At 43.2% G+C, this 144,179-nt stretch overlaps 2 protein-coding genes across 2 annotated transcripts; both read right to left on the bottom strand.

Annotated features, from left to right (window-relative positions):
• Positions 1–13,417: 13,417 nt before the first annotated feature.
• On the bottom strand, positions 13,418–101,728 carry TMEM44 (transmembrane protein 44). The gene is made up of 14 exons (XM_037525308.2): positions 101,586–101,728; positions 98,984–99,110; positions 97,403–97,496; positions 96,212–96,378; positions 95,961–96,047; positions 94,458–94,628; positions 92,867–93,007; positions 91,208–91,312; positions 85,432–85,590; positions 77,345–77,377; positions 72,362–74,947; positions 65,351–65,427; positions 14,601–14,806; positions 13,418–13,704 (listed from the first exon to the last, which is right to left on the bottom strand). Exons 1-11 carry the CDS (start codon positions 101,726–101,728, stop codon positions 74,837–74,839), a joined length of 1,338 nt encoding a protein of 445 aa, XP_037381205.1. The 3' UTR covers positions 13,418–13,704; positions 14,601–14,806; positions 65,351–65,427; positions 72,362–74,836.
• A 9,828-nt stretch (positions 101,729–111,556) lies between these two features.
• On the bottom strand, positions 111,557–138,149 carry LSG1 (large 60S subunit nuclear export GTPase 1). The gene is made up of 14 exons (XM_037525309.2): positions 138,004–138,149; positions 137,403–137,529; positions 132,444–132,564; positions 132,203–132,289; positions 131,622–131,708; positions 128,184–128,244; positions 126,317–126,490; positions 122,400–122,816; positions 120,363–120,464; positions 120,108–120,251; positions 117,931–118,054; positions 115,768–115,847; positions 114,286–114,459; positions 111,557–112,073 (listed from the first exon to the last, which is right to left on the bottom strand). The coding sequence occupies exons 1-14, from the start codon at positions 138,100–138,102 to the stop codon at positions 111,894–111,896; spliced, it is 1,977 nt and encodes a 658-aa protein (XP_037381206.1). The 5' UTR covers positions 138,103–138,149; the 3' UTR covers positions 111,557–111,893.
• Positions 138,150–144,179: the final 6,030 nt, after the last annotated feature.

The raw sequence follows: 144,179 nt of genomic DNA on the forward strand, positions 1-144,179 counted from the left end.
ATTTTTCTTTTTCTTTTTGGCTTATTTCGCTGAGCATGATCCCTTCCAGTGCCATCCATGTTGCTGCAAATTGCATGTGTTTATCTTTTTTGAATGCTGAGTAATATTCCATGGTATATATGTACCACATCTTCTTGATCCAGTCATCTATTTTTGGGCATTTGGGTTGTTTCCAAAGCTTAGCTATTGTAAACAGTGCTGCTATAAACATAGGAGTGCAGGTGCTCTTTGGAATTGATGTTTCTGTGTCCTTTGGGTAAATACCTCTCCTAGGCACTCTTTTAAGTACTTTACAAATTACTAACTTAATCTATCACAACAATGTAAGGTAAGTATGGTTAGCAACTTTTAGATGAAAATACCAAAGCACAGAGAAGTTAACAAAGTTCTCTAAGGTCACAGTGCTAGCAAGTAATAGTGGCAGGATTTGAAACTGCCTTGAGTCTAATTTCTTGCCCTCTAAGTTCCCAGGTCAATGCCAGCTACCTGTTTTTATAAATAGTTTTATTGGAATACAGCCATGTTTTTTCATTTACAGATTATCTATAGTGACTTTTGTGTTATAATACCAAGATTCAAAATATTTACTATCTGACCCTTTACAGAAAAAGTGTGCTTATCCCTGCTGTATAGTAGGTTGCCTATTTGTATGGGTGAGACAATGATTATTATTTGGACACTGGTAGTATCTGGAATTAAGCTGGTTCTGAAATTGTGAAATTGTGTTGTGGGCCAATAGGACAAGTAAAAAATTAATGGCTAAGTTGTAACTGTACCCTAACATTTCTACTAAGAACTGTGTCAGTGAATAGCACTAAAGTGTAAACTTTAGAGCAAATGGCCAGTGAAAATGTGTATTAACAGAAACATATTTGACTTCATGAGATCCCTACATTATAGGATTAGAATGAATTCATCCCAATCTGGACTTTCCTCTTGGCGAGACTATATTGGGTTTTTGAAGTTAAAATGCCGCAAATCCTTCATGATTTTGCCTTGAATCCTGCTCTATGTAGACATACACTTTTTGCACAGCAAAGACACCTCTTTTATGAGTTCTGGCATCAAGCTGACATCGCCACACCTGTCTATCCATCTCCTTTCCACGTTGCTGTTGCAGATGCCAACTAGAGAAGCTCCTGAAAGCCTATCATTCGCTGGCCTCCAGGATAGTCATTAAAAACTTAGCCTGACCTTTGCAACCACTTCCTTTGAGCCTCTCGGGGACTGTTAGTCACTTGTGACCTATTTTCAGAGCTGGCAGTTCTGGCTTCTAGAGCAAATGAGGAACAATTCCAGCTACAGGTGGTCAACTATTTCCTTTTGGCTCCTGGCACCGAACAAGAATTGCTCAGTGAAAAGACTGTAGGTCACACTGGCACCTGAGTGTCACACTAAAGCCAGTAGATTTTCATCATGCTGTAAACCATAATCAATATCTTAAGAGGCAGAGGCTGACAGCTAGCTTATGTTTACTGAAGATAGTTGCTTCCTTATGGTAATCATGAAAAAGAACCATTTGCATTTCTTTTTGGATTTTTTTTTTTATTCAAAGCAAAAAGGCGTCTCCAGCATTACAAATTATTGGCAAATGAAGGCAATACTGATTGAGTTCTTGTGTGGAAAAGCCATTGCCAAAGACTTTCATGAACATTGCAAAAGGGAGTTGATCCAAAACACGCCTCCACTCTGAGGTTACCTGGAATCTAATCCAGTCCTCATTCCAAACTTCTGAAAATTCCACAACTGCAGACAAAAGGAAAGAGGACAAGGATTTGAGGTGAAGGACATCAGGGACATCTCACTTTTTCCATGTTGTCCTTTGTCACTACTCTTAAATACACTCAATAGCTTATATTAACAGCAAAGGGCAACCAAAATGAAATCTCTTGAGGCGATATTAGAAGTTCCCTTTACAATGTTTCCAGCTCTGCAATTTCTTTAGGGCTTTAAATAAATGTATGAACTTAATTTCACTTTAAAAATATACATATATTTAAAGAAGACTTGGGACCTTACAGAACTCAAATATTCCTTCAAGGAGTACCTAATAGATCCTTTGGTCCCCCAAATACTTGATTTTATCTTTTCATTAGAAATTATGTGTTCCTACAAATAAACAAACTTGCTCTGCTTCACCTATCTCCATACCAATTCAAGTATTCACAGACCACAATTTCCAGATGAGAAGATCGACTTTACCTTTTGGTCTCCTACAACATGTGCCCAAGTGGTTATTGTCATTGATATGTAACCTCCATGAAGATAGAAACTTTCTCTCTTTTGTTTGCTCCTCATAGTCCCAGCAATTAGAACAATAACCAACAGGTAGTAGCTATGCTATAAATATTCAGTAAACTAGCCTACAGCCTTAGTAAATGTAGGAAGAGGCTTAAATCCTTAACATTTTTTCAGTAAATTTGACCCTTCTTACAAGAGGCAGAGTTCAAAGAAGAATCTGTAGGAGACAGAGATTTACTGCCAGGAATTGATTGTGGGTGTTGGCTAGGCAAGGCTGAACTCTGTAGGAAGTTTGCTGAAACCCTTGGAAAGGGCAGTCTAGAACTCTGAGATGGAATTTAGACTCACCTTTACTCTTAAGGCCTTTCAAATGATTTGATTAGGCCTACCCACATTATTTAGGATAATCTTCCTTACTTAAATTCAGTTGATTGTGAAATCTAACTACATCTATGAACTGTCTTCATAGCAACACATAGATTAGTATGTGTTGAATAACTCAGGATATAGCCTAGCTGCACTAACATATTAAAAAAGACCACAATACTCAAATATCTATCTTAGAATTTTGAGGTGACCTTGTCCATATATGTATTAATTTCCCTTTTTTTATTTTTATCAGAAGGATGGGTAAAACAAATTCCTCTATGTATCAAATTTCATTAGAAATGGCCACATCTTCTAGATATTTCAATTATAGAAACCTATCTAGTAATAATATAACCTATGACATCCCCACATTTACAGATGAAGAAACCTCAAACATGGGCAGAAGAGCTAAAAAGACACTTAAAAGAGGAAATGCAAATGGCCAACAGGCATATGAAAAAATGTTCAACATCACTTGTAATCAGGGAAATGCAAATCAAAACCACAATGAGATACCACCTTATACAAGTGCGAATGTCACATATTAAAAAAAAAAAACCAGGAAACAATAAATGTTGACAAGGATGTGGAGAAAAAGAAACTCTCCTACACTGCTGGTAGGAATGCAAACTGGTCCAATCACTACAGAAAGCTGTGTGGAGGTTCCTCAGACTATGAAAAATGGAGTTTCCATATGACTCAGCAATTCTACTCCCTAGGACTTTACACAAAGGACACAAAACATTAATTCAAAAAGCTATCTGCTGCAATATGTTTATTGCAGCACTACTTACAATAGGTAAGATATAGAAACAACCCAAATGCCCAAAAACAGATGACTGGATCAAGAAGAGGTGGTATATTATACACAATGGACTACTATTCAGCAATCAAAAAAGATAAACTCATGCCATTCACACCAACATGGATGGAGCTGGAAGGGATTATGCTCAGTGAAATAAGCCAGAAGGAAAAAGAAAAATATCAGATGGTTTCACTCATAGGAGGAATGCAGGGGAACCAAAAAAGGGACCAGAAAAAAAATTAATTATACTAAATCAAAAACCAAAATTAACAGGCAACTATTAATCCAAGACACTCTGCAGGGGAGTGGGAGGGAAAGGGATCAAAACAGGGGAGGGAATGTGTTCTTACACAAGGGACTAGGGTCATGGTGTCGGGCTGAATTGTTGGTGGGAATAGTTCAGGGACTACACCTGAGAGGAGAAAGCATGCATTGTACAAAAAGGAAGAATAATGTAAATATATATATATATATATATATATATATGTATATTAAAAAAAAAGAATTTAAGAAAAAGAAACCTCAAACATGAGAGACTTGTTCAAGGTCACATTGCTGGGTAAGTTGAAAGACCAGGGTGTCACTCCAAAGCTCTTTCTCCTCACTACCTTATATAAGAATTTGAAACAGAAAATGCTTACACTTAGGTATCCTTTATAATGGGGAAAATGAAGAAAAGGAAAACTTACTCCTCCAAAGATAGTAAGCAAACTTAGAAATAATTTATTTATAACACATCCACATGATAGAATATTGTGAAAACAGTTAATAGTATCTTTACAAAGGAAGGACATAATAAAGATTTGAGTGAAAACAAATTGAATTGAGAATTTTAAAAAGCATTAGAGAAAACTGATGTAACCCAAACTTAGTTCTTAGAAAATTTGGACAAAATGGAGTAAATAGACCTGTAATAAGAGATTGATTCCATAATTAAAACAAAACAAAACACTACCCACAAAGAAATGGCTAGGACTAGATGATTTTGCTAATAAAGTCTACATTTAAAAAAGAATGAATATCAATTCTTCACACTCTCTCAAAAAATAAAATAGGGAACACTTCCCCACTTATTTTGTGAGGTCTGATAACTAAAATCAAAAGCACTTCAAGAAATGAAAACTATACAGATACCCTTATGAATGTAGACAGAAATATCTTTAACAAACAAGCTCCAGTAACATATACAAAGGCTTTTACTCCATGAGCAAATGGGATTTATTTCAGGAATATATTTATCATATTTAAACCAGTAAAAATGTAATTGTAGACATCAATAGAATGAAGAGCAAATATCAATGATCATCTCAATAGATGCAGAAATACTTGACAAAATTCAATGCCCTTTCATGATAAAAATATGCATGCCAAAGTTCCTAGCAGTTATTCATAGTAACCTCCAAATGGAAACAACTTAAATGTCCATCAATTGATGAAGGAATAACAAAGTATAACATATCCATACAATGGAGTATTACTTTGGAAAAAAAAATGAAATACTAATACATATCACAATGTGGATGAACCTTGAAAACATTGTTAAGAAGTCAATCACAGAAGATCACATATTATATGATTCAATTTATATGAAATGTCCAGGATATGCAAATTCATAGAGACAGAAATTAGACTAGTTTCACATTCTGTGGTTATTTGCCCAAGACAGGGATTGTTTGGTCATGTGATATTTCCATTTTTAGTTTTTTTTTTTTAAAGATTTATGTATTGCATACAAGAGCTGGAAGGTGTGGGGTGTGATAGGATTCACCAGAGACAGAGTGGGGAACAGAACAGGCAGACTGACTGAAATACACTGCTGAGGGGAGCAATGGGTGAGTCAGGAGAGGTCTGCTGCGCCATGTGGGTAGCTCCCGGGCTGGGGACCAAACTCATGTTGCAGTGGCTGCGGATAGCTTCATAGGTTGCGTCTTAACCCCTTGCACCACCAGGGAGGTCCCATTTTTATTTTTTTAAGATAAGATTAATTTCTGTAATGGATACATCAGCTCACATTCTCACCAAAAGTGTAATAGTGTTCCTTTATCTCCACATTCTTTCCAACACTTGCTATTGGGGGTCTTTTTATTTTTTTTTTTTTTTTATATAGAGGCATGTCTTTATTTATTTATTTATTATATTTGTTTGTTTGTTTTGTTTATACAAGCACTGGGTACAGTCAGAAGCGCGGGAGGGTGAGAGAATTCACCAGAGCCAGAGCGGGGAGCAGAGCAGGCAGAGGAACCGAAGTACACTGCTGAGGGGAGCAGCGGGCGGCAGGAGAGGTCTGCGCACCATGTGGGACCCTCCTCCGGTGGCCGGGGAGCAGCCGGGGATCGAACCGGCGCCGCAGAGGCTGCAGGCAGCTTTGCAACCCAGCGCTCAACCGCTGCGCCACCGGGGAGGCCCAGGGGGGTCTTTTTAATATGCACCATTCTCTTGGGTGTAAGATGATATCTCATTGGAGTTTTAAACTGTATCTCTCTTATTAAAATAATTTTTCATGCCTTTTATCCTTGTGGATATTTTCTTTGGTGAATTGTCTATTTATATCTGCTGCCCATTTGTTCATTTTTTTAAAAAAAATGGTTGAATTGTATATACTTTTTATATAGATCAGATATATTTATATTCCTTATCAGTTATATATTGTCTAATATTTTCCCCTATTCACTAGGATGTATATATAATTGTTCTGTACTTTCTCTATAGAAGCTTTTTAACTGGAGGTAATCCCAATTGCTCATTTTTGTTTTAAATTCTCTTGGCAAGAGGTTGACTCAACAAAAGAAAATGTCCTTATTGCTGATATCATGGAACATATCACCATTATTTTCTTCTGTATCACCATTATTTTCTTATGTATTGCATACAAGAGCTGGAAGGTGTGGAGTGTGATAGGATTCACCAGAGACAGAGTGGGGAACAGAACAAGCAGACTGACTGAAATACAGTCTATGTATTTATTTATCTTCTATGTATGTTATTGCTGTAGGCCTAAATCTCTAAACCATTTGGAATTAGTTTGTGTATGGTGTTAACAAGTAATCCAATTTCATTCTTTTATGTGTGGCTTTTCAATTCCAATTTTCTCAGCACCATTTATTAAAGAGACATTTTCCCCCATTTTATGGTCATAGATGCTTTATCACAGATTAGGTGCTGCTATGTACATTGATTTAATTTGGGCTTTTGATACTGTTCCATTGATCCATGTATCTATTTTTGTACCAATGCCATATTGTTTTTAGTACTTTTCCTTTATAGTCAAGTTTGAAGTCAGACAACTTGATATCTCCATTTCTCTCCTTTGTTTCCAGGGTTGCTTTTCCACTTAGAAGCCTTTTGTTGTTCCATATAAATTTCAATATTTTTTGTTCTGTTTCTTTGAAAAATAGTGCTGGTATTTTGATGGGATTGCATTAAGTTTGTAAATCATTTTAGGCAGGGTAGTCATTTTGTTTATATTGATTCTCCCTATCATAGGTCTTTTAATTCCTTTGCAAGTTTGATTCCAAAGTATTTCTTTGTGAAAAAAATTTAAGTGGGATTATTTTCTTATTTTCTTTTGTTTCTTGTTCATTGTTTGTATATAAAAAGGCTATGTGGATTTTTTGTAGGTTGATTTTATAACCTTCCACTTTGCCATATTCATTTATTTTTTTCTAATAACTTTTTGATGGAGTTTTTAGGATTTTCTATATATAATAGCATATCATCTGAAATCATGTGTTTCACTGTTTTTCTGACTTGGATTCCCTGTATTTCCTGTGTTTATCTGATAGTGCTGGCCAAAACCTCTAGTACTCTATTAAACAGAAATGGTGACAATGGGCATCTGACCTTAAGGGGAAAAACTTCAGTTATTAACTATTGAATATTACATTGGCTGTTGGCTTGTAATATATGGTCTTTATTGAAAGAGGTTCCTTCTATTCACATCATGCTTAGAGGTTTTTATCATAAATGTGTACTAAATCTTATCAAATTCTTTCTCTGCATCTATTTTAATTAAGCCACCTCAAACCTGAATATTTGGAGAATTTTTTTGTCCAGGATTTTGGACTAAGTTTCAATAATATTTAGTAGTTCATCATCTAACACTTGTCAAGGTTTCTCTACATCAGCACTATTGACATTTTCATTCGGATAATTCTTTGCCAGGGTGAAGGTAGGGGTGTCCTATGCACTATAGGATATTTAGTAGCATCCCTGGCCTCTACCCCTAGACACCAGTAACTGCTCCCTAGATTAACAATAAAAAATGTATTCAGACATGGCCAATTGGTGCCTGGAGAGCAAAATTGCCCTGAATGAGAACTATTGCCATTAAGTCTTCAATGAAAAACTGACCTCAGCAGTCTTTCCAGTAACTGTTAAGAAGTATCAAGAATTCATCAAAAAGGATGGATGGATGGATGGATGGATGGATGGATGGATGGATGGATGGATGGATGGATGATTCATACTGACTTGAGATGAATAATGATCCCTTTGGACCTGGTGTCAGTATTAGAAGCAGATCTGCTTCTTTATAGATCTTCTCAATTGATGAGGAAAGGATTTCCTGATCTATTCTTTCATTTAAACCCAACAATTCATTAAAAAGGAAAGTGTTGCTATTGTAATGTTTATAACAGGAAACTGAGGGCCCTGGAGTAAGAAATGATCAACTCCAATTCAGTGTTGCTCTACTTACTGCTAGGGAAAGCTTGCTTCTCAGTCCCTCTCTGTCTATATAGAACCATACATCCTTCCCTAAGTGGGTAAGCACTAGGAATAAAGGTTTACAAGACTAAAGATGGCCTTCTAAAGTGCCAACAACCTAAAACAATCAATATCTAGAAAATAGATTACCCCTTCCCAAATTTAGATTTGACTTTAATCTAATTCAATTCACAAATTTCCATTTTATCTTATTTCCTGTTTACAGGGAATGCCAGGGATAGAGGAATGAGTTAGACACTAGTAGGATACACTCAATCAAATCCAGAAATTGGGGACATTCTGTAGGTCTATAAATAGGGACTCTTCCAAAAAAGGCAATATGTTAAAAATCAACAATCAAAAAACCAAAAGATGCAGAAACTGTTTTTGAAAAAAAAAAAAAAAATAGAACCACAAACATACAACCAAATGTAATGTGTGAACCTTCCTTGGAATCCTAATTTGTAAAAGAAGTTCTTAGAATGAAGAGAACTTTGAATTTGTACTGGATAGAAGATTCTCAGATTTAACAATGGTGTTGTGGTATTAGGAAATTGTTCTTATTAAGAGATGCATGAGGAAGGTATTTTGGGATAAAGTGCCATGATATCTGCAACTTTCAAATAGTCTGAGAACAACAAAACATAGGAGATAGGTAGATACATAAAAAAGTAAATATGGGGCCTCCCCAGTGGCGCAGTGGTTGAGCGCTGGGTTGTGAAGCTGCCAGCAGCCTCTGCAGCGCTGGTTCAGTCCCCAGCTGCTCCCCAGCCACCGCAGGAGGGTCCTGCATGGCGCACAGACCTCTCCTGCTGCCCGCTGCTCCCCTCAGCAGTGTACTTCGGTCCTTCTGCCTGCTCTGCTCCCCGCTCTGGCTCTGGTGAATTCTCTCACCCTCCCGCGCTTCAGACTGTACCCAGTGCTTGTATAAATAAATAAATAAATAAATAAATAAATAAATAAATAAATAAATAAATCTTTAAAATATATATATTGTTTAAAAAAAGTAAATATGGTAAAATGTTAAAATTTAAAATATTTAAATGGAAGTGGCAGAGGAGTGAACTATTTCAATTTATCTGAATGCCTGAAATACTTTCATAACAGCAAGTTGAAGGAAAAATTGCAAGGATTCTTAATGAACTAATTCTTAAAGAGTGGAGTGGCGTGGGTCTGTAGTTATGCTTCAAGGGACTCATAAACTCCCCATAGCTGTGAGCAGCATTCTATGTGCATATATAGCTCTACCTTTCTCTAGGAAGAAGCTCTGTAGCGTTTGCCTGATCTTTCCTTGGCATCCAAAGACTCCAGAAAGGCTGAGGTCTTAAGGCTTGTCTGGCGACATTAGGTCTGGTGACTGCAGATGTGTGAGGTTTTTGGACAGTAAAAAATTTTCCTTCTGCTCAAATCATGTATTGAAGATGGTTGCCTAAAGTCATGGTATCTTAGAATTGAACGGAGCCTTAAGAATGATCTAATTCTGGGGCCTCCCTAGTGATGCAAGGGGTTAAGTATCAGCACTATGAAACAATCAGCAACTACTGCAGCACGAGTTTGATCCCCGGCCATGGAGAGGACCCACATGATGCAGCAGACCTCTCCTGACTCACCCACTGCTCCCCTCAGCAGTGTATTTCAGTCACTCCGCCTGTTCTGCTCCCTACTCTGTCTCTGGTGAAACCTCTCACCCTGCACACCTCTGGCCTGTACCCCAGTTCTTGTATGCATAAATAAATAAATCTTAAAAAAAAAAGAATGATCTAATTCTTCCCTCAAGAGGAAGCTCTAAAATAGGTCAACATTAGGCAATTTGCAGTGTTATAAAGAGAAGTGAAGCCCGAACCTGGCCTGTGTTTCCATTCTGCTTATTCAAAGAACCAGCCTGTTTGTTCAGTCACTTGACCTCTTCTACTTCCTGTATTGACTAGAAAAGCCAACAAACATCTAACAGAGGGTAAAAAGCACGACCTGGACCCCACCTCCCTTCCCTCTCTTACATCCCCTCCTACTATGCTACCTCATAGGCTAGCTCCTCGCTGGCTGAAGCGTGTCCTTAAGGGTTCTTCTGACACAGTTAGCGCACACAACCATAGAGTTTTTGCTCTGCTGGTTCTTCTCACTGTGCTCTTCTTCCAAACATTTTTCTTGGCTAACTGCCCCTTCTTCAGGTCTGCACAGGCCTCTATGTGTGATGTATTCTGACCCTTGTTGAAGACAGCAATTCCCACCACCACTCCCAACAATACTTGTTTCCCCAAATTATTAATTTTTCCATATCACCTGTCATCTTCAAACACCTTATACACTTTTCTTTTTCATTATGCTTTTTCCACATTGGAATATAAGCTCCACAAAGGCAGAAATTTTTGTTTCATCTACTGATGTAGCTCAAGTGCCCAGAACAGTGTCTGGCATAGAGAAAGTACTCAATCCTAGATATTTTTACTGAACAAATGAATATTCTCTGCCTGCAAATCAGGACTTAATTTCAACTTAAAAGGGACTACAAAGGGTAAAATATTAAGTAGAATAGGTGTGGAATGGGGGTGGGGATAGGTATACTGGATATTTCACATTTAAAAGGTCAGATTTAAGTTTTTAGCTTGATGAAATATATGAATGGGCTTATGACCCATAACTCAGCTCTTTCTTGCACAATGTCAACTATCCCTGTTCAGTACCCAAAACAGATTAACAGCAGCATCTCCTTCTGCCTGAGGGCTTACAATGTTGCAATTTTCTTGTATTAAGTTCCAAAATGTTTAATACTTGAATGATTTTCTAATAGGGTGTCGATTTACTACATCACAGGCATAATTAAAGGCGTCATTCAGGTCTGTTGGGATTAAGTTTAAAGCCCGAAAGCTAAGCTTTCAGAGCCAAGCAAATCAGAAAGCAGCATGTGTGTGATGCAGAAGAACATTTACGCACAAGCGACAACTTGCAGCTGTGTTTTTCTGAACTCTCCACCTTTGCTTCAGGCCCGCTGGGTTTCACCTTGTTGCGAGTGTAAGGAAACTAAGATGAACCCAAGGTGCTGAGCCTGCTGTGGGTCTCACAAACAGTTACAATGCAGTTCTGAAGTTTGGAAGGAAACCCTGACCTAGTATTTTATGGAGACATGTCCCCATCCATCCACAATAGTGGTTGTGGAGATTCATTGCTAAAATTCATCCAAAATTGAGGATAAACCACAGAGGAAGAAGCATTAGTTTTTAGAAACAACACTGGATATTTTGCTGATAACTGTTCGTTGCAAACATGCATGTCCTATATTATTATGACCTCAGGTAATAGAGGAACAAATGGACTGAGATAAGAGATTTTGAAAAGTTCTGAAACAATGTGGCTGTTTTCCTTTTGACCCTTAACATGTTTCATGTAGGGGCCTTTCAGAAAGTTTTCCCAGATCACAAAGTCCTTCTCTTGCTTTGAGCCAGGCTCATCCCTTATTTTTGGTGCATGGTTATTGGAGTCATTATTGGCCTCCATTCATAACAATAAACCATTGCCTCTGCTCGCCTATTTCTGAATTGCCAGACATAAGGAAAAAAGGTTAGTGAGTTTACTTTTTTTTAAAAAAATCCCTTTTTGTGTTTATTGTTGTCATCATTAACTGAAGAATAATTTAGTGAGTGACCACTGTGTGTTTTGAATCTATAAGCACTGCAAAGATAATAGTTCAAAAACACTGTTCCCATCCCAAGGTTTTTATAGTTTAGTACACAGAGAAATAAGAAAACAGGAAATTGAAATGCAGAAAGAGAGACACAATGAAGGAGGTAGGTACAGATTGTTGCGGCGATTTCCTGGGTATGCAAGGAAGACTTTCAATAAGAAGCACCAGGGCTATGAATTTCCACAATTGGATGCAAAAGCAAAAACAACCTTCATGCCACTACCTGGGCAAGGCACTATGAACACTGTGCATCTTTCCTTCATGCTGCATTTGATTCATTTCAATTTAGTTGAACTCATCCTGAAGGTAGAGTCTGTTGCCCTACTTTTTTCTCCATTTGATATAAGAACATAATCATTCCCTCACATTATTAAAAGTTGGTTGAAGCATTATCACAGCTTTGTTATGATTTGTGCATCCAGTGCCTCATTGTTGGTTATTTACATTGCATGTTGTTTTCATTCATAATAATGTATTTATTCGGCATTTATTAAACTCTTGCCTTTTAAGAGTCAGAAACTGAGCTGAGTTGGAGAATATAAATGCCCAAAAATAGATGACTGGATCAAGAGGTTGTGGTACATATATACAATGGAATATTACTCAGCAATCAAAAAAGATAAACTCATGCAATTTGCAGCAACATGGATGGAGCTGGAAGGGATCGTGCTCAGTGATATGAGCCAGGGGTAGGAGGAATTACAGTCAAAATAAGAGGGGTAGGAATTGTATGGGGACTATAACCAAGATGAAAATGCATACATTGTGCAAAAATGAAAAATGATGTAAAAAATATAAAAAATTACCAAAAAACTGAGTAAGTTCCTCCAGAAACTTAAAAGATAGAAGGAAAATGACTGGATACAGACCGCTCTAATTTCTATAAGATGACAAAAGGAAGAAACCCAAAGAGGAAAGGACTTACAAAGAAGCACATACTCAGTGTGCTGACATTGATATTCTTACAGTTCCTGGAGGCTGGACGTCCAAGATCAAGGTACAGGTAGGTGTGGCTTCTTGAGGTCTCTCTTTTGATCTTTAGACATCCACCTTCTCACTATGTCCTCACATGGCCTTTCCTCTGTGCTTACAACCGTGCTGTGTGCATCAAAATTTCCTTTTCTTATGACACCAGACAGGCTGGATCAGGGCTCACTCTAAGGCTTCATTGTAACGTAATCATCATTTTAAAGGCCCTGTCTCCAAATATGGTCACATTCAGAGGCATTGGGGTCATGACCTCAATATATGAATTTCTAGAGGACAAATTCAGCCCCAAACACTTAGTGACAAAAAAATGCTTCTGGAAGGAGGCAACACTTAGCTGCTTCTAGAAGGATGGTAAAGCATAAAACATGAAAGATGCAAGATGGATAGATGAATGGATGGATGGAAGGATGCCTGGAAATATGAAAAAGCTATAGCACATCACTTAGAGGAACAAGTATTTCAGATGAGTGCAAGGAATGGAGACAAATTTTGGGAGAACAGAGGCAATTATAAGTAATTGTGGTGAGACTTATCTTTGTCCATATTTCCGATTATTTCACTGAGATTGACTTCAATGAAATGACTTGGCCAAAAGATGTGTCCCCCCACACCACCCTTCCTGAACCTCCCCACACTCACTTCTCTCCCATGTTTTCTGTGTTGGTACTTAAACAGTCATTGAGGTCACCTGTGGGTGCTGGTTGAAAAAAGATTTCCTGATGGCTCACACAGAGGTTTCACCCTTCTCTCAGCGCTCAGTACTATTGGTCTCAGCAGCCGGTGATCTCTCCAGGAAGCCATGGGTATACCTGTAGAGCCAGTCACTGCTGTCCCTACTTCTAACAGCTCTCCAACTTCTTTTGAAGACTTGGATTCCTAAGTCACCAGTTTACCCTCAGAGACACCAGGACATACCCTTTGAATAAAGCATAAACAAGGAATTAGATATTATGGATTTAATTTTTCAGTGACCTCTCTCTTGAGCTAGATTATCAATTCCTTGCTTGTTCATCTACTTGAGTCACCAGAGCCCAGCACTATTATTTAAAATAAAGGGAAATGATTGGTAAGTCTTTCTGCTTCCCAGGGCCCTAGTTTTCTTATCTGTAAAATGTGGGCCATATTTTCACAGTTTATAAATCTACCAACCACACTAGCATCTTTGCACAGGGCTTTAAAGTTCTTTTGACAAACAGGATCCTATTAAATATAAAAATGCCCAATATATATTTAGTGACATGAATGGTAGTGGTAATTCCATTGGAACTGAAAGAAATCTACTTAATGTTAAAGTTTTTCTAATCATTAAATTTGAGAGACAAATTAAGATATTTTTTAAAGATTTATTTATGCATACAACAGCTGAGGTACAGGCCAGAGATGCGGGGGGGTGAGAGGATCCACCAGAGACAGAGTGGGGAACAGAACAGGCAGACTGACTGAAATACACTGCTGAGGGGAGCAGCGGGAGAGACAGGAGAGGTCTGCTCTGCCATGAGGGTTGCTCCCTGGATGGCCGGGGATCGAACTTGTGCTGCAGAGGCTGTGGATTGCTTCATAGTGCAGTACTTAGCCCCTTGCACCACCAGAGAGGCCCAAAATTAAGATTTTTAAAATAACTTTCAATGACTATATGCTAGTTAGTTTTTAATTACTAAATAAAGTCACAACCTTTTGTTTGTATTTGGGTCGACTGGCAAGCACTGAACATGTTCACTATTCATTCTTGGTTTTATCTTTCTGTGATATTTTATGTGAAACTCTATTTCAAAAGATAGTTCTATTAGAAGAGTGATCGTGTGTTCTACAAACCATGGAAGCTGCAGACACCGCCTGAGGTCAGTCCAGACACACACCTGTGCAGGTGAAGGTTCGCCCCCTCGGGTGTGCCCTTGGGTAAACATAAGTTCTTTTGGCTGCTGCTACCAACAGGGTTCCAATTTCACTGTGACCACGTCTCTGACGCCAGTGCTAGGGACAGTGAACTTTTAAAAACAACCTTGTCTTTCTTCTTTAATCTGGTGGAAAAACAAAGCCCAGTTAGGAACCAATCAAGTAGAGGAGAGTACCGCTAAATCAAATAAACTTGACTTTCTCTGACAGTGTTCCAGAATCTCTTGAGAGGTTCTGGACCTATGGGATGGGCTGTTTTATGGAGCCTGACTGAGGGAGCTATTCCAGGACCTGAAGCACAACTTTTAAGGGGGCATGAAGGAAAAAAAAAGGGGGCGGGGAGTGTTCCTCTTCTTATGAAATGGAAAATGTCAGGCTGACCTGTTGAGTAGCTGAAGTTGGGAGATAGCCTGTAGACTGAAAGTTTCAGGGAACAGCTGATAAGCACCCTCAGGCCACATGCATCCTGATTTATGCTTTAGTCAATAAATCAGGTACCAGATGACTGTACCCCTTGCTTTAGTCAATAAATACGCTGTAACCTAGTTGCTCCAGGTTCAGACTTTGGAGAGAGATCTCTTCTGGGTCCACCAGTGTAAATAACTTCCCTCCTCCTCTCTGAGTGCTACCTGGTTACCTGACAGAATCCTGCTGTAACACTTATATTACTGTTTTCCTGCTATGTACTCCTGAATCTCAACAAACCTAAAAGTTAGTATTATTCTCCTTTCCCTATAAAGTGACCCAGGGGAAACTGGAGATTATCTGAGTGGGGAGAGAATTTTGAGCTCTCAAATATAAAAGCTTCATTTTACTCATGGAAAACAGGCCCAGAGTAGGAAGAGGTGATCTTGCCAAGGTGATATGGCAGCTTGCAGCAGAGCTAGCAATACAACCCTAGATCTTCATCCAGCCACTATGCCTTCCTGAAGTGTAGTCTTGCCACGCCCCCACCCAATGAGTTCCTCTATTTTTTCTGTTGCTTTCAGAAGCCTTTTTCCTTCCAGTTAATGAGTCTAAGACTATGAGAGGCATCATTAGCTATTCTTCTATATCCTGTATTTGCAGTTAATGAATCCTATTGATTCTTCAAAATCTTTTTTTTAATTTTTCATTTTTTTAAAGATTTATTTATTTATTCATTTATACAAGCACTGAGTAGTCAGAAGCGTGGGAGGGTGAGAGAATTCACCAGAGCCAGAGTGGGGAACAGAACAGGCAGACTGACGAAACACACTGCTGAGGGGAGCAGCGGGTGTGGCAGGAGAGGTCTGGGCGCCATGTGGGACCCTCGCCAGTGGCCTGGGATCAAACCGGCGCTGGAGAGGCTGCGGGCAGCTTCGCAGCCCAGCACTCAACCACTGCGCCACATGGGGAGGCCCTGATTCTTCAAAATCTTATTCTCTATTCCACTTGCCATCCCCCTAGGCAGCAGTACTTCAGTCCATGCCTCCTGCTGGCCTCCCTGCCTCTGACCTCCCTCCAGTCCAACTAGTAGACAGCTAACATATCAATAATAGCTAGCAGTTGTCATATACATGCCCATACCCCAGTCCTGTTCCAAGTGCTCTACATTTATCATCCCTTTTATTTCGCATAATAGCTAAAAGCTAGATGCCTTATTCTAAACTTATTTTATGAATGAGAAAACTGAGAAACAGAGCAATTTAACATGCTTAAAATTGGATGGCTAACAAGTGGAAGGACTGGGATTAAAAAACAACAACAACAGTTGGTGCCAAAGTACAATCTTCTCACTACTATACCATATTGCTTTTTTCTGAAGCACCAGTATTACCATATCACTCTTCTGCTCAAGAACCTTCAGTGGTTCTCCCCTATCTGTGGGAGCTCGAAGTTCTAGTTTGACCTTTAATGCACTAAATATGTTGGCTCTTGATACTCTTCAGTTAACTTAATTAACTTCTCTGTGTATATATTTCATCATCTATTACCTGAAGATGATCAGAATAATAACTAGCTCACAAGGCTGTCATGAGAATGAAGCAGATTCACCCAGGTAAACCTCTATGCTCAGTGCTCAGCACAAAGTGACTTTTGATCAGTGTTTGCTACCACTGGTTACCTTTGGACCCTACTTCTCACAACTTCCTTATAGGCTCCTGTAGCCAAAATGTTGTTGCAAATAAATAGTACTTGTTGAAGAACTGAGTGCTGAGGAGTTTACCCCTCCCAGAAATGCTCACCACCACCCCCCACCATAGTCAAATCCTTCCAGACTTGTCTCCCTTCTTCAGTGCCCCACATTAAATTTCTGGAACACTTATTTCCAACATAGTTTTTTTTCCACACCACCACTTGTTTAATCATTTGCTAAATATTTATCAAGTGTCTACTCTAGTAATAATAATTGCATTTGACATTAGACTTTTACAAAGGGTTTCATGTTCTAACTATAGTTCTGTAAATCTTTACAAAAGCTGCTCTAGTCCCCGGGACCATGGGCAGCAGGGTGGTGACATAGATGGGACCCTTTGGGGAGCTTACAGTCTCATATGCAAAGCAAGGTCTCTCCACATGTGGAGACAATCCAGAGCAGACAGTGGCCAAGTCTGGCAGAGCTGATAAAAAAGGGTGTCATCGCCTCTCGAGCACAAGCTTGGCTTCCAATGGAGCCAATGTACACTGCTTCCAGATAGTGCCTGTGGCAGATGCGAACACACCCTTACCCTTACTGTGGGGAAACATTTAGACAGCTGAGAGGCTTCAGGGACTTCTAGAGATCTTGGTGCCATCAGAAACTGAAGGAGCAGCTCTGAGGGAAATGTGGACTGCCGTCTTTCCAGCTAAGGAATGTGACCAGCTCTGCCCTGCATTGTCTTCTTTAAAGGTACCCTGCAAACCACATGGCACCATCTCCTGACCTCACTTTAGTGTCCTGAGGGCAGTACTGAATCAACTTCAGCAACAAATTGCTACAGTATCTCAAACTCTTTCACTTCTTTTTCTTTTTTTAAAAAAAGATTTATTTATTTATGATACAAGAGCTGGGGTATAGGCCAGAGGTGTGGGGGGTGAGAAGATTCACTAGAGACAGAGTGGGAACAGAACAGGCAGACTGACTGAAAGTCTGTCTGAGGTCACAGCTGAGGAGAGGTCTGCTGCGCCATGTGGCCCGCTCCCTGGCCGGGGATCTAACTCATGCTGCAGTGGCTGCAGACAGCTTCATAGGTTGCATCTCAACGCCTTGCGCCACCAGGGAGAGAGACATTATAGAAAAATTGTACCACCTGTCTCTTTCATTGGACCAAAGACCTTTGCACTGGGCCAAAAACAATTGTTTTAAGAAACCACTAAGCAAACAATTGTTTGAAAACTGATGATTGTGGGCTTTTTTAGCCTGAGGACAGACTCAGTCAGTTTACTTTACAACCTTTTTAAAAAAACAGTAATGAATTATGTAGAGCCAGAAACAGTTTAAACCTTTTCTTACTTACCAGCTCTTGATTCGTTAGTCATTTATCTCTTCTTTTCCTTCGATTAAAAACCCTTAACTTTGTCCCTCCTTGGGCAGTTTTAGATTTTCTATTTGAATCCGTGAACCAAGAATCGCAATTTTTTTTGATCCCAAACAAAATTACTGTGCTTTTTAAATTGCTTCCTGAAATTTTAGTTGCGCATAAACATCTAATTATCAAAGTTATGAACCATAAAAGCACAATAAAATATTTTTTAAAGTTTATATGTAGGGAGAGAAAAGGAGCAGAGTGGTAAGATAGGCTGGTTCCTAGTCTTTTCTAACCTTTCGTTTAGTGGATTTACTTCAGAAGTTTGTAATTATATTAGAAAACCTTAAAGCAAATTTAGATTTGACAAAACTAATTTGTTTATCAAGTTGGTGGAAAACTGCACAGCAAGAAACTCTTTCAAATGACCTTAAAACTTAGGAATTTAACTATATATCCTTGCCGGGATATCCCCCAAAGACCAAATGGAAGCATATCAAACAAACTAACCTTAAATGTTTTTAGTAATGAAATGTGAAATGTAGTGTTGGTGTTGTTATCCTGAGACTGTTTTGTATGTTTGTTGTAATAAAGTAATGGGCAATTATGCTGAATTCAGATTTTGATCAGCTATGACTATCAAAATGTCTTTTGATATTACACATATCCTAGATATCTCCTGATAACATACCAGTTGTGAAATAATCTTGACAAAATGACAACCTGTATTTGATCAACTACCATCTATCCAGTTGCTAGATAAGAGGAAATGCTATGAAGGATGTAGTTTGCATTAAATAATACCACTGGGTACAATCACCAAAATTGTGATGTTTTCATGTAACAAAGGACTAAGCTTCATCAGCAAATATTTTACAAAGAGAAGAAATCAATCTCTGGAGTAGAAGGGATTTGAAGTTGTACTGAAATTTTCACGGAAGACAATGATATGATATGATCTGCTTCAGAATACCACAGGGAAATTAGAGATAAAAGAAAATTAGCCACCAGTTACTAATTGTTGAATCTAACTGATGAGATCAAAGAGGTTTGTTATACCTGTTTAAGAAAAAAGAAACAACACCCCAAAATGAAGTTGCTTATGCCAAGCCTCATCAAGACTTAATATCTGAACCTAATGGCACTTTTAACTTCTCCCAAAAGTGGAAATTTAAGCTAACCCATCTAGAGTTCCCTGGTCAGCACTAATGAGATAATCTATTCAATGAGATAACTTCACCTGAGGGACAGTGGCTTTTTTCTCCTACTAATATGTCCAAAGTTAACTTGTTTCTTTGTCCATCCTCAAAAGAACCCAAAAATCAGTGTGAGAATTTTCTCCTATAGCCAACCATATTTTCCCTGCTGAGCTGTAGGACCAAGCAGAGGGTCTGCTCCTCAGTAACCACTAGATGAATACACTTGAGCTTGAGGTGCTGCTTCAGCTGGAAGAATGACATTTCTCCAGAGTTTGGGGAGTCCCTCTGCACTCTGGGGTCTCACTGGTTATATGGCAGTGTTACTGGGCAACCCCAAAGGGAAATGAGATTGCCTGGGTATGAGTCCTCACCCTCGCGTTTAAAAACTCAGAACAAGACCAATAAATGGTTGGCTTATTTACAAGGGGAATGAAAGGAAGAGGAGCAGAGAGAGAGAGAGATTAATTGGTCAGTACATCCTACCGGTAACGCTGTCTGAGCTGGGATCCCAGGGCATGCTGAAGGCTGGAAAACTGACTTCCCCTCCAGGCCCATAAGTGTTCAGTTTTACACCAATCTTGGCTGCTTACTTCCACCCTTAGTTCCCAGCAATCCCCCTTTCAGTTTCTGGGCATGATGGGATTTGCTGTGCTCCTCACCTGGGCTCTCTTTGGCAAAGAGGTGGGGGTGGAGTCCGTAAGACATCAGTGGGTGGAGTTTATTCAGGACCTACTATTCCACCTACAGCGGCAGGAAGAAGATGGCGGGCACTGACTTCTTAGCAGCCACCGTTGCTGGGAAGTTTAGTGTTTTGTTCTTTTCTTTACCTTTATTATTTGTTCACTAAACCTGTGTCACATGTCTGCTGTGTGTGTGTTTGCATTGTTAAATTCAACCTAGTAAATTTAAAGATCGAACTGGTTTTATTAAATAAACTCAAGAATGAGAGCAGCATCCCATTTAGCATGTAGAAAGGCACTGAAAAAGTACAAATGGAAGGTTTTTATAGTTAGAAAGAGGGTGAGAAAAGGTTATTAGCAAAAGAAAGATTATTTCAAGCAAAGTCACTTTCCTTTAGGGGAAAGTAGGGGAACTTGTGCAAAGGACCTCACTAGTGCTGATGAGGAAATTCTAGATAGATTGGCTTAGAATTCCAGTTCTGGGAGAGGTTTAAACTACAGTTAGGTTAGGTATTAAGTCTTGGTGGGGCTTGGTACAGATGACTCCATGTTGGTCCTGATGTTTCTTTTCTAACAAAGTGCACCACACATATCATAAGGCCTCAATTCCGCCCACAGTAGCCATGTGACCTAGAAGAAAGTAGATTTGAAGTCACATAGACTCAGCTTCAGGACTTGCTTAGCCACTTTCCAGCTGTGTGAACATGACAAATTCCAGCTCTCATCAGTTTCTTCATAAAATGGCAATAGCACTCACTACCATTTTGCTGTCAGAATTAAAGATAACAGAAGGAAATGGTTGGCAGAGTTCCTCGCACATGTTAGCCACTCTACTTATTACTGGAGACAAGGCTGTATGTACTTTGGCCTTTTTCTCTCCTTGAAATAGCTGGTACAGATCCCAGTGATAAGACTAATGTAGTCAAGTAAAGGGAGCCAGCAATTTTCCTCCTGTGGCTAAAAGGGGAAAAAAGAAAACTTCCCCTTAACAAACTTGCCAATCTTTAGGGCTCTTTTTAAGTTCACTTCCAGGCAAAATTAATACCACCTCCTTTCTCCACAGCTTGTCCACGGGTTTATTTCAACACATCATTGGCAGGGTATCATTTAATAAGGTCAAAAACCAAACCTCTTCCCCTTTCCCAGAAGGAAGGTTTGGGAGGCTTGAAAACATAAAGGGAATTGATAAGGTTGCTATGGGAACCAGGCTGTAAGACTGATCACTTTTGCCAGGAATGTGGAAGTATTCTATGTCATATTCTAGGACATATTCTATGTCAAAGGTCAATGCCCAAATCAGACATCCCAGCACTAACTGTCCCAAACCAACTCCTCAGTCATAAAAAGCTCATGAAACAGATTATAAAGGGAGCCCCAAATCCATCTTCACAAGCAGAATTCCCCCATCTTACCCACTGCTTCTCTAAGCAGCATATTTCAATAAATCTTCCTTGTCTGTTATCCACTCTGTTTCTGATGAATTCTTTCACACCCTCCTTACCTCCAGCCTATACTCCAATTCTTCCCTACAAAAATCATTAATTCCTTTTAGTGTATTTTTTTTTTAAGATGCATTTATTCTGCTTCCATCGTCCCCCCTCCCAGGACAACAGGCTTCAAAATCTTTCTTTTCTCTCCCAAATGTCTGATTCAGCATCTCGTACATTGTACACCCACAAAAAACTGCTTACTGCCTCAAAAACCTGCCCAACAAGGGTCAACTGTATGCGACCAGAGAATGAGGAAGATCAATGTTTCTCTTCTACTTTAATAACTCTACATGTTATTTGCACAAATGGTGGTCAAATCCCTTAAATTTATATAGTATTTTTAGTACATTTGTACAGAGCTTTTTTTTTTTTTTAAAGATTTATTTATTTATTTATATAAGCACTGGCTACAGTCAGAAGCGCAGGAGGGTGAGAGAATTCACCAGAGCCAGAGCAGGGAGCAGAGCAGGCAGAAGGACCGAAGTACACTGCTGAGGGGAGCGGCGGGCGGCAGGAGAGGTCTGCGCGCCATGTGGGACCCTCCTCCGGTGGCCGGGGAGCAGCCAGGGATCGAACCAGCACTGCAGAGGCTGCGGGCAACTTTGCAACCCAGCGCTCAACCACTGCGCCACTGGGGAGGCCCTGTACAGAGCCTTTTTTGTTGTTATTATTCATCTTACCATTTACACCTTTCAAAAATTCATCAAAATTCCTCATTGAAATTTCTTATCTTCTCCTTCCACTAATATTGTAGAGGTAATAGCATTTTGCTCAATTCTCTAAGACCTTCAAACAGCACTTGACTGTTAGACACACCAGGGTAGGGATTCCTAATCTGGAGACTACACGTTGCAGTTGTCTATGAACTCCTCATATTGCTGCAAAATTACACATCTATGTGTGTATGTGTGCATTTTTGTGTAGGGTAATGGTTCATGGTTTTGTTTTGTTTTTTCGAAGATTTATTTATTTATTTATACAAGCACTGGGTACAGTCAGAAGCATGGGAGGGTGAGAGAATTCACCAGAGCCAGAGTGGGGAGCAGAACAGGCAGACTGACGAAATACACTGCTGAGGGGAGCAACGGGCACGACAGGAGAGGTCTGTTGTGCCATGTGGGACCCTCACCTGCAGCCGGGGATCAAACCGGTGCTGCAGAGGCTGCAGGCAGCCTCTCACGCAGCCCAGCACTCAACCACTGTGCCACCGGGGAGGCCCATGGTTCATGGTTGTTAAGTAGGTCCTCATACGGGTCCCTGACCTTACAAAGGAGAACTGCTGCATTAGGTAGAAGAGATACAAAATAATGAGAAACACTAAATGTTCCCTGGGAACCCTTCAGTTGTAAAACATGGCACAGGTAGCATTCACGTCCCTTTTTCAGCTAGTAAGGGGAATTTGTGATATTATGATATAATAAGAAATAAATATGTTTGGTCTTCATCCCTGATTCCTGACATAAAGTTTGAAAATATTTATAATTTCTTGAGTGATAGGTGTGAAGAATAGCATTCATTACATGCCATTATTCTAATGGACTCCCCAGGTGACTTGTATGAGGGCGGGGTGGTTGCCTCAGGAACCAACCCAGTGAGTAAAGGGTTAGAATTTTCAGATCTTCCAATTCTGGGGAGGAGAGAGGTGCTGGAGATTGAGTTAATCACTAATGGCAATGTTTTAATCAGTTCTGCTTATATAATAAAACTTACATAAAACCTAGGGTTCAGAGGGCTTCCAAGTTAGTAAACACATCCACCTGTTGTCAGGGTGTATATTCCAGCTTCACAGGGACAGGTGCTCCTGAGCTCAAGATCCTTTTGGACGTCACATTACATAGCTCATCATCTGGCTATATTACGGGGCAGCCCCAGGGGGAAATGAGATGACCTGAGTGTGAGACCTCACAGGTGCACTTAAGAACACAGGTGCACTCAAGAACACAGGTGCACTCAAGAACACAGGAGCACTTAAGAACTCAGGCGTGCTGAGAAAAAAACTTTAAGGCTTATTTACAAGGGGAAGAAGGAGGAGAGTATGAGGAAGTATGGCTACTTAACTCCACCCCTAAATCACAGCAATCCTCCCATTCAGGAAGTCGGATTCACAACATACTGGGATTTGTAATCCATGGGATTGCTTCATTGTAGAGATAAGGTGGAGCCTGTTAAAACATCAAGGGTTGCAGTTCGTTAAGGATGTCATTCATTGGCTCAGAATTTGCTCTTATTCCAACAGCTGTTCATTTGTGCCCTTTCAATACATCAGTGACAATAAGCAAAATGTTTTCCTGAGTTCTGTCAGCCATTCAAAAAAATCATCAAACCTGAAATGGGGGGCATTTTGGCCAAGTGGGGGGCAATTTTGTAGCCAAGTTGTCAGAAGTGTGGATACCCTGGGAGTCCTTTATTTTTACTGTCTTGTGCGACCGAGTCCTTAAACCTAAGGAGTCTGTCACTAAAGCTGGGTAATTGGTGTTGGTGTCTGGAGAGTTGGAGAATGGATTGTTGGTGTAGGGAAACCACATATTTGCTTTAGAAGTATTAACAGTAAAAATGATTCAAGAAAAGGAGACACTCTTCAAGCTATTTTAATGTATCTTATTATTGTATCAAGAATGATCCAATAATGAATATCTTCTAGGAAACCCAGCAGAGAGAGTGGGCATGACTCATAGTGATAGATTTCAATACAGAAAGCTGAGTACATATTGCTAAAAGACATTAATACTGTGCCATTGATTCTGTTTTTCAGAATTAAAAAAAAAAATCTTTTAGACTTTGAAGATAGACTCCCATAAGAAGTAAAGAGAATGTATGCCATGATAAAGATGCTAACTTGTTGCAGTAAGATCTAATAACTTATTCCCTCCTCTAATCTTCTCTCTCAGTACTTCATTAGAGGCAACCTTATTGTGAACTTTGACATGAGCAATTAACCTCCTGAAGTGTCTCCTTAACTTGTGTTAAAAATAGAAAAAAGGGTCAAAAATGGAGTCCTTCATGCTGGACCCCAACCCAGACTTAATACCTATTACAATTTCAACCTTTCCCAAAATTGTAATCTTAAATCAATGATCTGGAGTTTCCTAATCTGTGTTTGTGAAGATACCTGAAGTAATGTCTTTTTCTAACAACCTGGCCTATCCTCTTTCTTGTCTATGAATACCCTCCATTTTGTGTAAGCCCTTGCAGTATCTAGATGCAGGATTCTGCCTGAATCATGAATAATTTAAAAAGCCAATTAGGTCTTTAGATTGTGATTTTGTTTTATGATAGTTGTTTATCTCTTTTGTTCCACAGTAATCCTCTAATCATCAAGCTTAATCTAGTTTTCCATGCTGAAAAAAGGTGGAATGGCACTTCTTTGCATAGAGATTTAAATTCAAATTCCTTAGCCATGCATGTGGGGCCCTTCAAATTTGACATTATGCACCCCTCTATGGTTCTCTCATATTGCCTGCACACATCCACCCTTTGACCAGGCTGACTTGCTTAGATCCTTCCAAACATCTCTAATAGATTCTGATTATTTATATTTTGACTGTACTGTCTAGAATGAGATCATGTTAGCACCTCCCCAAATAGTCCCATCCTTCATTGCTCTGTTCCATGACCCCTCCTGACTCCCAGACCTTTCCCTCCTATAAACTCCAACATTTTATATTTATTACATTTACAATTATGTGACCCTTTACCATAGATTATCTCTTACATTTGCTCATGTTTCATTTGTATAGGCAGGCACATGACCAACGAGTACCAGAAACCCCAAATTGTTAAGAGTAAATACTCTAAAAGTTTGGAGTCTGGCCATTTGTATGAACAAAGACAAAGAAAACTGACTCTGGTTTTGGGATGGAAGGAGAAACTGAAAAATCAAAATGTACCTGATAATCCATCATGAGATCAAGATAGTGGCTGCTATTGTCTGCTGAGGACAAAGAACAGCCTCCCCATGTATGTTTCTCCTCTACATGTCTCTTTCAAGTGTCTTTTCTTTTTTTTTTTAAACATTTATTTATTTATTTGTTTGTTTGTTTGTTTGTTTGTTTATACAAGCACTGGGTACAGTCAGAAGCGCGGGAGGGTGAGAGAATTCACCAGAGCCAGAGCAGGGAGCAGAGCAGGCAGAAGGACCGAAGTACACTGCAGCAGAGGTCTGCGAGCCATGTGGAACCCTCACCCGGTGGCGGGGGAGCAGCCGGGGATCAAACCGGCGCTGCAGAGGCTGCAGGCAGCTTCACAACCCAGCGCTCAACCGCTGCGCCACCGGGGAGGCCCTCAAGTGTCTTTTCAAGTGTCTCTACATGTTTCTCTTCCATATGTCTCCTTCATTCAACTTCTATTTATATATTTGTCTAATTCCCTATTAGAAAATACAGGATAATAAGATAAGGGAAGTCAAATGCTCTGTGTGTGTGTGTGTTTGTGTGTGTATTTTAGAAGAGTGTTTAGCAATAGGGAAAGAGAAACATTGCCATCTCAGCATTCATGAGATCTTTTCAGTTGTTTTTTTTCCCCCTCCTATCCTCTATTCCCTTTTTTGGAATCAGTCATTAGAAATTACTCATAGGACCCCCAAATGGACTTTGCTTTCTTATGCTTTGGTGCTTTTGTACACATATTTCATTGTGTAAATGTCACTTATGCTTACACCTACCTAGATGCTACAGCCTACTCCATACCCAGGTTATCTGAAGGAACTGCCACTGAATATGTGGCTCATTATTGGCCAAAATATCATTAAGTGACACATGATTGTGATAAATATTTAGCTCTTTTTTTTTTTTAAAAAAAGATCTATTTATTTATACATAGAAGAACTGGGGTTAGGCCAGAAGTGGGGGAGGGGGTGTTGAAAGGATTCACTAAAGACAGAATGGGGAGCAGAACAGGGAGGTCTACTGAAATACGCTGCTGAAGGGAACAGCAGGCCATACAGGAGAGGTCTGCTGAGTCATGTGGGTTATCTCCCTGGCCGGGGATCAAACTCATGTCACAGTGGCTGGCGACAGCTTGATAATGCTGAGACTTTTAACCCCTGTGCCACCAGGGAGGCCCCTAAACATTTAGCTATTTTTAAAAAAAAAAAAAAAGATTTATTTAGAGGCCTCCCTGTTGGCACAAGGGGTTAAGACGCAACCTATGAAGCTGTCCGCAGCCACTGCAGCATGAGTTTGATCCCTGGCCAGGGAGCTACCCACATGGCGCAGCAGACCTCTCCTGACTGGCCCGCTGCTCCCCTTAGCAGTGTATTTCAGTTAATCTGCCTACTCTGTTCCCCACTCTGTCTCTGGTGAATCCTCTCACCCCCTGCACCTCTGGCCTATACCCCAGTTCTTGTATGCATAAATAAATCTTAAATAAATAAAATTTTAAAAGATTTATTAATTTATACAAGCACTGGGGTACAGGCCAGAGGAGCAAGAGGGTGAGAGAATCCACCAGAGACAGAACAGGAGCAGAACAAGCAGAAAGACCAAAATACACCACTGAGGGAAGCAGCGGGTGAGACAGGAGAGGTCTGCCGCGCCACGTGAAAATCTCCCTGGCTGGCCGGGAATCGAACTGGCTCCGTAGAGGCTGTGAACAGCTTCACAGCGCTGTGCTCAAACCACTGCACCACCGGGGAGGACCAACATTTAGCTATTGATGAGCATTTGGGCTATTTTCAATTTTTTACTACTAGTCAATCATATAGCATTGCATATTTGAGTTTTTATTGAATGGATTCCTGAAAGTATATTACTTGGTCAAAGTTACATACACTTATAATCTTAGTAATAAGTACCAAATTGCCCTACAAAACAAAGGTTGTTAGCTTGCACTCTCACCAATAGTGAATTAAAATCCTGTAGTTGTTTTTTAAGGCATTCTTCTTAAGTTTATTTATTTGTTCCATTTCCCACAGCTTATTCATCCAATTGATGTTTTCCTTTCACAACTCCTGCAGGATTTCTGTGATTCTAGGCTTTGATTGTTGATGCTTTGCAAGGGCTTTTAGAATGACCTAGTTATCTGATTATTCAATCAACAAGAAATTCATATGTTAGTGATGAGACAGCATGAAAAGCAAGACTATATAACTTGATATATCACACACCTGATAATAAAGATGGAAGAGAAGATGATCTTAGTGTTCATGACAATAATAGATAAAAATTGAACACTTACCAGGAAACGGTGATATATTGGGATGCTGGAAAAGTCATGACGTATTTTTCTATGTTTTTCACTTTTTCAACAAGCCAATAAAATATATATATATATATGACAGATGGTAGATTTAACAGAATCCCAGGAAGAATGATTCGTTGGTATCTCTAAGGAGTTTGCCAAACTGCATAGTCAGAGAGAATAGTCCCCTCAAGACTACCCTCACTTCAGACACCAACTGCATATCTGGAGGGTTCTTAAAACAACCCTCACGTTTACTATTTCGGTAGAATGACTTACATAACTCAGGAAGCTATATACTTGTAGTTTCATTACAGTGAATGCATACCAATTAGAACCATCCACAAAAGAGATGTATAGGAAAAGTCTGAAAGGATTCCAAACACAAAATTGCTGTCATCCTCAGGGATGTGTTACCCTATGGCACTGGTGTGTGGAACAACACACAGAATATTACTAACCAGGGCCTCCCCGGTGGCGTAGCGGTTGAGTGCTGGGTTGCAAAGCTGCCCGCAGCCTGTGCAGCTCCAGTTCGATCCCCGGCTGCTCCCCGGCCACCGGATGAGGGTCCCACATGGCACGCAGACCTCTCCTGCCGCCCGCTGCTCCCCTCAGCAGTGTACTTCGGTCCTTCTGCCTGTTCTGCTCCCTGCTCTGGCTCTGGTGGATTCTCTCACCCTCCCGTGCTTCTGACTGTACCCAGTGCATGTATAAATAAATAAATCTTTAAAAAAAATACTAACCAGGGGAATTCGTGTCCAGCAAGTTTATGGTTGTTTTATCAAATAGATATGACTGATTGAATCACTGCTCATGTATTTGAACTCAGTGTCTAGCCATCTCCTCCTTGGAGGTTGAACTGATATCATGTGACATGAAGTCTCAATTCTCTAATTGTATGGTCTTAATTGCATGGCCAGTCCCTGAAATATGCACAAAATATCAGATATAGTTGCAGGGGCCCTCCATGAATAATAAATATACCACTATTATTCAGTAACTTCCAAGAGTTTAGAGGTTACTTTCCAGGAGCTGAGACAAAAATGAGACCTCTTGGAGACCACATTACTACTACATAACATCTTCATCAAAAATAAATATACACTGTGGTTCATATACAAAGATTTAGGATACATATGTATGTGTGCATTTCTGGACTCTATTTTGCTCTGTGTTCAACTAGATGAAACTACAGAAACATTTTACTTTCTATATTTTATATAGGGTATTTTTATAATATTTAATATGTAAATTAATATACATACAATACTTCTGTAGTCAGGAAAAAAATGCAAGGGATCAGGAAAGGAAAGTTGTTTGCCTTAGTAGAAATAAAAAAATACAATGATTGCAATATAACATTGAGGAAATTTCCTAGGAAACAAGGCAAAAGGACAGAGACAGGAGAGGAAAGGTAAGAAATTAAAAGCACTAGTTCCAAAGGTCTTATATCTGAATAACAGTGTTTCCAGAAAGAGAAAAAATAGGGAGGGAGGAAATGATCAATGGTATAATTCAGGAGTAGAATAAACTGCCAGATTGAAAGACCTATAAGCAACCAGTACCATTTTAGGAACCTAGAGATTTTACTGCTTCCAGAGAGCATAAAAAGTGGGTCATATGCAAAGTGCAGGGATTAAAATGGTTCTGACTTCTCATCAGTATCACTAGAAGCCAAAATACAATAAAATATTTTAAATTTTGAATAATGCCACTTCCAAACTATAATTCTATATTGTACTATACTATCAATTGACTATGATTGTGGAAAAAAAATATATTTTCAAGTATGTTAAGGTCTTTTATCTATCATTCATCCTTTCTCAAAAAGCTACTGGAAAATGTAATCCACTCAAAACAGAATAAATCAAACATGAGGATCTAAATCAGAAAAGACACAAAAAGATATGAAGATATATCTCATAATAATAGCTGTGTATCAGATGTAAAGAGTTACAGGTTGCATTTGGAGAAGTATGACTCAAGAATCAGATACAGTAGGAACTGTCATCACCAATATTCCCAGTAACATTATTCCCTCATTTAAAATTTGTATTTTTCACATCTTTACCATATTTTAAGGAAATTCCTGTCTGTCTATGTCCTACTGCTGGAATCAACTGAGATCGCTCATTTCACAAAAACACCCCCATTTCTGAATAAATTCTACTTTGATTCACCCTTGGGAGTTGGACACAGACTACGGTGTTTTTAGAAGCAGAAACTATAAAGCAGTCCTCGCCTTCTGATCCTATTTCTGTAGGGGAGTTCAGTAGCTGACTCATGGTGCCCATTTCCCAGATGCCCGGATGCAGGTAACACTCATGCTGGGACTTACTTACCTGAAGCTAATGAAACTTAAGCCCCTTACTCATATATGCCCCTCCACACTCCTGTGCCTACTGCAGTATTTGCAATTTTAAACTCCCAATCTTTTTAGTGTCCTCCAAATTTTAAAATCTGCAGACCTCTACTCTTTGCTCTCTGACTTTCCCAAAATGTTTTGAAAACTCAGGAAAGTTGAAACTACACTATAACCTAGGGCTATTCAGGATTTTTTTTCCCCTGGGAAATCTCACATGCTACTAGTAATAATGCTCTTTTCCTTATATAGCTATCCCAAGCAATAGATTGTTGAGGGATATGCAGTGGGGAGAAGGGGCAACAATGTAAAAGAAAAAAAAAAAAAGAAATTATTAATAGATTAATAGGTCAGCACCATACTTATAACATTGGAGAAATACTTATTAGAGAATATAGTTAAATAAGGAGTGATGGAGTAAAACAGAGATTGGGAAGAGTAAGGCAGCCAGGTTTCATGCACTGGTGACTAATCGGTGTTTGTTTTATTTATCTTTAAATTCTCTGTGTGTGTGTGTGTGTGTGTACACTCTTCTGTAACTATGATACATTTTATGGTTTAAAAAGCAGGGGATGGCCTCCCCGGTGGCGCAGCGGTTGAGCGCTGGGCTGCGAAGCTGCCTGCGGCCTCTGCAGCGCCGGTTTGATTCCCGGCCACTGGCGAGGTGCCCACATGGTGCACAGACCTCTCCTGCCGCCCGCTGCTCCCCTCAGCAGTGTACTTCATCACTCTGCCTGTTCTCCCCGCTCTGGTGAATTCTCTCACCCTCCTGCACTTCTGACTGTACCCAGTGCTTGTATAAATAAATAAATAAATAAATCTTTTTAAAAATAAATAAATAAAAAGCAGGGGAGATAACTAAAGAACATTGTTTCCTTCCTTTGGTGGGAGTCAGAGGGAGGCAACCAGTGAATATATACAGTCATTGCCACATTGTCATTAGCAAGTTAAGTTCAAAAGGAAACAATGCATTTCTAACAGTCTAATAAGTCTGTGCATGGTTAGAGAGGAAAGTGGTTACTGCAATAAAATCCACTGAGAGTACAGGGAAGGAACAAAATCCTACTGACTTTTTCAGCCCTTCTGGTAGAATGGCATCTTGCTTGAGCCAAAGTATGTTAAGTATCTGATACTTAGTTTTGCATTCCAGGAACTTGATTTTGGATGCTTCCCTTGGGCCTACACTGGAGGGGCCTACATTGGAGGGGCCTTTTCTTTATAACCAGCCCCTTGTGGATGCTTGAGGACAGGGATGGTGTTTTATCCATCTCTAAATTCTCAAAAGCTGTCAAATTCTACTTACAACAACAGGGTTAACAGATTTTTCTGGCTACTCCAGACAGAACATCCCTTCCTGCTCTAAAGGAATAGGACCTAGTGGTTTGACCCTTAGGGTTATCCCAGATGCTGGGGCATCCCTCAGCTGAGGATGGAAAACTCCTACCTTACTATAAGCTTCTCATACTCTCTTCTGCCGTGGCCTGGCCCGGATCCACCACCCTGGGACAAGCCCTTGCTTTTAGAAAGGACTCAGGGACATAGGAAAGAGCAGAAACAGAACAACACAGGCTTCAGGCAGCTTACTCTGTGACCTCTGCCTTATCTCCACCTATATAATTCTCTAGTCAAGTCTATAGATAGGTCCAAACATGAAGTGTCCTAGAAATATCTTTCAAAGCCAATCTTGCTCAGCTATTAGAAAGCACTGGTGAGCATTTCATGCTGCTGAACGAGACACTTGTCAATTTGCCCTGCACTGGAGCAACCCCCTCAGAGTTGCAAACATCAAAACATGTAGCAAGGACCAGGCCCTGTGCCCTTGAAGGTCACACAAGAGTGATTTGACCAGTAGGACCTAGATCCTCTCATATCTGCTGCCTGCCCTCATGATGAGCAGCTGGTCGCTGTGTCTGGGGTGACACTAAAGCTGCATAAGGGCTGGTCCACCAGCAGAAATAGTTTAAATTCCAAAAGTTCTTGATGTGTCAGAGCAGCAAGAATGTTTCAACAAGAAGCATGGCCCTCCAAACTTAATAATCAGATGAAGAGGGAGAAGCAGTTAAAAAAAATTAAAAAATGAAATGACAACAATAAGAGAAAAAGATAAGAGAAAAAGATAAGAGAAAAAAACAAACAAAAATAATAAAGCAAAAATATTTAATTGGAGGAAAGAGGGAGAAGCAGGCTAAGGAGACTGAGAAGCAGTCAGACAGAAATTGGGAGTGGTCAGTGTCTAGAAATCAAGAAAACAGATTCCTTCAAGAAGGGGGAAACAGTCCACTGTGCCTGATGCTCTGCTGAAGAGTCAAGGAAGAGGAGGTGGGAGAGGCCCTCGGATACCAGAGGTCCCTGTGCCCTAACTAATGAGCTGTGGTGCAGTGGGAGTCCTTTAAGAAACTGAAACCCAGATGGATGTAGTTTAGAGAGATAGTAACAGAACCAAATCTAGAACAGAGGTGTCCTAGTGGCCACACTTACTGTTCTATCCGGTACATTCTTTTTTTTTTTTTTAAAGATTTATTTACCTATACATTCAAGAACTGGGGTACAGGCTAGAGGTGTAGGGGCTGAGAGGATTCACGAGAGACAGAGTGGGGAGCAGAACAGGCAGATCAACTGAAATACATTGCTGAGGGGAGCAACGGGTGAATTAGGAGAGATCTGCTGCACCATGTGGGTAGCTCCCTGGCCATGGATTGAACTCGTGCTGTAGTGGCTGCGCACACCTCCATAGGTTGCGTCTTAACCCCTTGCACCACCAGGGAGGCCCCTATCTGGTACATTCTTTATGTCTCTGAGCCATCCTCAGAGTTTTCCATAGTCATGGGCCCAACACTCGTCATAATGTTAGCGTGTGACTGAGGGGTACCCAGGGATCCCAAATGGATAAAGGGTGCATACTCTATCAGGGGTCCAGCCATCCATGAACACATAGGCAAAGGAAATAGATTTTTAGTGTGAAATTTTTTTTAGACATTTATTAATTATGCATACAAGCTGGGGTGCAGGCCAGAGGTGCAGGGGCTGAGAGGATTCACCAGAGGCAGACTGGGGGAACAGAACAGGCAGACTGACTGAAATATACCTGCTGAGGGGAGCAGTGGGTGAGACAGGAGAGTTCTGCTGCTCCATGTGGCAGTGGCTGTGGATAACTTCATAGTGCTACAACTTAAACCCTTGTGCCACCGAGAGGCCCAATTGTATAAGTATTTTTAATAGAATTGGTGTGTGTGGAGAGAGAGGAGAAAGGATTTCAAATAATAGCTTTCAAGTAATAGTTTCAATAAAAGTACAAAAACTACCCATCCTCTCATAGGCAAATGCCCAGGCAAACAGGTTTGGTCAGAGGTGGGGCCACTGACAAAGATAAACAGCTGGGACTACATCAAATTAAAGAGCTTCTGCGCAGCAAAAGAGACAATAACAAAAATAAAGAGAAACCCCACCGACTAGGAGAAAAATTTTGCATACAACATTAATGATAAAGGACTAATCACAAAAATCTACAAAGAGCTGATGAGACTCAACAAAAACAAAGAAAATAATCCAGTCAAAAAATGGGCACAAGAGCTAAAAAGAAACTTCTTCGAAGAGGAAATGCAAATGGCCAACAGGCATATGAAAAAATGTTCTACATCACTTGTAATCAGGGAAATGCAAATCAAAACTACAATGAGATACCATCTCACATCAGTGAGAATGGCACATATTAAAAAAACTAAAAACAACAAATGTTGGCGAGGTTGTGGAGAAAAAGGAACTCTCCTGCACTGCTGGTGGGAGTGCAAACTGGTCTAGCCACTGTGAAGAGCTGTGTGGAGATTCCTCAACCGACTAAAGATAGAGCTTCCATATGATCCAGCAATTCCACTCCTAGGTATTTACCTAAAGGACACAGAAACATTAATTCCAAAGGGCACCTGCGCCCCTATGTTTATAGCAGCACTATTTACAATAGCTAAGCTTTGGAATCAACCCAAATGCCCAAAAATAGATGACTGGATCAAGAAGATGTGGTACATATGCACAATGGAATATTACGCAGCAATCAAAAAAGATAAACACAAGCAATTTGCAGCAACATGGATGGAACTGGAAGGGATCATGCTCAGTGAAATAAGCCAGAAAGAAAAAGAAAAATACCAGATGGTCTCACTCATAACAGGAATCTGGAAAACCTAAATAAGGGACCAGGAAAAAGAATAACTATAGGAAAGAAAAAATCAAAATCAACAAACAACTATAAACCAGAGACACACTATGGGGGAGGAGCAGGGAAAGGAAGGATTAGGGTCAAAATAAGGGGGGTGCAATTGTATGAGGAATATAAAAATAAATTATTAAAATAAAAAAGAAGTGGGGCCGCTGAGACCCACAAGCTTGCCACAAATCTAGGGGATCTTCCGGCAAGGAACCATAAGAAAGGGGTTAGGCAGGTCCCAGAGAGGTAGGACAGAAGAAAAAGATGAAAAGTCAAAAGACACCTCACGATCCACATACTGAGCTCAAGATAGCAGCTGCCATTGTCTCTGCCAAAGATCAAGAGTACCCTCCCCATGTGTCTCCCCCAAGTATCTCTGCCAAGTCTCTCTACATGTCTCTCCTCTAATATCTCCACCCACATCTCTGCTTCCAGTAGCCCCAGGGTGCAAGCATGATCCCCCCGCAACTCTGCCCCTAATTCTCAGCAGCCATGTGTTTAAAAAGACTATCTTTTTCCCACAGAATTGCCTTAGACACTACTTTTAATGCATATTATACAGCAGAAGAAAAGTTAAGGAACTCCCTCTGGTATCACTCAGCAAGTAGCTGGCAGATGAAATTGTGCTCAGGCTGCCTGTTTATGGACTTCTACTCTCATGCAGGACCCTCTGCTACTTCTCTATTTCATGCCCTTCTATGTATTAATGAAAAAACACACGTTAGTTATAAACAAATCAGCCATGAGAAGCAGGAAAATATTAGCCACAATTCCATTGCTGTTAAAATTTCCACAGAGACCCTTCCAGCTTTTCTCTTCTGCATTTAGCTGTGCTAGGTTTTTATAACAAAAATTGGATTAAAGGGCCTCCCCTGGTGGTGCAGCAGTTGAGTGCTGGGCTGCAAAGCTGCCTGCCCCCTCTGCAGCACCGGAGCGCCGGTTCGATCCCAGCCACCGGGCGAGGGTCCCACATGGTGTGCAGACCTCTCCTGCCACACCCGCTGCTCCCCTCAGCAGTGTACTTCGGTCCTTCTGCCTATTCTGCTCCCTGCTCTGTCTCTGATGAATTCTCTCACCCTCCCACTCTCCTGACTGTACCCAGTGCTTGTATAAATAAATAAGTAAATATTTAAAATATTTAAAAAGATTTATTAAAAAAATAAATTTTAAATGAAAAAAATTGGATTAAAATATATTCTGCTTTGCAACATGAATCTTTTTCATTGAACGATAAATCACAAACACTTCCCATGTCAACAAACATAACTTTATGACACAATTTATGACACAATTTTATGTCAATTTTATGTCAACACAACTTTATGACACAATTTTATGACAATCTTATAACTTTATGACACTATTTTTATTGAATGTACAGTACACCTTCACACAGATTTACCTCCAAATTTCAACCTATACTTTCCAGTGGAAATGTAATTTTTAAACAGAAACAAATTAATCTTTATCAGCATACTGAATTATTCCTTAGGATAAATTCCTAGCAAAAGAATGGTGGTGGTCAATGGAAGAGGTATACCCTCTAAGTCTGAGCTCAGGTAGTTGCCTCAATCAAATGTTTGGGAAGCATGTGTAGTCAGAAGGCATTTGATATGACCATGCCCCAGGCCATGTGCCAGTTCTTCATTTTTGAAGATGTCAACTTTCATCTTTTTCAGAGGCTTCCTGCAGGAAATTAGGAGAAACGATGATGGGAGCTGCTAGCCTAGTATCATTTTGAATGAACAAAGTCTTCTTTAATTTGCCTTGTGACTGTCACAAATACTAAGTTGCCCTCAAAATGCTCAACCTCCTGTTGGGGGGAGGGGGGAAGAAATGGACCAGGAGCATACAGAGCTAGTTTGAGCATTATACAGACTGTGGCAAGTTGTAGAATGTTCTCTGATAGCCCAGCGAACAGGGAACTTGAGGTGTGGGCAGATGGAATTGAGGAACAAGTGACAAGAGAAAACTTGGACAAAGGCCCAGAGATGCAGGAAGATTTTGGGGTAAAGGTCTTGTAGCTATAGTAAATAGAATGTTAGGGTGTGTGTGTGTGTGTGTGTGTGTGTGTGTGTGTGTGTGTGTGTGTGTATGAGAGGATATGATTTACTATTGTGGCAATGGTGTGAAACTTTGAATGAGACCAAGGTTAGTTCCCATGCTCTAGACAACAGGAAACTAGGGAAGAACTTTTAAAAATAATACATAGCCTTATTAAAAAACAACAACAACAACACACACACACACACACAATAATACATAGCCTGAGCAAGGTAACAGAGCCAGAAACAAAAACAGACTTTCTATAAGGCCTCCTATAGATCTCAGTTCTGTGTCTCCTCCCCTCTTGGGTGATTAGGAGGGCAGAGCAAGGGAGACAAAAGAGCAATCCCTCTGACTGACAAATGGAAATCCATGCTCACAAGCCTGCGGTATGTTCAACAAACATGTCATGACTCTTGACTCAGACAATATTTACTATACTGAGTTTATTGGGTGTGAGTCTCCAAATTAAGTCTTACAACTCCAAGCCAGTGGTAGTGATTTTGGGAATTCAGGGTTCCATGGGCAAGGGGTTTGAAAGAGAGGGTGAAGGCCCACAGCACAGTTCCTGGAATGCAGGGGGTCCTGACTTGAGTGCTGGGAGAAGTCACAATGGAGTCAGGGAATTTGTTGCTAGGAGGAGGAAAGAAGACAATGGTGATGGGGCCAGTTTAGGAAGTTTTCCTGGGGTGTAGAAATTGCTAGTTCCTTTTGTGGCTGCTCCTAATATAGCAGTCTGTTGCTCACCCTTTTAATCTCGTGGCCACTGTGACCTTCCCACTGCTGCTGCATCCAGACTGTTGATATAAATTGCAGTGGAAATCCAGCACAGACAGAAGGACACACCCTGCAACATCGTATGTTTTGCTTGCACTCCTTTTTCAAGAGGACAAGTTTTTGGGCCTCCCTGGTGGCGCAGCGGTTGAGCGCTGGGTTGCGAAGCTGCCCACAGCTTCTGCAACGCCAGTTCGATCCCTGGCCACCGGGTGAGGGTCCCACATGGCGCGCAGACCTCTCCTGCCGCCCACTGCTCCCCTCAGCAGTGTACTTTGTCAGTCTGCCTGCTCTGCTCTGCGCTCTGCTCTGCTCTGCACTCTGCCTCTGGTGAATTCTCTCGCCCTCCCACTCTTCTGACTTTACCCAGTGCTTGTAGAAATGAATAAAATTAAATCTTTAAAAAAAAAAAAAAGCCACAGGCTACTAAAGAGTGAGTGATTAAAACAACTAGTATTGAAAAAAAAAAGGAACAGGGCCTCCCCGGTGGCGCAGCGGTTGAGTGCTGGGTTGCAAAGCTGCCCGCAGCCTCTACGGCGGCGCCAGTTCGATCCCGGCTGCTCCCCGGCCACCGCAGGAGGGTCCCGCATGGCGCGCAGACCTCTCCTGCCGCCAGCTGCTCCCCTCAGCAGTGTACTTCGGTCCTTCTGCCTGCTCTGCTCCCCACTCTGGCTCTGGTGAATTCTTTCACCCTCCCACACTTCTGACTGTACCCAGTGCTTGTATAAATAAATAAATAAATAAATATAAAAAATTAAAAAAAAAAGGGACAAGTTTTAATACGTCAGTGTTTGCATTTATTCTCTCCAACTTGAAGTTTTTTTCTGCTCTGGAACATTTGTCCTGAGGCCTGAGAAATCACTGGAAAGGCAAGTTGTGGAGGGTTTCAACACAAGGCTGGTCTCTCTTGCTTTCACAGAAAGCAAGAAAAAATTCTGTGAAGACCTCAGGACTTGGCACTGCAATTATACTTTGAAATGCAGATGACACTGACTGGAGCAGAGTTGGGAAATCCAGGCGGCAGGATCCCTACAAAGCACAAGGGCTCTGGGGAAGGTCTTGGGGGTCAATTCCTTCCAGTCAGAATAGACTACTGAAAGCAAATAAGCTCTAATTCATCCAATTTTTTCACAACACCGAGAAAGTAGAAGAAACCCGAGTCAATCGATATGCATTTCCATGGAACCTGCCAGTAACCCTCTACCCACCTTTGTACAAGATTCTATTACTGTTGTAATTAGGAATGATCTTTTTAGCAATGATTGGTAGGAAAGTTATATCAAGTATTTCAAAACAGAAACCACATTTTTTCAGATTTTCCTTTTTGCATGTAGTAACCTTCTCAAAATAGTATCACAGAATCCAAAAATGTTGCTGGTTCATTCTCATCCCCAGGGCCTCTATGTTGGAAGAGCCCAGGGATCAGTCCCAAGGTCTCCTCTCATCTGTGTCTACCTATTGCTAGCTCATCCTACTAGTGTGGGTTTTCCATATTATCACCTGCTGATCACTCCTAAATGCCTCTCAGATCCAGGTCTTCCCGTGCCTTGACATCCCCTGCCCGTGAGTGCTCAGTAAACATCTCCTACCTCACACTCCACTCAGCCTCCCTTCCCCCAAAACCTTTCTTTCACCATATTCCCTATCTCCATAAATCAAAACTCTGTATTTCCAACCACTTGGGCCTCAAACCTAGAATTCATCCTATATTCTTCTCTCTCCCTCAGTTCATACATAAACTATCAGCAAATCTATTTGCTCTACCTTCAAAATATGTTCAGAGTTCCTCTTACCTGGTCTCTCTTCACCCTCTTAGAGCAAGATGCCATTATCTCACTTCTGGGGGTGTCTAAGAGCCTCCTAACTAACTTCCTTCAGCCTGTAGGGATCATTTTACAGCTGAGTCAGATCAGGTCAAAACCTTCCACAGGCTACTTCCGCTCTGGCCCTGTCCCCTCTCTATGACCTGCCCTCTTGCCCTTACCCCTGGCTCACTCTGCTTTAGCCACACTGGCTGGTCCTGGAACAAGGGATGCACGCAACCTCGGCAGCGTCCACTTCCCGCAGCCATCTGTGAAGCTTGATCCCTTCAGTTTCTTTTTAAAGTTTCTCCCGAAATAGCACCTTATCAGAGCCCTCCCCACCCCGACTCTTTCATCTAAAACAGCACTTCCACTACCCGTGTCCTCTGTCTTCATCCTGCTTTGCTTTTCTTCATTGAACTTATCACCCATCAGCACTCTTCCACCCCATCCCCAACCCCCAGGCATTTTATTTGCATGTATCAATTGCATCTCCAGAATAAGAATACCAGGCTTTTCCTTCTGTGTGTTTTCATCTTGTTTCTTCATGGCCCATGAAGTCAGCTTAACTTGTTAGTAGCATGAAAGCAAATGGATGGGACGGGAGCAAGTTATTCTGCCATTTTTCTAGATATTTGAGGTGCACGTCAAATCTGGAGCTAATCACCTCCTTGTTTTACCTGCCTTGAGGTTTACAATAATGTTCCCAGCTCCGTGATCACCAGTGATTTCAAATTCGCCAGTGTAAGCAAGTTAGGACCTGGTGTTCGCCTCTCTTCCTGGCAGTGTTGTGTTGACGTGCCTGAGAGTATCAGCCAGGACACTCAGGCGCGCCATGATGGCAGCCTGGAGAAGTGGTGGAAAGTGGATGGGACGGGTGAGGAAAGGAGGGAGCCTGTCCACATTGAGCCATTCATTTGTTTCTTGTCTGTGATGCCCCCTCCATGATATAACTCACCGAAGGCGAGATCTTTGCTCCTTGGCACCTAGTAGGGCTCAATAATTAGGTGTTAACTGGGGGCACTAAAAGATGCTTAGGGTTCATTCAGTTCAAATGCATCATTTTACACATGAAGATACTAAAGCCAGAGAGGACAACTATCTAGAAGAGGCCACACAGAAGATTAATAGCTGTGCTGGAGAACTGTGTGCTAGAGAACTGATTCCCAGCGAAGGCAGTCCACTGGCCTGTGGCCAGGCCCCCCACCTCAGCAGGCAGCACGCATGCTCTCTGCACCCATTACACAACACTTAGCCTTACTACCTGCAGTATACTCTGATGCTAATCTCTGATTCTAATTTCTTTAAAGATTTATTTATTTATGCATACAAGAGCTGGGGTGCAGGCCAGAGATGCAGTGGGATGAGAGGATTCACCAGAGACAGAGTGGGGAGCAGCACAGGCAGATCTACTGAAATACACTGCTGAGGGGAGCAGCAGGTGAGACAGGAGAGGTCTGCTGCACTATGTGGGTCACCTCCCTGGCCTGGGATTGAACTTGTGCTGCAGTGGCTGCAGAGAGCTTCATAGTGCTAACACTCACCCCTTGCGCCACCAGGGATGACCCTGATTCTAATTCTATTTTGCTTTTGGGAAAATGCTGATGACACACTATTAAATTAATTAAGGATCTATTAGTGGGTTGTGACTGACAGTTTGAAAACAGTGCATTATATACGACAGGATAAAAAAATCTTTTGATCTTTTTCCTTTTTTAAAATACTAAAAAGTCTGGCCAAATGCACAAACACATTTGTTTTAAAACTCTTCAACTTGCCAGAGGAAAGTAATCCATTGACAGTAACTCCATAGTGAACTTGGCCATCCAAAGAAATACAGGAAATAGCTAAGGTCTCGTTTCCCGACCCTCGTAATTCATGTATATTAATCTCAAAACATCATCTTACACCTGATTTCATCTCTGTCTCCCTGTTTACTGTTCTGAATGTCATGCTATGCCATGTCATTCTCATTTTCTTGGTTTTGTGTCTTGTTTTCTGCACCAACTCATGCTTATAAATTGCTGCTTTGTACTTGCAGGCAGAACAGTGCATTCCAAAAGGAGGCAGGAGGAATGGTGAGGATTTTCACATAGCTGACTTTGTTTTGACAGTGATGGTATCTGACGGAGTAGGAACTGATTACAACCCAACACCCAGTCTCACTGTACACACCAACTACTCATAGCTGCTGGGGGTGGTGACAGACAGAAGCTGGTCAAGCAGAGGACAGAGAATTGTGGTTATGCAAGGCACAGAGGTCAAGGTCATGTTAAAAATCAAGTATTTAAAATATTGGCTCTGGGGCCTCCCCGGTGGCGCAGCGGTTGAGCGCTGGGTTGCGAAGCTGCCCGCAGCCTTTGCATTGCCGGTTCGATCCCCAGTTGCTCCCTGGCCACCAGAGGAGGGTCCCACATGGCGCGCAGACCTCTCCTGCCGCCCGCTGCTCCCCTCAGCAGTGTGCTTCGGTCCTTCTGCCTGTTCTGCTCCCCGCTCTGGCTCTGGTGAATTCTCTCAGCCTCCCCGCGCTTCTGACTGTACCCAGTGCTTGTATAAATAAATAAATAAATAAATAAATCTTAAAAAAAAAAAAATAAAAAAAATAAAATATTGGCTCTGGCACAATCACTGGTCTAAATTTATCCCACTCTTCCAACTCTCACAAGATCAACAGAGCAGCTAGTGTTACCACTCAGAAGAAGGCTGAACAGGGTCCAAACCTGTATCTAAAAAGAAATCTTAAATGAGAGATGCAGAGAATTTGACCTGCTGTGAAAGATGCTCCAGGTAACAGGATATTGTTACAGGAGAACACGGTTATATAAATAAGGTAATGTCACCATCTTCATCATTGGTGTCATCACCCTTCGGGGTGGCAATTTCACTGAAAGTATACCACCGGGCCACACAAACTTTTCTTACAGAGATGGGGAGAAGAGCAGTGAGTCCAGAAATCCTGTCTTGGTTATTCTCTCTGTGCCTCATCTTCCATTCTGGTCCTGCCCTGTGTCCCCTGCATTGTCTACAACTGCACTACCAAGTGTTCCCCTGGCTTCCCGCTGGGTTTAACCAACAGGAGGCAGTGACAAGAGGGTCCAGGTTGACATATTTATTCCTTCTTTCTCCCACCCAACTTCCCTGCCTTGCTCCTGCTTTACTGCTACTCAGGTTCTGAAGAAAAGGTCCCTTTCCCAGGACACTAGCTTTCAAAGCGTCAGTCGTATCATTTCCTTCCCTTGCTCCTCAAGCCTGGTCCTAGTTCCTGGATGCTGCACCATTCTGGCTATACCTTTGTAAACACTTCCTTTATTAAGCTCTTCTTCTTCCTCCTCTCTCCACTTTTTGAGGATGCATCTGTAACCTGCCCAGACTGGACCCATCTTCTTGGTATGACATCTGTGGATGCTCCAAATGTTGCTCATGCCCTGGATTTCAGAGGTCCAAGTTGGCAGAACACTTTGCTGCTTTGAAATCTGACCTCTGGCCCTGGCATAGGCCCTTGGATCTCTCCCCCTACCCATCAGGTCTTCCTCTTTTTTTTTTTTTTTTTTTTTTTTTGCCTTGTTGCCAATTACTGAAAGCCAGCAGCTCCTGGCTGAAAGAGTATTAGAGTTTGTTATGCAATTTGGGGCAGGATGAGGCAGGGCCAAAGCTCACAGCAGTAACTTCAGGCTTTGGGGGACTTCTCCCTTTCCAAGTGCTCAGGAGAGGCAGAAATGGGTTGGTTCAAACCGGGCTCTATGGAGAAGTAGACTCTCAGGACTGGAAAGAACATTAAAGGTCTGGGCCAACCCACTCCCTTTGCAGCTAGGGAACTAAGGTCCAGGAAGAGGAGGCTCTCCTGGTATCAGAGGGTCAGGTACTACTGGTAGAAATGGTAAAAATCCAAAGTTCCTGAATAATCAGCATCAAATCTTGGTGGATTAACATTTGTAGAACCTGGCCACAACGAACAACCAAGTACAGGCTCTGTCAGTTACGGGGAGGGTTGCCAGAGCCACAGTGGTCCCTGGTGACCTCCAAACCCACCCCTAACCTAGGATGGCTGAGATAGAGCCATAGGCTATGATGTGGGGTGAGGAGGCACCATAAGAAAGTGACCTCTATTAGGGTCACCAATAGCTCCCCACTCCTAACAGAGCAAGCTTCCTGCCAGCAGCTGGCCTGCGGCACAGTCACACAAGGTATGGGCAGAGTGGCTCCATGAGTAATGCTCCAGGGCGGAGTGTTGGCTGTGGCCCCAGCCTGGTGTGCTTTCTGGGCCCACAGCTACAAGAGATTTCCCAGTCCCTGAGGCTGGATGGGCTCATGTGACTCCACCAACAAAGGCAAGAGAAAGTTATAGTTCACTTCCAGTTCATAGTGAGAAAGAAAGTGCTTCACTGTCTCTCTGTCCATCTGATTGGAAGCAAAGGATTCCAAGATGCCGAGGTCACCACAAGGGCCCAACCAGGATGCTGACATCTCCGGGAGACAGGGGTGCAGGAGGGCCACCCCACCTGCCAACCCACACCACTTGTATGCATGAGAAATAAATAAGCCTTTGTCATGCTAAATACTAAGATGAGGGGTGAAGGATGGTGCACAGCAGCTTGTTAATATGGAAATTAAGTTAATATGGAAATTGAGTCATTTTCCATGTAACCCACAAATTCCTTTCATCCCACAGGTTTGATCTTTTGGAGACATCTTCAAGTCCTTCTTTCTGCCCTATCATGGAAGACTAACTGCACAGTGTCTCCAGTCTACTCTTCCCTCACCACTTCCCCTGCCATCTGTCACCTATACAGCTCCAGTAGCCTCCTAGAGAGTGGGTTTTCTCCCCCTGGAAGTGTTCTTCCCACATAGTCAGAATCATTTCTTTTCTTCCTGCCTGCCTCTCCCTTTCTAATGTAATATTGATTTACAACATGGTAAAGGTGTCAAGTGTATAGCCATTTAAATCAGCATCAGTAGACACTGTGTTATGTTTGTCACAAGAAGTCTAGTTTCCATCCATCATCATACAGTTGATGGCACAGTTACCTGGCTACCACTATTTTGTTCTTATAGCGTAAAGTTTGTTTTTGTTTTGTTTAGTTCATTCACCTGTTTTGTTTCTTTATCTCCCGCGAGTGAAATCAGAGAGTGTTTGTCTTTCTTCATCTGACTTACTTCGCTTAGCATAATAACCTCTGCTTCCATCCATGTTGTTGCAAATGGCAGAATATCATTTATTTTTTTATAGCTGAGTAGTATTCCACTGTGCATGTGTACCACATCTTCCTTTATTGTATCAACTGTTGATGAGGAACCATTTCTTTGAAGGGTCCTCTGCTCTTCTTTAGCACTCAAACAACACACCTCATCTTGCTCCTGAATTGCCTGGGCCACTTTCCCTAAGCAAAGTTGCTGGCAAATGGCAACATTCTCTTTGGATTTACAAATGCTCACAGAAGTCTGTTATCTCCTTTATTGTTTTAAAAGGACAATAATTTAAGAGCACTATTTACAAGTTTTTGATAACAACAACAATAATAGCAATGACAGAGATGATAACCCCGCCTTCTTTTTCCATTGTAGAACTTCCAGCCATTCACCCTATCAATTCCTTAAAATAGAGTCCTTCCTATCTTGACTCTTCCCTTTTGGGACATGACCTGGGTTTCTAAGTCTAATCGCCAAGATTCTGGGGTGGTACCCACATAAAGATTTTTTTTTAAGAAAATTGTTTCAGGCTATAAGGGATTTTTTCTGCTGAGAAGACAATACAATTTGTGCTTTTTCCCACCCTGTAGAGGAAGAAACATTTCAGGGGACACCACACCTAAACATTCTGGGCATTTCCAGCAAATCTCAGCAGATGATAAGATGGGTTGGTGGGGCAGGAACTATTATAGCTGAAGCCTGTATTACTTAGGTTAGGGCTTTTTATTTGCTTGCTTTATCAGTGTAGGTGGTCAATTAAGTAGATTGGCCTAGATATTGTCAATTTCTCTTGACTTGCTCTTTAGCTCTTAAGGGGTAAAAATCTTTAGTAGAGATAATTGTATATGGTTATGGAATGGTGCCTTAATGATGAGTAAGTGAATTGACTGATTAGCTAAAATGAATGGATTATACTCAGTTTACCTCTTAGCAGGTAAGGCCATAGGTAGAGGGCTCACCAGAGTCAGGGGACCTGAGCCTTAGTCCCAGTCCTTTGATAAGCTGACTGTAAGCAACTTCTAAAAATGAATGCTTCGTTTCATCACTTGTAAGATGGGATTGGACTAGACTAGTGTTTCTCATGCTTCCATATGGACATGGACCAGGAATCTTATTAAATGCAGAACTGGATTCGGGAGGTCTGGAGTGGGATCTGAAATTCTCATGTCTAACATGATCCAGGTAATTCAGTCAATTCTTCTGGTGCATGAATGAGCCACATTATGAGTGGCAGGAGTCTCCACCACCAAGGTCCCTTCCTTGATGTGCAATGACTGCATTTTTGACCCATTAGAATACTCAACTTATTCCACACTCAGCAGTCAGCCTCTTTATAAAAGTTGGGTTTTCATTCAATCACCAAGACTTTAGTGGCTTCTCGTTTAATCAGAATAAAATCTGACTTTTACAATAGAAAGGTCTGCAAAGTCATGCAAGATCAATTCCCCAACTCCTCTGACTCCAGTTCCTACCACTGCTTTCCCTGATTGCACACTTAAGCCACATTGATCTCATTCCTCTTCCATGCTTGCTTCTGGGCCTTTGCAAATGCTACTGTTCAGGCCCCAACTATTGATAGAATTCATTGCCCCAAGTACTGGTATAGTTTGGTCTTTGTTCAAATGTCTCCTATCAGAAAGACCCTCCTCTGATCACCCTATAAAATTCATTCTCCACCTCCACACTACCACTAACAACCACTTACCCTGCTTCATTTTCACTCATTGAAAATACTGCCATCTAATAACTTGCATGTAGGTTTTTACAGTGTATTTCTTTCTGATTTGATGGTGTATTTCTTTTGATTATTGTGTGCATTTTGTATATATTGTGTTTATTTGGTATATTGTATATATTTTGGTTAATGAGTATATTATATTGTATGTATGTGATTTTATGTCTATTGTCTTTTTCTCTTGCTAGAATGTGAGTACCATGAGAAAAGGAATTTTATCTGTTGTGCTCACGGTGGTCTCCCTAGGACCTGATTAGTACTCAACCATCATTTATTGAATAAGTGAATAAATGAATAGAAAAGTTATGGATTAGCTATTTAAAAGGGCCCTATAGCATTTCACCTCTCTGTACCCTGAGAGAACATCTGGGGTTCACTTTAGTCCCGAGCAGCTTCTGTACTTAACTCACCTGACTTTCCTTTGTGGCCACTGCCATGTGACAGGCGCATTTCACCCCAGGGGAAGAGAGGACACATCTGTCACCATTCAGATAACCTGACTAACTCTCCTTACTCCGCTAGAGCCTTTGCTAGCCTTCTGATTGTGGTTTGCTCCTCATACTGATTTCCCACCATGAGAGAGAACAGTGCAGTTAGGCTGAACCCAAATGCCTGCTTCACCTGGCATTTATACATCTCATTATAAATTGATCATTTGGCATTCTGCTTTAGCCCCTCAGTCTCCACTGAGTGAGTCAGCTTAACTTTGGGACACTGATGGGATCAAGTTTCTGAACCTTCAAGGCCAGAGCCTGGACAGTCACTGCTTCTATAATATGTTGCTACTCTGGGAAGGTTCTCAGCATTAGATCAGCTGGCCCTTCCCAGGCAACACACAGCAAGATTTGTTTAACATATTTTCACAGACTTAGCAAATCCATGTAGATGAAGTTATAGTGAGATGACTGGCTAAATATATAAAGGAATCTTATCATATGTATAAAGGTATTCATTATGGCTTTGTCATCTCCCCTCTTCCTAAGATGTAAGTGATGCTGATGGTGCTTTTTGTGTCCTGTGCTGTCCCCAGGGTGTTGGTAGGTGCTAAAGCCGCCCCCATGGGAATAAGTGTTTCTTTAAAGATTTATTTATGCATTCAAGAACTGGGGTGTAAGCCAGAGGTGTTGGGGGGTGAGAGGATTCACCAGAGACAGAGTAGGGAGCAGAACAGGCAGATCTAGTGAAATATACTGCTTGGGGAGCAGTAGGCGAGACAGGAGAGGTCTGCTGCGCCATGTGGGTTAGCTCCTTGGCCGGCAGGGGGACTTGAACTCATGCTGCAGTGGCTGCTGATAGCTTGATAGCACTGTCTTTAACCCCTGCACCACCAGGAAGGCCCCCATGGGAATTAATTGATGGTGGTATCTCCCACTATAGTTGTAAGAGGAAGTATTGGTGACAGAGTAGCAGTTGGTTTGGTAATCTGTACCTGAAGCCCAAAAGTAAACAAAGCTTTGGCCTCATTTTGTCACCGAGGAATTAGGTAGCCACATCTCTTGCTCAAGGCATATCCTGGTCAGAGCACAGCAGCTGGCCTGGGTGAGCTGCGTCCTGGGTCAGGGAATGGGCTGGTTCTCAACGCTGGCTATTGCTGTGGGTGCTGTAGAGCTGGGTTTGCAAGATGACTTGGAAGTCAGCCAAGGTCAGATGGGCTCCAGTCACCAACCTATCCTTGGGGTCTCATCCTGGAGAGTGGCAGCTTCTCCAGAAACACCAAGTGCCCTTTTATATTCCCTCCCTACAGCCAACCCACTAGGGCTCCAGGGAGCCTCAGCCTCACAATCACCATGCTGCCACTTTGGAGGATGCAAGTTTCTTTTCGTTTCCAGAGATGATTCACCCTCCCAAGGGTGATCAAGATGACCTCTCTCCCTTCAGCAGGAAATAACTCCCCCAGTTAGTAAAACTCTGGGAACAGTTAATCCATCAGCCAGGGACTGGCTCACTTATTGAAGCCTATTCATGCAGCATATTAAAGTTTATTTGTGCAGTATTAAAATAAAATGTAGATCTATACATAATTAAGTGAAGAGAGGGTGCACTTATATCCTGATCCCAATTTTGCTAAATTATGGATGTTCAGATATGAACATAAGGGCATGGAGAAATAACTGAGTATCATTCATCAAAATGTTAACAATGGTTTTCTCGGGCTGTGAGATTCTGGCAAATTTTAAATACTTCTTTATAGTGTTTAAAATTTTACAATGAGCATGCTTATTTTATAATTAGGCAAAACCCTAAAGTTTGAAAAAAACTTCCATTCAGTTTGTTTGACTTCAGTTGATCGCAAAATGCAGAAGGAGTAGCAGGTACCAAGTACCAGGGCAAGTTGTTAAGAGGGCCAGTAACCCTTCTCAATTTTTGCAGGATCAGCGGGCTCTGGACCAGATGACCTCTATGGTAGGTCTTCCTATTTCCAGCACCTACGATTTGAAGACGCCAAACATATCTCTAGATCAAAACTATTTATAAGAATCATTTCCTTCATAATGAGTTGGAACTTCCACTAACTGCGTGTGTGTTTAGATGACATCATCTCTTAGATTTATGTGAAATGACTCTTTTTCCTTGATGTTATCAAGGACTTTCAGCAGTTGAGTTCCTTATATTTCTTTGTGTTTAAATGATATCTGAAGAAGCTGTCATTTGTCAAGGTTTAATTGTTCCCATTATTTTTTTTTTCCTGGCAGGTTTCCAAATATTGCTGGGCAGATTTAATAATGAGATCAGCAAAGATGTTGAGAGCTGGACTTGCTTACAAGTTGCAGGTTCTAGCCCAGATCTCCCACTTTTTAGCTGTGTGACCTTGAGTTAGTCACTTTTTTCTGGGTCCTTTTTTTTTTTTTAAATTTATATAAAAGGGGGAGGAAAAGGAGGTTAAACAAGATGATTTTAAAGATCCTATCCAGTTGTGATCTTCTATGATGAGTTTTCACTCTGAGATTATAGTAGAGTATATATTATAATCCTGGCTCAAATATTCTTAAAGTTATCTCAGTATCTAAGAGGTCCAGTGACAATACAATTGTATTGTTGAACAGACCACGGCATCCATGCTTGAATCCTTTCCCCACCACCCCTGCTAGGTGATTACCCTGTATCTGCTAAAACTTACAGGGTCAAGAAAGCTCACTGCCTCCCAAGCAGCCTATTTTTCTTTTAGTTGGAAAGAGCACTTAAAAAGCATTTCTCAGAACAAATGAAATCTGTCACCCTGTAGCTTCCACCCAGTGTTCCACTCTGGGTGGATTACTTTGCGAAGGGCTTGCAAAAAGCACTTTTCTTTGTATCCCTCACTGCTCCCTTGGCAGCATCAATGAAAGTTTTCAATTCTTGACACTGATCTTGGAGGAGGGAGTCTCCCCCTTCCTATTAGACCCTAAGGCCTGAGCAAGGGTGAGGAGTTCTTTATTCAGAGCTCCAGTGGGGAATGCAAGTTGCATAGACTCCTGTGGACTGAGACAGGTCAGGCATTGTCTTTTTGCTCTGAACATAAGTCTGGGGCCTCACTGCCCTGACCTACAACCTGTGTCTGTGCCTTCCTTTCCTAACATGAACTCTCCCTTCTAGCAGTCCCTCTTTCTGTTTTGAAACTCCCTGCAATCCATTCCTCCACCCCCAACTTCTTCCCACACCGCTTTCTTAATCACCAACAATCTTAACAGAACTCTCCAGGAGCCAGTCCCTTCTTGTGTCTGCACACTGTACAGCCTCCAGCATTTCTCTCCCCTCTCTCCACTGGATACAGAAAAGGGGGTTCTGAGACACAATAAAGGAAATAAAGGCCATCCAGGATGGAGGGGACTTCCATTTCAGAGTGCAGTTTGTTTTCCCCCCAAATATGTTAGAAAGAAAAGTCAGATACATCTTACACCTCAGGAATTACAAACTTGCTACTTATGTTCTAGAGAGCTAATATTTGCAGCATAGCGGTTAGAGTCAACAATACTGCAAGTTTCAAAGTTGCTAAGAGACTGGATCTTAATTGTTGGTGATATAAGTGTTAGATAACACTAAGGTGGTAATCTTACTGCAATATATGAATGCATCAAATCAACACCTTGTATACCTTAAACTTATACACTGTTACATCAATTATATTTCAATTAAAAAAAAGAAAAAGGATTAAATATCAATGAACCTACATAAGTACCTCATGTTTCTTTTTGTTAACATTTTTTAATTTTTTTAACAAATTTTAATCTTTTATTGTGTAGGGATACAGAGGTCCCCCTGCCTTCTCAATTATACTGTTATGTGCTCACTTATTCAATAACTTGAGAACAGTGTACCTACATGTTCCTGCCTGATTCTTGGGGTTTCCATTGAAAAGAAAGGTGAGAAATGGGAGGGGCTTTAGAGAGGGGCTTCATTTTTTTTTTTTTTGAAAGACCAATGACTTCTTTAGTAGATCAGTATTTTGACATAATAGCTCACATCAATTTTAAATACCATTATAGAATAGCCTATAAAAAAGACTAGAAACAAGTGTTGGCAAGGATATAGAGAAAAAGAAACTCTCGTGGGAATGGAAATTGGTGCAGCCTCTATGGAAAATGGTATGGAGATCCCTTAAAAAACTAAAATTAGAGGGCCTCCCTGGTGGCGCAGGTGGTTGAGTGCAGCGCTGTGAAGCTGTCTGCAGCCTCTGTAGCGCAGGCTTGATCCCAGCTGGCCGGCGAGAATCCCACATGGCAGACCTCTCCTGTCTCGCCTGCTGCTCCCCTCAGCAGTGTTTCGTCAGTCTGCCTGTTTTATTCCCCACTCTGTCTCTGGTGAATCCTCTCAACCTCCCGCACATCTGGCCTGTACCCTGGTTCTTGTATAAAAATAAATAAATCTTTTTTTAAAAAAACCTAAAATTAGAAATATCATATGACCCAGCATATCACTCCTAGGTATTTATCCAAAGAATATGAAAACATTAATTCAAAAAGACACACGAACCCCTATGTTCAAAGCCACGTTATTCACATAAGCTAAGACATGAAAATAACCCACATGCCCATGGATGGGTCAATGCATGGATAAGTTGTGGTATATTTACTCAGTGGAATACTACCCAGCTATTTAGAAAGATGAAATTTTGTCTTTTGAAACAATATGGATGAACTTGAGGTGATTATGCTAAGTGAAGTAAGTCAGGTGGTGTTTTTCATATGTGGAATAAAAATAACTAAAGCAAGTAAACTAACAAAATACAACAAAAATAACTCTTTGACTGTTGGAAAGACATGGTGGTTGCCAACGGAGGAGGAGAAGGAAAGCAGAGGAAAGGATAGAAGTCAATTTGACAGTGAGACTAGCACTAGCACTTTTGTGGTAGGTGTGATGGGGCAGAGACACATTTAGAGCTGTGAAGTTTTAATGCCCAAATTCAAATATTTTCTTAAACAAATGATAAATCAAATTTAAAAAAAATAAATAAATTCTAGCATATGAGGCATGGGAGAGAAAGAAAATGTTACTTTAGAATTAGAAAACTCACAACAAAATGTGCCAAGGGCCTCCCTGGTGGCCTACGGGTTAAGTTTCAGCCCTACCACTATGATGGCCTGAGTTTGGTTCCTGGCCAGGGCACTAACCCACACGGCTCAGCAGACTTCTCCTGTTTCTCCTGCTTCTCCCCTCAGCTGTGTATTTCAGTAGATCTGCCTGTTCTGCTCCCCACTCTGTCTCTGGTAAATCCTCTCATCTTCTGCACCTCTAGCCTACACCCCAGTTCTTCTATGCATAAATAAATAAAATATTTCTTAATAAAACATTAAAACCATACAATAAATTTTTATTTTATTTAAAAATTTATTTATCTATGCATACACGAGCTGGGGTACAGGCCAGAGGCATGGGGGGTGGTGGTGAGAGGATTCAGCAGAGAAAGAGTGGGGAACAGAACAGGCAGACTGACCAAAGTACACTGCTGAGGGGAGCAGTGAGCGAGTCAGGAAAGGTCTGCTGTGCCATGTGGGTTGCTCCCTGGCTGTCCGGGGGATCGAACTCGTGCTGCAGTGGCTGCGGACAGCCTCATAGGTTGCATCCCAACTCCTTGTGCCACCAGGGAGGCCCCATACAATAAATTTTAAAAAATAAATAAAATGTGCCAAGCAAAGGGCTACTAATGTCTTTATCAGTCACAATGTGACCCGAAAAGAACAAGGAGATACATAGTAATAAAAGATTCATTGCAAGGAATTGGCTTCTGCAGCTGTGATGGTTGGCTAGGTAATTCTGAAATCCATAGGGCAGATCATCTGGCAAGGTAGACTAGGACTCATATGTAGATTTTTTGTATAGCAAAGTCTCAACTCTACTCTTAAGACCTTTCAGTAGAACAAATTAACTCATTATCTAGAATAATCTCCCTTACTTAAAGTCAACTAATTGAAGTCAACTAATCACTTATACAAAATACTGTCACAGTAACATCTAATGTTTGACTGAATAGCTGGGGCCTATAGTCAGTCAAGTAGACCCATTAAAAATGATCATCATGTCCCTCAACTACCTATCTTATAACTTTGGAAGTGACTCACTGCACTTGTATGTCTATTTCTTTTTTCTATTTCTTATAAGAAGAACTGATAAAATGTGCCTTTGTTTCAAGTTTCTTTAAAAATGTTCTCATCCTTTGCCCAGGACAGGAACCCCCTTCTTGCCTGTTAACAAAGAGGCATGCCGGAGCCCAAAGTGGCTGGGTGGCAGTCTTAACTTCCAATTGAATGGAATCATTGTTGCATTTCCTGGTGGGAGCCTGTTTATCCCTGTAGAGCTAACACTTTTGGCCAGTGGAGCCTAAGTAAGTTTACAAGGAATGGAAACAGAAATTTTGTTAGGATCATTAGGAGCAATAGTGACTGGAATTATGCCCATTTTCATCCCGTGGTTCTGGAACCCATATAAACCCTGGCTATGGGAGAAACAGCAGCCCCATCAAACACTGATTTAGAGAACATACAGCTCCTTAGATGACATTGCTTCAGCCCCATGAGGCACTGCCCGCCAGCCGGTGCTATAATCGCATCTTGAAAATGCCATCCCACCATTCTATCAAGTCAATGGCTTCAGAATCATGGGAAACATGGTAAAACTGATTAGGTCCATGACATGGGCCCAATACTGCATTTCATGAGTTATAAAGTGAGTTCTTTGATCAGAAACCCCTCTGTGTGCAATAACATGGTAGTGGATATATGGAGATGTTAGTCCACATATGATAGTTTTGGCAGAATCATTATATGTAGGAAAGCAAATCCATATCCAGATGAAGTCACTATTCTAGAACAAAGTTCTATCAGCCCTTCCATGATGAAAATGGTCCAATGTTATTGTTACCAGGTTGCTAGCTGATCCAAAGTCTCCACTGCTGGCAGATGGGCACTCAGCAGTAGCAAGGTCAACACTGTGAGTGGAAGTTCGTGTTTTCTGAATGTTTCCACTTTATCCATAACCCTGTAGGCAATGACAGGACTAGATTATTAAATTTTCCTTCTGCTGTGATTATCCGTTGGTGAGCATTCAAATGGGACATCTGCAGGCCTCCATGGTTTTCCTTTGGAGACCCCACCAGGGACAATGAGTTAATTCAATCTACTGAAAGGTCTTAAGAATAGACCTTTCAGAGTAGAAAGAAAAGAGCAGAAATCTATCTGTGAGTCTGAGTCTACTTGCCTGATGGTCTTCCCTATGAAATTCAGACTTACTTACCCAGCTGTCACAGTTGCAGAAGCCAGTTCCTTGCAAGCAAAGAGATCCTTAACTGAGATAAGAAAGTCAGGAGGATGAAGAGCTCTGGAGAGAAAACAGTGCATCTGATTTAGCCAGTCTCAGTCAGAGAGGCGTAGAAAACATCCAGGGCAGACGTATATGTTTCCCAGAGGAAACTTGGACAACAGTTGTGAGAAACAGAAGGAATCATTTCTAAAGGAAGAGCTCACATTTTAGAGGGGAGGAGATCCCACAGATGATTTAATGATCCTGTCCAGTTTTGGTGCTCTATGATAAGTCTGAATTCTGGGGTTATAATAACTACAGTTCCAAGTATTCTTAAAGTTACCTTAGTATCTGAGTCTTTCAATAATTACAGATTTACACGGTTGAATAGCACCTCTGAAATCACTGCTGGAATCCCTCCCACACCAGCCCTGCTAAGTGTTCCCTCTGTATTAATAACATCTACCAAGGCAACGTCTTCTCAAGGCAGAGTCTATGTCTCTTTAGTCAAAAAGAGAAAAACAAACAAACCTGATTTTTTTTTTTTTTGAGAGAAGTCCAGAATGAAAAGAAAGCTAGGGGGAAGATTTGCCATTAAAATAGAGGAGCAAAGAGGAACAAAGGGAGATTGGTATCAGGGAGCTCACTCATATGCCCAGCAAGATCATGCTGGAAGTTGCCCTCCCCACCTGGTCTCTCCATAGTGTTACTTGACTGTCCTCATCACACATGGCAGCTGGCTTGCCAGAGGGAACTACAGTCCCAAGGTGGAAGCTGTAGTTTTTGTTAATGACCTTGTCTGGGAAGTCACACACCATCAGGTATGAAATATGGCCCCCTGGATCAGCCTTCTTTTTCATGAGAGGGGACTATGCAGGATGTGAATACCTAAAGATGAGGATCATTAAAAGCTGGCTGGCATACCTGGTGTGACAGAGGTCAGTTAAAACCAGATCCTGGCAGTACGGGCAGGAGGCTAAGGGGCAGGCAACCAGCAGTGGCTGACTGAGGGGCTTCATTTTACTGGTTGTTCTAACCACAAGGTCTATAGGTGGTGTTCTTGATTTATCATATTTTCATCAGCTCAAATAACCTTCCATAGGTAGAAAGTGCATAATTTCTCAAGAGGGACGTATCAGCTGGGATCTTCAAAATAAAGCCATACAAAGCCCCTGAGCTGGGCTGAACCAACTCCTGGTTCATTCCATGTCTATGGGGTGTACAGTTTTTTGACACACATTGTCTGTAGCTGCTAATAACTTTAGAGCTGAGCGAGAAGGTATAGTGAAGCCACAGCAGGGCTTTGGGAAATGATCCTTCACAAAGCAAAGAATAAAAGAAATCTACAAGACATAGTGGATTTGGATGAAAACAGTCTTTTACCCTTGGTACACAGAAAGCATGCATATGTATGTGTGGTGATGGGCCGCTCTGGAAGAGCCAGCAGGATTTCCACTTTGGCAGCTCTGGTACTGGAGGACTGCTGCAGCTGCTCAGCTGAGCCACAGGGCAGCTGAGTGCCTGACATTTTTCCTTCTCATCACCTCCCACCCCCTATTGGGGGCTTTCCTGTCACTTTGCCTTTCCGGATAGAATGAGGTGGCTCGGGATACCTGAGATAGCTGATGCCTAAGCATAAGGCCAGGGAAAACTGGTAGGCCAATGTGGAAGGGCTTAGTAAACATGTGAGAGATAGCCAGGTGCCGAAAGCTCAGCTGTCCCCACTAGGGAAGTGTTGCCTGGAATGTGCTCTCTGGGACACGGGAAGGACAGAGCACCTCAGCCAGGCAGCTGGTCCCCTGTCTTCAATGGGGTTTATTGCAGCAGAGACAGCTGCTTCTGAACAGCGAAGTCATGGTGAAAAGGAGGGGTTTTCCTTCAGGAAAACAAGGGCTTCTGTCTCAATTCCACAGGCCCTGCTATTATTGTGCTGGTGACCAGGACAGGTCTCATTCTTTCACCTGTAGTTTCTTCATTTGTGGATAATTATAATCTACTTCCCTGGGACTTGGACACATAGTTATTAATTGCAGAAGGAAGAAGTAAACAATCATCAAATTCCAAACTCCAAAGCACCACTAGGTGAAAGGCTGACCAGGGGAACTTTGGGCAAAAGTGTGTTTTGCTCTCCAGTCATTCCTTGGCTTACCAAGGTCAGATTTGCTGGCACATGGGCTGGAAGCCCAGACACCTGTTTGTCCCACCTTGCTGCGGGCCTGCCTCTGTATGAGGCCTCTGCACCATGCTCTGTGTGCTGACATTTCATGGACTTGAGTCTACAGGCTGGAGTGTCTGCATTGTGGAATGCAGATCACATGGACACCTGGGTCCTCGCCCAGCTCTTCAGGAAAGCTCGGAGATTAACCCAGCTTGTTTCGTCCCCTTGACTATACACTAATTCACCTGAGGAGCTTGGAAAAAATACCATATCGTTGCCTTTCCTAGACCAATAGAATAAAAATCTTAGGATGGTGCCCCTGCTTAGATTTTATTTTTTAAAGTTCCCTCTAGTGAGTCAAATGTGCACTCAAGCCTGAAATCATTTAACCCTTCGTGACTTCCAGCTCTCAAGAGAGGCTGAGGAGTGGAGTCCTGGCACAAAACACCCTGTTAATGGGCAGCCTCAAAGCTTGTGAACCTCAACCCTTGAAAAGCACCTTACTGTTCTGCTCCCCACTCTGTCTCTAGTGAATCCTCTCAACACCTCCCCCCACCCCCAACCCCTGCCACTGCCCTGCACTTCTGGCCTACGCACACAAAAAAGAAGCTAAAAAACATCTTAAAGTACATTAGTTTCTGAAAAACTCTGTTGTCTCCATCTGTAGACACTGAGGATTCTTCAATAAAAATTGTTCCCTATCCTAAAGGTAGCAATGAAGGGACATCACACAGGAGGACTGCTGGATGATACACTAGCTCTTATTACTCTGAATATTCTCCGAGGTGAGCTCACTAATCACAGATGCTACTACCAAGAAAATAACTTTGCTAACAGTTGAGGAACAGCAGATGGAAAGCAGTCACAGAAAGTTGCATCTACCAAGAAAAAAATCTCTGATCTGCATATCTCTGAGCTTCTGACACCTCAACTTTAAAATGGGGAACTTGCCCTGCCTCTTCTCAGGGTAGTGTAAAGTACATGAAAGATCTTGGTAAGCTGTAAGGACTGCTTGAATGAGGGTCTTTCTTAATTAGGAAATCGAGTCTCAGATAGAAATACAAATTCTCAAAAGGACAGGAAATTAAAATATATATACCAAATTGGAAAGAATCTTCCTGAGTTCCTTGCCAAGGCCTTCTCTGGAACATCCCCATATTTATGGACTGCATGAGGGCATGCAATGGGGGATGCAGAGGGACACCTCGGCATAGGACCTGTCCTATTTGCCCTGGCTGGCAAATGCTGTCCCAGAGCCAAGACCTCCTACAGGCACCTGTGCTGTTGCCAGGCAACTATGATGATCATCATACTACTGTTTATTGTGGCTGGTATCTGGAAAATGCCCATAAATATTTGTTGAATGAACTGATTCCAGTATAAGGTGATGCCCATCCTAATCCCACATTCTCTTGAGATCTACAACTTGTCAGGGTAGAAGCAAGAGATATTTCTAAGGATTAATTTAATTGGGAGAAGAAAAGAAATAACCAAACTCACCTCTCCAATTCTAGGATAATATATAATCCTTGTAGCTAAGGGGTAGATATAGTAGGCATTGATTATAAATATGCAACAAAAATAATTGAGAACACAACTCAGTTTCATGCTACCTTACCAGTGACTGTTATCAACATGTGTGCACAATCAAGCTGGGCATTGCTGTAGGAAGGGTATGTAGAAAGCAGCTGCCCATGGTGTTACAACTGAGATGAAAAGATTGGATGGTGATTGGAGAGATCAGGGAGGATTTGAGGAAGAGGTAGCATTTGAAGCGAGAAGAAAAGGGAAATTAGGAGAACATTCCAAGGAAGGAATCATGTGAGAAATGGAAACTCTAGGCATATTATGATTAAATCACAACAGTTACTGCTTACTGAGCATTTATTCTGCAGGCACTGTGTGGAAAGCTGGACTTACTGTAGCTCATTTGCTCCTCATGTTATCTCCATACGGTTGATTTTTTAAGATTTATTTATTTATGTGTACAAGAGCTGGGGGGTACAGGCCAGAGGTACAGGGGGGTGAGAGGATTCACCAGACACAGAGTGGGGAGCAGAACAGGCAGACTGACTGAAATACACTGCTGAGGGGAGCAGCAGGCGAGACAGGAGAGGTCTGCTGCACGATGTGGGTAGCTCCCTGGCCGGGGATTGAACTCATACTACAGAGGCTATGGATTGCTTCACAGTGCTGTGTTCAACCCCATGTGCCACCAGGGAGGCCCCGAGGTTAATATTTTTATTCCCGTTCTACACATGAAGAAACTGAAATTCAGATGGTCCCAAACTAGTAAATGGCAGGGACAGGATTCAGACACTATCCTATCCCTTTAGTCTTGCTCTTAGGTAGACAAATATGGATGGAGTTAATTGCTTATGGAGAAATAAAATGAGAGAAAAGGTAGAAGACAAATTATGGAACATCTTGACTGTAGATTCTGGGGAGCTGGGGAAACAGAAGGTTTTTTAGGGGAAGAAAGTGATCAGAACTGTGCATTGAGGTCACTTGATGGCCAGAAGGTGGGTGAATTGGAGGTCACTTTTTAGGCTATGAACTTGATACAGGAGTAGGGTGAGAACCACCGCTTGCCATCAAGCTCTGCAGCTTGAAAGTGTGGCCCATAGCTCAGCAGCCTCTATTTCACCTTGAGCTTGTCAGAAATGCACTCTTGTGCCTCACCCAGATCTACTGAGTCAGAACCTACATTTCAACACAATACCTAGCAGATCCTAATGCACACTGAAATTCTTTTTTTTCTTTTCTTTTTTTTCTTTTTTTTTCGAGGCATGCTTTATTTATTTATTTATTTGTTTTATTTATTTATACATGCACTGGGTACAGTCAGAAGCGCGGGGAGGGTGAGAGAATTCACCAGAGCCAGAGCAGGGAGCAGAGCAGGCAGAAGGACCGAAGTACACTGCTGAGGGGAGCAGCGGGCGGCAGGAGAGGTCTGCGCGCCATGTGGGACCCTCCTCCTGTGGCCAGGGAGCAGCTGGGGATCGAACTGGCGCCGCAGAGGCCGCGGGCAGCTTCGCAACCCAGCGCTCAACCGCTGCGCCACCGGAGAGGCCCTGCACACTGAAATTCAACCAGCATTGTCATAAAGGACAGGCGCTCCTTCCTTGGAGGGACGGGAGTTACTCTTCCTGGAGGTGCACATCCTTTTTGGATCTGTCTCAGATCTCTTTGAGAACGAGAGGAAAGTCAAGGGCCCACACCCCTGAAGAAAGTATAGATTCCAACCTGAGCCCTCAAGAGCAAGGGCACCACAGTGGGTCTGTAAGGAATCCCTGAGCTTCAACTCATCAACAATTTAATTGTGAAGGAGTTTGCAGTTAAAAGAAATTCAAATTAGAGGGCCTCCCCTGGCGGCGCAGCGGTTGAGTGCGGGGTTGCGGAGCTGCCCGCAGCCTTTGCAGCGCCAGTTTGAGCCCTGGCCCCCGGGGAGGGTCCCACATGGTGCGCAGACCTCTCCTGCCGCCCGCTGCTCCCCTCAGCAGTGTACTTCGGTCCTTCTGCCTGCTCTGCTCCCTGCTCTGGCTCTGGTGAATTCTCTCACCCTCCCGTGCTTCTGATTGTACCCAGTGCTTGTATAAATAAGTAAATCTTAAAAAAAAATTCAAATTAGAAATCACAGGCTGTCATTTTAGAGAACTCTTAAGAGCCTGGGCAAGGTTGGTGGTGGCGGCTGGTCAGGAATGTGGCTCTGTTCCCTCTCCCCCTCCCCTCGTATATTGTTCTCCAAATCCCCCGCGGAGATCTATGCAGATACTCTGGAGACGCAACAAGGCCCACCCTGGCTTCCTTGAGCTGGACCTGGCTTGCCTGCCTGCTTTGCTTTAGTCCCAGAAAAGCCCAAATTAGCCTCACTTGTGTTTTTTTTTTCTCAGGAGGCTCTACATTGTATCTCAGGAAAGGATTATTGTGCTCTGGGGACCCTATCTTATCGTGCCATGTGGGGGAGGTGATGAGTGAAAGGAAAATGGTCTTTGACAAATTGGTTCAATTCGGACAATCACATGACTTTCCAGTAATTGCCCACCACTGCTTCAGTAAGGCTATTGTTTCAGCTCCCAACTATTTAGCCAAGTAGGAGGCTGGGGAAGGTTGGGGAGCGGTCAGAGGTTTGAGAGCATGATAATGTGGGGAAAGGACTTTTTTGTTATCCTCTGGCATTATGTTGGGAATGGTGATACCCCCAAGGCTCTGGCCCCTTGACTTGGGTTTCTTATCATTAATTGAAGGAATGGAAGCACTTGGGAATCCAGGGGGGTGGGAGGGACTCCTCCTGAGGTGCAAGTTGGGAAGGGATCAGTGGCATTTGAGCCTAATTTGATTCAGCAATTACCTCCTTCATGACTGGACAGGCTGCCTGGCTGACTCCTCCGGAGGGGAGATATGGAAATCTTCTTTTATGGCTCATAATGAAAGCTGCTCAAAAAAAAAAACAAAACCACATGCAGTGAGCCAGGGGCAAAAATGAGTAGAGCTATTGGAGCTAAGTTTCACAAAGAATTCAAGGCATGACCAGGCACTGCCCTTAGGCAACTTTTCAAAAATTCCTGCATCTCCCGCTTGCTCAACCTGACATCATGGGACATTTGGAAGATGAGACGGGCAATGGCAGGGCAGTGGCAGCAGCACGTGAAAATATGTGTTATCGATGGGGAACACTTTTCCCCTGTGCTCATGTGGTCATCTGTCTGATATGCCTGTGGGTGGAGGTGGGCAGAGAGGAAGGGAGTGGCTAGTCACCGGCGACAAAAAAGAGCCATGAGGTCATTGGAACCCGTGCTTTCCTTGCTGACCATTGGCAGCAATTGTCTTACTGGCTTGCGTTCCCAGGGGTTCATCTCCGCTCCCACGGCGGGCTCTGATACTGGGATTCCTGCTTAGGACATACATTTTTTTTTTTTCCTCTTCCATCTGAAAATATGCCATGACAGCCAAATAAGAGGTATATCATTTGGTAAGAAATTTGAGATTTAACTGTTTCCAACTTCTGATGACATCTCCCTCAGGCCTGGTCCTACCTGAGACACCACCCCATCTCATAACTCTCTGCCCAGGCACCCAGGATCTTCGGTGGCATCTTCCTACTCTTCCACTATCAGATCTACAGAATCAGCAAGAACTAAGAATCCGTTGATAAGCAGACCACTCCAGGGGTTCTGCTGCACATTGAGCTAGTGAATAGTTGAGCCAGCTGTTCTCTAAGGACAGATTTAGCTCTAATATTCTAGATAGAAGTGTTCTGAGCGATGACAGCCTGCAGGGAATACCTACACAGCCTCCCACTTGTACAGGTGACTTAGTAACCATTAGGTCTCAGCCTTCTTACTCTGTGATTCTCTACCTTGACTGTTGTTAGAAATGTGTGGGTTTTAAAAATTACACATAATATGGTTTCCAAGCAGAGGTTAGATGTGTGTGGGTTTTTGCCTCTTCTCAAAGCAGCAAAAAAACACTCTGGAATCTCCAGCAGTGGTTCCAAAGAGTATGTATTGGAATCTGGTCATCTCTTGGGGTTGTCTCCCTTACGAGGGTCAATCACTTGGCACCAGAGAAGACAAATAGCCTTCTGAACAAAGTGGTGTGGGACCCCAGGACTTACCCTGGTAACTTCCTTTGAAAGTGCAGCTCAGTGGGTTATGGGGCCCAATGGATTATGATGGAGGATATGGCTGTTTGGGTGGTGGGTGTGGTGGGATAACATATATCTGAGGTGTGAGACTATACCCCTAAATCATATACGGTGTTGTAAACCAACATTATCTTAAAAAATAATATTCTCTCTCTCTCTCTCTCTCTCTCTCTCTCTCTCTCTCACACACACACACACACGCACACACACACAAAATTAAAAAAAAAGTGCAGTCTCCCTGCCTAGGGAAAGGGATATATTCAGATACTACTTTGGGTTCCAATATGGTCAAAGAAAGCTGTGGACCCCTAGGGCAGATCGATCTCTGTGAAGACAGGAGAGTGGAGATTCTGGCTCTGTAGCTAGCAGAACTGGAAGTGAGTCTGACTTAGGGTCTGGCTCAGCTGGTGACCCAGGAGGAGGCTGTATAGATGAACTGCTATATTAAGAGATCAGGCTAGGGGACCCTGGGCCAAGGTGAGCAAAGGGGAAGGTGGAAATCCTTTCTAGAAGGGCCACCCGCTGGGCCTGAAAGACTGCTAGGAGAGGCTGTCAGGCACCAGCTGAGACTGGAGTAGGACAAGTGTCCAACAGTGACACCACGAGGCAGTGAGAAGTCACAGCACAAGTTAACGATAATTGCTAACATTTCTCAAGATTATCTGTCCAGTGTTAATCTAAGTGCCTTAATTCATTTATTTAATAGCAATTAAGTAATTAGTAACAATTCTGTAAGGGAGTCATTAGCATCCCATTACACAGAGAAGGAAGGTGAGGCACATATGTTATACAATTAGAGTAGCTGCCAGCTGAGGATCAGGTTTGGGGGCTCCAAGGCCCCTAGCCCTGACTGCTAGTCAGGTCTTGCTGCCTGCACAACATAGCCCTCTTGAACTGGGACTCGCTAAGTGCTCTTGTGTTCTCAGTGTCTTTCAATTCTCACCACAATCATGTGAGGTGGAAATGTCTTTTATTTCCACTTCACAAATGCAGAAAGTGAGGCGCTGGGAAGTTGAGTAGTGGACTGCTCATCACCCATTCTCTTCCCTCTGGGGATGGAAGCGGGCTGAGTGCACCCCAGCTCCTTTGCTTTTTGCAACTTCTAAGTCTTTAGGGTCCTCTGAAAACTGAAGTCCTGGTGGGAGTTTCACCAGGGGATACTGGGGGCTTGCCACAATAAAACATGTGCACTTCTCAGCGAGGAACTAAAAATTCTATGATGAGGTGGCAATATTTCTGCCTCCCAATTTGTGAAAGCTGCTCATATTCATTTCACGGGACCTACCCCAGATTTACATGAAGGGTGGGCCCAAGTTATGTAAATAAAAACAAAACCAAAAACAAACCACAGGTGATTCTGGCACTCAACCAGGTTGAAAATTATTGACTTTATTTCATAGTCATATTTCACCGTCTGCAAGGAGCAGGCAGCAGTGTTTCCAGGGGCTGTTTCTAGTTTTCAAATCCTCTTGTACGAAAGAAACCTCCAGTGGCTGTTGGCCTGAGGGAAGGAGCTGGGTAAGGACTGAACAGAGAATTCAAACCCTAGGGCCACAACTTATTGCCAAGTACGCCTGGGTCATGCCCTCCTCTGGCCTTCTCTACTTGCATCATTTATGTTCTTCAAACCCAAATGTCTTACTCTTGGTGAATACTTCCCTGGTCTAACTTCCTCTCCTCCAGCCTCACCCCACCAAAGAACTGCCAAGGTGGGAGCCCACAGCACAAATCTCCTCAGAGCCCCGCCTACCTCATCCCTTCTGTGTTCCCCTGCACCACCAGGAAGACACACTTGTAGAACTGGGTGTTAATTGTGTTCACCCACCCTGGCCTGACAGGGTGCCTGGGACAGGAAGTGCAAGCTGATGAATATAGGATAAGGACGATGGCAAGAGAAAAGAAGTGGAATAAGAAACACAAAAACGGGCAAAGTGATGAACACAGGCAGAGGATGGTCAGTGCAATCTGATTTAGTGCTGACCCCTTGAGCACATGTGACCTTTGCTCTGATCCAAGAGATGGGAGAGCCTGTTCCGCACTCACCTGATCCCCCTGGACTGTGAGCACAAGGTACCGAGAGAGAGGCAAGGGCATTTATAACATCAACAGAAATCATTTCTTGATCTCTACTAACATTTACAGCATAGGTAGGATAGATGCTAATTATTTCATTTTACAGCTGAGCAAACTAAGGCTCAGAAAGCTAATGAACATGGCTAAAGTCACAGGGCTAGTAAACAGGGAATGAGTTCATGCAAATTCATTCCTAGGCTAAAGGAGCTCAGATTCTTAAGGTTGAAAGACTGCTCCAACAGTCTGGTCAGTGGTGCCCCTCTCCCTGTCCTATAACAGTTCCTCTTCTTCAAAATGTCACAGGGGAGGGGTGATGGAGCTGTGATGAATGAAGTCTACGTTGGGGGTTCCTGCAACCGCTGCAGCTTGGCAGGACCAAATGGAAGTTCCTTCTTATACTAAGAGGTGGTCGGTTGCACAAACGCATTAGCTCAACGCTCTTCTCCAGCAGACCCATAAAAAAACAGGTGCCCTTTCTACTTTCAGCTCTTCTCTACCACCCTGGAGATGCCAGAGCCAGCACCCTGGATTGAGTGCAGTGCTGCTTCCCCTTCCTCACAGCACTTTCAGCAGAGTGTGCAGCTGGGAGATGACTCACTCGGTGAGTCACCCTTTGCCTCTAGGGATCTATTTCTTTGTTAAAGTATATCAAAGAGGAGCATCCTCTGCTTCTCTCCTCTTGCTCAAGAGAAAGTAGAGCATCTCAAAGTATCTCAGTTCAAAGGGATTTACTCATACAACCTCATACTAAAAATGTACTCACAGCCTAGAAGACATCCAGGTGAGCTGGACTTTTAAGAAAGGAGAGAGCTACAAAATGAATTGCTTCATGCCTGGGGAGTAATGATTAAAAACTGGTATCTCTATGGTCTTTAGGAGTTGAAAAGGTCCTTTCATTTCAGCTTTTGCAGCCCATCAAGGCAGGTAAGAAAGGAGTGAAGATGCATGCGTGTATGCACCAAGAATAACAGTTATCAGGGTTTCACAGCTGGTGAGTGGTAGAATCAGGACTTGCTCCCAGGCCTCCTGGGTCAGAGGTCAATGACTCTGCCCACAAGTGTCTGACAAAAGCAGGCCTTCTGGAGACCACCCAGGTGCTGACAGCACCAGGCACTTACGTGTTTCAGCCGGGGCAGAGTGCTGGCCTCCCATCTGGGACTGGAGGCAGCACTTCAGAGCCTGGCGCTTTATTGTATTCTATCTTATCTCAATAGGAAAAGGCAATTCAGGGGAAGAATTTCCTTGTCACGGTGCTCAGGCTTTCCATTGTCCAGTTCTCTGGGCTCTGGTTCATCCCCTGGCTCTGACCATTACTCACATCCATGGAGGCGCCTTATCAGGGCTGTCGAAGATATGGGGCCTATTTTTTTCCAGTACCAGACAAACTGGAATGTGTCCACCCTTTGTGCCTGACATCATCCCACAATTAGCCAGCTCAGAGTCCAGCCATGCTGGGTGGGAAGCTGCTTGAAAAGCAGTTCCTAGGGCCTCCCCTGGTGGCGCAGCAGTTGAGCACTGGGTTGCGAAGCTGCCCACAGCCTCTGCAGCGCTGCTTTGATCGGCCACTGGGTGAGGGTCCCACATGGCACCACAGACCTCTCCTGCCGCCCGCTGCTCTCCTCAGCAGTATATTTCATCATTCTGCCTGCTCTGTTCCCAGCTCTGGCTCTGGTGAATTCTCTCACCCTCCTGTGCTTCTGACTGTACCCAGTGCTTGTATAAATAAATAAATAAATAAATAAATGTTTAAAAAAAAAAAAGGAAAAGGAAAGCAGTTCCTAGTAACTTAGCTGTTTCCTTCACAACACCCTGATTTCAGAGTCCTTTACTGACTAGTGTGATAGAGTCATCTCGTAGTAGAGCTAGCTGACTGCGAGTCTCTCTGCCCCTCCAATTTCTAACTATGAAAAATGTAACCTATAGGAAAGTTGAAAGAATAATGCAATGAACAAACTTACACTATCCATCTGGATTCTCCAGCTGGTCCCATTTTGCCACATTTGCTTTATCTTTTCCTCTCCTTATAAATATATACCTGAAAAACATATTTTTTTCCATCAGATCATTTAAACACGTCAGAGCACATGGGGAAATCCTCTGGGTTCTCCTCAAGTTGTTGAGTAATCAAAACAGAACCAGACAGGTTAGCAAAGTAAAAACCAATTTAACTGCAAATGGGGGGCAGAGTTATAATCATTATGCTGGTCCTACGTTTAGTTGGAGAGAAAGAGGTTTAAGAGGATAAGAGGATAAGGGGGTACAGAGCACTGAGAAGAAAATAGGGACTCTTACATGATGGGGGCAGAGTGATGACATCATCTTTACTCTTACAGATGTATTTCTCAGACCGAGAAGACACTGAAAAATCTATACCTGGGTGATACCCCCAAACTACATTCTTCTGGGTCATTAGAGGGAGCAGTGGTCAGTTCTTCAATTAGGGGTAAGGCAAAAAGATTAGGGGGAAGGAAAGAGCTTCTTCTTGGCCTCCAGGAAATCTGCTGTTCTCAGTTTGAAATAATCTGCAAGTCAGAGCAGGGAATCTTGAGACCAAATCTGATGATGGTATAGTCTAATTTGAGCACCTTCAAAAGTATGTTACCAAATTATACTTCAAAATAGTTCAGGTACATGCTAGGCATAGGGCATCCCTCTACACAATCATAATACTATCACCACTCTCAGGGAAAGAAACATGTTAGCTAACTTACGCTGCATATTCAAATTTCCCCAAATGTCCCAGTAATCCCATATAGCTTCTCACCCCTCCCTTTTATATTCCTCAACTAGAACAATTCTCTGGTCTTTGTCTTTCATGATATTGCCATTAAAAAAAATCCAAAGTAGCTGTTTTATAGACTATGCCAGTTTTGATGTCTGATTGTTTCCTCAAAAGTAGATTCCAATCAAAATATTTTGGCAAGAGTATGTCACAGTAGATGTAGCCTGCTCAGGATTACAGCAGGAGGCACATGCTGTTAGCTTCTCCCATTTGGTAACGTGAATTTGATTACTTGGTTAAGGTGGTATTGTCCACATTTCACCATTGTAAAGAAAGCCATTTCCATTTGTAATTAATAATCTGTGGGGAGATACTTTGAGACAAGGTGAATATCTTGTTCCCAATAACCTTTCACCCAACACTTTTGACAACTATTAAAGTGCTTAGCTGTCAATTACTATTGTAGTGAATTGCTTTTTCAACTTATTTTAATCCAATTTTAAAAGAAATACAAACTCATTATAGAAAAGACGTAAAATACCAAAAAGCATAAAGAAATATAATGTTTTCATACACACAATTTAAGGAAAAAATACATGTATCAATAAATAGCAGAGTTACTTATAAGTTTCCCTTTTTCTAATGTTTACATGGATTTTATTTGGGGGAGGACCTATGTGTTTATAGTTTGTTTTGTCTATATAATAGATATACACCAAAAGAAAAAAAATTATAAAGTATTAAAAAGCATTATAAAGGGTGAAATTATAAAAACATCCAAGAGTTACTTATATATTTCCTTTTTCATATGCCTCTTTTCTTATTCATTCTAAGACCTCTCCAAAAAAAAAAAATCTGTCCTTTTTATTTTCTTGTCCTACTTTGAAATAGCAACTCAGCTGTCATATTTTCCTAGGAGCTTTCTCCTGCCTATTTCCCCTGGATGAGAGTAGTTTCTATCTGATCTCCCATTATCTTTCTCTGGTCTTATGGGATATGACTGGCAATGAGCTAGAACGATAGCAGTTGCCTGAGCCAAGGGAGTTCTCCTGGAATAAAAGGTGTTTATGCCGCAAACTTTAAGGAGAGTATTTAGGGGAGCTATTTCTTAATTGGGAGGATGCATTTAAATGTTTCCAGCGTCAGGAAACCACTACTACAAGAATTCACATAGTCCATTCACAATGGACTATAATAACTTCTAAGACTCTTCTGACCTTAAAGTAAACAATTAAAAATAATTGCTAATGGTAGCGGGCACTCTCTTGTGTTCTACTATTGTTACTTGACATTGCCTTTGGTAGACTTTTTTTTTTTATTATTACTGTGTTATAACTGGGAATTCATACTGTGAGAATGAGCAAGTCACCTAGGCATCAAATTTTTATATTAAGGTAATTCAGGTCTGTTCTTCAGGCTTTGATTTTATAATTATTTAGGTTTAATGGTAAAATATTACTGCTTCATTAAAATATGTTTAATCTTTCTCAACAGTACAGTTTTGGAGTTTATCTCACTGCTTCCCTATTTTAAATAGTTTTGAAATTAAATAGATTTTAAATCATCCAAATAGATCAGTATGGTAAGTAGTTTCCTTAGAGTGACATTCCTCAGGGAGTGGTCTTGGATCATTGTAAGAGTCACTTTAGGAACTTGCTAAAGATTTCCAGTCCTAGGAAATCACCAGAGTTGGAGTCTAAGAAACTGAATCTGTACAGGTATCTGACAAATCAGAGCTTTAGGATATACACATTCCCCAAAGTGCAACTGCTAGTCAGAAGAGCTAAGGAATTGTACTTTTCGTACAAGGCCAGGGTATCCTCGCAAAAGATTGTGGAGGAAGCTACGGTGGGTGTGGGGCCCTTGTTCCTTTTAGACTAGGTTGTGAATTTAGGAAATCCCTGAAACTTGCACTGGAGGGACATACAGGAGAAGTAAAGGATAAAGGGCAAGGTCAAGCCCAGTGCAGAGGAGTAGAACTTGCCAGGCTACCCTGAAGGCAGATGTAAAGTAGAACAGTCTGGAGTGAGAAGGTAGGTTCTACTGTAGCTCAGGAATAAGGCGTAGCCAAGGAGTCCTGGCACCAAGGTTGTACAGCAACCTACAGCTTGTGAAGCTAGTTCTTAATACAGTTTTCAATACACCAGTGGCCCTGTCCTAGCTCCTGTGTCTCATCTTAGCTGGAGATAATCCAGACGAGGAAAAAAAGTATAATCTTATATAATTTTATAGTTGGAAAACATATTTAAAATCAAACCTAATGAAGAAGAATTGTAAGAACAATTAAAACCGGTCTACACACACAGAGGACAGTGGGTCTGAGTAGAAAAACTGTTGCTTTTCTTCATAAGCCATTTGGAATAATCTGTTTCTCTTTTTAAAAATCATGTACCTAAACTACCTTTTCTTTCCCCCCTAGGCAAAGAACTTCATTAACCTTTGTTTTAAACATTATTTCCAGGCTTCTTCAGCTTAATTAGCTGCAAAGAATGAATTGTGGGGGCCTCCCTGGTGGCGCAAGAGGTTAAGTCTCAGCACTATGAAGGTATTGCCAGCCACTGAAGCATGAGGTCCAACCCTGGCCAAGGAGCTAACCCACATGGAGCAGCAGACCTCCTGTCTCACCCGCTGTTCCCCTCAAGTGTGTTTCCGTCAATCTGCCTGTTCTGCTCCCCACTCTGTCTTAGTGAATCCTCTCACTCCCCTCACCCCTGGCCTACACCCCAGCTCTTATATGCATACATTAATAAAATATTTTAAAAAATGAATTGTGTATAAGTGCAAATTGAAAAGAGCTGCAGTGTCCAAGGAGCTCAAGTTCAAAAATATTAGAGATCTAGATTTTACCAGGCCCATGAACAAAATTTTAAAAACAGTCATAAAATAGCAGCTCCCAATAACTTCAAGTTTTATCTTCTTCCAAAGTTGTCTCAATTCAGTTTGCTTCATTCTTGGAAACCTCATCAAAATTCTCCCCAAGACCTGGAACTTCATTATCATCCTTCTCTCCACTAGCAAGCGGTGCTTATCTAGTAGCAAGAGGTGCTTATCTATTCACGGACTGGTGGACAGTTTCAGTCTCCTTAAACGAGTCAGGCTGTCTGCCCTCATGAAGCTGCTTTATTTAAGATTCTGCCAGCATTCTGTTTTGTTTCAACATGGCCTGTAATAGTGGAAGTGTTCGCTGCCAGAGATGCCTGAACTTTAGGGTTGTTAAAGTGGGTTGCTGTTCCTTCGTTTGTGAACACAGCCACCTTTTCAATACCAAAGACAGTTTACTCCTGACTTCTCCAAGAAGAACTTAGGGTTTTAATCATCTGCTGTTGCTGTTCAATCAAGCACCTTCTTTCTGAGAACAGTAACTTCCCTAACAATGCGTCCTTGTGCCTGCAGTTGGCGTTTCTCCTGGTTCATACTAATGTTTCCCCTTATTGCATCCTCAAAGGGTCCGCGCGTCGGTCTGGGGCCGAAGCTCAGGCGAATTGGCTCAGCCCAGCTGTGTGTGTGTGTGTGTGTGTGTGCACGCGCACGCGCGTGCAAAATAGCAGCGAGATTCTGAACTACTTTGATTAAATATCCGTGAACCTAGAACGATCTACAATGCACTACAAAGAATGTTAAACGGTCTCTACGCTACGGTGCAATAATCTTGTAATTATCTCCTTAAAAACAGCGCTATGACTAAGGTGGGCGATTATGGGGGCGTGGGCGGGGGGTGTGGCGTGCTCTATGCTTTTGTAAAGGTGTGCACCTATACCCCTAAAACATTTACAATGTAGTAAAGCAACGTTACCCCAATAGTCATAATTACCATTAAAGAAAGCAAAACCACCACTGACGCTGTGAAACGCACGCCAGGAGGTGTCCCCGCTGCGGGCCGCGGGTGGGGCGGCGCGGAGCTCGCGGGATTCACGCGAGCAGCGGGAGGCAGCGGCTGCGCAGTGCGCACGCGCGGGGCCGCGCGCCGCGTCTCTTCCCGGAAGTCCCGGGCGGCGGTTTAAGGGAACTTGGGGGGGGGGGGGGGGGTTGGCGGGGGGGGGGGGGGGGGGGTTGGCGGGGGGGGGGGGTTGGCGGGGGGGGGGGGTTGGCGGGGGGGGGGGGTTGGGGGGGGGGGGGTTGGCGGGGGGGGGTTGGCGGGGGGGTTGGCGGGGGGGGGGGGGTTGGCGGGGGGGGGTTGGCGGGGGGGGGTTGGCGGGGGGGGGTTGGCGGGGGGGGGGGGGGGGGGGGGGGGGGGGGGGTTGGGGGGGGGGGGGTTGGCGGGGGGGGTTGGCGGGTGGGGAGGGAAAGGCGGCACGAGCCAGAGGCAGGCCTCACGGTGCCAACCGTGGCTCCTCGCTTCCCCACTCGCAGTGTACGGCGAGCTGGCCACTTCCCCGCCGGGCGCCTGTGGGTGAGCCCAGTGAAGGCTGAAGAGGGACGAGCCGCCTGACTGCCGACCGGGCTAAGCCCGCCGCAGCCACAGCTGCGGACGCCGGCGACCGGGAAGGGGAGCGCGAGGCCCTCCGCTGCCCCACCGCCCGCTGGTAGAAAATTGACGCCGGAAGCGGAAGGGGAGGCCAAGGTCTCCGGCCGGCAGATTAGTCAGCCCGAAGGCGGCTGGCGTTAACGGTCCGCTGAATGACGTGTCCGGTCCCAGAGCAGTCCCGGCTGCCGGCCGCCTTGTTCAGCTTTCAGATTTAGGTGAAGAAAAACGAAGTCAGAGGCTCTCTAGCTCATCGGATTTAGCACCATTTCTCCATTCTCTAAGATCGTCCCTCTCCCCATGAGGACTTATAGAATAATGCCGACGGGCCCATGTAAACTTTTTGAAGAAATCTTCCTCAGCCTTGCACCAAATCTTGAGTTCGTTCAAGGCAGAGCTTCTGTGAAAAAACGTTGACTTGGGGACTTTCCCAGTGGCCTAGGGGTTAAATCTAGGCACTGTCACCACTACATCCTGAATTTGATCCCCCGCCAGGGAGCTACCCACATGGCAGGGCAGACCTCTCCTGTCTCCCCCGCTGCTCCCCTCAGCAGTGTATTTCAGTCAGTCTGCCTGTTCTAGTCCCCACTCGGTCTCTGGTGAATCCTCTCACACACACCCCCACCCCCCATCTCTGGCCTGTGCCCCAGGTCTTGTATGCATAAATAACTCTTTAAAAAAAAAAATCGACTTGGACATTAGAGAAAACAATGTAAATTTGAAGCGTAGAAGAGTAGAGCATTGCCGAATTGGGAAATGGAGGTGGATGACTAAGGGACAAAAAGAAGTGAAGAGAATCTTGGAAGTGTTGACAATTAGTCTTGAGACACTCCTAAACACCTCTTTTTCCTAGTGATTAATATGGATTTTTTTTTTCCCCCTTGCGCTGGAAAATATTTTTCATGTAAGGACGGTTCACTTAAAACCTTCATTTTAGTAGTTTAGCAGGAATGAGTCTTGACCAAAATTACCTGTCAATAATAGAGCCTGTTAGTATTTTAAACAGGTGAAGGACATGACACGAATCCCCAGATTTGGAAACAAGATCTTAAGGTTTTCAGTATGAAATGGGATCTGCAAAATTTTTAAATGTCAAATGTTGTAATCTCGTCATGTTGCATTAAACATGGGATCTTTGTAACACCGGATCTTAAACAGTAAAATCTAAACAGAAAGGAGTATATGTTACAATAAAACCTTTTTTCAAGGTATATCTGAAATTTTTCTTAACAGTATAATGTCGCTGAGAGTTGAAAAAGATGCCAATCTTTTTTTGTGGGAAACAAAAATTCACTGGCATATTCATAAAAGGGAAAAATCCGGCCTAACTTTTCATTTTACAGATGAGAAAGCCATGACCCAGAAAGGGAAGTGACTTGACAGGGATCACAGTGAACCTGACCTGGGAATTGGAGCTTAGCCATGCTTCTTTCCTACTGCTTCTCCCTACTCTTTAGGGGCACTCACACCATTGTAACAACCATAGTGTGAGCACAGAATCAGAAGGCGCACATAAACCTCTTCATTATAATGAAGTACTGCTGGGAGAGAAGGGTTTTGGTTCTTCAAAATCTAGACAGGATTTTAGGAAAATCTTTGTGATCAGAGCGATCCCTAAATCTTAAGACTTCTTTGGGAGATAAAATGGCTAAAATCCTTCCCCTCCCCCTCGCCCCCCCCCCCGCCCCCTGCTGCCTGGAACTTAAGCAGAGACTGGATAACCACTTATTGGAATTGTAAAAGTTACATCCCACTGTCTATGGGCTATAATTGTTTACCAATTACCTTTCAGTGCATATCTGGTGAAGTACACGGAGGAAGGAAACTAATCTCTCTCTCGTCATTGTCGAATTTGAGTCAGGTGTTGTGTGTTTCGTGTATCATATGTTAGTTCACTTAGTCTTCACAACAATCTTTCTTGATAGGTATTATTCTTAGTCTGCCTCAGGAATTCACAAAAGTTAAGTAGCATGCTCTAAGCCATGCAGAAAATGGGCAGCATAGCTAGGGCTATTATACCATCTCGCATCTCCAGGTGAGTGAACAGGAGAGGATGATTAGTTTGTCCTCTAGCTTTTGCCCCGGGTAGGAAACCTTTGGCACTGTTCAGGGAGTCTTCAGAGCAAATAACTCCCATTATCCTCTGAGTAGCAGCAAGAGATGAAGCTACAGTGGAGGCCCAGGGCAGGGGCACTGTAGGAGAAAGGCATTTGGTTGCTACCTCTTCACAAAGGCTCCAGAGTTCCAGAGCTTTACATAACAGGCAGATTCCCACTGAACAATGAGGCTAAACCGTGCTTCCAAAATTCCCAGTTTAATAGTTCACTTTGGAAGAAGAGACTTGGGATTTAGCTCTGAGACAAACTTAGAACATGATCATGGGATCTGGTTTGTGAAGGAAGAGACTAAGATGATGGGATCTAGGGGGACAGGAAACATCTGGAGCTTAAGTAGTTCTTGCTGCTCAAAGTCAGTGAGATCATCTGATGTCCTGGGGTGAATGGTCATTTCCTTCAGACCCAACCAATTTCTGATGCCTCACACAGCACGAGTCAGCCTCTCATTGAGAGAGGATGTGCTAAAGGCAGATTCCAGAGATGTTATCCGATTCCCACGTCTTCTTCCTTTCTAAAGATGAGCTTTTCTCCAGCCCTTCTGTTGCCACTCAGACAAGCATGGACCCCATGCTCATACTGTATCCATATCCATACCGCATTTCTGCTTTCTGTAAACTTTTGGGTTGGAAACCAATCAGCTGTCACCTACATGAAGCATGTCAGTCACCTTACTCATGTATCTTCCAGGACTACCAATTAACCACCGAATTAAGTACCAGCTCTGTAGTGCCCACAGTCTGGTTCTTTCTAGCCTCTTCATGCCCTCTAGAGCCCATACCTCACCCTTCAGTCTGGACATGTCAGATTGCTCCTTCCTTGTCTAGATTCTATCCTTCCTTGCTTTCAATCCTCTGTACAGTTTAAACTGTTGGAATGCCTCCCACCCCACCTCATCCAAATCTTCATTTTCCCTCAAAATATAGCTTCAGTAATTAAGATTACAATACAAAATTGACTGTAGCAAATTCATTACAAGATAGCTGGGGACCAAAGCAGTTGGATAAAGGGTAGAAATGAGGTGGCTTAAGTTCACTGCTAACTCAGGGGTCACCCAGGAGATTAAGATCTCTGCAGAGACCTGTAGAACCAACCCATTTCCCCGAGGCACCCTCTTCATCATGCTGCTGGGACTTGCACTCCCTCATAGGAGAAGCTGGGCAGCTGCAGCTGAGTCATACAGGCTGCCAGGGGCCAGCCAGGAGCACAACTGTGTTTCTTGGCATTTCTCCCAGTTCCCCTGGTGGCAGACTTCTGTGATTATGCTGGGATTCATATATAGCTCTGTGCTCCACAATGAGATACTTTAATTCACTCAATCAGGATTTATTCACTCTAGTGTTCTGCCCACCCTAGTCCCACTCCTTGCATCCTCCCCCTTCCCCATCATCACAGCATCAAAATAGTCCTAAAATGGGATTATTGTCCTTAAATGTAACACCCCCTGCCATGCCTCTTACACTCTGCATGCTCTCATTTACTTCCTGTAGAGTCAGTCCACACCTGATTCCCTCGGCACATACCTTGCCAGGACGGAGTAAGTCCTGGTACCTAGGATGATTTGCTTTGCTTGCCCGTGCAGTACCGGTGATCTCACAAACTTCTGATTAACCAACCAGTCCAAGCTCTACCTTCCAGATGAAAATCTGAGTGGGTGACGGGAGGGCAGTTGTTAAGTCCCATCAGAACCTCTGAGTATGTCCCAGACCCCCATGTGTGGGCCCACTAGTTTCATTTCCTGGGCTTAGCCAGGTCTTGCAAAACAGGGCTCTGCTGAGATCCAAACACATTAGCTCTTAGTAATGAAACCATTTCTGGGACCTAGTAGATATTCAGACTTTGGCTGAATCTATAGGCAGAGGGAAACGAGGGTCCATTTTCCTTTGGATGAAAGTTTGTATTATTGTAAGCAAGAGTGGTTGTGGACTTATAATCTTTGGAACAAACTCGGCATGTCCAGGTCTGTCCACACAATACAAAGTCTTAGCTGCATTCTGAGCCATGATGCAGACTAGCCAAACTCAGTGACAACTTCTGGTTCCTCGCTTTCATAGGCAGTCTCTGCAGAAGCTGAAATGAATCCCTGCTCAGTCCTTGACAAATGCTTGATATTGGCCTTGAGTTGATGGGCTGGCTCCAGAAGGCACTACTCATCGGAAGGCAAGTCCACTGACCTCATAGAGAATCTGTGCACCTGGGATCTGAGCATCTCTATGTTGTTTTTGTTCATTTCAAGGTTTACATCTTCAGGGTCCCACTGTGGAGAAAAGACATAAATGGTATCTTGAAGGAAAAGACCTTCCCAATCTCTTCCAATACCTCATCCCAAACAGCTCCTAACCTGGTTCACATGACCCAGGCACTTACAGAGAAGGAGAAACAAGTGATGACAGGTGAACTAGGCCTGTGATTTTCACGCCTGGTGGGGCAAGCCTAACTAAATCAAGGAATTAATGGACAGCTACCCTGAACAGCCCCACTGCCCTTCCCACCTTCTTTCCCCCTGTTTTCACCAAGTCCTCTAGTGAAACTAAGTCATGTTCCTTTTATTCTGGGCACCTCCATGACTAACTCATTCCTGGATCAGGCAAAAACAACCCACATTTTATGGCCCAAGCAAGTACCCCCTCTTCTAGGATGTCTACTCCGACTGCTATTTGCCCATTGAGCTCTCACCCCCTCTCTCTCTGTACTGCATATACCACTCAGTTTCAGCTGGCAAGGACAATGCTACCCTTTCTGGGCATGCGCCTTGTCCTCTCAGGTAGATGGTGAGCTCTGTAAAGCAGGATGCGTCTGCCCTTGCCCTTCACATGGTGTTTCCTCTAAACTGCAGGTTCACAGACATGTCAAAAACAAGTAAAGCCTCACTTGGAGTGGTGATGACTGCTAGTGATTATTTAATCATTTTGACTCAGTAAGTATGGGAACTGAAATTAGTAGGGGTAGGAGTAAAAGGTTAAAAGAAGAAGTGGACACATGAGCATTGATGAAGCTGTTTCCAAAGTTCTATTGCTCAAATATGATGGATGAGAAAGAACTTCACACCTGGCCAAGAGCATGGGAATTTTTCGTGATCCCAGCCACAGAGGTAGGAGGCGGGAAGGTTCAAGTCTTCCTTCTGCCACTAACTTGCTTCCTCTGTGAGTTTTGGTTTCTCTGTGTGTAAGCTGGGATACTACATAAGCAACTAGTCATACAGTCTCTTTCATTTCAGAGTTCCTGTGACTGATGATTCTGAGTCATACAATCACATTCCACAGTATTAAAAGACCCAGGAAACAACAAAGCAAAGGTCCCTGAGGATGTTTTTCCCCTGGTGAATCTATTTAGACAACGCAAGTAAACAGAGCCAGGCATAGACACGCACTCCAAGAAAAAGGCTCCACTAGCTGCTATACTCAAGCTGAATCACAGAGATCAGCCATTAGAGGTTCTACATAAAGTATTTAGGACTCCCTGAGCCATGAACAAATAATGCCCACATCGAACCAGTGAGAAAGCACAACAGGCATTGCTACTGAAGCAGAACAGGAAGATCTACTGAAATACACTGCTGAGGGGAGCAGAGGGCGAGACAGAAGCGGTCTGCTGCGCCATGTGGGTCAGCTCCCTGGCCAGGATGGAATCCATGCTGCAGTGGCTGGCAATAGCTTCATAGTGCTGGGACTTAACCCCTTGAGCCACCAGGGAGGCCCCTCCTCTCTTCTCTGATGATGGACACATGTGCTTCTGATGAATGCTGTTTTCAAGCTGAGGCTGCATTCTACATCATAGTTCTCAGCGTGTGCTCTGGACCAACCACACCAGACGCAATCCAGCTACTCATCAAAATGGCCGATGTGAGGGGTCCACTCTGTTCCCTGTTTGTGCGTTGGAGCCCACAATTTGGCATGTTAAAATCTCCTGAGGTCATTCTCAGCATCCCTTATGTTTCAGAACCACTGCGCTGGCACCCGAAAATGCTTTGTGAGAGTTATTCTTGCTATTCCTGAGCAATTCAGCTGTTAGCAAACAGAAAGAGCTTGCCACTTTGATTGGGTGAGCTCTTTGAAGAGGTTTAAGCCTTTGAAAACATTTAAAATCTCTTTCTTCTGAATTCCAAGGGTGTGTTTTAAAATCTCACTTTAGTAAAAACACTGCTGGAATCCAGACATAAGGAGAATTTGAGCAAATTATGCTCTACTCTTCATCAGCACAACCCTGGGAGATGGAGGCCAGGCATTGTCAGAAAACATGAGTTCGTCTCCCTCCTGGAGGCGAGGGTGGCGTGGAGATGGCAGCCAGCTGGCCAGGGTCTCAGGATAATAATGTGGGGACGTGTTTGCCCCATCAACCACTGCACCTACTTCCAGCACCACTATTTGTAGCTGGAAACTATTCTGCTTGGTCATAAAACAAGTTCATGTTCCAAACCATGTTTTTTCCTGGGGTCATGCACCTTCTTTGAGTCCCTCCTGATGGTTTAGGAAAGCATCAGGAGAGCCCAGAAAATTTCCCGATTCTCTTACTTGCCTCTCAGTTTTCACATTCACTTTTTTTCTAAAGGAATTTGGCCTGGACCCAGCTACCCTAGGGGGTCTTACAAAAACAGGAAGTGAAGTCAAGCCACAGGAAGTCCCTTTGGGAACAGAGAGAGCATGATTGTCCATACCTGCTCCGAGTTTAGGGCTTCCCAATACTTCTGCTGCAGAATAAAAAGAGAGATAGAAAAAAGTGTTGGCTTGATTTTACCACCATCACAGAGCAGAGCAGAGCTCAGCGCTAGTCCCTGTCTGCTCTGAGAGCCAGGAGGCAGGCCCTCAGCTGGTCTGGGGGAAAAGGAAAAGCAGACTTCAGCAAGCAGAAAAGCAGGTGCTGCTAGCAGCTACAATTTACTTAAATGTTCAATAGGATAATGGTGATAATTATGAAGGGCTGTTGGTCCTTAGGAAAATTATAATCTATATAGATTTAAAAATTACTATTATTAGAAATTATTGTTATTAAGTATCATAATAAATCCATTTATTAACCACATGGCTGAGATGAGTCAACATAAACCCATAAAATGAAGAAAGAGAAATGCAAATAAAATCTCCACCTTGAAAAAATGGGGTATTTGCTACCAGACAAGATGCCAATTTTAATCAGCCTTTACTGCACAGTTGGTGACACTCCAAGCCTCAAATATGTCTGAGTCAGAGTTTTGAAGGGCGGCACCATGGTTTACTCTCTCCTCCGGCACCTCATGCAGTCCTGGGAGACTGTGTTTCTGACACCCATTTATGAATCTGCACATGTCTGTTATATTGATCTATTACTGTCTGTTTAACTGCATAGCTGTCAATCTGAACATCCCATAGGATTTGGGATTATTGTTCTGTTAAAACAAAGCTTACTGTTCAATTCTTTTAAATTTCCATTTTAAATAATTTTTAATTATGTTTTTCAATCATATGCAAAGTAAAAGAATAACTGATACCAGTGGACACATCCTATTTTATTTTCTCTAGATCCCCAATTGTTTTTACTTGCCAAAGTGTTTTAAAGTAATTTCACCTATAAAAATGTAAGCATTTCGTAGATAAGGACATTAAGCAAAACATTATTATATCTAATAAAATTAGTGATAATATCATAGCATTCATTCTTTAATGACATCCTGTAGAGGGAACATATAATGAGAAAGGGGTGAATCTGGAGAAGACACAAAATTACTAAAAACGATGGTTACACACTATCTACAAAAGTCAGAAATTGTAGATGACAATGTAGGGATTGTCATGGGCAATCTAAAACTGAAGAAGAGCGCCTTCTAGTGGAGCCGGGCAGGATTTCTTTTTAAGTTTTAACTTAGTGCTGAGGCTGTGCCTAAGGAGTACAATTAATCCAGATCTTTGTAACTAAGGTCTCTCTCCACCCTCCCCCAAAGTAAAAATAAATATTTTATAGTGTTCTCCACACTTCAAGAGAAAAATACATTTTTTGTAGAAGCTTTTTTTCCAAAAACAAAATAAAGTTTGGAATGAAGGAAGAGAGCTTCTGTAAAAAGTGATTAAATAGTCCTCTGAATACACACACACACACACACACACACACACAATCAAATTGTGTTAACGGCTTTTCTCCCTGACTATAGAATAAACATTTCCCTACATACTTAAATTATCTCTAGGACATGATTCTATCACCTCCATGAAGCACAGAATTTAGTATTTCAATCCCCTTTATTTTTAAAAGCGTACTTTTTTGTGAAGCACATTTCTGAAGTCAAGAAGCACCCAATGGCCCCTATGGTTGAAAGGGAACTGCTAAGAAAAGGAAATCTTTCCCTGCTAAAGAGTCATAGACCTGGAAATGTAAAGTAAATAACAAGTTTCCTTCCTTAATAAGCATATCTAAACAAGGGCTGGCAGCCTGCTAGGCTGATTGATCTCCCAGGCCATCCTCCAAGATCTGTGTCCTTCCGCTTTTCCTGTGTCAAGAATTTGTATGCTAACTAACCAACTTTATCAACGTAAAGTGGTTCTTTAAAAGAGGCTTGTGTCTCTAGACCAATGCTCAGATCTTATGGACCTACCTAGGTCTGAGACCTCATGCATGAGTGATAAAGCTTCTCCTGGCCTCACCATTTCTGAAGTACCACTTGTTCTTCCCCTGCCTGGGTAAAAGGCTAGAATTTATTTCTGCAACATGGTGTCTTCCCCATGGTTCCTGAAGACTTTGAAGTGTGTCTCAGCTATTGAAGAAAGGTCACTTCCCAGGCTTACATTCTAGACAAGGGGAGATGGCTGGGCCTTTACAGACCATTTGGCCAACTCCTTCCTCTTACATTTGGGGAGAAGGGACTTCCCCAGGTTTGGGGAGGTGAGATGGTGCTGGGGCTTGGGGCCATACAATGTTATTTTTATTTCTTCTGATAAAATTTTGACATTGGCCAGGTACACACTGGCTAAGAGTCCCTCCTGGATTTCATGGGTTCATTTCCTTTTCACTAGGTGGTCCCTGAGTGACTTTTAAAAATCACAGTGTATGCTTGAGGAGCTCATCCTTTTAAGAACCTCCTTATTTTTACTTACACATATTTGTAGTCAGTTAATAAGGGTTCTATAGCATTTACTCTGGGTCAAGCACAGTTTCACTCCCCAAGCTTTCTCTCCTCCTCGCTAAAGCCCTAAATCCCTAAGTTGCTCTTCCCTCCCAGATGCTGTGGGGAAATGGAACGTGAGAGGAGAAAATGCATCACTGGCTATGCAGGGCCATATGCCAGAACAAGGCTTTTGCAGCAAAATGCTCCCTAATTATTCATCACTCTGGGTGGTTTAACTACAAAAAAACCTCTCTGTTGAGGTCTGAACAGGCCAGTCATGAATGGGTGAGTAAGAGAAAGGTTCTGACCCACATGGATGTGTTAGGGGGAAAAGGATGTCCTAAAGCTAATTCCATACAGGCTTTGTGGACTCCACCCCCACCCCAGGCCAAAGCCAAAGACACTGGGAACTCCAAATCCCATCACCACCAAAGGGAAGGTGGCTGGGACCTGAGGGTGGGGTTAAGCAGCCAGGTTGGTATAAGGCCAGACACGTGGGCTTTGGAGGGTCCCCCATTTTGGCTCTCCGCCAGCTCGCAGTTTTCCGCCAGCGCTGAGAGTGCCTTTGGGTTTCCAGGTCAGCGGATCGGGTAGGACGCATTAAAGACTTTATTTCCCTATTTTCTCCCTGAGTTGTACATTTTCCTTATTTCCTTTTCTCTTGTAAATAAACCTTTTATTAACCTTTTGTGTGTGTCTGTAGTAGCGTATTAATAAGTCCCTTTTAAGCGCGCGGGTGAGGACCCACAGCCAGGCAACCTGTTCAATATCAGGGCTGCCCTATAACAGATGTTTGCTTTATGAAGATGACACAGCATCACTTCAGGATCGCCCCCAGGTCAAGATGGAGATGCCACAGTGTTAAAACACTGAGCATCCAGTGAAATAAGTCAAAAGGAAAAAAAAAAAATCAGATATCACTTATAGGATGACTATAGTGAAACCAAACAAAGGACAGGAAAAAAAAAGACTAAATTTGTATACAACTATAGATCTGATGATAAAAGCAAGGAAGGGGGAAGAAAAGGGGTCAAAACAGGATTGGAAGAGCACAAGGGACCACGGTGACGGTTCACGGATGACATGGCGGTGAGATATTTACTGTGACTACACCTGAGGGGAGAAATCAAATACTGTACAAAAATGAACAACAGGGCCCCTCTCGTGGTGCAGGCTGTTGAGCACAGCGCTGTGAAGCTGTCCGCAGCCTCTGCAGTGTGGGTTCAATCCCAGCCGGCAGGGGACATTCTCACAGGATGCAGTGGACCTCTCCTGTCTCACCCACTGCTCCCCTCAGCAGTGTGTTTCAGTCAGTCTGCCTGTTCTGTTCCCCGCTCTGTCTCTGGTGAATCCTCTCATCCTCGCGCACATCTGGCTTGTGCCCCGGTTCTTGTGTAAAATAAATAAAAAATTCTTAATTAAAAAAAAGAAAAAGAAATAAAGAAGTGAACAATGTAAGAAAAATTTAAAAATTAATAAAAAAAATAAGTTGTTCCCAATGTAAAAAAGAAATAAACAAACAACAATAAAAAAACAAATGCTGAGCAGTGGAGACTGGATTGAGCAGCTCCGAACTGCAGTCAGAAGGAGGTACAAATGGGGCCTCCCCGCTGGCGCAGCGGTTGAGCGCTGGGTTGCGAAGCTGCCCGCAGCCTCTGCAGCGCCGGTTTGATCCCCCGCTGCTCCCCGGCCACCGGAGGAGGGTCCCGCGTGGCGCACGGACCTCTCCTGCCGCCCGCTGCTCCCCTCAGCAGTGTACTTCGGTCCTTCTGCCTGCTCTGCTCCCTGCTCTGGCTCTGGTGAATTCTCTCACCCTCCCGCGCTTCTGACTGTACCCAGTGCTTGTATAAATAAATAAATAAATAAATAAATCTTTAAAAAGAAAGAAAGAAAGAAAGAAAGAACCAAAAACAGAAAGAACCCAAAAAATTAATTAAAAAAAAAAAAAAAAGAAGGAGGTACAAATGTAACAGGGTGGTCCCCAGGAAAGGAGGAGGTTCCAGGTTTCCTGCCCTACCCAAGGGAGGGTGGAGCTGAGCAGGGAGAGAAGAAGCTGCAGAGGAGACTGAGGAAGGAAGGAAGCAGGATGGAGCCAGAAGACCTGGAGGAAGCACATGGAGCCTAGAGACACCTGAAGAAACTGCGCTTGCCTTTTGGTGGTGAACTGGGTGACACAGATGTGGGTGAGACCCGTGGGGAGGTGTCAGTGGCAGCTTTTATCTTGATTTTGATTTTGCTCTTTTCCTTCCGGGCTTGTCTGGTTGTTTCTGACCCTTTTCTGTGGGTCCCCACTGGAAGATGCTTTAGACTTGTGGCAGGCTTTGGGGCCCTGCTCTGGGCCAATCCCATTTGGATGGAGTTTTACCCATGGGGACGAGTAACTTTGGGTGCTTGATTTAGAAACTAGATTCTTTGCCTTTCCTGTGTTGTTTCCTAATTGTATTGAAGTTCCTTCCCATTAAAGTCTCATGTTTTATGTTAATGTAGAGGATGGCAGAACCCTATATAGAATAGGCAGGTTTGCGGGGTTTGGGCTGCTCCTCTCCCTGCCCTGTAACACAAATACCACGTACAGGTACAATTCCAGAGAGCCACCATGGGAAAGGCCTTGCAACTGTTCCTGATTTGGAAAGAAATTTTGCTATTCAAATGCTGCTCTGAAGAACTGAAGACGTGGTCTAGGGGAGGTCGGGAAGTGGGTATGATCAAGTTTGGGTCAGGAATAGGGCTGCCAGATAAAACACAACACACCCAGTGAAATCTGAATTTCAGGTAACAATGCTGTCGTGTATGTTTATCTCAAATTCAGCTTTAACTGGGTGTCCTGTACTTTTTGCACTCTAAATTAAGCAACCCTGCTAAAGGCTTCCTGGAGGAAGCAGGATTTAGCCAGGGCCTGGAACGGCAAGAGGAAAGGACGGAGATAAGCAAAGGAACCCAGAGAAGGGAAAGCTGAGTGTGCAGAGAAGAACCTGGAGTGCTGGCCCAGCCAGGGTGGGGCGGTGGACGTCCTGGAGACCAGGCTAAGGGTTTGGATTTCAATTGTGAGCAGCAGGGAACCACAGAAGACCTTGGCCATGGGCTGGACTTGAGTGTTGGGAAGCCCCTGAGTAGGACAGCAATGAAGGAGAGGAAGGTAGGAACTCAGGCAGGAGCGCCTATGTGGGTCCCTGTGGGTGGAATAAGGTTTTCCCTTGATTCTGGGCAGTGAGAGTGAAAATGCTTCTTCTGGCGACTGAGGAGGCCAGAGGAGGCGGAACTGCTGTGCTCTCAAATATGTGAACACCTTTGCCGGTAGTTAGACCTTTTGTTTTCCTGAGGGAATTCTTTCTACTTCTAATAATTGACTCAGTATAATTAATCCACCCACCTCCTCCGAAGACCACCCTTTGTCCTCAAGCATTTTTCTTTCAAATTCCCACCCTCAGGAAATGTCTGCAGAATGAGTGACCAAAGAGCAAGGTGAAGTGAGATGCACCTGCCGGCTTTTGCTCCTGTCTGCCATACGTGCACCCAAATCTTTAAGGACTATTGACTGCAGAATACCGGGCAGGCTCTCAAGTACACACTATTCACCACTCAGAGGCCACTGCAGGCTGGAAGGCCTGTGGGTGAATTTTCATTTCCTTCTTTACATTTTCTAAGTTTTCTACAATAAACAATTATTAGATTTAAGACCAGAAAATATATATTAGCAGAAGGTCCCAGGATCACATCCCTGAAAGAAGCTACCTGTCTCCTGCTCATGTACTAAACAATCTGTGCTTGGAGCTTTATGTACTGTGTGACCCGTTCATGTGTATTTTTAGTAAAATTCTAAGTTATTTCTTCAGAGGTCTCAGTCGTTTTGTGACTAGTAGTTAACATATGTATGAGGGATGAGGCAGGAGGACTGTGCTGGGGATTGGCAGGGTGGGTCTTGGAGAGGGTGGGCTGGGGCAGCTGAACTTCTAAAAATAAATTCCTTTCAATATAGACAAAAGCATTCATTTCCATTTGCCTAATTGAAGAGTGTGACTCTGTCTCTTTGGAATTTACATAGTTAAAAAAAAAGTCTAAAAGGAGAGCTAAAGGAGTGGGAGAAGAACAGGACTGGAAGGCAGAGAAATGGCTCAAACCAGTCACAGAGACAAATTTGACCTCCACTGAGGGTGGGTGATGAAAGCTTCCCTTGTTTCCACAGAGGGAACGTCGCTTCCTGCTCTCACCAGCTCCTCCTGACCACCGTCCCTCTCCTCACCAGACACACTCTAGCCAGGCTCATTCTGTCCCCTTAGGCCTCTGCCAAGCCTGCTGACTCCAGGCTACCAAGCACCTCAGGCATCTTACAAATTCAGAAACCAGATCCAAGACATGCACGGCCTAGAATGACACATGAACCCGAACGTCCTCAGTCTAGTGCAGAATTTCTCAGGCCAAAGCCAGCTCTGGGCTCCCAGCTGTGTTCCAGGATCCCGGGAGAGAGAGAAAGAGAGATGAAGGTGGCCCAGGTGCTACTCCTAAAGGCTCAGGCACAGGCTGGAGGGGCATAGCCCCACAGGTCACCAGGCTACACTGCCAACAGTGGAAGGTGTGTAAGAGACAGATGCTCTGGGCACCCAGGAGTAGGAGCCATTCATCTCTGCTGTGTGTGTATGGGTGGTAGTGGAGTCATGTCACACAGCAGGTGGCATCTGGGTAGGATTCTGACACATGGAAATTGGGCCAGAGAAACCCGCAGGAGGAGAGATCAGAGACCTGGGACGGGGTACAGTTCACAGTCATAGTGAACAGATGAAGGCATGAGGCAGGTGGAGGTGTGAAGGGTCAGGACATCATCCTAAAGACCCTGGATTTTGTCCCAAAGCAATGGCTCTGAATCTTTCAGGTTTCAGGGTCCCCTATGAGCTCACTAAGTTTGAGGGACTGACTCAGGACATGACTAATTGATTATTTTGCCCAATAAAGTCATGAAAATCAAACCCAAAAATCGAGTACCAGCTACCACCAACAATTATCATCATTTCACCAAAGGTTATTTAACTACCATGATAATAGGGGAACACAACCCAGAATGAAGAACACCCCCCCACCCCCACCAAGGAGAGTCGATACCCTCCTGCTGACACCATGTTCAGACAGACAAAAGGAAACTTCCTGGTCGAGGGGGCTGAGGAACCCGAGTAACAGCCCAGCTCAGGCCTGAGACTTACACTCTCAGGTGTGGGATCTGAAATGTGACAGATGCAAAATTTTAAATAAGACAAGGTTTATGAAAGGGCCAGGAACGGTGCCCATAAAGGGGGTGGGGGCCCATGTATGGTCCCCACCCCTTCAGCATGACAGGCTGTAGCTGGTGCTCCTTTTGGGGGTGGAGGAATGCCTCCACGGGCAAATAGGTTTGGGAAACACTGAGATGCTTAAGGTGTTTTTATCATCATTTGTGCATTTTTTTCTATAAGACTTGACCGTGATTCTTCACACTGCAATATGCAGTATTTCCCTGACTAATCTGACGGTGAAAACCTTTTGTCAGCATGATGCAGAATGGGAAACTCCTGGGGCCAGCTGCCAGAGTCCTGCAGGTGCTGATCCATTATTTAGCAGACGGGAGGGTGGCATGCACAGAGACAACAGACAGGCAGCTGCGCAAGAGCACCCAAGCACCCGCCGCAGACATCAGCGTGTACCTCGAGGTCGGAGTTGATGGAGGAGGCCTCGGAATCACTGCTGGAAGACACACGGGCCCGGATGACCTGAACCGGAGGGTATGAGGGGGGCTCCTGCAGGGGCGCATCTCCAGTGCTCATCTGTCCGTCGCCAGGCAGCCTGGTGGCACTGCATCCTGCCTGCAAGGTGTGTGAGAAAGGGCAGGTGGGGACACTTGGGTTTATTGATTTGTGACTTGTCAAAATATACACATAGCCCATATTCCTAAGGTACATGAGGGTGTAGAAAGCAATGTCTACCTTACTCTCATCTCCCAGCCAGCCAGCTCCCCCAGAGAGCCAGCAGGTACCCAGTTTCTGCGTATCCTTCCAGATATCCTTTGCATATATGATCAAATACATGTGACAGACAAATAGCAGGCTCTACACTCTCATGCATCTTGCTTGTTTTCACTTAACAATATGTTTTAGAGATCTCTATCAGGTGTTTTTTTCTTTAGGGGGGTAGCATTTCTGTAGGTGCTGGAAAGCTACTTAGCCAGTCCCCCACTGATGGACATTTAAGGACATTTAAGCTATTTCCAATCTCTTGCTTCTATAATATCTCTTGCAATAACTTATGTTGCATACCCGAGATTCCTGGGTATTTAAAGGATACATTCCTAGAAGTGCGACTGCTGGGTCCGTGAGTATGGGCATTTGCAGTTTGGATAGCAGTTGCCAAAAGTGCACTCCCGACAGGCTTCACCAACTCACACCCACCAGCAACATATGAAAGGGGGTTGGGGGGGGCCTCCCTGGTGGTACAAGACACAACCTATGAAGCTATCCACAGCCACTGCAGCATGAGTTTGATCCCGAGCCAGGGAGCTGACCCACATGGCGCAGCAGACCTCTCTTGTCTCGCCCACTGCTCCCCTCAGCAGTGTATTTCAGTCAATCTGCCTGTTCTATTCCCTACTCTGTCTCTGGTGAATCCTCTCACCGACCCCCACCCCCAACTCTGGCCTGTACCCTAGCTCTTGTATGCATAAACAAATAAATCTTTAAAAAAAAAAAAAAGGGCCTCCCGGGTGGTGCAGCGGTTGAGCGCTGGGCTGCGAAGCTGCCCGCAGCCTCTGCAGCGCAGGTTCGATCCCCGGCTGCTCCCCGGCCACCAGAGGAGGGTCCCGCATGGTGCGCAGACCTCTCCTGCCGCCCGCTGCTCCCCTCAGCAGTGTACTTCGGTCCTTCTGCCTGCTCTGCTCCCCGCTCTGGCTCTGGTGAATTCTCTCACCCTCCCGTGCTTCTGACTTTACCCAGTGCTTGTATAAATAAATAAATAAATCTTTTAAAAAAAAGAAAGTAAGTGAGTTGGGAAGATTTAAGAGAAGCAGAGAGTTGTGAGAGCATCCATCCATCCATCCTCCCTCCCTCCCAGGGCTCATGGGAGGCTTCCTCAGAGTTTCTCAACCTCCCTCAACCAGGGTTTCAGACCAGACAGGATTTGGGTCATTCTATAGATACACCACAGGGGAACAACCTGCCTTCTGACCTGCATCTTCCACCAAGAAACCATGTGATCCTGGCAAGAAATGAATCCTCCCTGCGTCTCCAGTTCTTGATCTAGGGAAGGAGATGTTGATCCTTGCCTTGGCTCCTTTTAAGGGGTGTCACAGGGCTCAGCTGTAAATGCCCTGGACACATGAGAAGAACAGCTACTCTACTGAACCCCAAATCACATGGGACTCCAGCCCTGGATGGGTTAAAAGTACACAGTCAACAGGATAGGTGGGGGGAAATCCAGCTTTCTGGAAGCAGCAGGAAATCCAGGTGAGGACCCTTGCTGCTGGCCTGAGAAGGTTACTGGAGCAGAAACCTCAGGGAGGCCCCTGGGAGAGAGCCCTATGGGTAGGAAGTAAGGTGCAGAGGCCTCCCAGGCAACAAGGATGCTCAATTTTAGAAATTCCCAGGATCTGGCCAAACCTGAGTCAAAGGATAAAAAGGAGCACTCAGTGCTCCAAGCTGAGGCTAAGGCTGTTGATCCCCGTGCTTGCCCTGCCCTCCGCCCCTCAACTAATCGCAACCCAGGCCGCCTCTCCAGGAAACTCTCTCCTAGAATGAGTGTTCGGAATGGTCCTCTGGGAAGACAAGTGACCATCCGGTGGCTCCTGTCACCCACTTCCGGGTGACTGTCTAACAGGACATACATCAGTGGCCACAGGATACCTGCATCACACAGCCTTGCCCATGGGGAGATTCTCACAAATAAAGGAAAAATTCACTAACCAAGCAGGTACAAAATGGCAGCATGGAATGTGTGTTCACTTTAGTTTGAAACCTATTTCTGTGCTTTTGCAACTACAGGATCTCAGGAAAGTGACTTAAGTCTCACTACAGTTTAATTTAAAATAATAACAAAGTTATTAGCTATTAATACATAATAATGGAAATAATAATAGCATTCATCTCCCAGGGTTATGAGAATTTGTGTTAATAATTTTAAAAAGTGGCCATTTATCAAATGTTTACTTGGTGCCAGCCATTACATCAAGCAAGAAGCAATACAGCACAGCAGCTAAGGGCTTTATCTACCCGGAAGATAAAGGTCTGAATTCTGGTTCTACCACTGAAAACTGTGATCTTGATCTTGAGCAAGTTTCTTAACCTCTCTGAGCCCAGTTTCCTTATCAGTAAAATGAGGATAATAACCATAGGGGTTGGCTGTGAAGCTTAAACAAGAGTTAATCTATGTAAAACACTGAAACCAGAACTTGAGCCCCAATAAGCAGTATGGAAATGTTGTCTGTGACTGTTTACTCAGACAAGGCAAGCAGTTAGCCCTCTGGCAAAGAAGGCAAGCAGTTAGCCCTCAACAAGCACTGAGGCAAGCAGGTAGCCCTCAATAAGCATTCTGCTCTTTGAAGGAGGCTCTAGCGCTGAGGAGGTGCCAGGCTCCCTGCTGGGAGCTGTCTCAGCACTAACTCTCGCCCTCTGGTGGATGAAGAAGGAAGAGGCTGAGAGGAAGTATTGATATTGCTCAAAAAATGTGCAGATAGAAGAAAGTAAAGTAGAAACACACTCTTCTTTCATGGAATCTGCTCCCTAGCAGGAATCCACGTAAGAGTCACATACTGGTAAGGCTAAAGTGAATGTACTACTGCACTTATTGTTAGAAGTTGCATGATTTTAAAATGTTTTTGCCGGGCCTCCCCGGTGGTGCAGCGGTTGAGTGCTGGGTTGCGAAGCTGCCCGCGGCCTCTGTGGCGCCGGTTCGATCCCCGGCTGCTCCCCGGCCACCGGAGGAGGGTCCCACATGGTGCGCAGACCTCTCCTGCCGCCCGCTGCTCCCCTCAGCAGTGTACTTCGGTCCTTCTGCCTGCTCTGCTTCCGGCTCTAGCTCTGGTGAATTCTCTCACCCTCCCGCGCTTCTGACTGTACCCAGTGCATGTATAAACAAAACAAACAAACAAATAAATAAATAAAACATGCCTCTATAAATAAATAAATAAATAAATAAATAAATAAAATTAAAAAAAAGTTTAAAAAAAAAAAAAGTCTACTGCCAAGCTTTGACCAGATGCTGCCATTTTCCTGAGCTTTTCCGGGGCTCCCCACCCACCCTCCAAATAGAAGAAGGGATTAATGGCTAAAGTGGGCTCTTAATTGTGAAAGCATGCCCTGAAACTTTCTAAATCCCATTTATGTCACACACAGGGTTATTTGCACCAAGGAACAACAACAAAAAGTAAAACCTACTTTTTCAGGCCCAAACTCTCTCTGCAGCTCAGCAAGGCCACCACCACTGAACTCAGTATTCCAGACACACTTTATTGAGAGCCCTGTCATGATCCCCAGGGTGTGGGCAAACAAGATAGAAGAGACAAAATCTATATCCGGGCAGGAGGCAGACAACCAAGAAAATTGAGATAGTGACTAGTGCTTTGCAGGGCATTTAAAAAGGCATTAGGAAGTAATAGGAGGGCCTCCCTGCTGGTGCAAGGTATTAAGACACAGCCTATGAAGCTGTCCACAGCCACTGCAGCACGAGTTCGATTCCCCGGCAGGGAGCTACCCACTTGGTGCAGCAGACCTCTCCTGTCTCACCCACTGTTCCCCTCAGCAATGTATTTCAGTACATCTATTTGTCCTGCTCCCCACTCTCTCTGGTGAATCCTCTCACCCCCCACACCTGTGGCCTGTACCCCAGTTCTTGTATGCATAAATAAAATAAATCTTAAAAAAAAAAGAAGTAATAGTGTTATGGGGCAACCCCAATATAAAAACGGGGGTTGCCTCATAATAATAGGATGGGGGTGGGTGGAGGCTACTTTTGAATGGGTGGTCAGGAAGTTCTTTGGTAAAGGTGATATTTACCTGACATTTGAAAATCAAGGGAGAAAGTCATGTAAGATAATCAAGAGGAAGAACATCTAAGCAAAGGAATGGAGAGAAATCCCACAGCCAGAGGACTGAACAGAGCAAGAGAATACTCCTATACTGCAGGGAATAATCACACGTGGGGCTTCATGGGTCTTGGAAGTCTGTGTATGGAGTTTAGATTTATTCTGCCCCAAATGGGGGAAGCCAGAGGAGTGCTTTAGACCAAGGGGGTAAGGTGTAATTTACATTTGTAAGAAACCCTCCGGTCTGCTCCCTGCATATGGAGGAGGGACAAGAACAGTGTCAGAGAAGAAAACCCTTAGGAGGCTGCTGGATCTATTGTAAAAGCAGTATTTATAAGACTTGCAAATGGATGGACAGGCATGGGCCTATAGTGAGGGAGAAAGAGGAATTTGGGGCTTGACCAGCTGCACAGATAGTGGTGTCCTTTACTAAGACAAGGACCCTGGGGGAGAGAAGCTGGATGGATGTGGAAATCCAGAATTTCCTTTTTGACCTCGGGAATGCGAGATGCCCTTGGCAGCCAGGTAGCCAAGACCAGAACCCAGGGGACAAGGGAAGATGGAGACAGACATTGGGAAAATCTGCAAGAGGTACGTAGGGTTTTGGGTCTATGGGACTGAGAATATACCAAGAGAAGAGGGCCTCCTATGGCAGAGCAGGGGGGATTCCAGCTTTAAAGTTAAGCTTATCAGGAGAGCCTGCAGGAGGGATGGGGGAAGAGGGCCTATGACAGTGGGAGTGCGAGAAATTAGAATAAGCTAGTGGCAAGATGAGCTGAATACAATCAGGACTGAATGACCCCGGGATGTTCCAACTTGGAGATCACTAGTAACCTTCACAGGAACCGTCTTAGCAGGATAGTGGAATGGCAAGTGAAATCATCTTTCTCCCTCTTCAATCCATCTTTCTGAGGATCCTCGAGTGCGGGTCAGAACCCTGGAAGTCATCTGGTGCCCTCAGACTTCTTCACCCCTATATCTTCACCCCTTCCCCCAGGATCTCCTCCCAACTCCCTCCACTCCATCTCTTGCTTTGGCCTTGGATTAGGCCATGACACCTCTTTCCTGGGCTTACAAAGGTTCCTTACTGGCCACCTTGCTTGTAGCCTCCTCTTTTCCAGTCCACTCACTCCCCAATACCGCCTGAATGGTAGCTTTCAAATGCACATCTAATCCCAAAGGCTCCTGGACTTCCATTTGCCTCAGGATGAGATGAGACTCTGCAGTATGATAATTTGTCTCCTCACCACCCTTTCATTTCCTGAACTCTCCTCCATCTGCCCTATCCTCCTTTGGAGAACATTTTTTCCTCCTTCATCCTGCCCATTCTGTAGCTAAAGTGCCACCTCCTCCAGGAAGCCCTCTCTGATTGCTCCCCTTCTGACAACCAGCTGTGACCTAAGACCACTCACCTGCTGCACAGGTTCAATTGTCAGCTCCATGTAGCGACTGATGGCTGCCATTGTCCTGAGTGGCTTGCAGTGTGGTAGTGTGGTGAGAGGCACCCAATCTGAATTCTTTCAAGTGAAGACAGGGAAACAGAAAGAGGGATTCTTAAAGTCAGAAGATATTTCTAAAAATATGGTCCCACTTTCTTCAAAAGGATCTTTAAAGTAGTTTGTTTTTTTATGGAATATATCATTTTTTGCTTCCTATAAGCTGTCTTTTATCTCTCTTTGAATACACAGTGGTTCAGTGTTTCCCACTTTGCTGCACAGTGGAATCATCTGGGACCTTAAAAAAAAAATGAAGCGAAACAACTGATGTTTGGCCCTCACCCCTCAGACATCCTAAGATTGAATATAGGATGTGACCTGGGTACTGGAAAGTTTAAAAGCCCCCAGTATGGCAAAGTTCGGGAAACACTGCAGTAGGTGCTAGATAAATGCTTTTATGCCTTAGAAGCACCCAGTGGACTTACTGAAACACAGATTTCCAGACCTCTCCCTCAGTTTCTGATTTGGCAGATCTGGGTAGAGCCCTAGAGTTTGCCTTTCTGACAAGTTCCCAGGCAATGCTGACCCAGGGACCACACTTTGAGGGCCGTTCTGTAAAGGGCCACAGGCTGAAGTCATTGCAAAGGTCTCTACTTCTTCCTTCAGAACACAAACACACAGAGCTCTCTAAGAATTTTAGCACCCTTTTGCGATATCATTTCATAGTGAAAGGAATGAATGAGTAATGGAACAAAAATGACCTCCCTTTAGGTCCTTCATAGGATCTTGACTCTGGTTCAAGCACCATACCAACCCTTTAACCTTATAGTCAGATGACCTCAGATTATACTGTTGAACTAGAACATTCGGAGGAGTAGTATTCCCTTTCATTGGTCCAAATGCATCCCTGTCTCAGCCAGTGGTTCTGACCCAGGTAATAGGCAAGATTTTTTTTCTGAAAAATTATCTTAGAAAAGATGGATCTGCTTTATGTTCAAGTCTTTACAAACACTCTTGTATTACGAAGCATTTTTTCATTATTTGGACCCAGGGACTTTTGACAAAGACGAAGCACCTCAGAGAAGTTCTGGCTACTTCTAGAAATTGCCGGATTAAATCAACAAAGGAAGGAGCGAGTTCTTTCAAATGTGTTCTTGCTGGTAGTACAACATAATTGTAGATGGTGGGTGCTGCTATAAACAATACTTTCAAAGATCAGCTTTTTGGCATTATCAACTACAAAAAGCACAGTGTTGGTGATGATGACGTGGATGTCAGACATGCATACAAAAGTGGGAATACGTGTTTTTATGAAATACAAGGGCAAAACTTAAGATATTTCTAAATTAATATGTTAATTTATGTAGTATATGAATTTAAATATTTATATGAGCAGGTAAATTAATAAATAGCACAGTGGACATTTGATTAAATATACATTGTTAAAAATGAAGTTTTTAAGTGATCAAAAAAAGTTTTAAAAAATGCTGTAATTGTTAAGTGGAGAGTTCTGTTTATTCAGGGCGCCTTAGCAGGGACTCCAGAATTCCCAAGCCTGCCTTGGCAAGGTTCCCCCTCTGCCCACCCAGAACGCAAACACGGCAGGACAGCGATTCACCAGCCAAGGAGACTTGCCTCATTGCTCGCCTCGGGATGTTCTTCCTCTTTCTCTGCACATGTCAAAAGGGCTTGAGTGTCGGGGCTCTCTCTGGCTTCAGAGGTAAACCCCAAGGTCCGCCTCGCTTTGCTCTTCATCACCCAGGAAAGGAGAATGATCTGAGAGGTGGAGTTAAGGTTCAAGGAAGCAGAGCACTTCAGCCACCAGTGCTGCCTCCCCAATGTGCTCCCCCCACCCCACGTGCTCTCCCCAAGTGGCCCCAGGGAACAGGCCCGAGCTCCCTGGAAGATAGGACCAGGTCTGCCACTCTAGCTCCTCTCCCCACCCAGGATCCAGCACCCAGCAAGAGCCCATCTCTAACAACCACTTTGTAAATTTGTCCCTCAAAGAATCCTTTTCTTCAAAAAATTCACATCTTTTGAATTTTTGTTTAACATCTTCCCTAAAGGGCTTGGTTTACAGGGACAGTACATGTGGTGGGTTAGTGTCCCCCCAAATTCATTTCCACCTGGAAGCTCGAATGTGACCTTCTTTAGAAAGAAGTTTTTGCTGACATAATTAGTTTGCTGATGTAAATTGCTAATATGATTAATTAAGAGGTGGTAGCAGCAGATTAGAAAAGACCCTAAACCCTATGTCTGGAGGAGGGGGACACACCAGGAGACACAAAGGGAGGAAGACCCTGTGGAGTCAGAGACAGAGATTAAAATAATGCAGCCACAAAGCAAGGAACACCACGAGCCAAGGAAGCCAGCAGAGGCAAGCAAAGGCTTCCCCCTGGAGCCTAGGAGGAAGCGTGGCTCTGCCTGGATTTGGGACTTCCAGCTTCCAGGATGGTGAAAGGATACATTTCTATTGTTTAAAGCATCAAGTCTCCTATAATTCGTTATGACAGCACTAGTTAACTCATACAGTACATGAGAACTTCATAGTTCTGAACTATTTAGCTAGAGCCATAGGGTGTTTTTACACACACACCAGCACAGCAAAGCCATCACCCACTGCCTTATCACCACCCACAGACTCTCTGAGCTTAATTTGTCCTTGAGTCTGCAGTGCCAAGGTTCCTGGGGTGTGAGCACTTCAGGCCAAGCGCCCTGCCTGGGGAGCCAGGAGAGTGCTCATGGTCAATGACCAAGGGCAATGACCATGACCAAGCTCATGGTCAATGACCAGGTCCGATTTTCACTCTGCTTCTCCACCTGGGCTCCAGACAGAACAGGCAAGATTGCCCCTGTGTGGCAGGTCAGTTGGCAGAGCCCCATCCCCCCTTGTGAGAATGGCAAGCAGAGATGAAGACAGTTGGCTCCCAGCAGGGTGGGGACTCTTCCGGGCAGAAGCAGGACAGACATAGGAACCTGGGTCTCTGACCAGAGGACCAGGACCCTCCACACCCCTCTCTGCTGTTTCACAGAGCTCCAGCCAAGAGATAGGTCTTTGTATTAAGAAAAAACCCCACAAACACAAAATTGCAAATTGTCTGCCCCAGGCTTCAAACCACCTACCTCCCTGTTGGCTGGGGCAGAGTTTTATCTAGCAAAAGGTCCAAGAACATGGTAGGGCAGGGAGAAGATGAGGCACAGGACTTCTCTGGGCCTGGGTGGATACGGCAAGGTCCAGCGCAGCACGGCCGAGGGAGGTCAGGAACCAGGGTGTGGCCCGAAGCAGGTACTCAGGGCGCCGGTCATGGGCCACGATGGCCGAGGCGTAGAGGAGGCCAGCCAGGGCTGACAGGAGTCGGGTCCACAGGTGGATGGCGGGAAATGCCTTACCCTGGCACTGGGCAGACAGCAGGGGGCTGGGTTGGAAGGAACACTGCACCCCCAACTCCCGCAGTGCTGATTGTAAGACCCAGGCCCTGGCTGCACAGCAGGTTCATGGGCAAACCCTCTGCCCATGGCCCTGGGGAGCTGCTTCTGTTGTGCTTCCAGCTTTTGCTCAAGCATTTCTTCTTTTGTCTCATGGATTCCTGTTCATCCCTGGCTTACCCTCAACTCTGCAAAACTCCCCTGACCACCTCCACCTGGATATATGACTTCTGGCCCCAGTACTTTGAGATAATACACTTCTGTTATGGAAGTTTGTGGTATCTTGCTACGGCAGCCTGAGAAAATGAGGACTGTGGTCAGGGCACTGAGCCAGTTCCTTTAGAAGTCTGCTGACATGGCTTTCCAGCCCTCACACCAGCCTAGAGACCCATTCCAGGGTGGCTGAATGGAGCGCTGTGTTAGGACACCTTTGCCAGTGAGGTTTCTGGTTGCAAAGCACAGGCTGTGGCTTCCCACCTGCCTCTCCCAGCGCTATTGGGATGGCTATTCAATGACTCTCAGGCAAGTCATTGTTATTAGACTAAATGATGTGCCCGTAACATTCCCGTGTTAGCTCACATCACTGTTCCCTCAGCGAGGCCCTCACATCACCAGGACTCCTTGCTTTTCTGCCTCAGTGTCTTTCCCTTTCCCTCTTCTCTGCCTTCTGAGATCCCACCTGCCCGCCGTCAACCTGAGGCCTCCACCGGCACCCCTCAGTCAGGCAGCGTGAACAGCGCTCACCCCACTCATTTGAACAGTGTAGGAGTCTTTGCTCTGTCTTCCAAAACAACAAACATTTGAGTCTATCTTTCTTGGAGCTTTAAAATATGCTACTTGACATAGCTGTGTCTTCCAGGAGACTGTGAGCTCATGCTTGTATCCCCGCAGCCCCCATGACTGGTTAACAAGGAGCTTCCCTCCCCCAGGAGCCTGCCAGTAAGATGCTCTCTATACAAGAACCCAGGGGCTGAGAGTCTATTCTCTAAAACCTTCTCATTCCCTAGAGGGATACTTGTTCAGCCAACACAGGGCTTTTCCTGAAAGACTGCTTTTCATTCGCTAGAAGAAATAGAGAGAATACAGTGCCGGGCTCTCTGGCGAGGCTCTAGCAGGCCTCAAAATCTTCCCTGAGCTGGGTAAGTACGTGCACGTACACACACACACACACACACACACACACACACACACACGGTAACCCCTCCCACTTCTCCATCCCAAAGACCCAGAGTTTCAAAGATGCTCCCAGATGCCCTAAGACCTGCCATAGTGACCCACAGACCCAGCCCCAACCCGGCCTTACGATTTTGGAGAGTGGGGGGATCCGGGAAGCCCAGGAGCCAAGGGCAGCAATGCCACCCAGCAGATAGCCAAGGATTTCTGTATTATCCTGCAGGAACAGAAGATACACTTAGCACCCTGAGGAGATTGCTCATGTGCCCATACCAGCCTTTTCTGCTTTTAGTGGGTTCCTTGAAATAATGCAAGGTCTCACACTATTGGGGTCCTGGGAACCATATACCCCCAAACCTCCTCCAGTCTGCTCAGCCTCACCTGCAGCAGGTTTCCCAGAAGCCTCCGCTGTGGCCCACGGATGGGGCTTGAAGCCTTCGGAACACCGACCCAGAGAGCCCAGCCTGGACCCAGGCTCAGCGGCAGGGCCAGAGCAAACACACCAGTCCTGAGCCTCCTCCTCCTCTTCCTCTCCTGGCAGCTGCTCCCTGTAACAGACACTAGCATGGACAAGGCTCATGGATCTAGAACTCGACAGACAGCTGAGTGGGGAGAAATGGTGCTGACCCCAGCCTTGTTGCCAGACAGATGCCCAGATGCCTCATATCCTTCAAGGCTCTGTGGTCATGCCACATCTTTGGAGTTTTCCTCCCACTTCTCTCTGGGTCATGCTAACCTGTCCCCACACAAATCCCTGCTCCTGGCTCTGTTCTTCCCAGGTCCTCTCACAGCCTTTTATGTTTCAAAGCAGGGGTGACACTATTCTTTACCACATGTATCTGTACATACAGCACCGTCTCCATTAGAATGGAACTCCCGAGGACAGGCACTCTGCCCTGGCAGTTTCTCTAATCGCCACCATCTGGCGGAGCTTGGCATCTGTGCATCCGTGAGTGGACATGTTTGTGACAGGGCACCAAAACTGTGAGCAGATGAGGAGGGCCTCCCCTGAAAGTCTCCTGGAGATAGATGTTCCTCTGAATAATCTAATGAGAACATTCTCCACTGGGCAGCATCGAGCAGGTGAGGGCACCTCCTATCACCCCAGTGACGCAAGCATTCCCTTTTTGGACAAGGGCCCAAGACATTACTCTCCCTTCTCAGGAACGCCAGCCCCCCATCCTCAGGGGTGCTCATGCCACCTCCAGCCCCCACTGGCCTGTGGTAGCCTCCATTCCTGGCATCCATTTCAGTAAGTTATGAGATTGTCACTGTTTGTCCCCCAAAGCCAGGCCCCAACCCTCCTCCGGGCTGTGGCCGTGCTGTTCTTTTCACCTTGAACGCCCTTTCCTGCCCCTTCTCTGCCACCTGTCACCCTCTCCCTGCCTCTGTTCCCCAAAGTGCATCTTGGGCTCCTCTCTAGCAGCTGGAACTATGGTCTCGAGGCCTGTCTCCCTCATCTGAGGTCAGGGAGCTCCTTCACCCATGGAGCCTGGGTGTGAGAGGCGTAGGTGCTCAGCACCAATGAATGAGTGGATGAACGAAGACAGGAACTGAAAGTCACCCACTCACCAGAATGAGAACTGGATTTGGAGCCACAGACTGGGAAGAGAATGAACACAAAGTTCACCAAGTCAACCGCTGCTAGGTAGGCACCAGTGAAAACCTGGGAGAAAAAGGAATAATAGAGGCTCAGCGTTCAAACATCTTTCAGCAACCGATGTACCTTTCATCCTGGCTCCTCTTCCACACATGTTCCTCTGACATGGTGCTTCCAGGGACACCTCCCAACCTCCAGAAAGATGGTTACCATCTCCATCTGACTGATAAGAAGATGGGGTGCTGCTATGACCAATGCTGGGGTGCAGCTGCCCCTCCTGGATAAGAACCAGTCCTCAGTGTCCCCCGCAGGCTCCCCCCCAGCACAGTGTAATCGCTGCTTTGGCCCAGCCACTGAACTTCTCTGCGCCTCAGTTTCCTCCTCTGAAAACTGCCTTCTTCGATATGAAGCACATCACAGGCACCAACATGTGCAGTCCTGAGAGTGCATCTGGGGGAAGTAAGATGCACTTACCTGTAAGCACACTGCTGTGGGAGCAGAGTTAGTGGTGAGGAGTGTGCATTGGATCCTGGTGCTTGGATCCTGGCACTGCTACTTACTAGAGGGTAACCTTACAGACGTTACCTAACCTCTCTCTGTCTCAGTTTCCAGAGTTGTGAAACAGAGAATGAGAATACCCATGTCATAGGATGTGAGGATTAGCTGAGTTACTACTTGCAAAGCCCTTAGTGCCACGTAGCTAAGTATTAAATAAACATCAGCATGACTGACCTGAGCTGGGCCTCATTGCATCCTATCAGCTAATGAGACTGGGCACCTGAAATGAAAGGGACTTGTTTCTGAGACAACACTGCTAAAAGCAGGGACTAGATCTCTCCAAACCTGCATCCCAATCACTCAGTCACCCTCCTTCGTGTTTACTTTGGTGGCACAAGGCCATGACTAGCTCCATCAGGTGCCCTGAAATGGGGCCTAGCAAGTTTTCCTTGGGACATGTGTGTTGGGATAGGCCTCTTCGAGGCAGGTTTGCCTCAGAGCATTGGCTCCAGGAAAACTGGAAACTGCTTCTTAGTCTCTCCAGTATCCACCTTCCCAGCTAGGAAAAGAATTCAAATACCCTGCATGAGCTGGCGCTGGCCGCAGGTTTTAAAACCAAGAACAACCACTACTATTTATTGAGCATCTACTGTGTGATGTTTAAGTGACGGGGACAATGGAGTAAATACAAATTCTTGTCCTTCTGGAGGTGGCATCCCAGTGTTAGTATTCTAAACATAATAAGTAAATAAAGTAGAGGTATTTAGGGGTAAACTCTGGGGAAAAAACAGAACAGGAGGAGAGGATCTAGAGCACCTACGGGAGAGGCTTGTAAACAGGTCACTTTTAAGCAGAGACTTGAAGGAGGTGATCTGTGCACCCCATGGTTATGGTGCAAGAGCAGGACTGGGACAGAAAGACCTGCAGAGGCCACAGCCCAACGTGAAACACTCTCTCATAGTAAAGGAGTGAGGCAGAAGCCACTATGACTGCGGTAGGGAAAGGGTGGCCAGGCCTGGCCTGGCCTGAGCTTGTCGCCTGTGGGATCCATGCACCTGGATTGTGAGCTGTTTGGCCAGAATTGCCCCAACTGCATCACACAGACTGGTCAGGAGGCAGCACGCAGCGCACAGTGCCGACTGGTCCCGTCCGGAATTCTTCACACATCTCAGATACAGAAGCCTGTGGAGACAGACAGGGCGTAGGCACCACAGGGGAGTTGTGAGTTTGGGGCACCAGATCTGGTGTCTAAAAACAGCAATTGTGATATTCAGCAGGTGTTTGGGATCTCAGTTTATAGCTGGGAAAAGAAAGACTCGAAAGACTCTTGAGCCTCTGGTCAATTTGCCCAAGGCAGGAGCCAGCCCCCATGAAACCTGGGAATGCCCACCTCTCTAATAAGTGGAATTTCTGCCTGCTAATCTGGCCGACTCCAGTTCATGACCCACCACTTAGTGCTGACAAACCAGCTGTCAGATTTTATTTCTTGAGAGGAAACAGGAGGGTTATAAAAGTAACCTAATCACTGCAGTCAACTGCAGAACAGCTAATTGACTAAATTTAGAAGGCAACTTGCGTCTTTGAGATTAAAGTGAACCCTTTCTCATCCATTCATGCTATGGGGTGGCCTGGTTTGTGCCAACTGAAATCCAAGTTGATTTCATTTGGATGCATGCTCTCTACATACGGGGAGAGCAAAGCTCCCAGAAGATGCCTTGGCACTTTGGCTTGACCTCCATAGTATCCCCCACTGCTGGCTTCTCGCCCCCACACACCCAGGAACTAGTGCAGAAAGGGAAGCCAGGCTGGAAGGAGCCAGAGCTCTTTGTGTCTGCACCATTGATGGGATCTCAGAAGCGATGACTCTTCCCTGCTTCATTTCTATGGGGAAACAGTGGCACAATTTCAGCCCTGATCAGGTCCTTTAACCACAGTATAGTACTCATTTCATGTCAGCTGGTTCTAGGTGTCAGCCCTGGATTAGTGGGTGAGGATGGAAGGATACTGGGTTCCCAAACACTCCCTGGCCTGCCAGATAAAGCCCAAAGTCCACGTTGGGAACAGCAAACTTTGACTTGGGGCTTAGGCTCCTTAAGCTGATTCAAGGCTTAACAGTAAAGACTCTAAATTAGAAACTCTCTGATTTGGAGCCAGATTAGACATGATTTATTTCAGTCCTCCCATTTGAGGGAGAACTTACGGTGGCCTATCAGGCCTATGGTGATAAGGTAAGTAAATGGCAAGCCTTCTGGACTCATGAACGTATGGAGGCTTTGCTGTGTATCCTGTGTCCTTCAACCACTTCCCCAACTCTTAATAAGTACTCATTAAACTTATTTCAGAGCCAGGGATCCCAGGCTGCCCTCACCTAACCCTCATGCAACTCAGAGAAGATGTTTTCCCCAAAGTCCAAGAGGCTCAGGGTGACAAAGTCCTGAAAACAAATGGGTGTGTGAGATCAGGTGAAAAAACAGAGGCTTTGCTCTTAGACTGACCACTGTGGATTACTTAACCTCTCCTTAGTAGCCAGGCCAGTAATGCCCACCTCAGAGGGTAGCTGTGAGAACACACACCCAGGGCCCTTAGTTTCCACCCTCTGAGTTGGAAGTTTAAGCCTCACACCTGCTCTTTTCCAAAAGGATGGGGCTTCTGTTCTTTCCAGTCACCAGGGCCAGTGAGCTACCCTCTTGGAACCCAGGGGCTTCCTCACCTAAAGGGGATGAACAGTCCCTGCCCCATGGGTTGCAGCACATCTTATAAGAGCCAGTGAGACACTAGGCCACAGTAAATGTTCCGTGTCTTTTAATTCATACACCAGTGACTGGTTAATGGACTGCAGAATCTGTGACAATACCAAAAGCCTAAAAGGAATGCCATTTGGACCATCTGAGGTGAGATGGTGCCAGCCTTCCTTGGGTGCTGGTCCCTTCTCCTCTGCCAGGGAATATGTGGGTGGCACCACCCTTTTGAGCTTGGGACTGGGTAGCCAAAGACCTGTAGGCTACCTTTAGGCAGACTTCACCCTTAGAACACAGGGTATAGTGACCACCCAGCCAAAGTGCTCCAGGTGCTGGACAGACCAGGGCAAAGGCTGTGGCCCGGGCCAGATGCTCACCACCCCCTCTTCTCAGCTAAGAGGTCCTGGAGAAATTGAGGCCAGAAACATTCTGAGACTTGTCCAGTGTCTTTGCCTTCTGCCAGGGGTTGGTGGCAGAGCTGGAGCAATACTGCTTAATGAGTACTTACTAAGAGCTTTATTCCTGGACTCATTTCATCTTCCCATGTCTCCAGTAAGTTTTCCTCCCCAATCACACGAGGAAAATGAGGCCCAAAGGTTTTGCAGCTTGCCCAGCTCACTTGTGTCAACAGGGAAAGGACTCCAGGTCAGGGCCCCGTTCACTGCACCACCCCGCCGCCTCCTGCTGGCTCGCAGCCCAGACTCCCTGTGCTCGGGATTCCTAAGGAAGTATCCGACTTCAGTCTGCAGCGAATTGTTAGTTTCAATCCTGGAACTGTGCTGCCCCTACCTGCTGCCTGCTCCCTCTCTGCTCCTTCCCTCCAGGTTTCCAAAAGGGAGTTAGCAGGAGGGTCGAGCCAGTTCCCATTGCGGCAGACCCGGCCCCCACCACCGCGCCACCCAGTCCCGGCCCCCATTACAGCGCGTGGGCGGCGATCCAGCAGGAGGAGGCGCAGATCCACAGGCCGAAGGAGATGCAGACGCGGTGGCGGGCGAAGCAGCGGTCCAGGTAGCCCCAGTCCCAGAGCGCGGGCGCGGGCGCGGGGCTGGGCGCCTCCCCCATGACCCGGGTCGGCTTCGCCCGGCCCAGCGCCGAGCCTCGGCGTGGCCGGGGACCCGAGCGCACGCGGGGCCGGGGTCGCGGGGAGCCCCGGGGCGCGCCCGCCACGAGCCCTCTTCCCCGAGCCGGGCTCCGCGGCGCCCACACCGCAGGCCGAAGAGGGGCGCGCCCAGCTCGGTGCTCTCGGGCGTCGGCTGCGGCGGCTGAGGCACGAGGGAAAAGTTTCCGGGAGTGCGGGCTCCCCACCCCTCGCGCTATTGTCGGGGGTCCGAGGGCAGGAGGCCGCCCCCCAGCGGCGGCAGCGGGAGCAACCTCTGCACAAAGGCTGCGGTCGCCGCCCCCCAGGCAGCAGCAGCGCCTCGGCGCGGGGTGGACCCCTTGCTTCGCCGTCACCCGCCTCCAAAACCCCGACACCCGAGCGGATTACAGTGACCTCTCGGGTCACTGTGAGGCTCCTTGTCGCTTCATTAATTCATCCCATTTTCTAAGCCAAACAATACACATACTTCGCGCCTGGCGAAGCGTTCGGTTGCTGGGCATCCCGAGGCAGCGGTGGGTCCTGGGCCGGTTGGTTTAACAGGACACAATGCAGAGGGTGCGCTGGGAGGCCAGGAAGGAGGAAGCAAAAGTGCTGGCGAGCAAATCCCCTGCACCGTCTCTTGCTTTCTTCTCTGCAGCTGTCAAGGGCACCTTCCGCCCCCACTCTGCGGCCAGACCGAGACCTCCAGCAACTAATGAGCTGTCACCTCGGGGATCTGTCCCAGTCCATCCAGCCTCACCGCCACACATTTCTGGCACACAGGGCTGTTTTCCTGAAAACAACTTATTATTATTATTATTACTTAAAATCTTCATTGTAGATTTTAGTTTGCTTAAAGAGCATGACTCCATTATTTAATTTTATTTAAAAAAAAAAATAGCGGCTTAGCTCCCCGCAGCAGTGAACTATGGTCAATCTGCCTATTCTGTTCCCCACTCTGTCTCTGGTGAGTCCTCTCACCCCCCACACCTCTGGCCTATACCCCAGTTCTTTTATGCATAAATAAATAAATCTTTAAAAAATAAAAATAGCAGCTTATTACAACATCATTCATAGACACATATTCATATACATTTCAGTTTATAGTATATCCAGAGTTGTGCACCCAGCACCACTACCTAATTTTAGAACATTTCCATCACCAGACCAAAAGCTTGTACCCATTAGCAGTTCTTCCTTCCCCATGAGCAGCCCCAGCCCTTAGCAACCACATACCTACCTTCTGTCTCTATGGGTTTGCTATTCTGGACATCTCCTATAAATGCTATTCTGGACATCTCCTATAAATACAATATGCAACTTTTCATAACTGACTTCTTTCACTTATCATGTTTTTTAAAGCTTGGTTTACGTTGTAATGTGTGTCAGCATTTCATTTGCATGACTGAGTAATAATAATAAGATAGATGACATTTTATTTAGCCGTTTGTCAGTTGATGGACATTTGTTTTCACTTTTCGGCTTAGGAATAGTGTTGTTATAAACTTTTGTGCATGAGTTTTGTGTATTTGTGTACACTTTTGTACCTATAGTGTACAAGTTTTGTATATCCTTGGCATATACCTAGAAGTGGAATTGCTGGGTCCCATTGTAACTGTATGTTTAAGGTTTCAGTGAACTGTCAGACTGTTTTCTAAAGCAGATACACTGTATTAACTCTTCATTCCTTTTTAAAAGTTATGCTCACTCACAGAAGTGAAACAGTATATGTCAGGCATTGTGCCAGGCACCAGGGACACAATGTTGAGAAAAACAGACAGGCTCCCTACCTTTGTGGATTTTACAGTTCAGTAGGAAAGGGAGAGAGAGACATTAAATAAGCAGTTGAGCAAAGAGGTAAAATTAAAATGTTATTAAACACAAGGACCAAAATTAAAATAGTAACATGACCAAGATATTGTGATATAAAAATCAATTCCAACTAAGACACAATTAAAGGAAAAATGCATATGTAATCTATAGTTTTCACAGTCTATAAACATTAAATAGCCACCATCTGAAATTCTGGTTCTTCGCTGGTTCGTGTGTGTCCTCTCTGCTCTGCGCTCTTGTCAGCGCTGACCTGTGGTCGCCTACCTCTTCTGCAAGGTTGTTTGCCTATGTGTTCCCCAGTCTTGCTGAACGGAGGCCACGCCCCAGACAGACCTGTGTCTACCGTGGGGCTATCTTGTAGGTTCTGTTTTCTTGAAACGAAGATAACACTATTTCATATGATGCTCACATTATAAGACTTCCCTCTCCCTCAGGCTCAGTATAAACTTCTGGAGGCTGGGCCTGATTTAATAATACTTCATTCTCCCCCACCCCACCTCAGACCAGGTTATACACTGCAACAGATTTTTTTTAGAATAGTAGTTAGTTCTCAATCTTTTCTGTGACCCCTCAGGAAATCTGAAGACAATGTGAAAAATATGAACATGTGTGCACATCCAGTTTCTCATGTGATCTTAATGCATTTTTGGAGCCCCTGAACTTATACTATGGATTCCATGGAGGAACAGACCTCAGACAAAATTCCCCTGGTTGAAAGGTTTCATTTCTATGAGTCCCCTGCCTGAGCAGATGGGGTATTGCTGTCCATAGATTATCCCTCTCTCTCAGAGTCACCCTGGCTGCCTGTCAAAAAGCAGACCTATTAAATTCAATCTCGGGGCATGTGCCCTTGGAATCTGCATGGATTAATTTCCCAGAGCTGTGAAGACAGATTACTCCAAATTTCGTGGCTTAATGTGACGGAAATTCAACCCTCACAGTTATGGGGCCAGAAGTCTGAAATCACTAGAGCAGGCTCAATCTGGCAGATAAAGTACCTGGTCCATGTCAACACAGAAATTGTTATTGTGACTGTCTTTCCTAGGTAGAGCTCAGACCTGCTAAAATGTGATTTGAAGGAAATGAGATGAGGAAGATCAACTAACAGTGGGGAGACTCAGAGCTCAGTTCTTGGTTCTCTTCTGTACCTACCCTCTCTTGGGGGCTTTAAATACTGTCCCTATGCCTGCGCTCCTGAATGGGGAGGCCCAGAGCGGACTGTCCCCCTAACTTTTGATTCATGTATGCAACTGCTCCTCGACATCTCTTCTTGTGTATATAATTGAACACATCTAAACAAACACTTATTTTTTCTCCTCTCAAAGCTTTGCACAGTCAGGTTTCCTTACACAGGCTGATTCGGTGTCCTGGTCCTAGAGGGACACAGCTCTGGAGCTTGGACTCCTCCCCTGTTAGGGTACCTCTCAAAGGGTGATAGGTGTTGCCCTTCTACCCAGCTGTGAGCGTCTAACAGCCAGGCTTGTTTAGCTCACACTGGTATCCACAGCTTCCAGCTCAGTGCTGGTACTGAACAAGGAAAACCTTTATCGAATGAATAAATTGATTTTAAAGAGCCCATTAAAATGTGATATGCAACAGCATATTTAAAAGTCTCTGGCAACACCTAACATTGTATGTATAGGGGGGTGGTGTCAGGGAAGGCTTTCAAGAAACAGAGCTGAACTTTGGAGAGTAAGTTTGCTTTTGGCAGTGAGGCCATGGCACCAGTCCCTGAAGAGGCCCTCCTGCAGGTAGGAAGAACTTGGGCCATGGATCCAGGCAAAAATGCAGAGGCCCTGCAGTCAGGTCAGGGAGAAGAGGTGGGAGAATCTGGTGGGGGCTCAGTCAAGTGGGAATCAGGACTTCATCCTGCAGGGAATACCAGGATGAAAGATTCAAACCAACTGCTTCCCTGCCCTTAGGACCCTCCCACATTCTCCCAGGCCTTCCTTAGGGCTCTCACACAGGCAGGTTTAGGAAGTGAATCAATTCCTTTACCAGACTACTCACAGGCCTGGCAACTGGCCTGCCCAGAAGCTAAGGATAATGTTTTCCTTCTGCCATGGCTCAGCTTGCCAAAAAGAAAAACTAAGAGGACCATAACATGCCCTCCCTCCAGGGCTCAGAGGCATTTCCTGTTGGCAGAGGCATTGCATCCCAGCATTGTCCTGTAGAAGGCAGGACAGTAGCAAGCTGGCCAGTCCCGCAGGAGTGGGCAGCCAGTCATGGCCATGAATCCAGCTGCACTTGGGGGGGCCAGGCCAGTACCTCAACCGTTTCCTGTTCTGAGGACATGTTGTGTGCTGCCAAAATTCTTGTAAAATGCATTGTTTAGGGGACGGGCTTATGGTTACTACTCACACAATAACCTTAAAAAAAGAAAACAACTCCACATCAGTTTGATTTGCCTGCTATAAATAGAGCAAAATCAATTCTGAAAGAAACCATTTGAAGTAAATGGTATTTGCAAATCTTAATCAATCCATTGTGGACGTGTTGGAGTGTCTTGACTGAAGCAGATGGTAAGGCTGTTGGGGTCCAGGGTTCTATTTAAAACTCTAATCAATTTGCTCTTGTGGAGTTCACTTTCTCCTCTCACACCCTCATTTATTATACCTGATGGCTTCAAGTCACTTCATGGTACTCAGAAGCTAGGCAAGGACTAATGGAATGGGCAGATGTTGAACCACTACAGCAAGGAAAGCTAGAATTTTAAAAGAGGCAAATATCAATGAGTGCTGTCTATTAGCAAGGCTACTCACCTTTAAAAGAGCTAACTAAATAGAATTCAGTACAGTAAGTTCTCACTAAGGTCGATAGATTATTTAGAGTAGCTACTGTAAGTGAAACCATGTATAATGAAGAAGCCAATTTTACCATAGGCTAATTGATATAAATAAGAATTAATTTGTTATCACAAAAAATCACCAAACTTCTAAATAAAGACCTGTTTTATATTAAGCTCTATGTTTTATATTAAGCTTTTTAATATAAACCTTTTTTTAAAAAAGATTCATTTATTTATACAAGCACTGGGTACAGTCAGAAGCGCGGGAGGGTGAGAGAATTCACCAGAGCCAGAGTGGGGAACAGAACAGGCAGACGGACGAAATATGCTGCTGAGGGGAGCAGTGGGCGCGGCAGGAGAGGTCTGCACACCATATGGGACCCTCACCCGGTGGCTGGGGATCGAACGGGCGCTGCAGAGGCTGTGGGCAGCTTCATAGCCCAGCGCTCAAGTGCTGCGCCACTGGGGTTAATATAAAACTTTTTAAGTGTTTTATAATAAACATTCATTCGTTCATTCTCCAACCTGTTTATTCCAGTTGAGGGACAGAGGTAACTGGAGCCAGTCCTGGCAGCTTGGGGCACAAAGCAGGAACTAATCCTGGATATTACAAGGGGCATTCACACCCCGCCCCCAGATTAGGACAATTGAGACACGCCAATGAACTTAACAGGCCATCTTTGGGATATGGAAGGAAACCCAAGTACCTGGAGAAAACCCACATGGACATGAAGAGAATGTACAAACTTTACACTGAGGCCCTAACCTGGAGTCAATTTTTTCCCCTCTTCTATGTTATAGCAAAGCAATGTTATTCAAGGGTCTATTGAGCTTAAATATTTGCATTGAAATAATAAATATTTTTTATAAATATAAGCTTTCATTGCAGTTTACAGTTCAGAAAAAGAGTGGTATCCTGTCAAGTCCCTACCTGTCAATATGGGAGTGGGATAATCTCATGTCCCAAAAGCCAACACAGCTAAGGGTAGGGAGGGGAAGTAGGTGTCTCTTAATTGTGATAATGATTCTATCTGAGTCTCCTGGTATGGTTCTGTCCTTCTGTCTGCTCTTATGTTCCCACCTGCCAAGTTTTTAATTTGAAAAATTTTGAATCTACAGAAAAGGTGAAAAACTCTACCTAGATTCACCAATTTATTACATGTCACATTTGTTCTGTCTTAAGCTCCACTCAGAAGCACTTAAAATCGCAGATGACAATATCCTTAAATGAATCAGCACGTATCTCCACGGATAGTCTCCTACACTACCACATTTCTGTTATCTAATATGTAATCCATATTAAAAATTACCCAACTATTCCAATAATATCCTTTTTTTTTTTCATTCACTTGTGTGCCTTTTTAGTTCAAGTCCCACATCTTACAGAACATCCTCAATCTGGAATTGTCTGTCTGCTTCCTCGTGATTAGATTAAGACCAAGTGTTTATTCCAAGAACACCGCTGGGCTCTCTGTGGCATCGCTTCAGGAGGAGCAAGGCAGCGGGTTGGCACCATTGCTGCTGCTGTTTGGTCACTCGCTTAAGGTGGTGTCTGCCAGATTGCCCCATTGTAAGAGGTACTCCCCCTTCGTATATAATAAATAAGCAGTCTAGGATGATTCTCTACTTCCCTAACGCCTTTCACTCTGGGTGAGTGGGTAGCCTTTGCCTGCAGCCATGATTTTGCTGCTGGCTACACAGTGGTGATTCTATCTTGCCTCCGACATGTTTTCACTGTGGTTCTTTATAAGTTTTTCTTCCTCCTCCCCCCACACCTCTTGAATATTGGCTCAAGAATCTTTTAAGAAATTGTTTTTTGAATAATTCTCACATTATTAGTGTTTTAATACTCTTAGCTATTTTAGAAGTAGCCAAGATGTGTAAACTATAAATATAAAATGTACCCCTAGCCCTCCTGGTAAATATCCCTCCTGAAAAATATCTTACCACTTTGACCCTTGATTATTGGGTCTGGCAGAACTTAGCAATCATTCCCCTTGGAAATTAATTTCTGAAGATGTCACTAGCCACATTTTAAGTGCTTAATATACTCAGTCATTCACACATGGCTGTAGGCACTACTGGACAGTACATATTCCTCCATGACAGCAGGAAGTTCTACTGGACTGCTCTGCAGTTGGATGTCCATGGCAGTCCCATTTTTAAAAGTCAACACTCTTTGGGTGACAATGATGTGGTTTTTTTTAAAATACATGTGTTAGTGTTCAGTGGTTGTAACAAATGTACCACTGTGGGATACTGATCTTGGAGAAGGTTGTGTGTGTGTGGGGACAGGCCAATATGGAAAATACTCTGTTTAATTTTGCTGGGTGTAAAACTCCTTCACGAAGTAAAAGTTACTGAAAAAAAATAAATTAAATCCCCAAACCTGCAAACAATATCCACATTTTCATCAATCATAGAAGAGAGAACTCTGATAAATGTATATCACAGAACACTATAGAGCAATGAGAAAGAACAAACTACTCTTCATTGAACAGTCAGAATATCCAATCTCACGATATTGGATTCAAGAAAAGATACAAAAGCCCACATACTGTAGATTCTGTTTGTCTATGATACAAAATCAGCGAAAAGGTCAGAATGCAGTTACCCTGGGAAGGGCTGAGGTGACTGCAAGGATGCATGACGGGACTGGTCATTTTCTGGGTCTCCATCAGCTGTTTGTGCACTTAAGGCTTGTGTACTTTATACATGTTACACATCCATAAAACATGCAACAATTCATTCAGTCTACCACCTGCTGGGCATGTCTCACATAATATGCTTTGATTTTAGATTGCTCAGAATTACTGTTTCCTCTTTGTACTGAGTCTTTGAAAGCAAGACCTTTCCTGTTTGTGTTGTTCTTCACTTTCAATTGGTATAGAGTACATCAAACACAACAGTTGAGAGGTGATTATAACAGGTTTTCATTTCTCCACAAAGAGGGCAAAAGGCTACTGAAAAAAGGTGGCACTAAGTAGGTTTCTGGTTTGCTGTCAAGTATTCCAGTTTCCCCACCAAGAAAACATATGTGGCTATTGGCTTCTTGACAAAAACTTCCTTCTAATTTCCTAAAAAGTAAACAGATGACAGATGTACAACAGGCTCGATTTTAAATGGGAGGTATATTCCTTGTAATAAAATCCTGGAAGAAATTTCAGAATAATGAAGTGATAATGATTGTAATTTGTAGGTCCAAAGTACTACTAACCTTTACAAGGGAAGAAATACAAAAAAATTCTGCGGTATGCTTAACAAGACAAACCAGGCAGGGTAAAGGTGAAACTAGAAATCCCCTATTGTGTTGTCCTAGTCTGGATTCCCCAGACTCTAACAAAGGACTTAGGTTCAGTTAGATTATTTGGTAGGCAATTCCCAAGCAGAAGTGAGGGAGTAAAAGAGACATAGGAGAAAAGCAATGAAGGGTGACTTGAGATGCTTTAAGCTGAGGGCAAAAGGGGCTCAACTCCACTGGGGATCTGTGAAGATGCTCAACATCATTTTTCCCTCAGGGGGCGGCCAATCAAAACCACAGAGATATCACTTCACACCCACTAGGATGGCTGCAAACAAATCTGGTGTATCCATTCAACAGAGTATCATTTTGACAATAGAAAAGTGATGAAGTCTTGATAAATGCTGTAACATATTAACCTTGAAGACATCAGGCTAAGTGAAAATCAGTCACAAAAGGTTGTAATAGTGTATGATGCCACTTACACATAATATGCATATCTCTATAGTGGTTGCTTAGGGCTGTATGCAGAATGGGAAAGGACTGAAGGCTGATGGCTAAAGGTACTGGGTATCTTTCTGGAGTGATAAAAATGTAAACCTGATTGTGGTGATTGTTGCACAACTTTGAATGCATAAAACCACCAAAACCAAACTATGCACTTTGTAATGATGAATTTACACAGTATATACATTTTCTCAGAACTGTTACCAAAATATTCAAAGGCATGTAAGCATATTTAATTACTTTTTCTAAAAAGTCTGATGTTTTAACTTCTACACTGTCATGCGAGAAAAACTCAATCTAAAGTGCATGCTTTGTCTTTTCATTAGGAAAATTTCTGCCACAAGTCAGTGTTCTTCAGTGAATGGACCAAAGTGTGTGTTCATCTCCAATGCTAGTTTCTTTTCTCTTACAAGCTTTTGACTGCCCCACTTCTCAGATAAAAGGGAATGACTGAAAGCAGAATGTTATAGATGATCACAATCTTAAAACATCTGTAGTTTTGTCTCCTCCATTTCAGCTTTGAACTGAATAACCTTTCACCCGATATTTCGACAAAGTAGAACAACATCTTGTACCTTACCTTCCTTGGTTTGAGTGTAGCTTTTGAGAAGTCAGCCAGGATTCCTTCAGTCTCTCACGTCCACTGTGATGTGGCTCTTGCTGACCTCCATTCTGCTGCTTCCTGTTTCAGGGCCCTACTCACGTTGTTATATTCTAGACTGCCCTTCCTGCCACACAGTAGGTGGTTGATAAATGATTGGTTAGTGAATGAACATAAATTTAAGTATAACTTAAAAATTCTCCAATGTAACACATTTTCAAAAATATTTTAGATTTAAAGCAAGACTTCTGAACTGAATTCATAGGTGAATTGGGGTTGGGGGAGTCTGTCAATCTTCTAATTTACTTGGCAAAACTGTGTGTGGCATTTTTATGGAGAAAGGGTCTTTAACTTAAGATTTCCAAAAACAGCTATGACACCAACCAAAATAAGGATGAGATAAGGTAATAATGAGGCTCAGAGAAAAAAGGAGACAAAAATAAACTGAGTGGCTAAAGCAGCCATAGAGCACGATAAAGACCATAGAAGGTAAACCGCCCTACTCTCAGCCTTGCTGGTCGTTAAATACTAAGGACATCAGGGATCCCGATGGCTAAAAGAAAAACTAGCTGACTGCCGCTTTTCTCACTCTCTGGGTCTCTATAAATGAGTGAGCTACAGAAAAACATAGCTTCACTCTGCAGTAGTGGCTCACACTGACAGTGATTTTCGAAGGTTATGATCTTCAGACTATATAAATAGCTCTCTGCCATATTGTGTTGTGTTGAGTGTTTGTAAATTGAGAATTACTAGCCTAAATAATGTATTCAAAAGAATCCATCTAAAATCCCAGCCATCTCTTAGTAAACCAAAACTGTTTCAAGAACGTGGACTGTCCAAATGGCAGTGGATCTACACAAACCAACAAAACATGTATTAGTGGCAATTTAATTTTAATGTTTTCAAAGAATTCCCAACTTACAAATTAGTATGCATTTGTGTGTGTTTACACAAATGAAGAGACATTATTCATTCTCCTCTAGGAGCAGGTTTCTGGGGCTCTGAAGCATCCACATTGGTCAGAGTTGGTGCTCCAAGGGGTGCCTCAGTCTTGATGCTGATGGCCAGCTGTGGCTGTGTGCCACGAGGGCAGGGCCCATTCTATAGCACCACCGGCAACAAGAAGCTTCTTTCTTTTCCAGATGCACAATGCAGGTGCCATTTCTGCTGCAGCCTAATTCATGTATCCAGGTGCTTATAGAGTCTACGGCTCTTCTCCTTTTTATTTCTGTTGCCGTGTTTTTTCCATGGCTTCCCAGTCCTGCTTTCAGAGTCTACAGTGGGTGCCGGCACCAGGCCACTGCCAGGCTTGTAGCCCATCACGGCCTGGACTCCTTTGGTCAAAGCTCTCACATTTTCCTAGGAAATAAAAATTTGAAATCTCAGCAGTCTCCTTTAGAGATTCTTCACAGTATTATGGAGAACACCAAGATAAAAGAAATAAATCACGTGATGTATTCCCATCTTTTTAAATGGTCCTTTCTCTTTTTCCTGTTCCTTAAACTATACAATTCTCAGCATTCTGTCTTTGATTAATTCATTTTTCCCCTTCAATTCTGTTTAATCCCATAACTTCAAATGCCATCTATAACTAGACTCAGCATAGCAGCTATTTCTGGAAATCTCTATCTTGACATCAAAACTCAATCTGTCTCAACCCAAATTTAGTTAGAAACTGACTCTTCATTTTTTATTTTGGTTAATGGTATAAGAATCTGCCCAGCTGGCAAGATAGCACGCACTCTCTCTCTTTGGCTTCCTCATCTGCCACATATAATTAGTGACTAAGTTCTGTTGGTTTTAGTCTCTGGACCTTTGCTCACCCATTCCCCTCCCTCCTCTCCATCCCAACTGCTTGAACTCAGGTGTCTGTCAAGGACCTTCCATTGGACCACTGAAGGGCTGACTCTGCTAATCCAAAGTCCACATTTCTACCAGAGTTCTTGAGCCATGTCTGTATTCCTGTGCTCACAAATCTTTGAGGGCATCCTATAGCCTGGAGAATCAAATACAGATTTTCACACATGGCACACAGTTCACCTACAACACAGGCACACAGGCACCTTACTGATAAGACCCATACTCCCTTATCTTTCTTTGTTCATACCATACCTTCCAAAGGGCACATTTTTATTTGTCCCTCAAAATCCAGCTCAAATATCATTTCTGTAGCTTTTACTCACCAATCACTCAACTCTACTCCCAGTCCCAAGAAAAATTGCTCCCCAATATAGGTTCACAAAGTCCTTGACTGATACCTCTATCCTAGGTCTAACATGTCATTTTTTAGCTTGCCTATCTCCCCTTTGCTAGAATGGGACTCCTGCCAAAATCAAGAATAGTGTCTCATTCATTCTGATTTTCCTGGTCCTTGCTTAGCATGTGGGACATAGAAAGTGCTCAAAAAAACTATTGCAAACCTGTGTCCTGTATGATAGCAGTAGGTCTACAAAAAAACCTATGCTCTTTCTGCATACTGGTAAATTTTATTCTAAATATTGGCACAGACTTAGAAAAACTCAAATGAAGAGCCACAACAATCTAAGTTCTATCCTAGCTTTACCATCTAAAACACATACCTTGGATTAAGTCACTTAGCTTCCTTGAGCCTCAATGTCCTCAGTGATAAAATGGGGTAATATACACTTGGCCTGAATCAAAATCTATAATGAAATTAGAGGCTGAAACTGCCATGGTGCATTATAAAGAATGTGAGTGTAAAAGTAAACTGCCCTACTCTTACCCTCGATAATTATTAAGTACTAGGGATATGACTTAAGCTGCCCTTTGACATACAGGAAAGTTGTCAGGAGAGGAAATCCTAAGACACCTCATTACAAGGACAATTTTTTTTTCTTTCCTTCATATTGGGAAAAAATACTGGCAAGGATGTGGAGAAATTAGAACCCTTCATGCATTGCTGCTAGGAAACGTAAAATGGCACCGACACTGGCAGTATCTCAAATGTTAAACGTGGAGTTACCATATGACCCAGCAACTCTACTCCACTCCCAAGTATATTCTTAAGAGGACTGAAAATATACTGCCACAGAAAAATCGGCACATGAACTTTCTTAACAAATTATTCATAAGATAGCCACAAAGCACAACAACCCAAACATCCCATCAACTTATAAAATAGAAAAATAACATGTGATATAGCCATACAATGAAATGTTCAGTAATAAAAAGGAATAAAGCAATGATACCACACATGAACCTGATGACAGGGTGCTAAGTTAAAGAAGCCAGTCACAAAAGACCACATAATCTATGTATAATTCCATTTATATGCAATACCCAGACTAGGCACATCTATATATAAAACGAATTAGGGGCTGGCAGTGTCTGGTGGAGAGGAGGATGGGGAGCGACTGCTAATGGGAACAGGGTGTCCTTCTGGAGTGATTAAATGTTCTAAAATTACTGGTGATGGTTACACAACTCTGAATACACTACATTGAATTGTACTTTTAAAAGGATGAATTTTATGGTATGAGAGTAATAGTTCAGTAAAATTGTTGTATAAAATGTCTTGGATCAAAAGTTAAAAAGAAACTTGAAAACTTACCTGATGAAAAAAAGTTTTGTCAACTACATTTTCAATCTGTTTCACTTTTTTATTTCCACCTGGTTGTATTTTTAGTTCATCACATTTCAATTTATTCTCTAGGAGTCGTTGGTGTTGATGCTGAAAGGTTACAGGATCTCTTCCAGGGGGAGGATGACAGTACAGTAGTTTACCCTATAGCGCGACAATATGAATAAGAACAGTGTATCACAAGAGTCACCTGTGTCATCCTTGGGGAAAAAAAAGTCCTCAGAGGGGACATCTCCAACCAGTGGGAGCTTTTTGCATTTTGATAAACTCATTGAGTTGAATTTTGGTCAACTACAACTGAAAAGTCTTACTACACTGAGGATGACGGATGGAGTATTCTAGAGGTCTCTACCTCTTCCAAGAGCCTTCCAAACTAGAATGAAATCTCTTTCTTCTTGGTGCTTTTTACTTTGCATTTCTAAGGTATTTGTCACTATGCTTACATGATTACACTTAAGCTAAATAATTTTCAAAATAAAAACCAGGACACAAGTGGACTGTACTAATAGGGATATCACAGTAGTTCTAATTGTTCTCTGGGTGCAAATTTCCCTCTTTCCACCATAAACACCACTGAAACTGATTATTTTAACTCATCTTTGCATCCTCCAGTTTATAAATGGTAAGTGAATACATACTTTATCCATTCGAATATTAACTACTTTCTTTTTGAACTGAAGGCAAGAAATTACAAGAGCCCACTTTCATTTTTATATTCCAAGAGCTCCACAGATGTGTTACTGAGAGGGGGACAAAAGCCAAACACAACCAGTTATTACTAGGATCCTATGTTTGTTTGTTGAAAGAATTAAGCTTAATACATAAAAATTGCCAGGTACTGAATTTAGTGGTGTGTATGTACACATTATTTCCACACACATACGCTGTTCTATTTATTTCCCATAATAATCTCATAGAAGTTACTATTATTTTCTATTTTAGTGACAAAACTTGACAAAACTTAGCAAGTCTTTATCTGTAATACATAAGAATAACATCATCATAGACTTGTGTTTTTAATGAGATAATACAAACAAAACATTTAGAACTATTTCTAGCAGTGTTAGCTTTGAAAAAATGTTAGCTATTATCGTTGTTGCTAGGTAAGTATAAGGAAGTAGAGATATAAAGGTATACAGCACAAGGAAAACTGCAATAGCTGTAACAGAAACAAGCAAAGGAATCCAGGCAAGGGAAAAACAGGAGGCATACATTTATCACTCTCTCTGGTAACAGGTATTTAGAGATCTTCACCTCTGCTTTTACATTATGTTGTCAGTCATTTCTATGATTTATATGATGCTAACTTCCCTGGATCAAGAATATAACTAGTTGTACACAATCTCAAAGAGAAAATTTCTCCTTTATAACTTAGCAGGCTGCCAAGATCTAAGAACATATTGCACGGAGAAAGCCCTGCTAATTCAAGAACAAGAAGTAGCGCTCACTTACAGTGACGTAGTCCTTCAGGATATAGCGCGCAGATCGAGGCTGGTCTGGCTGCCCATGCGCTGTCATGAATCCTCGCATACCTGTGAGAAGAATTTAGCAAAACTTCTTTTTAATACACTAACTAGGCATCCTCATTCTCATCGTCTACCAAAAAAAATCACTTACCATTACAGAAAATATTTTGGTTAACATTATAAGGACAATTGTAATCCAGCAAAAGAGACTATTATTGTTGTATCTAATATCCTAATAATCACTGAGCACCATGCTGTGATAGTCACATTCACTTTCTCTAGTTATTTCTTTCATCTCTTGATTTAAACATTTATTTACGGACTGCTATGCCATCTATATTATTAGCAGAGCCAAGCAAGAGAGTGAGTTTCTTATTTAATGATACTGTTATACTTTTTCCAGTTTCCCAAGCATACAACAAAGATCCTTTTAACACTAGCTCATGGAGAAGGAAGCAGCAGAAAATGGTATTTAAAAGGATGTGGGCTCTGGCCAAAAGGCTGGGTTCAAAAGTCTGCTCTCTCATATACTATCTGTGAGGTGATGTTTTCAGTTTAAAGAAAACAGTTAGGATCCTAGTTTACATCATACACAAAAATATATTTAAGCAGATCACAAATCTAAAGGTCAAATAAAAAAAGATATTACAGGAAATAAGTTAATCCTTTTGGGATAGGGAAGGCTTTCAGGCTGTCCCAAGAAAAATGCCAAATCCAGTCAAGTTAAAAAAAGGGGGGGGGGGGAAAGGGGGCGGAAAAAAGTCTTAAAATGTTTAACCTCTCCAGGGCTAAAGAAATTATACACACATATTGGGAACAATATTTGTGGCACATGTAACACAGGGCTACTACAAGTCATCAAGACAAAAGTGATGCACAGAAAAGGCTGATTCCCAGAACTATAGTCAACAAACAAATGCTCGATTTCATTAGTATTTAAAGAAATACAAAAGAAACAAGTTACTCAGCATTGTCTTGGCAACAAACAGTTCCTCCAGACCACCTTTAAAGTTTGTTTGAAAGCGAATAAAATCACAATTGACTGGAGATACAAAAAAACAAAGTGGAATTGAGGTGAATTAATGGAAGTGGAGGAATTGTGGACTCATTTTAATGTCATACAAGGTTGACAAGGATGTTTTGTGTCCTTATCTCTACCAGGCTCTATTGCCACAATATGAGGGTTTTCCCATCCGATGCTCCCCTCATAACACTCGCCTATTCTGATAACCACATTCATTTCCTTCCAACATCTCTTTTTCTTCCCTGTTTGAGAAGACTCCAGAAAAAGCCAACAGACTTAGGCTAGAACCTGTGTCTGCAAGCAGGTATCATCAAAGCAGCAACTGTCCTAAGGGCTTCCAAAGCTTGTGCTAGCTGCTAAGGTCCCGTGCGCTCTCTGGAGTGCTCACACTGCCCATATCTGGCCTCCAATGTTGGGGGGGTGGGGTGTGGGGTGTGAAGAGGGCCAAGACCAGGAGAACATGAGAAGACAAGTTTCTCTCCAGAGACTGATTTCTATGATGAAGGTTAGGAATGGGCAGATCTGAGGCGGAGACAAGGGGTACAAATCACAATCTTCTCTAACTCTAAGAAACACTTAACATACATAAAATACCACTCTAGTAGTAGTCCACTTTCCCCCCTTACTGTTGAACCCTGAAATCACCACCAAATCACTTATCTAGAGGCCACATTGTGAGGTCAGGCCAACAGAGACAACAAAAACATCAACTCTGAAAGAGGATATGACAAATACCAAGGAAAAATTCCGAATTTGTATCTTTGCAGGGATAATCTTCTCATTAACTTTTTTTTAAAAAGATTTATTTATTTATTTGTTTGTTTATACGTACAAGCACTGGGTACAGTCAGAAGCGCAGGAGGGTGAGAGAATTCACCAAGCCAGAGCAGGGAACAGAGCAGGCAGAAGGACCAAAGTACACTGCTGAGGGGAGCAGCGGGCGGCAGGAGAGGTCTGCGTGCCACGCGGGACCCTCCTCCGGTGGCCGGGGAGCAGCGGGGGATCAAACCGGCGCTGCAGAGGCTGCGGGCAGCTTCGCAACCCAGCGCTCAACCGCTGCGCCACCGGGGAGGCCCCATTAACTGTTATTTTTTTGTTTATGTTTTAAAATAAATCACAACTCACATCCATAAGCTGTCAACAGTTCTTCTGATGTTGGAGGTCGATGGGGATCGTCATCCTCTCTAGGTTTTATGATATTAATGCCATAGGTAGCTTCTAAAACATGTCTTGGAATATTCTGGCAAACATAAGCTAGTCAAGGAATTCATTCCCTTAAGCTGAGCCTGTGTTCCCATGACATCTGACACAAGAACATGAGAATTAGCTCATCTATGACAAAACCTTCTCTCCTCTCAGAAATACAAGTATTCATTAAATTTTTTTTTTCTCTTTTAAACAAAATCCTAGGTACCAATGAACACTTACAAATGAATCCTTTTAATATTAAAATATTATCTTTGAAATAGGTCTTACAGATGATACATTCAGCCTTGAAAAGCAAGCTTCTAAACAAACTTCAGGAAGTCAGAGGTAAAACTCAATCTTTATTTCTAATCCATATAGCCATGCAAGGAGGGATCATTTTTCCCTCCCTTGTCTAATCACTCACAGATATTTCTTAAGCCACCTACAACATTCTACCTTGTACCACTTTTTCATGGTCATGTCCTGTGTCCCCCACAGACTGAATCGAGAAAGGGCAGGATCCAAGTCTTGTTTCATGTTTATATTCCACAGAACTCAATCCAAGTGAACGCATAATACACATCTAATTATTAATTTATAGGTAAATTAAAACACACAAATGTATAACACCCATGTCTCCAACTATCAAGAATAGTAATATATCACCTATTAAAAACTGTACTAAAAAATTCAAACCTTTCTAACATTACACCAGCTCCTCCATGCTGCCCCCGGGGATAGTTCCTGGGGTACCCTCAGTAGACTCTGCATACTTTTACATACATAGGCATCTATTAATACAAAGCATTGGTCTGGGAGATGAAAATATTTTCAAAAATCGTGTCATCCTGTATATATGTTGTTTTGAGGTTTACTGAGATTGCTATAGGTGGATTCAATAACTCTTTCTAATATTGGGTAGTTTATATTAGCACTGTAATCATATTTATTTCACCTGATAAACAAATTTTTACTCATTATTTCTTATGGGAAGAGAAAATAAATAGGGGTAAACTAAAAGCTGTGGCCTTAAGTGTAGTCTTTAAGGATTTTTGCCAATGATGCAGGGCTTGGAATTTTACCTTCCATATAAATCAACCAGTGTGCCAATTTCATGGAGTTTTCCTGGCTTCTGCCTGTACCCCCTAAACAGTGAACAGACTAACTTGTTAGCTAAGTAGTTTAAAATTCTAGTCTGGGGCCTCCCTGGTGGCGCAAGGGGTTAAGCACCGCACTATGAAGCAATCCACAGCCTCTGCAAAATGAGTTCGATCCTCGGCCAACCAGGGAGCAACCCACATGGTGCAGCAGACCTCTCCTGTTGTGCCTGCTGCTCCCCTCAGCAATGTATTTCAGTCAGTCTGCCTGTTCTGTTCCCCACACTGTCTCTGGTGAATCCTCTCACCCCCTGCATCTCTGACAAGTGCCCCAGCTCTTGTATGCATAAATAAATAGTTAAAAAAAAAAAAAAATCCTAGTCTGAACAGTTCTTAACAGATCACTGAATACCTTTTCATGGCAGTCCTAGAGGTTTCAAGTAAGTTGACTCAGTACACTGCTAAAAGGCAGAATTCCTCCCCGGCTATTTACTTACGGGGTGTTGGGTCAATTATTTAACTTCTCTCTGCCTCAGTTTCCCCAAGTTTGAAGAAATGAGAACAGTAGTAACTACTTCAAGGGTTGTTTTAGGAATTAGATATTACAGGGTAAGTATTTAGCAAAGTACACAGCACGTGTCCAGTAAATAAAGCTAACAATTAAATTCTCACAATCAACTGTGAAGGAGCTATTATTGACCCTGTTTTATAGAAAAGGAAAGTCTCTAGGTTAATTAAGTCACTCAAAGAGCCAAATGAGTGTCAGGAAGCAAACAGGTTAACACCTGGAGGTTGAGATCTACACTAGGGCTATTCTACTGTACCAGACTACACTGCTGCACTCAGGACAGAAGTCCTGATGCCATCTCGTGTAAACCTGGGCAGATCACTAGCATGAGACTTTAATATTCTCAGTAAATCAGACTTTAACATATTAAATGCAAGGCAAAGTCTAAAACAAAACAAAAGCCCTACTATACACACAAAAACCAGAATCTTTGTAAGCAGAAAGGATATTAATGATATAGGTGGTACATGATCTCTCATCTGGTCAATTGGGAGGATTCCATTGCAAGTCATCTCTGCCTTGGTAGAGACAAAGGAAGGCATCACAAGGCCAGGGCAGTCACATAAGCAGAGGCCAGGTTCCACATAGAGAGTCTGAAAGACAAGCAAGAGATTTATGGAGGGCACATCGGAGCAAAGAAGTTCATAAAATACACAGAGGAACTGGCTGAGAACAGGACACAGAGGCCAGGGCTGTAGAAATACCTGAAAATGCTTGGTGTGACCAGGTGTGGCAGATACAGATACTTTCTTGTTGCCCATAATAGTGTTGATTGTTGAACTCTTACCAACATTTGGGTAGCCCACCTAGAAAAGACCCAGAAGTTAACAGTCAAACACTATAGCTATCAAAGAGCCAAAGATATTCCATAAATAGTGTTAACACTTGCATAAGTGTCTGGTTGCTTCAGAAGATTATATGAAATAGATGCTGTTTGCTATGAGACATTTCCTCCCCCTGTGGTGTAGGTGTATTTATTCAGACTCATCTCCGGTGATGAAAGTCAAGCCAAGCACATTTTCTTTTCACAGGTTTTGCTGTAACAGTAGATGCAACCGTAAACCTCACCCCCTACTGCCCCGTCTACAGGCATTTCACTGTTTCCACTGACTCTCCCACACTATGGGTCAAGCTGAGTATCACAAATATTTTAATTATCACAACAAAGTTATTTTTAATTTTACTAGCATTAGCAAGTTTCTGTCTTGCTGGCTAAAAATTTAAAATGGCACAATAATTTGATGTGGGTTATCAAGCTACTAAAATTTTTCAATTACTCTTGGGTTCATGGTGAGCCAATAACCACTCTCTCTTCTGTCCCTGCTCCCCCATTATCAATAAATCTGAAATTTCATGTTGCCTTAGAGCAGCATATAAAGGAACAGAAGATGTTCTCAAATAAAATGACAAGCAAACTTTTAGCTCATGCCATGCCACCCTTGTTCCATGCCTTTCCTCAGGCTTCCCCCATCCCATGCCTCCAAATTCAGTTTCCTCATTAGGTGGTTCTAAGAATCCTCTATCAATATGACTGGAAAACAGTAAATACCTTTCCCTATGAATATAAAATTTCAAACTTTCCATTGCTGTTACAAGCCTCACAATGGACTTTCACCATTCCATATTTTTTAAAAAAGATTTATTTATATAAGAACTGGGGTACAGGCCAGATGTACGGGAGGGTGAGAGGATTCACCAGAAACAGAATGGGGAACAGGCAGAATGACCGAAATACACTGCTGAGGGGAGCAGCAGGCGCAACAGGAGAGGTCTGCCATGCCATGTGGGACCCTCACCAGCTGGCTGGGATCAAACTGGCACTGCAGAGGCTGCAGACAGCTTCACAGCGTTGCACTCAACTGCCTGCGCCACCGGGGAGACCACCCCCATTCCAGTTTTAATTCTTCCATTCTTCAAACTTCAGCCATCTCCATCACTTGCCATTCCATGAAAACACTTCACCATTCTTAGGGCTTTGTTTAAACACTTCCCTTATTTGTCTAGAATGCTCTTCCCTCGCCACTTGTTGAAAACCTCACTTACAGTCACTTGTCAATGGTGTTTTAATTAAGCACCACATTACAAGAAGGTCTCAACAGCTCTACCATGTGCCTATGTGTGTAACAGGCTATGCCATATAGGTTTGAATAATTATACTCCATGGTGTCTTCACAATAATGAAATCATCTAACAACAGATTTCTCAGAAGGCATCCCCACTGTTGAATGACACATGACTGTACTTCAAAGTGTAACTTCTTACATAAATTCCAGATAACTGCTCATTACTTTTCAACACTCTCCTAATGATTCATGTGTGTATCTTGATCACATGGCATATTACCACTGGTTTAAATACAGTTGGGGAGGAGAGGACCATAGATGCTGCCATCCCCTCCACCCCAGGTTACCCCACTATGTACTACTATGGGGTGTTGAAGTCGTTCCTCTCATAACACTCCTGGCACTTGGATAGCAAGCTCTCTGAGGTGGGGGGCTGTTCCTGTTTTGTCTACTATACTGTTAGGACCTACACCAAAAGTCTTGAGAAAATTCACTCTTTTGAGTTGTACTTTGCCTGTCACACTGCCTATTTCCAGGATACCAAGTGGCAACAAGAGGCAATTGTGTTCCCTATGATGCCAGAAATCTGATTGGTCTCTGGGGTCCCAGCGTCGGTACCAATGGATGGGAAATAAAGATCCTGAAGTGCTGACAATTTCAGGACATATTTCATCTTACCAGTCCAACAGTAAGTTGCCCATCTCTTGCCTTCCTCCCAGTGTGTAGCTCCTTAAAAATCTCCAGTAATTCTTGCTTTGATACCAGGTGGCTAAAATTGTGCATCTGTCTCTTCTGTGGGATTTCCTTACTCTGACCCTCAGAGGCCACAGTACACTTTTCTGCACAGTCCTGGCCAGAGGTCTCTTCTTCAGGGTTGCTGTCCTCTTCTGAACATGTCTGCCAATCTTCCTCCTCCTCCTCCTGGCAGTCCTCATATTCACTATCGTCCTCATCTCTAGTGCCAACTTCTGTCAATGAGACAGAATCCTCGCCTTGGAGATGTTCAGAGTCACTGTGTAGGATTTCAGCCTCACTGCAACTGGAATCTTCTAACTCAGTTGTGTTGGGTTCTCCAGCATCTCCATTTACTTGTTCCTGATGAAGTAACAGAAACCACAAACATTCAGAAGACTATAATGGTACTTGTCCCTCTAGAGAATAAAGAGTTGGTTATCTAGTATGATCAGAGAAAAAGACAAGTTATAAAGGAGACTGGAAAAGGTGAATACAGAGAGGAGACAAAGTAAGCCTTTCAGTGCAAAGACCCAACCAATCAATCAACTGTGGAGCCTCTGGGGATCGAAGGAGCAGTGAACCTTTACTTTACATATTTTTGTGTTATTTGAACTTTGTACAAATAACGCCTCTTAAGAATGTGAGTATTTACCTCTTAAATTGCTGGTGGAGATGCAAACTGGTCCTGCCACTATGGAAACCTGTGTGGAGGTTTCCTCAAAACACTAAAAATGTTTTGAGGTTTCCTCAAAACACAGGAAATGATTCCATTCCTAGGAATCTACCCAAAGGACAGAAAAACACTAATTCAAAAGTAAACCTGCACTCCAGTGTTCATCACAGCACTATTTACAATAGCCAACCTATATGCCCCCAAATGATGCATGGATCAAGAAGATGTGGTGTAGGGCCTCCCCAGTGGTGCAGTAGTTGAGCGCTGGGTTGCGAAGCTGCCCGCAGCCTCTGCAGCTCCAGGCGAGGGTCCCACATGGCACGCAGACCTCTCCTGCCGCCCCGCTGCTCCCCTCAGCAGTGTACTTCTTCAGTCTGCCTGCTCTGCTCTCCCCTCTGGCTCTGGTGAATTCTCTTACCCTCCTGTGCTTCTGACTGTACCCAGTGCTTGTATAAATAAATAAATCTTTAAAAAAAAAAAAAAAAGATGTGGTATATCTACACAGTGGACTACTACTCAGTGATCAAAAAAGGATAAACTCATGCCATTTGTGGGAAAATGGATGGAGCTGAAAGGGATTATGCTAAGCAAAATAAATCTGAAGGAAAAAGAAAAATATCAGATGGTTTCACTAACAGGAAAATCAAACAAAGGGTCAGGAAACAGACAAACCTTGCAAGCTGAATACAGACTGGAAGAATACCGGAGGGGAGAAGGGATCAAAACATGGGAGGGAAGAGCACAAAGGACTATAGAGATGGCTCATGGGTGTTATGGTGGTGGGAGAACTATAGGACTACACTGGAGGGGAGAAAATCACATACTGTACAAAAATAAAGAATGATATAAGAAATAAATATGGAAAAAAAAAGTGAGGGTTTAAGAATGCCTGTGTCAAAGTGAACTCTTGGGCGGTATATTATTTTGCACAGGGCCATAGAATAAAATTAAGTATTTCTCATTAACAATAAAACACTGAACATTCTCTTCGCTCCACAAAGAAGGGTAAATTTGAGCTGCATTCTACATGTCCATTTCTCAAGAGTGGTTTCCATGTTTAAGGAAACTGCTGTTCTTTTGTAATGGCCTTTAATAAAACAAAGCATGGTCGAGTACAGATCCCTCAGTGTGAAACACAGAGGTATCGAAACTCAACTCACGTGGAAATTATGCACCAATTAAAGCTCTCCTTTGGAAAGAGAAAGGTAAAAATCATTTATTATTCATACGTGTACTAATTCTTCCAAATGCCTAGTGATAAAAATTGAAATAAGGCAATTTATAGTACCATTAATTCTTATTAACAAGGGTAAAAAGGTTTGGATTGATTAATTAATTAATTTTGGTGGGACCCTCACTGGTGGCCGGGGATCGAACTGGTGCTGCAGAGGCTGCGGGCAGCCTCACAACCCAGCACTCAACCTCTGCGCCACCAGGGGAAGCCCCTAAAGGTTTGGATTTAGAAGTGATGCAAACTTTGAATCATTTTCTAGTATTGGAATGAGTAGCATCATGGAAGAGGACACAATGAATGCAGTGAAACAGTATCCTAAATTTTAGGAAAGCAGTGATATAAACAAAAGGCAAGGGAAAACAGGTATGATTTTATGATTATGGCTAGCAACTAAAAAGAAACATGTCTTATACTAGAACCATAGAATTGGAAGCAATTTCTGTGCTAAATAAGCAATGACTGTAAAGTCAGTATGTCTTCACTGAGTTCTTTTGAATCATTTTAAAATATGAAAGAGGCAGAAAACAAAAGTGAACTGAAAATAGATGTATTAGAAAAGTTAAGATTAGCAGCAGTTTAGGCTTGGGGAAAGTGATAAGACAACAAAAGGAATCTGGAGTAGTTATATTAAAAATAAAAAGGGAAATCCTTTGGGAACATTTACAGAGGGACAAGAGAAAACTGGGCTAACTCAACTCTAAAATGTCATGTTTTGTAAAAATTGTAGCGGAAGAACTTAACTTCTGATAGGAGAGAAAACATTGAATATTAATAAGTCCAGATTAGACACTTAGATGATGAAGATGTGGTGTCACAATGGTAGCTGGTCTGGGAAATCATGGCAAACAGCAGAGACTTGGGAAGACTTGGGAGGAGTAAATGGTACCTATTTTTTAAATAGGGAGAAAGAATATTTTTTACATAGCACACACTACTAATCCAGAGACTGATCTGGAAACACCTGTACAAGTTGGTTGGTGAGTCCTAGAAAGAAGAATGTTCTCAAACAGGAGGCAACAAGGGTTCCAGGAGAACAGATCACAGGAACATGGCAATATCCTTTGGTTAACAAGTCAGGGAACACAGAAGGAGCAACTAATCCCTTTTCTGGGGTTGGTGCATCTGGGCTAAATGATACAGTAATGAATCTTAATTCAAAAACTTCTGCAAGATATCAACTTCCAGGGAAGACTAGAAACAAAAGAAAGAATGGTTGAGAGGACAAAGCATGAAGCCAGAGTGTCTGATAAACACTTACACTTATTTATCAAGAAGGTTAAATGAATAAAATACTTAGAATTTTCTAAGTATTTTCTAAGTATTTCTAAGGGCAGTATTTTCTATGGGTTAGTTTTTTATGAAAAACTGTAAAACCGATAATTATTATTGCTCTGCCCTTGCAAATATATCTGTACTCTTCACATGGAAATGCCTGCAACATAGAGCTTTCTATGTCCACGAAATGCAGACACTAAGATTCTATTATTATTTTCTTTGGTAGTTATTATTTTTTATTAGAAAATAAATCCCAAACTTTCTACAAAATTTGGTTAAAAGAGCCAGAAAATAATATGGTATATCTCAGGGTGACTTCATTTCTTTGTTTTCAAGGTCAAAAGAGTCTGAGGAGTTACCACATTCTCAGTTGTATCTGACTTATTTTTGTTCCGACTCCTTTTCAAAGCAATTGTAGGTCATTATGAAGTTTCCTATACAACTTCCTAACAACTTCACAAAATTGAAAAATTATAGCTAATTAGTAGTGTGCAGCACTAGACACTGGGTATGGCAGACTATGTGGCAACTGAAGAAAACAACTTTGTGGCTCACTTTAAAAAACCAATCAAATTTCCACATGTTTCCAATGAGAAAAAAACAAAACCACAGAGCACATTAATCAGAAACCAAAATCCTCCCCGCTGAAGCCCAACCTGAACTAGTCCCTGGGGTTACCTGAGGGTCAACCAGTTGATTGGCTTCAGCCAAAGCTGACCAGAAAATAACTTTTACATTTTCTTTTTCAAAGTATGTGGCCCAGGCACTTCGCTGCTCAGTGGTCAACAAGTCTGCCTTATTTATCAGAATGATGTTCTTCTTGTCATCATCTATTTCTTTCACATAACATTCCTAGACAAGACAAAGATGTTTAGAAAGGACTTCAAATGACTAAAAGTTTTTACTGCACACAGTTTTATTTTTTCATTTTTTATTTTTTTAAAAGATTTATCTATTTATACAAGCACTGGGTACAGTCAGAAGCGCGGGAGGGTGAGAGAATTCACCAAGCCACAGCGGGGAACAGAGCAGGCAGAAGGACTGAAGTACACTGCTGAGGGGAGCAGCGGGCGGCAGGAGAGGTCTGCGCACCATGTGGGAGCCTCCTCCCATGGCTGGGGAGCAGCCGGGGATCGAACCGGTGCTGCAGAGGCTGCTGGCAGCTTCGCAACCCAGCGCTCAACCGCTGCGTCACCGGGGAGGCCCTGCACACAGTTTTAAATAATTCCTAATTTAATGATTTTTAGTTACAGCAACATTACTAATTTCTTTCATTAAGCTTTAAAAAGAAGTTAGGTCACATGTATTTAGAAATAACATAAGAAACTAGAAAGGGTAACAGAGATGCTTTCTTGGCCTACTGTGTATAACTATTTTTCTTTAAACAATGTCATTCCTCTCTTTAATAAAACGGAATTGGTTGTTTTAAATGAACTTAAAGAGGGCCTCCCTGGTGGTGCAAGGGGTTAAGCAACGCACTATGAAGCAATCCACAGCCTCTGCAGCACAAATTCGATCCCCGGCCGGCCAGAGAGAAACCCACATGGCGCAGCAGACCTCTCCTGTCTCGCCTGCTGTTCCCCTCAGCAGTGTATTTCAGTCAGTCTGCCTTTTCTGTTCCACACACTGTCTCTGGTGAATCCTCTCACCCCCCACGTCTCTGGCCTGTACCTTACCTCTTGTATGCATAAATAAATAAATCTTTGGAAAAAAAATAAATGAACTTAAAGAACTGCACAATTAGATTTGTCAGCCAGCAGGAAATATTTTTCAGTCAAGTAATGACAGCCAATAACAATCTCAAATTTTAATGTAAGAAATATTTTTGAAGTCTAAAAGAAAACAAGACTCAACAAGTGAAATTAATTTCCAAGTACAGTTCTTCATAAGAAATATACCAGAGAGGTATAAAAGCTAACTTCGTAAGTGTTTCACCATTAAGATTTTTGCTATTCATCAGAAAACGTAATTTACACTATTACTAGTACGGTCCTCAAACAAAAATAGGAATACTTCACCTGTGTACAGTATTTTATTAATTCAAAGTCTGTTTTAACACCATTATGTGATTTTTCACTCCTTAACTATTATTCCCCATGGTGTTTAACAAACTTAGTTCACTTGTAAAATACCATAGGGAGTAATAACTTCAGGTGTGAAAAGAGAGAACATAATGAGATGGATAAGTGCAAAGTTACTGGAACATGCTAAAGGCAGTAAAATACTATTTCAACTGGTGCCTCTTAAAAAATGAGAAATGCTGGCAAATGTCTGTAACAAAGCAGCTTCTAAACTCAAACACAGTAAGTTCATGTAGGTGTCCTGTGCCTTCCAGCACATGCAAACAACTGTTTGAAAAGAGAAAAACATCTGTGTAAACAGTGGCATTATGCAAGCTGTTGACCTCTGGAGGTAAGGAGGCCTAATCTAACAAAACTAGAGTAGAGGACAGAAAGCTCACCCAGAGCAACTGCTATCCATCATACTGTCCTCCCACTGCTGCTCCAAGGACTTTCAGTCTGAAATCTTGTCACAGGGTACTCACCAAATCCTCACATCTAAACAGGAGCGGGTTGCGTGCATCGACTATCTGGACCACGATATCACTGAAAAACAAAAGAGAGACACTCCAATCACTTCCTTTTCTAAAATGAAAGGACACACTGACCAAATAATAGTAGCAAAGCTTTCCAAATATTAAAAACCTGACAGATTTAACTTTTTTTTAAGATTTATTTATTTATTTATACAAGCACTGGGTACAGTCAGAAGCGTGGGAGGGTGAGAGGATTCACCAGAACCAGAGCGGGGAACAGAACAGGCAGACTGATGAAATACATTGCTGAGGGGAGCAGCAGGCGCAGCAGGAGAAGTCTGCGTGCCATGTGGGACCCTCGCCGGCGGCCGCGGATCGAACCGGCGCTGCAGAGGGTGCGGGCAGCTTTGCGGCCCAGCACTCAACCGCTGCACTACCAGGGGAGGCCCGACAGATTTAACTTTTTAAGGTACACTTATCCTGGGCTTATTTATGAGAGAGCTGAAGCTCAGTCACATAACATCTCTAAGGTTACCAGCTACTAAATGATGGAGCCAGAATGGGAGCAGCTGGGACCAGAGGCCATGCTCATGATCCTAACATTCCACTGCTCTAATATGGTCTAGAGAGGCTTGTCTTATGTTTCACTGCTAAAACTTCAACTGTATCTTCCAGTAAACTTTCCAGTGAGCTAAAAGAGTATTTCACATCCTTTATCCAAGTTGAGGTGTACCATATATTCAGTACCTAATCCACAGTTGTGTGAAGGCCTGAAAAGAAAACTAATATATTACTTGCTTGCAGCTGCTACTATCAAGTCTATGGTATTTAAACCCAGAGGTAACAAGAGAAAGCATACCTCTATCACCACTTCCAAGAATGTGTTTAAATAGCAAAAAAAAAAAAAAAAAAAAAAAAAGCAAAAGCAAAATATCAACTTAAATTGTTATACTTGAGCTGAAATGATGAGTCTGACTTTTTCCATTACATCTAAAATATAGCAAGAAGAAAACTCTGTAGCTGAGTGCAAGTCCCTCAAATCCCACAAAAGAAGCAGGGGCTACAGCAGCCCAACACTGCAAGTATTTCATTTCTCTGAGAGGCTCCTCATTTCCTTCAATCTCTGTTGCAAGGAAAAAAGCTTCAAAGGCCAGCTGCAGTTGCCACTGAGAGGAAATGAGCTGCATACGTACCACCAGCTCACAGAAGCCTCCCAAAATCCCACATCTGGTTAGCCTTTTCTGAGGTAACTCTCACATAAGCACACCAAACACTGGGAAATGTATTAAGTCAAGGTGACTCACTAGGGCAGGGCTTTAACAATCAAAGTGAATTCTCTTTCAGAATAATTTCCAGCATAATTTTGTAACACAAAGGAACACACAATCTTGCCAAATTAGATGAGTATTTTTTAAGTTCTCTAATCGAGTCCCAGTATTCCCTTCTTTAAGTGTAAATTCTATTGCTTTCAAACTGTGAAGATTTAACAGTAAGTTCAAGAATGACTGCAAAAATGGGCAAAGCCTAATGAACTAAAAAAAAAAAAAGGTCCATGAACATCATGTTTACCTACCAAAGATGGAGAAAGAATAGTCAGCTTGGAAACACCAATAAGGAAAGACAAATTGAAGAGTTTGCTTTATGTGAATTAGGATGCAGAACAAAGTGCCAAGTATGTACCAGGAAGGGTTTAGGCAATACAATGGAAGTGCCTTATCTCATTGGAATAGAGTGTTCTGCCCTCTGTGGCGCAGCAGTTTCCTGCATTTCAATGACATGTTATACATCAAATCTTTTCTGATAACTGCTCTTGGAATTACAGAGGCAGATGGCTTAGCTAGCCTGTTACCAAACAGGAGACATCTGCTGTAGAAGACACATTAATAAATACTTCCTGTTAAAAGACGTGGCTGCAGTCACTTTATTGATAATATTTCTATGCAGCACAAATCTACTTCCATGTGATACATACTACATTCCTTGAGTTAAAAACACGGTCATAGTAATAAAAGGAAAAAAACACATCATAAAAATAACAGAGCAAATATTGTATTCCAACAGAAACTGGAAGTTTCAAAGTACAGGTTCACTCATGGGAAATTAGAGGCTTATTCAGCGGCATTTGAAAGCTTGTGATAGGCCTTTCTAGAAAATTAAATATGAATGAATACTTATGGTTACCTGTTCCCACTAAAACCTACAAAAATGACAAGACTGAAACTCATTAGGACAAAGGGAAAGAATAGCAGTTGTCCACAGAAGTCCTCAGGAAAATAACATCGAGTCCTTCCAAGCCCCATTCAGGCCTAACTGAAGCATAGGGGGCTGCAGGGAGCCTGGGAATCAGCAGCAACCTTCTGCTTATTCAGGCTTAGAGGTCTGCCTTACTTTAATAGCCCTCTTTCCGCTCCAGAGGGAGCAGCATGGTAGAGTGGAGGCATGTAAGGAATTTAAAAATTCACCCATTTGAAAACACACAATTCAGTGGCTTTTATTGTCTGCACAAAGTTGCATCACCTTGTCAATACCTAACCCCAGAACATTCTCATCACCTTAAAAAGAAATGTAAGTGATTTTCACGAGTTAAATCTAAATCCTGTAACATACTATATGTGCTAAGATTCTTTTCTGAGAATCCCAGTTAAAGTATGCTGTTTCCTAATATTCTTACTGGGTATGAAAAAACAACTCTGAAGCATTCTTGTTAAAAAGCATAATTTCAAATGTGAGGTTCACCTATAGTCCTTGAAAATAATTCACACTCTGAGGAAATCGAAAAGCTCTTAACTATATCAAGGAGGTGAGAATAGTGAGGGTTAAATCATCAATACCTAACAATGAAACACTTAACATGAAAAAAATAGAAAAATCCCCCAATTTATCAAAATCATTCTGTTCTTTATAGAGACCAATTAAACCATCTCTTGGTTTCCCCCAATCCTTGCCAACTGCTCCTTCCTCCATTCACTGCCTTTCTGTTTGTCTGTAACCTTGTAGGAATCTTATCGACTTTGAATTTTACCTAGTCCCAAGTGACCCAAACACAAGGATGTGCACCCCTGCTTCATGGCACTTTGCTTGGCCTCCCCCTATAACACGTTTGCTCTTTGTAGGCAGAAGCCACCTTTTCTCACATCTGCATTTCCCATGTTAACAGGAGGAATTAATACACATCTGCTGAAATAGCTGTAGGGGCTTCAGAACTCAAAGAAAATGTTCATCATTCTCATACACTTACTAGTGTGCTCATTTAATAACAAAAAATGTATAATTTGAAAGAAAAAAGTATCATTCTTTTTGTTTTTATAGTAATTCTCAATAGCCCCTTGATAACTTAATCCCTGCATGACCTGACCTGTTCTCCATACCTCTACCTACCTATTAACACACAAGTTTGATAAAACATGACAATGTCTTCATCAGACAACAAAGAAAATAACTACTTACCTTCTCTCAATCACCCTCCAGAGCTGGCGCCAAAAGTCCAAATTTCTTTCAAAGGGAGTCAATATCAGCTTTTGATCCTCTTCTAGCCTAGCTTTAAAATGAGAAGATTATACCTTTGCCAGATTATAATACAAGTGCTCAAATTCATTGCATTAAAAAATAAATACACAAACATTAACTGTCAGATTCTTTTTATGTACTTTTTGCTAGGTCAATATGAAAATCAAATTTTATACTTATGCTATTTAACCCTGGAAGCTTATCACACAGTCACATTTCTTCTACACATCTCAGCCTGAAGAATGCTCAGGAGAACAGAGATCAACTCCAGGGTGACCAACGGCTTAGGAAGGGAAGGAAACAGAAAAGGCCAGATTTGGAGGAAAGTAACCAACTCACCACCTTTGTGCAAGGATGTATACAAAACAATGTGTGCACACCAATTTGCCCATCAGAAGCAGAAGAAACCTATTTCCCTTTTAAAAGAATCAAGCCTTCAAAATGCAAATAGCAGTGAAAGCAAACCAAAGAACTCCTGAACTAAAATTTTAAGGCTAATCTTCGTATTGTGTAACACTCACCGGACAAGTTGGCGCCTCCATTCTAGGAAGTTATCTTTTTCTGCCTGTTTGAGTTCTTCTGGGCTGGTAGTTCTGTCCCATTTTGGTCTGAGAAGATAACAGAGGGGTGGAAATTCCACATAAGTTACCAAAATAAAACAGGAGATCTGGATTTAATAATGGCAACTGAGAAAAGGAAGCAGTAAAAAAGTGAATACCAACTTAAAAAGTCCTATATCTGTTCTGTATCTGTTCAACTCACCTCCTTGGTATACACAAGAACTGTCTATTTTCTTCATGCAGCTTCTTAATCCTCTGGCTCTCCTCAAAAGATAGAAGTCCAGTTCTGGCCTCAGGAAGCACAAACTTAATATTAAGCTTCTCTGTTGATAGAAAAGAAAAGCACCATCATTTAAGTGACAATATAATGAATGTTTGTCATTACTTGGAAAACCAGAAATATGAGCACCTATAGTATAATTTAAGCTTTCTTGATTTAGCTGCCTCTAGCTTTAAATAAATTACAATTTCTGAATTAAGTTTTCTACCAAAATAAAGAGAAAGAAATGAAAGGATTTTTATTAATGCTTTCAAAGGCAATCATTTTTTCAAGCACTGATTTTATAAAACTCCACATGCTGAATGCACTTCATGGAGACATAAACAGCAAGAATGAGAAGGGACTGTAAAGATTTGGTACAACCCCTCTCTCACTGTACATATGGAGAATAACTGAAGGTTAATGGGAGTGGGTGGGAAAGCAAAGATGTAGCACAATCATTCCAGAAAGAACTGGTGAAGTGCTACATTCCTATAATTTACATAAGATATTCATGAACACCCCAAGTTAATGCTGAACAAGAATTCAAACACATAAGGAAAAATTCTGTCTATTTATAAATTAGATCTCTGCTCCAAGGTTCTACCTTGAGTTGCTCCACAACTCTTCATTCATGACACATAGACACTCAGATTCTGTGGGCAGACATTCCTGTGAGGTAAGCGCCTGAGTAGTCACGGAAGCTTTGTACCATAATGCCAAGGGGAAGGTTCCATTCAAAGATGACAAGATATCTTCAGCAACATCCTTCTTGACCTTGAAGCAAAGACTGTTGCTGCTACCTTCATCAGACTACCAATACCTTCTAAGACCTTGGTCAACAGAGGCCAGTAACCTTGAGTAGAGTCTTACACCATCCTCGTTCATGTCATCCTCAACCAACAGTAAAAACACACATCCCTCTAACTGCTTACTTGACAATCCTTTAAAATTAATTCCCCTTTCCAAAGGTGATCTCCCACCCAGTGTTTCCACTTTGCTTTGTTCAAACTCTGTAAAGTCCTCAAGCCCCTGCTTCTTCCCTCTTTTCCCAGTCCATCAATCCTCCAGCTTATAACTTCACTTCTTTCCCTATTTGGCTAAAGCCACATGGTACATCCATGCAACCACTCTGTAATGGAACATGAACTCACCCCACCCTACCCACACTCAAATCTCTGACTTTAGATAAAGCCAACTATCCATTCTCTTTCTCATTTCAGTAGCAACACTATGAGTGCTGCTGCAAGTAATCACACAATAATGCCCATTTTTGTCACTGAGCTGTTTTTACCACAAGCACTTATAACACCAAAAGTGTGGGTTCTCCCCCAAGAAAGAATTCTCTAACTGTGCACATATCAACTGGGTGCCCCATAATTCAATTCTATTAGTGTCAGATTCCACAGGTTTAAGGTCTCAGTCCCACAAGACTACCCCACTTAAGATATCAAATCTCTTTGGTATAGAGTCCTAATTAGGAAGATATGGTTGATAAATCATTTGGCCAATGATAATTAACTCAATCTCTAGCACCTCTCTCCTGGGGGTAAGGGCGAAGAAGGTCCGGAAAGTTTCAACTCTAATTATAGCATTGGTTCCTGGGAGCCCATTAATCATCATTAACATCAACTCAGGTGTGGTTGAAAGGGGCTTGTTATGAAAAACAAAAGATACTCCACTTGCTACTCAAGAAATTACAAAGTTTTAAAAAAAGGTTTGAGTCACTGAAACAACTAGGGATGAAGGCCAAATATATATTTTTCTCACTGATAAAATTAACGTATACATTAGAACCCATAAAAGTGAAGCAGGGCCCCCATAATAAATCTAAATCCAAGTCAGTCTGTACTTATGGGGAAACATCTGTTAAGGAGACCTAAGACTAACTACAGCTCCTCAACTCACTTTAGCTAGTTGACCTTACCTTAAAAATAGGACTGGTTAGGGCCTCCCTGGTGGCACAAGGGGTTAGGACATACCCACATGGCGCAGCAGACCTCTCCTGACTCATCCACTGTGTCCCTCAGCAGTATATTTCAGTCAATCTGCCTGTTCTGCTCCCTACTCTGTCTCTGGTGAATCCTCTCATCCGCCACACCTCTAGCCTGTACCCCAGTTTTGTATGCATAAATAAATCTTTAAAAAAAATAGGACTGGTTAGCCTTCTAAGAAAAGGCCAGCTTCCTAGCCAATCATGCCATTTCCATATTGCCTCTTCTTTTTTTTTTTTTTAAAGATTTATTTATTTATTTATACAAGCACTGGGTACAGTCAGAAGCGCCGGAGGGTGAGAGAATTCACCAGAATCAGAGTGGAGAGCAGAGCAAGCAGACTGACGAAGTACACTGCTGAGGGGAGCAGCGTGCAGCAGGAGAGAGCTGCGCGCCATGTGGGACCCTCACCCGGTGGCCGGGGATCTAACCGGTGCTGCTGAGGCTGTGGGCAGCTTTGCAACCCAGCGCTCAACCGCTGCGCCACCGGGGAGGCCCCCATATTGCCTCTTCTAACATTACAAAACTCTACCTTGCCCGTAGAGTTTTGGACCCCCTAATCTATGGATTGCTTCCCCATGAATAAAGGACACCTGAATATAATGTCACCTGACATTATATCACAATACCATATACTTTATATCACTATAACTTTCCCTTATTTGCTGAAAAGGAGTATTACTCGTGTGATCTTTTAAAAGTAAAGATTTCTTTGTGAATTCTCAGCATTTTTCATTATTTTTGCACTTCTACCTAATGTAGTGGTTCTTCTTTGTTAGGCCAGAGACCCATGAGAACCTACTTAAAAATCAGACCATCACCCCATCCAAAACGCACATATGCGCACACACAAACAATTTTGCAATCTGAGGGGTTCAGAGAGCTGAAAAGAATATTCTCTACGCTAAGAATCCCCATTCCTGTGAGTCCCAGAAGAAAACAGCTATCTGAAGGTTATAAAGAACTGAGATAGAATCCTATCACCTATTAAAGGAAAAGAGGGGGGCCTCCCTGTGGCACAGGGGTTAAAGTCTTAGTGATATCAAGCTATCACCAGCCACTGTGGCATGAATTCGATCCCCCACCAGGGAGCTAACCCACATGGTGCAGCAGACCTCTCCAGTCTCATCCACTGCTCTCCTCAGCAGTATATTTCAATAGATGCGCCTGTTCTGCTCCCCACTCTCTGGTGAATCCTCTCACTCCCTACACCTCTGGTCTACACCCCAGTTCTTGTATGCATAAATAAATAAAAATAAATCTTAAAAAAAAAAGGAAAAGAGAACGCATGGAATAAGTTTCAATGAGGAATTTTTATGGATTTTTGAAAGATTTATTGTAGGCATGATTGATGAAATTATTGACCAGTAGTGACTAGCTCAATCTCTAGCCCCTCTCCTTTCCTGAGAGGTGGGGCTGAAAGTTCGAACCCCTAACCCCTTAATTATATTTAAGTCTTTCTGGAGACCAGTCCCCATCCTGAAGCTACCTAGGGGTCCCCAACCAACAACCATCTCATTAGCATACAAAAAGGCACTCTAATTACTCCAGAGATGTCAAAGGTGTGTTTGAAATCCTTTTGTCAGGAACCTGGATGAAGACTCTCTTTCTTCTCTCTCTCTCTGTATTGTGTGTATACTAAGAAACATGTTTTCTTATTTTATCACAGTATCACATTGTCACTACAAATATATGGAATCACCATCAGCTAAGTCCTAATGACTTTCCAAAGAAAAGAAAGTCCTTCAACATTCTTGGTTTATTTCTTCCATTCCCTGCTTTGTTGAGCTTACTTCTTTACCCATTCCCTTTCAGAGGATGTTATCCTTTACCATAACAGGAGAAAAATTAAAGCTATTCAATATGCACCTTGACAATTTCTCATGGACACATTCCTCCAAGTACACATGCAACTTCAGTTTCCTCCTATTAGTCTCAGAGGAAGCTGTACTTTTGTTTGTACAAGCTAATCCAACTCTACTTTTTGATCCCATTCTATTCCCATTTCCTTCCTGATGGAAATTTTGTTCCATTTCCTCATTAATCTCTATTTTTTTATGTTTTTAAAATTAACTTTTAATTACACAACACACGAACTCTTTTTGTAAAAAAATCAATAATACAGTAAGGCAAACATTCCTTTTGACCAGTGCCCAAGGTGCTGCCCATGCCTGCAATTCCAGTTCCCTCTCTGGACACTATCAATTAAATGTTTAACCTTTCAAGTCTTTTCTAACATACACATACATACATGGATTGATTAGATTACATCTTTTTTTTTTTTTTTTTTTTAGAGGCATGTTTTATTTATTCATTTGTTTTGTTTATACATGCACTGGGTACAGTCAGAAGCGCGGGAGGGTGAGAGAATTCACCAGAGCCAGAGCAGGGAGCAGAGCAGGCAGAAGGACCGAAGCACACTGCTGAGGGGAGCAGCGGGCGGCAAGGAGAGGTCTGTGCGCCATGTGGGACCCTCCTCTGGTGGCCAGGGAGCAGCCGGGGATCGAACCGGCACTGCAGAGGCTGCGGGCAGCTTCGCAACCCAGCGCTCAACCACTGCGCCACCGGGGAGGCCCGATTAGATTACATCTTTAATGCAAAGAATGCCATGCACGCTATTCTGCAACTTGGTCTTTTCATCTGGTAATAAGTCTTAGAGATCCTTTATAATGGTATACAGAAATGTACCTCATTATCTTTAATTTTAAAACTAGAACTTTCTGTACTTCACAACTGAATTCAACTGGACCTTCCCACACTGTAGTTGAGATATCTGCACTCAGGTTAAAGAGCGCTCATTTGTGAGTTTAGTAGGACCCCCAAAACACATCTAAATAGACACATGTGTATCTAGTCAGTAAAGATGAAAATGTGACCGCTCTCATGCACTTAGCAAAAAACAACTTACCAGCTACAAACTCTGTTCCTGCAAGTTCAGCAGTTGCAAGGAAGTCATCAAGGGAGCTCTGTTCAGTCACTGACTGAAGATTAAGACGACCCCAATCATAGCCATCATTAAGTTCACTGGTGTGCAACTAGGAATAAAACACAGAATAATACAGTTGCTCGCTTCTGCTCTTGCCATCCAAACAAACTCTAAACTCTCAAGGAACTAGCCAATGGCAGGAACCTGTCGCTCTTGGGCGGGGGTTCAATTTTTTGAACAAAATGATACCCCTCAAAAAGGTAGTTTTTATGTCTTTCCCGATGAGAAACACCCAAACGCTTCCACAGAGAAAACGTCAAAAGCCAAATTATTTTAGCATTCAGACCCTTCGGGTCTCCCTCCAGTCTCATTATCGCACTATCCCTACTGTGAAGCGTCTGCCCTTGTGCCCCTGCCTTGCTAGGAGGATCTGCGAATCAATCGTTCAGAAACTTAATACTCGTCCTCCGCGGCCGGCTTAGGTATTCCTCAGGAAATATCTCCGTGACTTTGACCTCGTCTCCCAGCTTCCCGGCCCTCATAACTAGACAGAAAGGCTGAGAAAGATAAAAAGAAGTCTTACCCAGGAGTCGGTGTGGCGGTGACTACGGCTCCGCTGAGTCTGCTGGCGCAGAAGAGCCCGGCCGAGGGAGACCGTACCCGGAGCTCTCTTTCGGCCCATGGCTACAGGGCCGGAGTCCGAAAGGTCTCCGCCGACCACACGCGTGTTCCGGTATTCGGATACCGGAAGTGACGTAAGAGCGAGCCCAAGTAGTTAAGGCCCCCGTTGAAAGGAAACTGGAATAATTTGCTCCAACGTGCCCTTTATAGCTCATGCTTGCCAGTTCATTAGACCATAAATGCAAAATGGTGCGGAAACGTAATTTCTTATAGAGGTCCCTATGAATATCTCAAATTTGGATCCGACGATGGACTCAAAGGAATGGTACCTTCCAATTTTGTGCGTCGGCCTTTAGCGTCCGGTGAGGAACTAGGAGACCTGGAAAACGTGTCCGTGCACACACGCAGCACTAACCTCCCCTCCCGGCTGTTTTCGTCAGAAGGAGGCGGAGCCCTGGGGTGCGGAGTATTTCTGCATCGTCAGGTGGGATTGCTTCCAGGCGCTTGTTTTCAGGGCCTAGGTGTGTCCATGCGTCTGCCAAGCCCAGCAACTGAATAGCTCTTAGGGTTAAGTCTTTTCCAGCTGCGAATTGGAAAGGAAAGTCCCCGCCTGCATGGGAATGGAAGCACCAATAATATTTACAGAGCTTGGCAGGGTAGGGGGGAAAAAGAGGCCGATAGGATCTGATATAAATTCCTTATATAATTTTTAAAAAAGTTTAAAGTTCCACTTAACATTGTTAAGAATTTCCTATAAACTAAAGTGAAAACTTTGAACCGGCTCCACTATTCGGCCTGGGCTTTTGTTCTTCACCTTACACTTTGATTTCTCTATAATGGGAATATTTGAAGTCAGGTAGAGTTGTGTGAATGTGGGCCTTTTACCTATGTTCTCATTAGTTGGGAGAACCACGTCAGTGCTCAGAAAGGAAGCAGCTTACCCAAGTAATCGATGAAATATGTGTTTACCCGAAATAAAACCCAGGTCTCCTCATGATAATGTAACATTCCTGGATAAAGAACCCAGGGCATCTCTGACTTTACTGTGCATATGAATCCCCCATAATCTCATTAATATGCAAATTATGATTAATAAGGCCTGTGGTGGTGCCCTGGTCCCTGTAAATCTAACAGGGTTCCAGTTGATGGTGATATTTCTGGTCAATTCCACGAGGCCACACTTGAGTAACAAAATCTACACCCTTCTGATACAGATGAAGATAGGGAAGTGGACTGGTTAGTAGTTACACTAAGTAAGAGACGAATAATTGGGACCCTATCACTCATGTATCTGTGGGTTCCCTGCCAAGGCCATTATGTGCTATACCTCTTTAATGAATTGGAGTGAGCTTTGGGAAATTGCTGGTAAGCTGTAGAGTAGTTGGTGAGGCTTTCGGGAAGCAGTGTGCACAGCTCAGCAAAGGAATTCACAAGTACATGGTTTTTCCCATTCCCCACCTTAGAAACAGATTATCTTTAAAAACTTAAACATAATCTCTAGAAATAAGATATAGACAAGATCTGTGGAAGGGAATTAGACAGTTCCTGACATTCTCTTGGAACTGAGCAGTTAAAGATAAAGCTAACTCATAAAGTAATATTAAACAGATTTTACATTCTAATGATGATGATGTTGTAATAGGTGATATAAAGAAACTTGCCATCCCATTCTTAAGAGCTCAGTTAGAAACTTGGGACTTCACCCTCATTTTCTTTTTCAGATTTTTTTACCTTCAGAGATTTAGATTAAGCAAATTTTTGTGTTTCTTTATCATTCTTCTCATAGGCTCCAAAAAATCTTGCTATAAAGTGATAATTAAGACTAACAGAGAGTTAAAAAAAGACACATTGTAAGATAAAAATAGTTGACTTATGGAGCCTCCCTGGTGGTGCAAGGGGTTAAGCACAGCCCTGTGAAGCTCTCCACAGCCTCTGCAGCACAAGTTCAATCCCCAGCCAGCCAGGAAGCTACCCATATGGTGCAGCAGACCTCTGCCACTGCTCCCCACAGCAGTGTATTTCTGTTAGTATGCCTGTTCTGTTCCCCAGTCTGTCTCTGGTGATCTGCTCACCCACCTCGGCACCTCTGACCTATACCCCAGTTCTTGTATGCATAAATAAATAAATCTTAAAAAAATAAAATAGTTGACTTATTAGCTGATGAATAATGAAGGCAGAAATAATTTTAATATTTCCCCTAAGATGTTCCTCCAACCTACCATTGAAAAAGAACTTAGTGAGCCTCAATTTTCTTATCTACTTAATGGGGATAATAACTTCTGTCCTACAGAGGTAGCAAATAAGATTATACTGCAACATCATTGCTTACTATTTTGTGGGGAACCCATATTCAGAGCTGAACAGCTACAACCCCCCCCCCCCGCAATGACTGGTCAATGCAGGTGAGAATCCAGATGTATAATTGATCCATGTTGAGGTATTATGAGACTGGTTCAATGAGGAGGGCACGAGGAAAGGGCAATGAGGGTACAGACAGAACAAGATAGAACAAGGTTCAGACGAATGAAGTGAGGTTGAGGAGGACATGATGATGGCAGTGGTGAAGGTGGAGCAAGGTCCTGGCTGCTGCCTGAGTGAGAGAATTGCAGAGATGAATCAGCCCAGGTCCTTGCTCTCCACCTGCAGAAGCCATTGCACCCACACACTTCAGGGAACAACACAAAACTCTGCCAAGCTTCCATCATCGCTTTGTCATGGCAGTGAAAATGCTCATCCACCAGGCTTGTGTTGGAAGACTGGTCAGATCTTCTGATTCCCCACCTAGCTGAATTCTTCTTCCCAAGCCAGGATTCTATGAACAATTGATCATTGGAGAAGGTTGTATTGATTTTGAGAAAGCAAGCCTCATGTCCAGCTTCCAACTAGCAATACAGAAAGCTTTCCTCATTAGTGATGTTGCATAACACTTGATGTACTGGGCTAAGCATGTGTAGTTGCAAGACCTGAAACCCAGGAACAACCCTCAGAGCAGTTTTCCCAATTCCACACAGTTGTACCTCTGGGCTCTGCATCTGTCTGGGGGAGGAAGAAGAGAGTGTGAGTGGGTTTCTGCTTTTTTTCTTTTTACCTCCTAGCCAAAAATGTATCATTGGCAGAAAAATTGTTCCAAGGTAAGCTTGCAGCCCTGTCCCTCCCATTCTCTCATTTGCTACACCACCTTCTTCTACAGGGACATGAGAACAGTTTGCATAAGGCTGGGAGTTGTGAAGAAAAGTCTGGCAGTCTCTGCAGAGTGAATCAGTAGGGAAACACCCTTCTATTATCTGCTATTCTTAATTCATCCCTGGAGAAAATGAGTGGGTTCTCACACATGGGTGAGTTTCAACAATTTAGCAGCCATTTATTTGTGATTATTGTAAATGATTCATTTGAGCTGTGTCAATCTAACATGGATTGCTTGCTTATGCAAGTCATCATGTGTGCAATGAAAGTGTATAGACCTCTTCAGTGACACACGCCCTAAGAGCCTGTAGATATTGTATATGAACCCATGAAATTTTACCCAAATCTTGTTATTTTATATGAAATATCTAGAGATTTTTTTATTTATACAAGAACCAGGGTACAGGCCAGATGTGCAGGAGGGTGAGAGGATTCACCAGAGACAGAGCGTGGAACAGAACAGGCAGAATGACCAAAATACACTGAACAGTGGGCGAGACAGGAGAGGTCTGCTGCGCTATGTGGGTTGCTCTGCAGCCAGCGGGGATCGAACTGGCACTGCAGGGGCTGCGGACAGCTTCACAGTGCTGCGCTCAACTGACTGCACCACCAGGGAGCCCCAGAATATCTAGAGTTTTTTATTCACAGATAACTTTGTATTTTTTTTTTTCTCACAGGCGTCAACGAGAAAGATGACTGTTATTTTTCTGAACCTTTAGGTGTAGAAATTGAGTCCCAATCACGTGAGGCAAAGTAAAACAAAGTAAGGGAGGCTGGCAGTATAATTAATAACCACCAACTCTAAAATCTCACCAGGTTTCATTCTATTCATTCACTCACTATTCATCATGAGGCTCTGAGGAGTCAGTATTGGACAAACCCCACACCCCGCAAGCTTACATTTTACAGGTGATCGGTTGGACAGAGGGATGCATCCAATAGATGGAGTCAGTGGGGGGGAGATGAACTATACCATTGGTCAGGCCCTACTCTACCAGAAGGGCCTTCTGATATTGGGGTTTTACTTTTTTTTTTTTTTTTTAAAGATTTATTTATTTATTTATTTATACAAGCACTGGGTACAGTCAGAAGCGCGGGAAGGTGAGAGAATTCACCAGAGCCAGAGCAGGGAGCAGAGCAGGCAGAAGGACCGAAGTACACTGCTGAGGGGAGCAGCGGGCGGCAGGAGAGGTCTGCACGCCATATGGGACCCTCCTCCGGTGGCCGGGGAGCAGCCGGGGATCGAACCAGCGCTGCAGAGGCTGTGGGCAGCTTCGCAACCCAGCGCTCAACCGCTGCCCTGCCGGCGAGGCCCTGGGGTTTTACTTTTTGTCTCTACATGTGGCCTCCCCTCCAAATCACTCAATAAATACATTAATAAGTGTTAGCAGGTCATCTTGAATGGTGAGGAAAGGAAGGAAGTAGGACTAGCTTCAGGAAAGGGGACTCCAAGGCATATAGAAGCCACTTATCTTTACGGAAAGGACTGTCATAAGGAAAGGAGAGATTTTTTTCCGAGTTGGCACAAGACAGAACTAGAACATGGGTAAAACTACAGAGTCACATTGGTAGGTCAATTTGTTTGAATCTCCTTAAAATCAGAGTGCTTCCAAGATGGAGAGGACAACTTTGGAAGGTAATGAGCTTTCAAGTAAAGACTTGATAACCAAGTGTTAGGATGTCCTACAACAGGCTCATGCTTCCAAGTGGGTGTTGAAATAGATGACCGCTACAATGCTTAATGACTCCTTTCTTTGTCTCACTCTAGTATCTAAAATAACCCGGGAACAGTGATGGCCTCAGAATGGATGCCTACGTTGGAAATAGCAGGGTGGTGCCTTCACTATGTAACTGGGGGAGAAGTCTACATTTTGCCTCATGTGAAGGTTGAGGGTACAGTGAACTACCATCTGGCAGGTTCAGTTATCCTTAGTTACAAACCCTATTATTATATATGGAAATGTTAAGGTCCCAGGTTTCACTACTCAACGGTAGTGATTTCTCTTCCCTCTACCTGGTCCTTCTTTACCGGTCCTTGCCTCTGGTAGTACAAATGCCAAGCTAACAGTTCATGGGAGCAGGGCTTTATGGCCAACAAGATCACGGTGAGGACATGGTGGGGCCTGGGCTTTGGGGTGAACTCTAGCGTTTGTAGACATCTGACTTGTCTATTGCTCCCCTCTTACTCTTGCAGTGTCTTGTCATGGCATTCTTTGGAGTTGAATGGTATCTTTTGAGAATATATCCATAAGTCTTTATCCTAGGTCACTGTAAATGTCAACTTGTTTGGAAATAGGGTCTTTGCAGATGTAATCAAGTGAAGATGAGGTTGTGCTGGATTAGGGTGAGTCCTTATGCAATGTCAGGTGATCTTACAAGGAGAAACACATTTGGACACACAGATGGGGGAGAACGCCATGTGAGGATGGAGGTAGAGACTGGAATGAGGCAGCTACAAGCCGAGGAATGGCAAGAATTGCCAGCAATCTCCAGAATCAAAGAAGAGGCAAGTAAGACAGAATGCTTTCTTCTATGAGAGAAAAAATATGAAATATGAGAGAAAAACTTCCGTTGTTTTAAGCTACCCTCCTTATGAGAATTAGTTATAGGAAGCCACTACAGCTATCTATAGTCTCAGAACTGGAAGGGACTTTGCTCAGCTCACACTCTGAGAAAGCCAGAAGAGGGGCAGCATCTTGCTCTGGGACCCTCACTGTGTCAGGACTGGGATATGGGTGTCTAAATTCTAGCTCTGATCATAGCATGTCCCTGCTCAAATGCTGCCAGTGACTCACCACAGTCTGGGAGACGCCTCCGCCTGCTATTCAAGGTCCTCCAGAGTCAGGCCCTGACCTGACTCAAACACAAGAGCATAGCTTTTGGAGATCTTAGGCAAGTTTCCTTAGTCCTTTCCTTCTGCCAAATGATGAGAATAGCATGGCTCTCACAACAATG

This window comes from Talpa occidentalis, unplaced genomic scaffold, assembly GCF_014898055.3.
Source record: "Talpa occidentalis isolate TD23 unplaced genomic scaffold, MPIMG_talOcc4v2.1 talOcc4.4, whole genome shotgun sequence".
In the NCBI taxonomy this organism is placed as follows: domain Eukaryota; kingdom Metazoa; phylum Chordata; class Mammalia; order Eulipotyphla; family Talpidae; genus Talpa; species Talpa occidentalis.

What these genes read in the sequence shown, in the direction of transcription:
- LSG1 (XM_037525309.2), bottom strand. Translation starts at nt 138,102, where the DNA reads ATGGGCCGAAAGAGAGCTCCGGGTACGGTCTCCCTCGGCCGGGCTCTT. An exon ending in TTCTTGTGTATACCAAGGAG is followed by an intron (nt 132,290 to 132,443) that starts GTGAGTTGAACA and finishes TTATCTTCTCAG; the next exon opens with ACCAAAATGGGACAGAACTA. An exon ending in GGCAACTTACTGTTGGACTG is followed by an intron (nt 120,465 to 122,399) that starts GTAAGATGAAAT and finishes GGTCTTTTCTAG; the next exon opens with GTGGGCTACCCAAATGTTGG.
- TMEM44 (XM_037525308.2), bottom strand. Translation starts at nt 101,728, where the DNA reads ATGGGGGAGGCGCCCAGCCCCGCGCCCGCGCCCGCGCTCTGGGACTGG. An exon ending in TTCTGGGAAACCTGCTGCAG is followed by an intron (nt 96,048 to 96,211) that starts GTGAGGCTGAGC and finishes CTGTTCCTGCAG; the next exon opens with GATAATACAGAAATCCTTGG. An exon ending in TCCCCCCACTCTCCAAAATC is followed by an intron (nt 94,629 to 95,960) that starts GTAAGGCCGGGT and finishes CTGTCTGCCCAG; the next exon opens with TGCCAGGGTAAGGCATTTCC.